This window comes from Anopheles moucheti, chromosome X (assembly GCF_943734755.1).
Source record: "Anopheles moucheti chromosome X, idAnoMoucSN_F20_07, whole genome shotgun sequence".
NCBI lineage: Eukaryota > Metazoa > Arthropoda > Insecta > Diptera > Culicidae > Anopheles > Anopheles moucheti.
The window spans coordinates 8,172,547-8,312,768 of NC_069142.1; the positions used below are offsets into that span (position 1 = coordinate 8,172,547).

The following is a 140,222-nucleotide window of genomic DNA, read 5'->3' on the forward strand; positions in this document are numbered from 1 at the left end:
TGGTACACTACGCCGAAAATCTCTCTCTTTCTCTCTCTCTCTTGCACATGTTTATCCTTTTCGGTTCGGTGATACGTGATACGATTATGAAGGACATACGTCCGGCAACAGAAAATCCCACGACCGCACGAGTTTATTGAATCCAATTAATATTGCAATAAACTTCAATTAATTCAGCGCTACTCTATTTGGGGCGCCCACACGGTAGCGAACAGCCCATCCCTATCCGCCGCCTTTACGCACAACACACGCGAGCGCTATACGGCGCATTTCTAATTCCCTCGCCAAATCTCGATACAAACCCCGTTTGCTAATGCGAACCTTGAAGGGAGCTCACAGGAAACGTCACAGGAAACCGACAGGAACGCGACACAAGGGGAAAGTGTCCTAATGCGTATCCCTAATCCCGAAATCATTCCCCTACCCACGGTCCACCGGGTGGGCGCGCAGCAAGTTTTACGTGCGGCAATTTGTTTGACTTTGCCCCAACGCGTTTCCCTTCGTGTTTTGCGTATTATTGCGTAGCTGTATGCAACCATGTGGGTGTGTGCAAAAGAGCGAAAATGCGGGATTTACTATACAAATAGCACAAAATCGCAGCGAAATCTTCCAAACCAGCCCAAAAACAAAAGCAAAAACTTGTCATCATTAACATTTCCCAGGGAAAAACAACCCCCCACACACTGTTTAAAGGCTTAAAAGAAAGGCATGCAAACAGAAAAAAGTCCAACAAATTTGATAGCTTTTCATACGTTTAATAGTATCACGATTTTATAATATATATAATATATACTTTTGTTTTTGTGTAATATACATAGTTCCATAATAAATTGCCTAATTTTTTTCACATTTACTCCATTCCCTCTTTCTTCGTTTGCCATTTCTTTTTTGTTCGGCTTAACCTTTTCTTTATCGTTTCTCTTGCGCGTTGGTTTTCTTTTTTCTTTTGCATCGTTATTCACTTTCCATTCACGTTTTTATGCATACGTTTTGCGAGTGTTTGTTCGTCGTTCGGACTTATTACGGTCGACTATTTGATTAAACATGGGCCATTAAGTTTTAGTTGATTTTTTGTATTACTTTTCGTACTTTTTTTCAATTGTTTTCTGTTTTTTCATCTCTTTATCTCCATCCTTTTCTCTAGTTTGCTCTATTACAACAATAGAGTCTTTTGGTTTAGTTTTTCCCGAAAAATGTACCATCAGTTAGCTTCCCATCCATAGTACTCAGTACTGTACATTTTATTGGGTTTGTTTTCTTAAATCGTATGCCTCCAAACTGTATTTCGGCTTCATCATAGAAAAAAAACAAAATACAAGCCCTCGATTACTGAGAAACGTACAAGCAAAGAAGATTTTTCAGGTATGAGACGAACAGAAAAAAGCACCAAATAAAAAAAACAAAAAAATCATAAACGAGTTTAAGTATTGATAATAAAAATAATCCTGGTCACGGCACCAAAAAATAAACCTTTTACTTTTTCCACCTGGACGATACATTATCAGTCAATTGGGTAGCTTTTCCCAAGGACAATTGTTCAACTTACACTCGCCACACACGCACCAGACACCTCCATCCGCGGTTTCTTTTTTGTCATTGCCCAAATTCGTTGCAAATCAATTTCATAACAAACAATTCGTTTAATCGTAACACATAGCCTAATATTTACACGGAGCTAGGATGGGCTGCATGGAAGGAATATGTGGTGTGATGCTGCGGGCTTGAGAGTTCAGTTTATTAAACTAAAAAGCACGACCATTACTCATTAGTCAACGAAGAAGAGATGAAAAATTATTTGAATAAAAAGACATCCAAAAATAAACCAAGGAAAAAATCAGAACAGAAGCGACAGGTCTGTAGGACCGTAGCGTTTTATTCGCTGGTACAAAATAAAAAGGAAATTATAATCAAATAGTGTTGGACATCTTCATCCGGTATGAAGTACTCTTTATACTTCCGTCAACTCATCCATCTGCATCGAACTTATCGTTATCTATTTTTTTCTTTGTCCACTTGTTTGGACATCGTCTCATGCCTTGCTGCCTCCGCAGCCTTTAACTCCTTGCTATCCTCACTATCTTCATCCTTAGATATGGACGCCTTATTTCCGCAAATGGAACATTAAAATTTTGGCACATTTCACCTTCTAACTAATGATGGCTGCCGAGTGTTTGCAATTGTTTGTAATCCTTCTTCCAAAGCAAAGGAACTTTAGAGTGAGCATGTGTGTGTGTATGTGTATGTGAGAGCAAGAGAAAGGAAGAAGTTTAGTAGAAGTTTTCAAACTTCTACGTTTTCAAACATTTCGAAAAGTTTAAACCTTTATTAGTTTTGGAGATAAAAAATATCTCTCTCCAGTACATTGGTATACTTATGTCTCCTACATATTTGAGGTTGTTCCTGTGAAGCTGTCTGTCGTTGTGAGCGTTATATGAACAAAAAGAAGCTTATGGATTTGATCATCTGGTAATATTCGTTTGGCGAAACTAACCCACCATTGTCTGTTGACTCTCATGTATTGTATATAATCGTAAATGAGATGAAAAATGAATTAACAATAACCTGCGTCAATCATGCGGAAAACCCTGCAGCTCAAATAAAACAGTCACAAATAGAAGTGTTGGAATTAATAACACAACCTGGAAGAACTTGAAATCTTTGTAGTATTTGGTAGTTCCCCATCCCAACACACACCATCTCCTTTCGTTTATCCTTTATCCACCACTGTATCGGGTAATAGCAACAACTAAGGAACCATCATTTAGCTGGCCGTGCTCAGTGCCGCCTTGATATGCGCGGGCGTACCGAAGGGCGACGGTCCACCGGCCAGGGCCGCCGACAGACTGCTGCTGTTGTTGTTGTGATCGCCTCCCCCAACGCCGCCAGCACCACCTGCAACACTGCCACCGCCACCACCACCACTAGCTGCACCTCCACCGCCCGGATTCCGCTGGCCAACGAGCCCCATCAGGTTACCGTTGGCGCCATTTTGCTGGGGCGACGGCATGCCACCCATGCCCTGACCCTGTCCCGGTCCTGCCTGCATCTGAGGTCCACCGTTAACGCCTCCTCCTCCTCCTCCTCCACCGCCGCCGCCACCACCACCACCACCACCGCTCCCACCATGCCCGTTTTGCATAACAGGCCCACCGCCACCTTGCGAGATCTGACGCTTCAGCATTGGATGGTTCGCCATCGAAGCGAACACGAGCCGCTCCTCGTAGTCGTACTCGCACAGGATCTTATTCTCGCACAGGTAGAACTTATCGCCGACGCAGAACCTGCGGGAAAATGGAACGGAAACGAATTCACAGAGAGGTATATTTAATCCGTTTCAAGGACACTGAAGCTTTATGATGAAAATCTTCAAACTGAATCTGAATCTGTGAAGAATCTTGTATAACAAACTGCAAAATATTGAAACCGTAAATTAATCAAGATATCTGTACAAAGTTCAATTGCCGAAGGCTAAAATCCAAATCAGTAAAAACATTTATCTACAGCGAATCTTCAGAAATCCACGAATATTTCAAAGATTCACTAATCTTTAGAGATCAAGGAATCTACAGCGAACTACGAATCTTCAGAGAACTACGAATCTTCAAAGATTCACTTATCATTAGAGATCTAGGAATCTTTAGAGATCTATGAATCTTCAGAGATCCAGAAATCTTCAGAGATCCAGGAATCTTCAGAGATCCTGGAATGTTTAGAGATCCACAAATCTTCAGATATTCATAAATCTTCGGAGATTCTCTAATGTTCAAAATTTCACGCATCTTTAAAACACCGCATAACTTCTACAAAAGTTCACAAATATTCAGAAATTCATATCTCTCAGATGTAGGGAATATCATTATTAATTCAAGAGATATACAATCGAAGGACACGTCGTCCAAGATCCATATTAATGATGCTTATAAAAACACTCATTAAATGGAGCATTTAAAGCAAAAGTATGAGGAATGGAAATCGGTAATATGGATGACCACCACCATCACCAATATAGGGACACAAACACGGATAGATAATTGAAGCGGGTAGAGGGAACAGATGTAATTAATTCAATCACGGTCCCCCCTCCTTTTAAACACACAAGGCTCATCATGACACATGGTGACAAAACGGTCACACCACCTCCCTCGGTAATATGTTGGCGTCCAGCAATAATGCATGGTGTAGCTAATTTCAGCTGCAAGCTGCACGGCGAACAACTGTCACTATGCACCATCCAGGCAGCGACCCACCTGTCGCTAGCGCATGCAAGCGGCTAGTGGCGAACAGAGTTGGGCAGGAGCATGCAGGCCTGCATGTGAGATAACGTTAAAATATGCCCACCGAGTTTCATCGGTGTGTCACCCAAAAATTGGTGTCACCAACCAACCTGCAACACATAATGCTCTACTATGCTACTTATGCTGCCGGTACGAGGTTCCATTTCATAGGGTTATCATTTTTGCAGCTGGAAGCTTCAAAAACCGCAGAATTCATACCCGGCTGTACGGGGTGGAAGAAGGTCCACTCCACCAACGGCAAACTGCCAACTATCTGCTGCAGAACACTTTCTCCCTTACCAACGCCACCCATTTGCTTCCTTATCCGCCACATTCCACCGTGCCCGCTGTGACAATTTATTTGCCGAGGATTATAAATCAAATTAAAATAATATTATATGGTAGAATAATTTTCAACATTGTGCTGTCTCGCCCCCCCTCCACCAAACAAACGATCCGGGGAGGCACCTGAAAGTCATTACAAGCCCACCCGATCCGGTACGCACGAAGACGGGATAATGAAATGGGATGCGTATATTGTAGTGGCCCATCCTACGCCCCCCTTCCCACCACCGGAAACCGAAAAGGGGTGAAATAAATACCAACAACTGCCACACTGTGTCCCACTCGTCCGAACATTCTTCCCTTCCGGCCATCATTTTCATTTTGGGCGCGCGAAGGGTTTGGGATCACTTTTGGGACGATCGTCAACGGAATGTTCTGTTGCGTTCCATTGATTTTCAAACCTTGCTTCTTTCTGTCCTACATCCATTTCCTCACATCACTAGTAATTGCCAATGAATGTGTTTGTGTTTTAGCGAGAGAGAGATAGAGCAGGCGAGAGAGAGAGAGAGAGAGAGAGAGAGAGAGAAAGCGAAAAGGATATTGGGAGATATTTAGCTGTACTTGACACTGACGACAACAGCAAACCGAGACGCGTTTACCAAGCGAAATGAAATGTGACGCTCATTCTCCACCCACTGTTCCCTATTCCTGGGCTATTGATATGAATTCTGCTCACCCGTTTCCAGTGTTTCATGCCGTTTTTTGTCACCAAGAGATCATGGACGAAATAAATGCCCAAGTGTAATTATGAAGACAATCGTAATAATTTCCCAGCATCATCTCTGCTGCTTCACTCCACCACTCTCTGTCTCCCCTTTCCCGTCCACTGTCTGCCGGTGACAGGATACCGCCAACAGCGGATGCTCGAATTTGACGGGACTATAGCAATAGCGGCTAAAAACCGTGCTGTTCTGTCGTGTCGTGTTCCTGCCCCATCCGCCGTACAATAATAATGATGAATTTGATTTCATCCGGGAAGCGGACGGGTGGGAAGGTGTGGTGACTGCGGAAGGGGGGGGGGGGGGGGGGGGGGGGGCGAACGGAAGGATTTATTCAAATTGCATTACATTAGCCCCGTCACAGGGCCCGTGTGGTTTTGAAGCCCTTTTCCCGCCGGTTACGCTTGCGACGGGGCATGCCAAAGAAAAGTGGCATCATAAATCAACCGATGGTTTAGTAAATAGTTTTTCCTATTTTTCCACAAAATAGGAGGAAGGAGAAGTGGGAAAGGGAAGGGGACCGGGCACTGTAAACCTTTTCCCCTCTCTAATCAGTATTCTGTTTTTGTGTGCATCTCCGCACAAATCGAGTCAAAATTTCATCTCGACCATTAAACCATTTCGTTTACATTAGCATGAAATGTTGGCTGTGGAAGGGGTGTGACACCGGGTCAAGAGTGCCAAGAGGGAATGGAGGGAGGTAATTTCATTTTTCTCCCCGTTCGAATCAACCGACAGTTTGACCACCATCATCAAGAGTGATCGTTGAGGCACGGAAGATGATTAATCACTCCACGTTTTTCCCCAGTTGCTAGGGCAAACGCATCCTCCCTTGAAAGGTGGTAGGAAAGAGGGAAGACGACGGAAGTAAGGGTGGAAAAAACTGGACCTAACCATATGCGACCAGCCGACCCCTTTGCATCCTTCTGCTGATTTCCCCCGCGGCCCATATATAGTGCCCAAAGTAAGAGCTACACCAACTACAATATATCTAGGACGCATAGGAAATACTTCAAGAGGGCGCAGGATCTTCAAACTTTCAAGCAAAAACAAAGATGATTTAAAATAAAGTTCTAAAACGGGGCAAGTCACGGTAGTTCAGCTTTTAACGATCCAAGAATCAGTCTCCTAAAATTGAAATGTCGTGGTACATACCGATGGTTGCACTGTTGGCAGGCAAAACACTCCAGATGGTACACGTTGTTGCGGGCTCGCATCACCATCTCGAACGCCGGGATAACCTTGTTGCACGCGGCACAGAAGCCCGTGTTACCGAACAGCCTGCAACGGGAAAAACAGACAATCTCGCTAATATCCTGAATGATCAATAGCAATAGAAGCGCTTCGTTCCACATACCGTAGATAGTCCCGCTTGCACAGCATCAGGTTGCCCTTGGTGTACAGCGTGGATCCAACCTCGCCCAGCCGGCAGTCGCAGCAACCGCACTTGAGGCAATCCTCGTGCCACAGCAGATCGAGTGCCCGCAGCAGGAAGCGATCCTGAATGTGCTTGCCGCACCCAGCACAAAGCTGCTGCTGCGGATGGGGCGGCCCTCCGCCACCGCCTCCACCACCCGGCGGGCCACCGCCAGCAACGGATTGGTTGTTGAGCGTGTTCGATTGTTGTTGCTGCTGCTGGTGGGACTGTTGCTGTTGTTGCTGTTGCTGAGAACCGGCAGGGATAAGCCCGCCGAGGGACATGGCGGACGTGTTACCACCACCCATGCCAGCCGTCGCCGAGGGAGGTTCCGGCTTTGTGACGTCCATCGTCATCATCTGCAATGGTAAGATAGGCGAAACATTAGAAGAACTATAGGAATCTTGGAATGTAATGAAGGTTTTTTTGGATCTTTCAGGAAATTTATTCCTTTTGGTATTTGTGAAGATCAAGACAAAGTTGTGGTTGAGACACGCGATATATAAGAAGAGCCCTCGGAATCTTGGAATTTAATGAAGGATTTTTAGGAACTTTAAGGAAATTTATTCCTACTGGTATTTGTGAAGATCAAGACATAGCTACACTGTACATCCATCATTTTCCAGCACGTTTTTTAACGTGTTTTAAGGTCTTAATCCATTCAGAACCTCAAATCGCAGTACTTCCCGTGTTTAATGCATCTTTTAAGCTCTTTTTTTAAATCACAGTCGGCGAAACAATTCCAAAAGCATTCAAGATCTCGGGTAAATCGTTATTCTACATCCGGGCGTCATGTTACGTTTCCTCCATTGCTTTCCACTAACTGATAGAAGGGCAAAACTCATGCTGAGCGCATATAAAAAATCCTCTAAATAGTGCAGATTCGCCAACAGTGCCCCGGAGTTTGTGCGCTTTACGAGCAGCGAACTTTTCCAATCACCCTAATGGAGTGGAAAACGTGCAACCATCTACGGGAGTCGTTTTGAATGTCTTTTGCAGGTGCAGCTGTGGTCACCTGTGTAGTGCGACATGCGCTCCACTGACATGATGCAATTTCACGTGACCGAATCGTGTCTTTAACTTCTTCCGGAAAATTCACGATACGCTTTTCCACCTCAACTTCCCTTCGAGCTTTCTCCTACCTTACCCTTCACCAACAACAGCTCTACACGTCTGTACCCTTTTTTAATCTTTTAATTAACTTCAACGATACGCCCGAGCAAAACGCCCACCAGCGAGCGGCGAAAAATGAATTCTCTGCAAACTCCAATAAATCTTTCGCCGCAACCGGACCTTGCAACGGACACGGCATTGGCGTTGTTTTATCCACCCTGTTTATTTTTCATTTTTCCACAACCAGTTTAACAACCCCTGGAAAAAAGCGTCCACGTCCGCACGTTGCTTTAAAGAAAAAAAAACATAACAACAACACGTAGGAAATATGTTTTGTTTTCGTTGTTTTCCACCCTCTAGGACAACATCGCTAAATAGAACAGGAGGGGTAGAGAGGAAAAAAAACTTTTTCCACGAGATCGAGACTTTTATCGTCGACGGCTTCCCGGTTTTGCTTCCCATTTCCACCAGTTTATCACCCACATCCTTCCCCGATAATGTAAATGGAATTGCAATGAGTGACTAAACTGAATAAAAATGAGGGGGCGAAAGCGCAAAATGCAAGAAGTTACTTTACTAAAGTGAAGCAAAACAAACTGCACCGTAAGCAAGTTGTGTAACAGCGATTCTGTTGTGGAAACTGCACCAACGAAACAATAGAAGTGAGAAAACAAAACCGTGATGGAAAGAAAGTTTGAGGGTTTAAACGTTTTTTACAGGGTTTCTCAATACTTCTATATTGTCAATTGTCTTTATTATTACTGAATTGATTATTTTTATTGTATAGAAAATAAATAATACAAATACAAATAAAAAAAAAACATTACATATTATTTCATTAAAAAACAAATCCAGAAAAATCAAATAAATTCTATATATTCACTGCAAAACCCTTATAGTCAAAACCAAATTAGAAAACCACTTACATTACATCAACTTTTTTATAGAAAAAAAACCAGCACAATCCACCTACATTATTCTCCCTTCCGAGCGCAACTTACGATGGAAGGATGCGAATTAATTATTCGAAGCATCATATTCGTTAATTATTTTTCCGACAATTCACCCATTTACCAAAGCCGAATGCCAACTCGTACACACACAGCACCAAGATCTGACTGGAATTTTTAAACCTACTCTTTTCATTACCCACCTTAGCAACGCTTCCTCCCTTCTGAATCGTTTCCAACTTTTTTTTTCCAACCACCGGTGTTCAGATTTTCATTTGCAACTTTCCTTCTGCCTGATGCATTTAGCATTTAGAAGGGTTTCAAATGCAACACAACCGTTCGCGGACGGTGCAATTATCGCAACACAAGGGTGGTTGTATGTTCCTTTACCCCGCATCTCTTTCGAACGCGCTGGGAGTCGGAAAAATTCCACAGCCTCTGATCGCTCCATGGTGGCGCACTTCCTAGCTGCTTATGCTCACTCCCCCACCCGCGAACGGCGTAAAGATTTAGTGGCCGTTTGTACGGAAATTGTTCGCACTTGTCGTCCAGCCCAAACGCCGGTCGGTCGCAATGTCGCAAGAACGGTATGAGAAAAACGCAGAAATAAGCGAGAAGTTCGGAGAAACATTCAGATGAAGGCAACCGGGTTTTTCCGCAATAGGGAAAAGGATTGGCTTCTTGATGGTTTTTTTTACTTCTGCTTTAGCAAGATTTTTTGTCCACCCCACGAATCTCTTTAGACTGCAAAGACTGTCCCCCACCATAGTTTTCGGTTGACGTTTCTTCTCGTTTTTTTTGTTTGTTTGTTTGTCTTACTTTTGCTTAATTTTTTGCTCAATTGCTTCTGTGGCGCGTGCCTCAGCATCACGTTTGTGGAGTGATGTTGCTGCATTCAAACATCCCCGCTGCATTCCCCCACCCTTTGCCGCCCGACGTTTCATTATTTTCTGTTTACTCTTTACGTGTTATTTGCTACTTATTTATTCACCGCGAAAAGAAGCCGTTTCAAGTCCAAACGCTTAGTCCCGGGGACCGTTTCCCTCGGTTTCGGTTTGCTCGCGGCGCTTATGTTTACGTTATTTGTCGCCGTCATCGTCGTAATGGGAGAAAGGGAATTCTGCGCTAGCATAAAAACCGCAATATTTGCAAAAGGCAAAAAATGCATCATCCGATGTTGATGAACATGAAACCTCTGGTGCAAAATTTGCCTCTGCATGTTATGTTATTTGCTGTACCCATACGATTACATTTCATCTACACGCACCCTTTCCTTTTTTATATCGAAACCATCAGAAAAAAGCTATTTAATTATTATTCCAGTGGTCGACAACACGTGATTTATCACCCCTGTAAGTAATTTTATTTATATTCCCGACTTATACACATCTAATTATATATATTAAATGCTTTAAAAAATATTATTAATAAAGCATGAATAAATAATAAACAATCTAACATTAAACAGTACGACTTGACCGACCTTTACGAATTAAAAAATAACAATAAAAGTTAAAGAGACGCTTAAACAAATGTACTTTGGAATCTATTTTGTAATAATTATACTTAACAAAAAACATATTCAAAAATATGTGACACAGTTGGTAACATAATTATAAAACTGATAGTTTTTTGAACAGTTGAAGAGATAACAAGTAGATAAGGTAGTAAAAAGGTAGTAAAAAAACACTCTATTGTCCGTAGCTGCATGGCCTCTTTATACAACTTGCAACTACTTCTTCATCACTTTCTTAAATTGCTGACAAAAAACAGTGGTCATATAATTGTTTTACGCACTGTTTTACGCAACTGCTGTGCAATAAAAATTCACCCTATAAGCCATTAAGCAAAATATCAGATGTGTTAAAATAATTCAACTGCATTTGATTTTATTTATTACGTTCGTTAAAAAAAAACCAAAACTATGAAAATTATTTCTCAAACAACCATTTGCATAAACTTCCCGAATGAGTGGTGGTTTCATGTTCGATTGTTGGTTATGTCCATACTGGAAGAGCATAACGCATCACCTAACGCGTTACCCGAAACCGTTGCCGTCCATCTGGGTGGTTCTGTTTTGGGGGTGAAAAACGGGGCCAGTTTTTTTTGCATTCGCCGGGAAATGAAACAAAAGCAGTGTAGCAAAACAAAACCCGCGACGAAATGATGGACAGCGTGGTGCACACACCAAAAGAGCAGCAGCTTGTTGCTGTTGCGCTTTTTTTCTGTCACAGGATCCAAGTATCAAATGGACTGTGTACCCCGCAACAGTGTTTCTGGTTGTTGTTTTTTTTTTTGTTTTTGCTCGCGTCCCTCACACGGTGACTCGTTTTTAATAATTATTTTAATTGCAACTGTCGCAAATCGTCACGGTGCAATTTTCCCACATCTGTTGCACAGGGAAAATCTCAACCTCCTTCTTCAATGAACGAGGCCGGTAGAGTTCAGCGTTTGGTGTGAGAGTGAAGGGAAAGGCAAATGAAATCACAAACCCCCGCTCGTATCTCTGTTTGGCACGGTTTTGGGGGGGAAGTTTCACATTTCACATGCCCGCCATACACACACACACGCACACATACACACGCTCTGGCGAATATTAAAACATCATCAGCTAAAATGGGCCCCCGAAAACGGACCCCAGCTCTCCCGTTAGGTGTTTGACGGTGGAAGTAATGGTACGGTGTTATTCGAGATTTTCCACTGGAATGCAAACATACCATCACTCCCAGTGATTTTCCTCCACCCTTGGCAAACCCCTGCACCATACACTAACGGTCAAACCACCGATGGTTGAAACATACTGCTGGTTTTGTAATTTTTTGTTGTCTTCATTGCCTCCAAATCCAACCCAGTCCGGGTTGTTGACTTGCCTTGCTATCATCTCGCACACATATACAGTAGCCGACTGTCTAACCCTAAAAAAACCCTCGGCTAGGGTTTTCTGTGGCCGAACGAGAAGTACGGCGGCAGAACGACATGAGGTGTTTGATTCAATTATCCTTCATCGTCCGGGAGCGGTTGCCTACCAGGACACAAACTGGCCCAATCGTTAACATTCTCATCAGCCACTCATCAAGCCGTCATCTTTCAGTCGGGCTAACACTGAAGGACATCAGACCCAGAACGATAGCGAATAAATAAAAACAGCTCTGGTCAACGATTACCAACGCCAGAGAGCACCAGCACCAAAAGACGAATCCCTCATGTTGTATGATGTACGAAATGGACCAAATCGGGAATTCCCTATCTCTCCACCTTCATATGTGCTTGCTCGTTGGAGGGAGTTTTATTTTCCACATCTCCACAACCGCTACAAAAATACTAGCAAAGCAACTGAAACCGCATGATGATGCCACGCGGAACATTGAAAGAAATATACCCGCGCAAGCGAAACGAGGGAAGACAAAAATCCCCAGAATTCCTTGAGGAAGTGGGCAAGGGTTAACGGCAGAAGGGTGACAGAACGCGAAATATTGCCAGTTGACACGTCCAATTCAATTTGTACTTCGATATGGTTCTGTCTCGCCGTGATTACGGCCACAGTTGAGATACTCCAATTTCTCTCCAATTTTTCGTCCGTGCTTTCCCGAAAACCTCCCACACGTCACATGCACCTCTGGCCAATTAGTGAGATACGATGGTGATAATTATTTTTTCACTAGCTAGCTATTATCTGGCGAGAACGAAGAAGGCGTAAAGCACCTGCATCCATTCCCCACTGCCACGTTCACACACGTCTCGCCAACCTAAGGCTAAGGCCTTCAAAAGCACGTTATGTTGAAAATTGATCTGTTTTCCTTTGGCATTCCCTTTTTTGTCGGCACACAAACACTGGCTCGACTATCGTTGCACGACGCGAGACACACACACACACATAAATCAATCGGACGCCGGTTGGCCTGATGAATTAGTGATTTAAAGCCACCGTACCTCCATATTTGATGAGGCGTCGATTTGATCCTGCCCAAAGTTCCCGGAGCGATTTGTGTGGAATTGGCAAAATTGGCTCCAGAACCGTTCTTTCGTGGTGAGACTTGAATATTCCAAGGTACCCATTACGTCCGCACTGCTTTACGGATGGAGGGGCGGGGGGGGGGGGGGGGGTGTATAGCTGCTGGAGGGGAGGTAGTAAATTCCTTCCCCCGAAGGGGTTTTGACACAAAGAAAGCGAAACTATGTCTTTCGCCCACACAGAAACTGGCTGGAAGCTGGATCAGCACAAAGCCATGCACAACGTAACATGTACGAAGGTCTCACATACCCCCTCCTCCACATACCAAGACATGGCAGGTTGCCCCCCAGTAAAGCGTACCCGGCGTACACATTCCTCGGATGTCTCCGGTGCTCTGGCCGGGTCTTGAGGGTTACCAGCAGTAAAACCACTTAATATAAAGGTAAACATAGACATCTCGCTGCAGAGGCGAAAAGTTTGCCTCGAAAATTCCTTCTTTGAACTGGATGGAGAGAACTGCCTCACAAATCTTTGCCTGCAGCAACATTCCATGTACGCTGTACGCTACCCGCACTTCCATCTCCCAATGCTGTTACCACTCGGAAAAGGCTTCCTACATGCTACCCAGCGCCCTTTTAGATGTGGTTAATTTATTTTGATCTTGAAGAGACTCTACCTCTATCTTTCGGCAGGACATCCACGGGTGGATGTGCCTTGAGCAAATCCCATCCCAACGTGTCCGTGGAGTGGTTGTCAATAATAGAGACACTTTGCAACATCGATTGAATGTTGTTCGCTCGGCTAAACCCCACGAAAATAACCTCAGGACGAAACTCATAACTAAAAAAAAAAAAAATCACATTCTCATTTCTCACTATTCAGCAGTACACTTCGCAAAACCCCTCGATGTCTTATCCATAATTGAGTATGCATCATTCGCAAACAGAAAACGTCATAAATCACAGAGCGGTAGGCTTTTTTTGAGGGAAAAATTACACGGGCCGGAAATAAACTCACCGAGTGCCGGTATTTAGCCGTAAGCCCATCGACTCACGATCCCGGAAAAAGAAGTCCGACTACTTTCGACCTAATCTAACTTCACCCCAAAAATCCGATGCCGCCAGAAAAATATTCTCCCAAAAGGAAAAGCAACAGGAATGTGGGCTGTGGACCTGCGGGAAAACGCGTACCCACTGCCAGACGGACCAATTTGTTTCTTCTTAATTTTTCCCCCATTTGTTACCCATTTTCCTTGAGCAGCAGACGGGAGACCTCTCATCTTCGCAATTGAGTGCGAGACTAAGTAGACGCGTGAGAGCAAGGCAAAGAAAAGAAATTCAAAGCAACCGTGACCACGAGTGGGAATAATTTATAAAGAGATTATGATAATTTCCTTCCTGTTGGTTCGCTTTTCCGTGGATACTCTCGGACTCGAGTCCATCACAGAGCTAGGTTCAGGAGGCAAGATTCCTTCACTCCCCGGACACACAAAACAACAATCGTAAAGGACGAACGGAGGAGAAGACCCAAAAAGGCAAAAGCAAAAGATATTGGGGGATGGCAACACTGTTTATGCACAGAGAAAAACAGGATGAGCTACAGGATGATGGAAGAATAAATAGCACCTAGCGAAATGACAAAACAAAACGTACACAACACCAACATCCGTGGAACGTTATCCACATTATCATAGGCACGCGGTGCAATTAAACGGCGATAAAGCACCCGGCGAGGAGTGAGCGCCCAAACAAACAGATAATGTTTCCAGAGATTGCACCAGAACGTCCACCGACGGACACAGGGCTAAAGATTTGGGTGGAAAACGGACACGGATAACGGGCCCAACCCAAACACATCGGCATGGATGGAAATATAGATAGGGGCGAAAGGAGGCAGCGCAAATTAAGCATTAAATTTGTTTACGAACCATCTTCCGGGGGATGTGAAGCAGAAGTACCGGAGGCGCTCTACGACTAGGAGTTCACTTTCTTTTTCCCTCCCACCTATCCAGCTTTCACACATCCTTCGACACTTCGTTCGACCAGTCGTTAGCGATTTGTCGAACCGTCCTGACTCTACATCCGTCACCGGGTTGAAGCACCTTGACGCGCTCCAAGGATCAGCAACTGCGCTTGTTTATTTACCTCTCCGCTCCGCACGGTTTTTGTTTTCTCTTGTTCATACTTTTTATCACCCGATCTGTTTTCTCGGTTATGCTTTAAACTTTTTATTGCGTTATGTCGAACGAAAAGGTACGACCGTCGGAATTTGTTGTTCATTTGTAAATATTATTATTTACGCAAATTGGGAATTGGGACTGTGTCGTCCAAAACAAGCAAAAGAGATTGTCAGGTTTTGCTTATTCCTGACCTGCGATAAAGATTCTACCAAGTTCTTTGGATAGCAATAATAAACATCTTTTCTTAAGAATTTCTGTGATTTCCCATTCTTCTATATGTACAGCTATCTTGGACGATAACACATACGTAAAAGTCCTCTTTACAGGAATCATAATGGGTACAGACAGTCCCGGAGATACGCTATTATAGCGGACCGCCATAATCCGGGAAAAAACCCGTGTAAGTCGAATTCTGATATAATTTCGTTTATCGGCACAAAGTCGACATCCTTCTTTGCATTTAATTTATTCTGCGAATCAGGAGACTTTTAGATATAATACATAAAAGTAAGTTAAAATATTTTATATGACAAAGAAAAGTATTTTCGACCATTTTGCTTCGATTTTGTGCTATAAATTAGCTCAGCTGTCAAATTTCCAAAATCCGCGTATCTCGGGGAATGATTATACTTTATAATGAATTTGATATATCTCCTAGAAATGATTACTAAACAGCAAAACTTAGCACTGTTATCAAATGTCATAATCTACCTTCATTAGATACCAACCAAAACATGAACCAATACCATAACCTTTAATATATTCCAGGGATTAGCACACTCTGAAGATATCTGAGGATAATTCTCGTGATGTTTTCTGCAAAAAAGGTTATTTTTTGTCTATTTTTATAAAAAACTAGTATAGTTCTAATGATTTTTATTCTACATTGGGCAACACCGTCGGCCACTACATCAAGTTTCACATCAAGTCCTCTGCTGATCTTCAGACATCACGGAGTCCTCATTGTTGGGATTAGAACAACTTATTTTCCTTGTTCGCTGATCAATTCCCAGTCACCATACGTAATAGTTCTTCAATTAACACTTTAAGTCCGTTTATAAGTTGTGATATTCACCAACTTTTAAAGTCTGACTTCAAAATAGTCACCTTTGAAGTTTAGAGTTCAAAATCTTTGAAGCAGTTCACCGAAATTGTACATGGAGTAACAATTAATGAAAACTAAACGCTTGGTAATTCAAGTGTTTAAAGTTTATGGCAGAAAACTAGAGAAAATGGCTAATGACGAATGCAACTACTTTAGATAGCACCCAACTGCTAAACCTGTCGTCCAAAACAACTCATAAAACACTGCCTTATCTTCGCGCCAATGCTAACAAACGCTTGAAACATCTCGCGATCATACTTTGAGAGGAAGGCCACGATAAGACTGGTAGATGTCTCCACCACACGAAGATAATGCGTCAGCAAGAAGGATTTATTCAGCTGCACATTCCACATTCCGTCCCAGCCCAGTGAAAGGTAGTGGACCAAAACTACTCGCTGTAACATTCTTACACGCGAAAATGAACAATCAAATCTTTTTTTACGACGACATGATGATACCCTTTACATCCCTTACCAAACCCTTAATCGCATGCAAATCGTAAGTAGTGTAATAGAGTGTGCCATAAAAACAAAACATCCGCAACAAAACTTATCATGCCAAAAGAGCACTTGCGCTGGTGAAAGTTTCCTTGTTTGTTTGCAGTTGTTTTCGGTGAGAAATTCACATTTCAAACAAATGCACAAAAAGGGAGGGCGAAAAAATAATAATCTATCGGCGATTTCGCTGCTCCACGGGGTTTGACCGAAACCACCCTCCGGCACAAAGTATTCCTTAACAACCCCTAAAAAGCAAACATGGCTCACACAACCTTCGCTCGCTGTCCCTTTCATTCGATTCGATCGCTTTCGGGGAGAAGAAGACGAAACAACAACAAGGAGAAGAAGAAAAAAAACACACCAAGTGTACACCTTTAACGGTGGAGACGGGCCAAATGTTACACGGTTTTCCCTTATTTAATTAGCCCCACTCATACTCGAAACCATCTAGAGCACGGGCAAACGAGCGAAACGCATAAATTTGTCAACCATCAGCAAAAGCAGACGGGCAGCGCGCGGTCGGACGGCGACGACGACGACGACGACGACGATTGTTTTACGACTGTTGCTTAAGGTGGCATGTACCAAGATATCGGACCCAGTTAACGGAGGCATGCCGGCACCACCACCTACCTGGACCGATAATATGTGGCGCTCGCGCGCGCGGTTGACTGTTGGGGGCTGCACACACACGCAAGTGGAAATAGAAATTGAAAGGACCTCCACCCCCGAGGACAGAGCTGGACATGGGGTACGCGCTGCTAATCGCACTCGTTAAAAGGTCGTACGCAGCAGCAGAAGTGAGCGAACCTGGCGGGTCCGGGGCGCTGGCGTTTCCCCGTGGATAAATATTTGCGATGTCGGGTGTAAGTGTGGCCTGCCCGTGGGGCATCCCTTGTTACGGGTTTGCGGGACTTACACACATAATTGCTTACAAACACGCGAATTACCGTTGCCCTTAAGGACCTTTTGCTGGTATGTACGGGCGTTCGGCGCCGAGAACGGTAACATTCTTTCGCACGCCCTATGCAGTGTCCTTCCAGATGTGGACGGGGGGGTGGACGTTAAGAACGAACTGGTTCTATTTATGTTACAGCTTCAAACGGCAACAACACACATAAAAAAAGCAACAACAAGACCTCATTGAACAACAAGTCCACCCTTAACCACCATCAAACACACGGAATAATTGCGCATATACGAGCGACCAGGGCAGGGACCGTTGCCTTGATGAATTCTGATTGCGCTTTTACTTTGGTGTGCTGCTGCTCGACATCGACTAACCACGCACATACCGTGGTATCATGCAGGCAGGACTACAACAAGGGGTCACACAAACAAACAAACACAAACACACACACACAGACCAAATGTGCTGAAGGAACCTACGGTAAATTAAAGATACCTTCATTTATATCCTGAGAACGCTTTTTTCGCCGAATCGGATCGGGGAGGGTTGGGCGAGATGGTCCCGCACGCATTTGTGCTCGAGGCGCAAAACCTCCACGTTACAGCATTAAACATTAATTACCACCGTTGTGTGTCGTACCCATCCTTTCAGTGCGGGAGATGTATCTCCTGCGTGCAGAATAGAGCGACGGCCACCTTCACCATTCACCAATCGGTTAATCGACGTCGTCCTGCAGCGTCGTGAGAAATAGCCCAACAGCCCGCCCCGGGAGATGGGGCAGGATATTATCATTACCGGATGCTGCCACACGCAACCAACCACCGCACGGGATAAGTCTCACTAATTGCACTTACATTGCCTTCATTAGCTGCGAAATTTGGAGCATGTGAAGAGGTGGGACCACCGACCGCAACCGGCCATGGATGGATGGATTAGACAATTAGGCGAAACCTATCCGAAGGGGTACGCAACTGATGAACATTTCATGCGTGGGGAAACATTTAGGATCGTTTCTACATTTTACTCCCTTCGGGGTTCACTAATCTAGAATTGATAAAGCACCCAAGCACCGCATCATGTTTTAACCGGGGGCAGATCAAACGAGCGTATTTGGTGCAGTGGTAAGTGTGGCAGTTCGCTACAGAGATGGATGTGCGTTCGAATCCAACAAATCGTGTGCGTGAAGACTATTAAGCATACAATTTGCATCTTTAACTTCTCTTGTTTTTATAATACAACTTCAAGAGGTCGTGAAGGCATATCATTTCTGGCCTTCGTTGACTTTACTTGAAATACTGCAGAGAAGACTTCTACTAAAAGCGTCAACGTGCATCACTCTACATAAACTTGGATCTACCACGCCTCTTTCTTTGCGGACATCCTCAAACGGCTTTACGGACTAGGTCGTCTAGTGCTATCCAAATGATCCGACCAGCTTATTGGACGACATTGGGGATTATCGGGCCCTCATAAGAGCCACAACATCTCTCTGAAGTTCCGTCACCTTTGGACAGAGTCTTTTTCTCAGAGACATCGGTGAGTACTCAGGTGAAGATTTAGACGACTTCAAAGGTGTGATCCCTTATCAGCTTCGATTTTAATTAAAAAAAAAGATGTCTAAGTCATCGGCGCACCTCCAGATTCGAATAGACTTAAAGGAAAAGGTCATCGAAGTCCACCAAGTTGTGGAAGACCTCCTCCTGTGCTAAGGTAGAAGAGTATACAGGCTACCCTATCTACTTGGAGTAAAACATTGGAGGACTGTGAGAGTACTCCAACCATTATCACCTAGTATGAGACACGTTGACCATTGCCATACTTCTAAGTCTAGTTAGTTTGTCCGAGATCCTTTGATTTTTATTTTATCCGAATTGGTACAGAGTCCTGCCATGTGGAAGGCACTCACCACCGACACCACCAGGCTCATGATTTCCTCTTACCAATTATTCAATATCACGAAACAAAAAAGGCAAATCCAACGAAGGTGTGTGGGAGTGCAGCGCTACTCAAATGTCAAATGATGTGACGTTCGCCGCTGTTCATCATTTGGGCAAAGCTTCCCCACAAAAAAAAAGCAGGACCTTTTATCCATCCATCGTCGCACAAAAACAATCGCAACTTGATTCGCTGATTCATTAAATCCTGGACATTTACAAGCGCTCCTCTGCGTATGAAGACCCCACCGATATCGATATTAAATAGACAATGTTGTTTTTTTTTTGTTAGGTTTTTTGAATATTGTGCACACCATGTTCCATCGACTCTTTTCGCTCTTGTTCGCGTGTATGCTACCAACTCCACTCCTGCACTTGTGCCTGGTGGTTGTTTTTGCGCCTATTTCTGCACTGCATTCAGGCCCTGCGCAACCGGCGCGAGAGTGCCGTGTGGTGCATGCTGCATTCTAAATGGTGACCAACCCGCTGACGACACTGACAGGCCACTTAACGGTTTTGTGTCGGGTGGAAATTAGAGCCCGAGGAGGAAAACTCAATACCTACACTCCCTTTTCTCCCCTATCCAGGCTCTTTGCTTCCTTTTCGGCTTTAGTCTCCCAAAAAAAAAAAGGCTGCACCCTCAGCAACACCCAAGGGCCGTGTGCAAAAGCCGTAGTTAAGTTGGGCAGATAAAAGCGAGCCGGTGTTATCGCGAACCCGGTTTATCTGGAACGGGTGTCCCTACTCTTTTCGGTTTCGTCACACACTGGACAACAGACAAGATGGGGCGAGGGAAGGAGGGTGGGTGGATTTTGGCCGGGAGTACACGGGCATTGTTTGCGTATGCGTTGCAGGCCGAAACCACAATTGACGCTTGGTGAAACACTCGCGTACACACGGCAAGCGCATCTCGAATTGCACAGCCAGGCAGAGATGAGGATGACGATGATGATGCATCCGCCCACTCGCCGGGGGATGCGGTTGATGCTGATCGCAAACAACCGTACCCCATTTAAGGTACCGTACCTCAACCTAATATGTCGGAAAAAAGGGCATTTGCCACCCGCACCAGACACAAACCGGGGGCGGGTGGGGAGGTTGAAGGATGAATTTGATCGGGCTTTTGCACCATCCGCTCATCGGTCCAGCGGGATGGATCGTTGTCAAACGTGAGATCTTCACTGTTGAGGAGGGGGAGGTACACCAGGTACCGTGATACTTTACGGTCTCTCAGATTAGTTTGAAATTCAACACCGGCGGGACGTTAAATCTGCTCCGAAAGCCTACCACGACATTGGTGGCGCTCGATCAATCTCCCGTGTGTTTGTGTCGAATGCACAATGCTCCTCCAGTGAGACAAATTGATGCCGGAGACAGTGTCAATATCGGTAGGATTTTTGTTTTTTCGAAGAAGAATCGATTTTTGCAATATTCCGCATCGCACACACTCTACTTCTGACATCACGAACAATATGCATCACGGGAGAGCGAAGTTTAACTTTATAAGTGTTTAGTGTTATTGAAGAATTCTAAGATACTAACCACATAACCTAACTTTCGGTGAACTCTTCAAAAACCACCCCCTCCCTTCACTTCAAACGAGCACGAGCAAAACCATTCTCACCCGCATAGGATTGATTAAATCTAGCAAATCCAATTAAAACACATCCTCCCGACTGCGTGTTGCCCTTTGGTACTGCGATCGTAGAAACCCCTCGTGGGGGGGGTGGTTCGCGAACATCAGCAAAGGGGTGGAAAACTCAAAGCGCTCGGAACTGTATGGCAAAACAGCACCTTTTATTTTTCCTTATTTTCTCTCCAAGTTAAATTCCATTTAGCTCAAATTTTTAACGGTTTTTAATTAGTTTCACCTCGAAAACGGGGAGTATTTTTGACCGCTTTGAGTGGGCAAAAAATGCGTTGCGTTCCAATTTTCTATCACTGTAATCAAACTTGAAATTATAATTTTTAATATAATATTTTTTTTTGTCTCTTCTCTTCTATAACATTTTCAAAAATTAACTCCCAACTGTAAAAGAGCACTACTATAACGATTGGCCGGCTATGGAAGCTAACATTCTACTTCACTTTCCCCTTTGGGCTGGTACCTCTAACAGGCGCGTGTCACGTGTCAGGCAACCGAGAAGAGGTTCCCGTTTTCCATTTCCCTCGCCACCCCGTGGTCAGAAAATAGGAAAACACCCCAACCCCTTGGCGAAAACCCATCAATCAGGCTCCCTTTTTTGTCCGAATTGCTTATGCAATGCAATGAAAGGGAGAATGATTCAACCAATACGAAGGGACGGGACGGAACCACCGGGATTCCTTCCAATGCCAATTTACGGGGATGCATAGCACGCGGCCCCGTATGTATCTTGGTGTAGGTAGCGTGATTTGAACAGGGAATGCGTGGATAATTGAACGTAATTCAAAAATTAAACCGCCGTAAAAACCGTCCACCATCGGGCACTGGACAACAAAATTGGACAAAAATTCGCCGACTCGCCGTAGGGATGGGACTGCAAATACGGAAACAACACGCAACACTGGACAACCCCGCATCGGCAAATACACATACGGAGACAAATTGCTGGAAGAGGAGCGAAACATATGAGCCCGAAAGCAAGAAAATCGTAAGCGTGCTTTAATTGAATTTTAATACACCATGAATGATGGATCGGTGTACGGGTGGGTATAGTGTGTCCTAGTTCTTCAATTACAACCAGGTCTACAAGGAACCCGGCGCATTTTTACTTCCCCCAGAATGGCTACCAGGGAGTTCTCCACCGCAAGTGGTGTGAGTGGAGAGCCCTTTTTCAGCTTCCCTTTCAAATGATATTCGGGCTTCGGAATTCTCGTAAACATTTCCGCAATAGTCTTTTTTTATCCTATCGCATATACAACCTTCCTTCCTCAAGCCACTCACGTTCGGCACGGGAGAAAGATTTATAAGCCGGCACAGGACAGGAACGGAGCAGATCTATTTTTTCCAGCGCTTAAACAGGCATTATATTATTCCACCATTTCTTATTAATGAAATCAGTTTGTTCATTTCAACACTTCAAAGTTAGATAAGTCACCAAAAACAAACATTCATCACTTAAACGTTAGAAGAGCCTTAACATTTGCTGGTGAGAAATTCAGCTGAAATTCTTCAACCCACTCCGGCTCTTTAACTTCAGAGAGTTCAAAACTAGACTTCGACGAAATTATGCGATAATGTCTGATCCTCAGGATTAATCCAGACTACTCAGAATACTCCGGATCAAAAACTCTGATACTCCGGATTATTCCGAATCTTTCAGATTAGAAACTCTGATACCTGTTCATTGCTCTGATAGTAACTCTTATACTTGTCAATGACGTATTACTTATTTAAGTTGATACTAGTTATTAGTGATAAATTTAAACTATGTTTAAGTTCAATCTGAAAATATCCCAATAAAGATCGTTTTGTTTTGAAAATACTTGCGGGAATCGGCTCCCAAGTTTTCCAGAGTTCCCCAAGACCCAAAAAAAACCTTGCTATCCATTACTAAACACACGATACTTACATATAACTGCTGACTGTTGGCAACTATCTTGCGGCTGCTCACCGTACTGCGTACGATATTACTGGAACAATTATTTCTGCCCTCGCAAATATGGAATTCAAGTCCACCAAAGCACTTCAATCGCTGCTCCTAAGTTTTCTACAAAAGTCGCTTCGAAGGTATCGTCGTATTTCACAAACCTCACTGTTAACTTTAGGGGGAAATTATTGTTTTCTGAGATCTTCACACTTCACTGTACACAAAAAAAAACACACACTGGAGCGAAAAGTTCTATTGGACGACTATCCGGAGCGACCGCATCCGGTTGTGATCGTTTTCTGGAAAGGAATGATTTTTGACGCTAGAGACGATTGCTTCTTATAGTTATCAAGATTGGTGTCCGCGCCATGGGCAATTGCCCATTGTCACCGGATCACACAAAGCCCCACGCGGTCGAGATGAGTGAAATAAAAAACAGAAATAAAAACGGAAGCCAAACCACGAATGTGAGGTAATTTTATGTTCGAAAAAATCCTTCCAACAGGCTTATGTGCCGTGGTTTTTATATTATCCGTGAAGACCGAAGCTAATGTTAAGCATGGCCGACAAACGGTAGGGGACGCTAATAAACCGTTCAAAAGGGAGCATAGGTGATAATACACCTCTTAAAAAAGCCCACCCAAAGCTGGAATACATCACGCGAAGCATAACCGAAACGATAGATCTCCCTTCTTCTTCGATATGACATAAATCATTCACGTGAATCTCAGTTACGAGCAGTTTTATGGTTGAGGCTATATGACATCAATAAATGACATCCCAAGTGTCAGCGACTTTTTCCACATAATGAAGATGTTATGATCGACGTTTTATATTTTGGACAGCTTCACAATGTGATCTCTTCGTGTTACAAAAACCGTCCACACATTAGCACTCGCGAAGAGAAGAAATGCATCATGGTGATCAAACAAAAATAAATGCAATTTTCTACACACACTTCAAGAGGAAGGATGCAGCTTTTTCCTGGTTGATTGATGCAGCGTCTCAAGAAAAGAATTGTCTCACCTTTCGCACGCTTGAGTTTGATGGAAGATATGTCTGTTGCTAAAAGCAAACGATTGCTATATCACACACAACGCACCACTTCGGAAAACGCGTAACGCGATCACGGTCAGCACAAAATTTAGCAGGCACAATCAACACGTGCGCACGGATTGCCTTCCAATGTGCAACCGAACAACAATCACACCAGAGCAGTGTAGCTCGCAAAATCCCGAGCTCAGCCGCAATGTACGTCCGGTCCGCGCGACAATCGGCAGAATACTTGCGGGCTTCGGTTGGAAAACGGAACACCACCACCAGCACCAAACAGAATGATTCGCCTATTGTTTGCGCCTGAATCTGCATTCTGTGCGTTCTCTCGCTCGCACCAATCGCACCCGCACTGTTCTAACCGCTGTAGGCAAAGCGTGCGTAAGCGAATGTTTGGCATTTCCCCGCCAGATTTTAATCAATGGCAAAAACGAGAACGTGCGGCTGTAGTGTACTCGCTCGCGCCAACACACACCGCGCCAGCCACACGTGCTCGGCGAACGTTCGTCCGGGCTCGCTCGCACCGACACGAACAGCGCAAGCCCGTCCGCCCCGAATTCTAACGATCGTGCCATTGTCCCCGGCATTGGTCTCGCTCTATCCCTCTCAAACGCAACTGCACTTTTGTTCGATGTGTTTTTTTCTTCTGTCCTACAACATTTCATTCGCTTGACCGTGGTGTGGTGCATTGTCCTTGTTTTCCCCGGTATTTGTTGCACCGTTTGGAAATTATTGGCGTTATAAATTTCTCACACCAACGGCAGTAAAAAACACTTTTCGGGACCCTCTGTGAGGCGGTTGGTTAAAAGTTTTGTGAAACGAAAACGATCGAGACGATCATAAAACCAATCGATTGGTGCGTTACTCTGCCGAGGGTAAGCATTATGTTGCTTCTGGGTGAGCTCTTTAGGTGTTAAAAGTAGGATGAAGGAGCTAATCTGTCCCTGACAACGTCCCGGAGTTACGAGCTATTGTTTGACGGTAGCTTACTGGCTCTACATTCGTGTCCGATTACCGGACTGAAGCGATCCATGGGTGTCCAAGCTTGGTTAAGAAGGCTTTGTCCCTGCAATATTTCGGTATGTACATCAAAAATAAGGTAAAGTTGGTAAAAACCATTAATATTAATTAATTAATTAATTAATTAATCTTTTAGCGTTTTGATCGCGAGGTCTTCTGAACATCTCCTTCGCACTGATGTCCATAGACATCATACACACAGGGATGTGTATGATCCCGATTTACTTCACACCCGGGCTGTGATTTATCTTGTACAACATAAGGGAAATGGAGCAAATGACGTAAAATATGCTTGAAGAATTGAAAAGAAATGTCTAAAACCAACACGAGTCCAACTTCTGTAGAATGTCCGACGCCACGTAAGCTTCCCGTGGCATATTGCTGTAAATCATAACCTTCCCCGGGCATTGAAACAAACGTGCCGCCAAGCATCGTTTGCAGATCAGCTGTGACAAGGCAAATGTTATTTAGCTATCATGGTTTTTTTGCAACCGAGACCGAACGCGTTATGAACCGCATAAAATTTAATTTCCAGGATAATCTTCCGACCTTCCGTCGCACGCAACGCACCGTCCTGATGCGATAGCAATCAAGGACACAAGCTCACCAAGCCCAAAAGTTAACTCTCGGGGCCTCCCTTCCGCTCTGAACCGGTGCGGTGCACTGTTTTCACACGATCAACGAGGGAACCCTCCGTACCTGACGGCTGCCAAAAAAAGGCGTGCACGGGAGTTCCTGCCACAACCGCGCAACATCCGGGAACGCTAACGAGAATGAATTCTTTTCCATTGCACCCTTTGCACGGGTGTACTTTTAAACTGGATGCAGTTAAAAATTTTAGCTTGCACAATAAATGGTTCACCTCACCCTCAGAACGCGGCTAAGTTTCTTTCGGATGCTTTGTTCTTTTTTCGTTTCTGCCTTACATTGGCCGTTGCGATGGTATCAAGATCGATGGCACGCGTCGAATCATTCAAAACTCACAACCAGCTTTCCCCGAGTTATTTTTTCTGGTTGGGGTGATCATGCACAAGAGTGAAATAATTACATTAGCTTAAGGACGAGCACATACACGGGCGCGTGTTGCGGTTGCCGGTATAAAATTTGCACTTGTGCCTGCTACTAGCATGATGCGGTCACGTGTCCCGTGGCTCTCGCATGTGCGAACGGATCAGTCGTTACTGATCGTAATCGTGTTTGGCGTTTGAGGTATAAAGTAGGACCAAAAAAAAAGGACCAAACCCACACATTAAGAAAAGAAAATCCGAGCAAAATGGCTCACCAAGCGGTGGTATCGGGTGTGAGTTTATGGCACGCAATGCGAAGGAAACCCCGCACCAAACAAGGCGCTAGAACGTTTGAAGAGATTGGAGGACGCCACAGTGGCTAAATTGACTGCATCTTTTTCCGGTCTTCAGTGTGAGCTGACACTTCCGCGCGCTTTGCGCGGTACAATAGCGAGAAGAATGGTTTTTCATTTTTAGAATAAAGTGTTTGCTTCTGTGGAAGTCCTTGATATCCACAAAACGGTGAAGAGCGAAGAAAAGGAATCGATTTCCTGAGCCAAAAGGACAATAAAACAGTTCGATGATTTATTGCCAATTCTTAGCATGCCTGACTTTATCATCATTATTTATGTTTTCGGTGGGGTTTCTCTGTGCTGTTTCTTTTTTGTTGTTGTTGATGGTGTTGCGAGAGATGCCCAACTCCCGCAACCGCAACTTGTCGCGTGTGAATGCCGGAAGGGTGGCAGAGCCGAGTGATTGACTTTGCTTTTTTTTCCCAAACAAAGAAACCTAACGAAGGTGTATCTCTGTTTGTTTGGGGAGTGTTTTTTTTCTTATATTTAATATTTTCATCTTGATTAAATCGAGACCGGTGGTTTGAACTGGGAGGATGCGGTAGTCTCGTTGCCAGATGACACTAGACAAAGTAACCGAAACCTCAAGCAATTATCTCGCCAAACGTGCTTCGTCCCATGGTGTTCCCGCCAAACCAAATGGGTTTGAAAAATATTCCAGAAACAGAAAACAAACACACTCGAACAGTCCCATTTCGCAACCACGCGACCGAGGTGAGTTATGAATATAGATGACGGATAATTGAATGAGACATAAATAAAATATAGTCCTTCAATCCCCGGCAGGAACGTCAATTGATGGAGGGGGAAACACGATGGAAGCGCACAGTCCGGAAGCAGATGAGTTGATGGGAAAAGTGTCAAATCAAATGCTTTGTGTATGTGTGTGCTGGGTAAAGAGGATGCTAGTCCCCGTAATCGAGCAAGACACAAAAAAGTACACCGCAATGGAAGAAAACTGGAGGGTGTGCTGGTAGAAAGAAAAAAGGGGAAAAGGAACAACAACAACCATTACTACCAATTGAGACGACAACGCGCACATACGTGTGGCAGAAGCAGGAACGCTGCCTGGAAGGGTGCTGACAGGATTTGCTAGGACGAAACTCACGCAAAGGGTGTTAACCGATGATGGAGAGCCCTTAAACGTTGGACAGCTCGGGAATGGGTCCACACGAGCCACTAGACCCACTGCACCGCAACTACCGGTTCCGGGGCAATTGCGCATGAGTGATGATACCCAGCCAGATCAGCCGGCAGGTTCTCCTCTGCCATAGTGGGTCAGTTTTGATGAGCCATAAGCAGAACTCATCTAGGACCAGAAGGATTCATTCTGCCATGTCTGCCGCCACTGTGTGGATTAATTGATTTTTTATTCAAATGAATGTTGGCACCGTACCATCCCCGTCGATTTCTTGTGACGTTCTGGGGGAAAGTTCCCGGCACGTGACACACGATGACAAGATTTTCACACGTTTTGTGTAATTTTAATGATAAAAATGAATGTGATTTCATTAGCGTTTAATGTTAGACAAACCGTGAGAGCGAGAAATAAGTGTAACCTAAACTAAAGAGATTTTATAATAGTGATGTACTTAATTAGATTTTTTGAGAAGTGTCACATTTTAAAGAGATTTTCATTTTTCAGGCTCTTGATTCTTTATTGTCTTAAAATCTATATTCTATTGTTGTGCTTAATGAATCTTTTAAGTTGAGTCACTCATATGAATCTTTAGTGAGGAGTCATTCATATTAGAAATCGACTCTTCAAAGATTGATGCAATGGAGGATCAAGCCTTAAATGCAGCGGCGGATCAAACGGTAGGCGGAGTAGCGGTGTCCCCGTGCTCGATGGTCTCGGCTGTCTTCCTCGGCGACGTATCTTAAACATACCATGAGTCCAACCGGCTTCACCCCGTGGAAACAGGATCGGGTACTGTAGTGGACGCATCATCTGGTTGGTCTCATACACTGACCTTAAGGATCCTGTAACACGATGTTATAGCACAATCTCCCGTGTAAATTCCATGTTATCGGTGATATCGTCACAAACACACATGACCCATCTCACCTGCAGTCAGTGCGTTGTTGCGGCATTGGTCAATACCTGGTATACGTGAAAGGAGGCAAAGGCGCAGCTCATCGCGAACAGATATGCGTTCATACGTATGACTGAACATCCATGTTAGTGGATTGCGTATGATAAAAACCCAGGATACAGGATAGACAATAGCGATTAAGTTCACCACCAAATGCTGGTGCCTGAGTGTTTTGTAAAGTTAAGTTAAGATCGAAGAAGTAGGCCCCTTCTTACTGCGCTTTTCGCCTTTCAAGTCCCCTCAATGCCCCCCTTCCCTCCTGCATCGTTTTTAAAATTAGAGGCCCCAACTATAATTCCGCCCTGGGCCTCCAAGGGGATTGATCCTCCACTGCTTAAATGAAATCGTAATTTAACGATCGGAGGGGATTCATGAATCTTTGAAAGGTCATTATATTTTGGAATGGAGAATAATGCATTAAGTTTAGTGAAAATAGGTCCAGTAGGCTATTATGAGATACCTCCAAAAGGCTAACTTAAACTATTTATTTTCTCCCATCACACGATCAACGTTAAGTTTCAGTCTCTATAAGTATACTTGCACCGACCGACCACTGATATCTGGCCGAACTGGCTACATTGTGCAATAACGGTTCCTATCCAATTTTGTATGCAGCATTCTCATCGCGATGAGACACTGATCCTTTCTGATGCCTGTCGTTTGTAAATGTGGGGAATGAAAAAGGAAAGTACACCAGACCCAATTAGAAGCAGGCCGGATATCCAGAACGTTAGCTCACAGCGCGTATCCAGCAGGACACCGACCAGATTTGATCCAGCGATGCTTCCGAGTCTTCCAAACATTAGTGAGATACAAACAGCCATAGCTCTGCAGAAGATTAGAGAGAGAGAGAGAAAGAGAGAGAAAGAGAGAGAGATAGAGAGAGATAGAGAGAGAGAGAGAGAGAGAGAGAGAGAGAGACAGAGAGAGTAGAGGAGATGATTAGCTAGTGCAGGTGTACATTGTGACAGTAAGTATCTTACCGTATATTTGTTGGGAACAAGTCAACCGCACAGGCATTCACCACAGTTATAGTAAAGCCGCACGACAGTAGTATCACATAGAACCAGATCGCCAGCAGCGGCAGATCAATATACGCGATCAGTATGCCACAGGTGCCGCACAGTGCAAAGACAAACACCAGGATCGGCAACCGCCCGACAGCATTGATGATGAGACCGATGACGGCGAACCCGATCGCATAGATCGCTTCCAGCACGAACGAATGTTCGTAGGCGGAGATGTCCAGCTTCTGGTGGCAGACGTCCGGGCGCTCCGTACCGTTGGTCAGCTTCACCAACTCCCGTATATCGACACGCGTCGCATAGACCGCATTGCAGGCGGTGATCCGCTCCACACCCTTACTCTGCTGCTCCGCTATCCGGTTCAATATATCCGGGAAAAACATGTACATCCCGCTGGATGTGAAAAATATCCCAAACTGCAGCACACAGATTATGACGGTGCGCTTCAGGTACGTGCCCATAAACAACGGTGCCGTCTGATGCCACATCTGTTTGAGCACCGCGGCAACACTCTTGCCGTTGGCCGCCTCCTCACGCCGAACCTTCGTCTGTTCCGCTTCCGTTTCCGGCAGTACCCCGGTCAGCACCAGCGGTGGATCACGCCTGCTTGAATTCCACCGGTATATACTGTGCAGTACCGCAACCGTTTCTGCCTCCCGTCCGCGCGACAACAGGTACTTGGGACTTTCCGGCATCCGGAGCAGTGCCAGCGCACTGACGAAGCTCGGCAATGCACACACCACCAAAAACAAACGCCACGGTCGATAGATGACATTCAGCACCGGGATGGTAAACTCCCACTCCTGGTTGATGATGGACCACGCGATTAGCGGCAGCAGCAGCAAACCAATGCCGTACACAAACGAAGCAGCCATAATCGCACGGGAGCAGTTCCGTTTGCCGTGAAACTCGCCCAGGTACGCGTAAATGGTGGCCGATGGACCAGAAATGCTGGACCCAAAACAACACGTCAGCAATAGGTATTCGATAGTAGTCGGCTTGGCCTTCAACAGCCGTATACTTACAAAAATCCAGTCAAGAATCGCATCACGGTGATCAGCCAGAAGTTGGTGGTCAGGCTGGAAAGCGTCGATGATGCAACGGCGAGCAGGAGCGTTGGCACGATGATCGTCCGCCGGCCACGCGTATCCGCCAAAAATCCCCAAAGGTGCGAACTACAGATAATCCCCGCAAACGAGATTGCGCTCAGTACACCTTTCTCCTTAGTCGTCAGCAGCAGGTCACATTCGGCCACCGGCAGCACGTAGCTGATGCCGAGCGTTTCCAACACTACCGCCGCCAAGATGGTGCCAGAAATGGCGATCAGGTACATATTATAGATCCCGAACTCTGCCGATCGAGTAAGCATGGATTTGATTAGAAGCGATGAGTTGAGTGTTGCGTGTGCTGGTCGTGGAACTCACTTGTCATCGAAAATGCTTCCTCCAGCTGTACCGGCCGTTGCGGTAAAGCATCTTTTGTTTCTGGAGAGAAGAAGTGAAAAAGTGGTTATGTTGAGTTGTTTGCCGATGCCTTCAATATATCCATTACGTGTAACTGAAGCCTCCATTAATACGCTGTTATAGGTGTGTTTGGCCTTACAGCCTGTCAAACCACGCGCTTATCAATCTATATGTAGGATGCCTTATTCTGAACCCAAAACCGCACTGACATGGTTTTGTAGGTGTCATCTCTTTATATTCAAACGCAGCTGGAATAGAAATACACCCACCTCCGCGGTGCATGCTCTCTATAGTGGCTGTAAATCTTCATGTGTTTCCTCCACTATGCACGATAGAGCAACATCGCATGCGTTCGATAAGCGCCAACTACAATTTACCAACCAGTTGACCTAACAACAAGATCGCTCCTCTCCAATTCTAACTGGGGCTCTCACAATCTCGTGGGGGGGCTTGTGTAGTCTAGTCGCAGACACCTAATCTCCGTCATCCCTCGGGCAAGAAACACTAACAGGCGATACCCGGTAATGATCGCGCAGTGTGTCGCGGTGTGATACTGTAGGAACACAACAACGTTGCTACTAGACGGCTGTACATACAGCGCATCCCCATTTTTCAGAGAAATTAGCTACAGATGAGTATGCAAACACGAATCATTTAGAGCAAGTGTAGCTGAAGGACAACTACCGCGTGCGCAATCAAATGATGCTACAGCGGCATAAGGGATTTGAAAAATGTTTCTGCCCATCGACCTTCAGTAAATAAAATTACGCGAATTAGCATTATTTAAACATTTTAGGACAAAAACAATATCTTAACAAGATACAGGAAACGGAAGAAACATGTGTTGGATGATCCTGATTCAGATTTACGTGTGAGATTAAAAAATTTTTAAACGGAACGAATGAAACATAATCTCAACTTCAAATATTCACGGGTCATTGAAGATGAAGACCTCCACCTATGGCTCCGTTCGTTAGTACCTTCTGAAACTTCCTTCCCCGGGTCCACGGCTCCACTTGAAGTCTCCAAGCTGCTTGATCCAATGCTCTCAGGATTCATAAATATTTAGAAAGCCGATTCCGGATTTGAATGATTCCTCACTAAAGATTCATATGAATGACTCTTCTCAAAAGATTCATTGAATATAAAAATGCATAATTGAGCAAGATTTTTTAACTGCATCCTATACATTTTTGAATTCCTCGCGAGTTCTTTATTTCTTTTTTTCAGACTCATGGCTAGTTCTGTTGTAATTCATTTTGAAAGGATGATTACTTTACAACATTTTGGCCAACACTGGCCAGAGGCACTCCGTGGTCTGAAATCTTTACAGTGAGAAGTCCGCTACATAAAGAGGCATAAAGTACGGAAGAATTCATAAATTTGTGAACCAAATTTCGTTAAATTATCCTTAAGTTATCCCCAATTTAACCGGTAATTAGAGGGTAATTTAGGGGAAAATTAACAGTCCTTAATTTACCCTTTCGAGCAATTTTGACATGTTTACATTGAGTATTTGAGGTATGCTGATTTTCCCTTTATTAATCACTTAACGGTAAACGGTAAAGTAAAGAAAAAACTTTCATTGAGAGAAAAACGTGCAGAGAAAATGTTGGAATCGTTTTAAATTCACTTCAAAAGCATGAATCTCATAAAAACACTGATATATTTGATGCATACCGGGACACCCTAAAACTGCCCGTTCAAACTGCGAGCTGTTAATATACCCATTTGAGCAGTTAGCTTCGTCAGACTGTATCATTCGCTCGTGTGTTCTGAAGGGTGATTTCAGCTTCGATTTATCGTCCCAAAATAGTGCGTTCCTGTACGAAAACACGTCCGTAAAAATCGACTGAAAAACGGCATGTTCATTCGCTTGGGTTGCACACATTTCGAGCAGCATAACTGCTCGATTTTATAACATGCCGCTGTCGGACAGCCCGATCAACCGGGCGAAACGCGAAAACGAGAGCGAGAAAGAAAGAAAAACAACAAGAAAAAAGTACGACCGGAGCTGTCAAATGAAATTTCTGAAAATCATTTTCTTCTTCTTTTTCGTGGCGGAAAGAGCAAAAACTTCGAGTCACGGCACTACACACGTCCATGAGGTAAACGCGACGGTAGGGTTTGCGCCTGTTATTTGCTTGTTAAATAAGTACGGCAGCTGCAGCACGAGCTAACCATCATAGCAGCTTTACTCAGCATAAAGTCGGTTTCTTGGGTGGTTACAAACTTTGTGCATTAGTTTTAGCTGGCTCTGGGTGTCCGCGTGTGTGTGTGTGTGTGTCGTGGAGCCGCATTTCGGCTGACGTATTGTAAAGCCCAGCTAAGAAATCTGCATTTCGGTGCGAAAATAGTGCATCATCACAGCGGTTCCGTCATACGGCAAAAGCAGACGGGGTGTAAACCTATAGCACGGAAAGAGCAAAAGGTTACAGCAATTTGTATAGCAAAAAGCACCACCCCACACCAACATGAAAATCACACTGAAAACACTGAAGCAGCAGACGTTCTTCGTCGAGGTGGACGTCGAAAAGGACACAGTGAAAACCCTGAAGGAAAAGCTGTACACCGAGAGCGAGCTGGCGTACCCGGTCGACAGGCAGAGGTTAATCTATCTTGGTAAAATCATGGAAGACGACCATCTGCTCAGCCAGTACAAACTTGACGACAAGAAGTTTATCGTGGTGATGAGCAAAAAGCCCTCGGCAGCCGCTGACGAACCAGCCGAGGGTGAGGCGACCGAACCGAAGAAGGAAACGGCGGCACCGGCCCCGAAACAGGCGGACACAAAGGCGGAGGGCGACAGTGCCGATCCGCCGTCCAGCAGTGCCAGCAAACCGTCCACGTCCACACCATCACAATCTGCCCCATCAACCGCCGACGATCAAAAGACAGCAGCGCCGAAGGATAGCACCCCCAGCACGACGGAGTCCAAGCCCGCGAACCCATCAACCGATGCTGTACCGGAAGAGATGCAAGTAAACATTCAAAGGCTAAAAGGTACGCGGGATGGGGTTTAGAATTTTTATTCCTTCTACTTTCCTATACTAATAATTTCTCACCTTGGTTCGCATCTTCATCGCCACCACCACTACAGAGATGGGTTACTCGGAACAAAGTGCCAGACTTGCGCTGGAAATTTGCGCTAACATTCCGGATCGTGCCGTTGAGTACCTGCTGTCGGAGATGGGCGGTGGTAGTGATGTGTCCTTTGCGTTGGCCGCTGCCCAACAGCAACAGCAAGAGCAGCAGGGTGTACCAGCCGGTGCAGCACCAGCAGGCGATGCCAACCCGCTCGACTTTCTGCGCAACAATCCGGTGTTCGAAAACATGAAGCGTATACTGCGCGACGATCCACTAATGCTCCCGCACCTGATGCGCCGGATGCAGGAAAGCAATCCGGTGCTGCTGAGCATCATTGCCGAGCATCAGGACGAGTTTCTCGCGATGATCAACGAGGGTTCCGCGCCGATGTCGCACGACATGGAGGATATTGCGTCCGCTATGATAAACAGCCTAACGCCGTCCGATATGGACGCGATCGAGCGACTGAAGGCGCTCGGCTACCCGGAGCATCTCGTCATACAGGCGTACATTGCGTGCGAGCGCGACGAGTATGATGCAGCCATGTTTCTCGTCACACAAACGCTGGACGATGAAGAGTAGATGAGCAACGCCGCGCCAACAAACACACACGCATACACCATTTCGCCGCGCGTCACACAAGACACAAATCACACGCATCGTTTCCTCACGTTTGGCTTCCCATTTTCCGCGCCACTCATTTTTTCCCCTTAGTGTGTCGTTGTAACACGAACAAAAGGGCAGAAAATGTTAAGCAAAACACCAAAAAAGGCGCATATGAAAATGCTGCACACTATGTAGCTTTTCTTTAATTGTATTGTTTGAAACTCTTTGTCACCAAAACAGACATTAACGAATCTGTACCGTAAATTATTAACCGTATGTTCGAAATTCCCTCTTACCGGGATACAAATTTCTAAGTAAACGGTGTGTATGTGTGCGTGTGTGTTGCAGGCATTCATACTCCTTTATTTTATATTAATTAAGGGACTTTTTTTTTATCTGGCGAGGCATCTGACGTGACTCCGTGCAGCACGATCGATTATATCGCTATAAAAGAAAAAGGTTAAACCGAACTGCTTTAACGCGCGCACCCATGATGTCCCACCCACCCGCGAACGGTCGACAACATGGCAGGGAAATGCATCAGGAGACAGGCACAGTAAGGATGTTTTTGTTTTGTAAAGATAGTAACACGAAATGATGTAGCACGTGGTGGAACGGCTTCCTCGCATCAAAACACAAGCGGCGCCGCAGAGGACTCGGTGAGAACAGCAAAATACTAGGTGGTGGTGGGTGCCGTATATTGTTAACGGGTGCGCGAATCGGTTTACATTAAAAGGCGCGTTTTTTCCTTGTTTTGTTCATACTTTGGAAAAAAAAACACCCTCCCCAAGGAACCAAATCTCTCTTGTAATGCAAACAAAACTACAAGCAACTTCTGGTGTTTATGTTAAAAATAAAACCGAATTCTGGACCATTCAAATGGTTTTGTGTAGTTGAGAAGCGGTTTGAAGTACCTTAATGCACAGCACTTAGGAAAGGAACCCACTTAAACACTAACTTTTTCCATTATGAATCACACAGCGCCTCAACTAGTCTATTTGAAGGTAAATCTACGCGTGTATTGTATGTTCAAGCGCTACGCACTTAATGAATTACATCTGTTTTAGGTCATCGAAACGTTTGAAGGAGGAACTCGTGACCAAGCCGGAATGAACTTCAGGTTTATCCATTATTTGCCGGAAGCAATCGCAAACACCTACGATTAGATATGTACTGTACCTATTGCGTGAGGGGATTGAACCTAAAGCCCCGAGACGGCAAGCTGGACTGGTCTAATAGTGCCAAGCACCGTGACCGGAGGGCCCCCTTCTACGACAATACGTGCATTGTACATTCGATGCGCTTGTTTTGTAACCGAAAAAGCACGGTCTTTTTTGTTGCTCTTGCCGTCTGCGGCCCCAACTGCGCTCGATGGGTGGAATGAGGAAGAAAAATAAATGCTTGATCATGTTCTTCCGTTGCAAGAAGCACAAAACAACACACAAAAAGTACACATCTCAACGGAGACCGAGGTTGATGAAGTTGGCCGTACAACAGGAGAAGGAACCGTTCAGGCGTGGCGGTTTTGAGAATTTGCTGTACACAACCGTGAAGAAGTTGTCCACCGGTTAAATCTACCAACATGGGGACAGGTTTGAAATGTGCTTCGGTTCGGGTTTTGCACATGTTTTGGAGGAAGGGATTGACATTTTTGGTCCACAATCGTGCTTCATCTTCAAGTTTGCTTGCTTTGCGCCAAGTGCGGAATTTCCAAGAGCACGCCAAAGAACGGTCCAACCGGTGGAACGAATAGTCAATGGATGTTTTGTGGCGTGAACGCATCACGTTGTAGGAATTGGGGAAGAACCTCCAGAAGAATATACGCGCGACGAGTGGGGGGGGGGGGGGGGCAGAAGGCGGGACCACTTCCTTTCTCTGCTTTTGGCTATATTTAAGGCCAGCGTCTGACGATGCCCACGGTCAGTTGGCGCACGGTGTGTTTCGGTGGAGTGAATAGTGAAGACTCCCGCGGGTTCGTGAAGTGAGTCGATAATGGCTGGTAGAAACTGGAAGTGTTCGATGCCTATCTGGCAGATGCTGCTTGCGGTGATGCTACTTTCCGCTCTGTGCCGTGATGCTGGTGCCTATCCGTATGCGGATGATTTCCCGTACCAAGTGCATGGCCGTCCGGTGTCTGTGTCGTCCGGTACCGGCAGTACTGGTGTGAAGAAATTGCTGAGTGGCGCCACGAAGGGTGCGAGCGGTGAAGGTGGCAGTGATGCGCGGGACCACCGTAAGGAGCACGCGTACGATGAGGCGGGCAGTATTGGGTCGGCATCCGACGCGGTACGCTACCATCAACTCGACAATCAACTGGACGGCCACCGGGTGCTGGATGCGAGCAAGGGCAGCACGGTGGACAAGGTGAAACATTTGGCCGGCGAGAATTTTGAGGCGGACAAATCACACAACCGGAAGCACATCAAGTCTGGGTTTAGCAACTCGTATCACAAGGATGAGAGCGGTAGCAAGAGTTCGTACTACGAAGATTCGGACGATCACGGTGGGAAGCAGGTGTATGATAACCGGCACAATCAGCGCAACGATTATGCGGATAAGCTGTACAGCCAGGATCGGCGCAACGACTATTTGCGAGACCATTACGATGACCGTGCGTCTGGTAGTGAGCTGCTCGGTGCACACAACTATCGACGTGTTGGTGCGCACGATCGTGGTAAGTACTACTACTATGAATACCAGTAGCTAGTAGTAATGCAAAATGGCCGCATCAAACTTCATTTGTAGCGTTTGTGTGCTATCGGTTATTCCCGCTACAAGAAAGGATCAAACGGATATCACAATCACAAACATGAAGGAGCCATTGGAATAATGTAATTAACTTTCTCCCCATAACAAAGGTAACAATTATGGACATCGCGACGGATACGCACACAACGATCACGATGATCAGCACTACGGTACGACCGCCTACGGTGGGTACGACTACTATCAACCGGGTGCCAACTATCACCACTACGACGATCTGTACCGTAGACGATCGTATTATAATCCGCGGCCATCGTTTGCTACCGCACCGTTGCAACCGGCACCGATCACGATTTACGAAGACCCGCGCGACTACGCACCATACCCGGTCGCACCGTACCCGGTGCGTGAGGTGCGCGACGGATCGGCCGTACTGAGCAGAGACGAACGCTACAACCCAGAAACGGCCGGTTCTTTCGGTCAACGGCGACGACTCATCTACAGACCCAGCCCAGCTGCATCATTGCCAATGCCGCACGGTTACGGACGCTACTGACAACCGTTACTCCCTCGGTCAGGTTAAAAGTGTATCCCTCATGTAAGCGATCATACGACGCACGGTGTAACTGCGTCGTCACTAATTTATTTTACCTGTCTTATTATGCTTAAGCGAGAAGACAGCCAGTAATAACACATTGAATCACTTTATCGTTGAGATGAAAAATAAAGTTAAATGTCTATTACAAAACAAACGTTTCGAGTTCGCATCGCAAAGGGGTTGCAGGTTGATTGCTGGTACAACGAAAATGCGGCGTGCCCACAGCGTTTGATCGTGGATATGAGGATGTTGTTTAGGATGCGGTTAGTCGAGCTTTGATCTCGTCGATGAACTTGTCGAGAGAAAGTTCTTCCTCTTTGCGGGTGGCAATTTCGCGTAGCTTTACTACACCACGGGACAGTTCACCATCACCGAGCACGATCGCGTACGGGATTTGGTACTCTTCGCAGTGTTGCAGCTGGGCAAGCAGTTTCGGGTTCAGTTTGTACGGATGTTCAGCCTGTGGGGGGAAGAGAATAGTTTAAGATTAATCTTTGTCTCATCAACATCGCTTGTACAGTCAATCCTCTCATATTCGATGGAATTGGCTGTATTCATTACAAATTGTTGTTCCCCTCACCTTAATACCTGCTGCCCAAAGTTTGTTAAGAATTTCTAGCCGCTTTAAGTGCAGTCCTTTGTGGGCAGAAATTACGTACACCTGCGTCTCGTTGGTGCGCGTTTTGGCGGCGGTCCGTGACTCCATGATGGAGAACAGACGCTCCACACCGATCGACACACCAACACACGGGACCTGCTTTCTCTTCGGGTTGAACATACCCACCAAGTTATCGTACCGGCCGCCACCAGCCACCGAACCGACCGTTATTTCCTCATCGTTGCCACCGCTACCGAGCAGTACCGCCTCGTATATAACACCGGTATAGTAATCGAGCCCACGGGCCAGACTGAGATCAAACGAGACCCTGTCCGCCACCTGGAAGATGTCACAGTACTGCAGCAACAGCCGCATATCCTCCAGACCTTCCATGGCGGTCGGGATCTTCTTTAGCTTTTCATCCACCGCCAGCCGATCGATTAGCTCTGCACCACCGTGCAACGTGACGTACTCTCCGATCCGATCGACCGTCTCCTCCGTCAGACCCTTCTCCTCGACCATCTCACGCTTCACCTCGTCCCAGGGCGTTTTGTCCAGCTTGTCCACTGACGAGCAAGCAGTGCGGAACTTTTCTGCCGGAACACCGCACGCCTCAAACATACCGTCAAGCAGCTTCCGGTGATTTAGCTTCACCACAAACTCGCCGACGCCCACCTCGGACAGGATCTCGCACACCACCTTCACACACTCCGCATCCGGCAGCATCGGATCGTACGTGCCGGCAATGTCGAAATCGCACTGGTAGAACTCCCGGTAACGGCCGCGCGTTATCTGCGGATTGTCCCGCCGGTACACCTTCGCGATGTGGTAGCGCTTGATGTTGAACACGTTGCCCATACCGACGTACCGGGCAAATGGGACGGTGAGATCGTACCGCAAGGCCAATATCTCACCTCCCTGGTCCTTCAAGTCGTAGATCAGCTTCGAATCCTCGCCGTACTTGCCGGTGAGCACCTCCTTCAACTCGAACACGGGCGTATCGATGGTTTCTGCTCCATGTTTGCGGAACACACGAACCACCTGATCCAGTACCCGTTGTCTGAGAGCCATTGCCTCCGGACCATAGTCTCGGGTACCTTTCGGTGTTTTCAGTGAGAGGTTCCGGTTGCCGGGAGTCGATTCATTTCCACCCGGAGACTTCGGTGCTGCCGATTCACCTCCATCCTCCACGGTGCATTGCTTCAGCTGTTCTTTGAGTGCTAACAGTTTTTGTACCTCCTCGTTGATCTGTGAAGTGAAGAAAAAACGAGCGGCGTTAAATTATCCCATTTCTTGGAACAATACGATCGTCAGCTGTTTGTATCGAATACCGGTCTATCTACAGTACTCCATCCCCATTCCTCACATTCAATTAAACACACACACAGACCTGCGCGAGACGATGCCGGACCTTCTCTTCTTCTGTACGGTTCGTTTGTATCTTGCTGGCCACAAAGGTGGAACTCCTGGCGGTGGAAATCAGATGCGGAATCCGAAAGCTCCCCGTAACTCCCAGCTGCACGAGGCTGCACCGTACCTGTCTAAGTATCATTGTGTAACTGGGTTCCCTTTCCTAACCCACACAAGAGAAATTTGCGCTTGCTTATTGCCGTTGTGCGGGGGCTCCAATTTTCAGCTGTTTTCCATTCACCTTTTCATTCGTTCGTTACGATTACTTTCTCTTTTGGTCGTTTTCTTCACGGACCTTACCGCAATGTAACATATGCGAGTAAATGCCTTACTGCCTGCAGAACTGCAGAACAATCGAGTGCAAATTTGTGCCTTCTGCTGCTGCTTCGAATGCAGCTTGTTTTTTTGTCCTGGGGTGGAATGATGGAACACGGGGTGGTAGCGCTTTTCCAAAAATGCACACACTGCGGATGTTGTAACTTGATCGCACTATTGCACGGTTTTGCGCGTGTCGTGTCACAAATCCCACGTGAAAAATAAAGTAGCCAAATAACAGACCAATTTGGTAATTGGGGGATGTTTGCGAAAAAAAAAAAAACAGTATTCACAAAACCTTGGGCCGTTTTATACAAAATATGCAAAGCTGGTTATTGTTAAGCCAATAATTGCACGTTACGCTCAGGCTGTTTCATTTACCTTCGCCTTGTCCTTTGTGCTGGCCGATTTGAGCTTACGCACGACATCTCCCTGGGCGGTGATGGCAGCCTCCAATTTATCCTTTTCCGTCATAGTTTCACTGTACACTTGCCACCGGAAGTTGTAGAGGACCCAAACGATCTAATTGGGAGAGGAAAATCACGAACCACAGACACACGCAATTGACGCCGGAGTGGAAAATTCGAATGCTTTGCGGTTGTATCGCTGGAAACTTATAAGCTAGCACATTTCCCTGCTACCTTTGGTGTGCCCCTTCTCTCTTGCTGTTCCACCTATCCACACGCCGGGAAGCTTGCTGGCATACACGTTGCAACCCTGGCCGGTCAACAGCCGTGCTTGACAGTTGCGCAGGGTGTTGGACATTTGAGCTGCTGTCACCTTCCGCTGACAGTTGACTCAGCCTTTGCTGGACGCAAAACATTGGAGAAATCCATGATGTGATAGCAGATATTCTGCTACACGGCTCATCACTATCGCATATTATCAGACTCATGAGCACGATCGCTTGCGTAAGTGAGACAGATGAGATGGATAGTATGCTTCATCTCTCTTGATCTAACCGTTTGCTGATACGAAATCCTATACAAAACAGCCGTTTACCGATCTCTGATACCAGGAGAGCATGTTTTTCAAGAGGTTACATGTATGTCCCTCCAGCGTGCATGTATTTTGTGAATTGGGCCATCACTACCCATACTATCAAACTCATGAGCACGATCGCTTGGGTAAGTGAGATAGATGAGTTTGATAGTATGGGTAGTGATGGCCCAATTCACAAAATACATGCACGCTGGAAGGACATACATGTTACCTCCTGCTAATACATGCTCTCCTGGTGTCGGAAATCCGAAAACAGCTGGTTTGTATGGAATTTCGTACCAGTAGATGGTGTAATGTGATCGCTAGCATCACAATCCTAACCCGAGCTTATAAACGCAATTTGTGTCAATATTGTTTTGTTTTCCGCTGAATCGTGTGCATTCAAAATAAATCTACGGTGATTTTCATTGAAAACAATAATAAGCAGCTGCAACGGCATGTTGGGTGTGCAAAAAAGTTATCACTTTTTGTAATTTTTAAATCTAGCTACATTACATTGGTATCAGGTAGCTGTGCTGCATTTTATTTTCTGATGCTCAGAGGTATTTTAGTCCCGTATTTGTGGGAGGACGAGGAAGAAGTTGGCAAATGACGAGCTCTACGTGAAACTTAGATTGAGTGATTGCTTTGGTGTAATGGCTAGAAGGTCCGGAATATTGGATCACTGATCCTGATTGGTCAAAAGCCATCATTTTCTTTAAGTTTCTTAAAGTTTTTGGTGCTTTTTACATCAGTACTTCGTTTTAAACGGTTTATTGTTCATATGCCTAAATTTGGTACAATTTCTTCATAAAAATTACTCAAAAAGGACGGCCCCTATTGATGGAACCATAAAATGACAAACTGCAGCGACTTCACTGTACACCTAACCTTCTTTGAAAGAACCGAGACACTCGCTCTTCAAGGCGGTCCCGGTGCATGTTTGGAGTGCGAATATTGAAAGAAAAACTCAACTTTTAATTCTTTTCGTGATTGTGATTTGGCTGTTAAAGCAGGTTCTAGTGTCCCTTATTGTCCTTTTTAGCATAGAGGAAACAGTGTTTTGTAGATGACCCTAGCAAGAGCGGAAGATTCACTTTTGCTGAAACGCCATTCCCCGTGTTGCCACAGAGTAGGAATAATTGCCATTTTTTATGCCTCGATGTCCTGCTCACAATCAACCAAAACATCTGTCAAGTAATGTAATCGTATTACAAATAATGTAATCTTACCCCTAATCATATTTTTAACAAAGTGAGTGTGCATTGTGCAGATTGTCGAGACGTAAGTGCAAGTTCCTTTTTTTTTACTTGTGTTCTTACTTTCAGCTAGTATAACAAAAGTAAAATAAACATACAAGTACGAGCCGGGAAATGGGTAGCCAAGCGTCCAGCATTTCGCAAAAAATTCTACCGGCCGATGCGGTGGATTCGTTGCAGTTTGAATTCAAGAAGCAGGTACACATCTTCTCCGAAATTAACAATCTCGCGTACGAAGACTTTCAAAAGTGTCTCGCAGATTTAAACCGACTGTAAGTAGCGGTGGTGAATGATTCATCTTTTGCCTAATGATTTGATAGGGTGGACTAACATTCAATGTACGTTTTCTCCCCTGCAGCTCACGGAAATGCCTTGATCCGAACGGGAAGCAGCTGGTATTTGCCGTGAAGAAAGGTTCAGACAACTCCATCCTCTGGAAGCGCACCGTACGCATCGCGTGCGTTAAAATTGATCCGGAAACGAAGAAGATCGACTGCTTCAAGCTGCTGACGCTGCAACAGTTCCTGCAGGTATTTCGCACATTCCAAACGAATCTGCACGCCATGGTGACGGTCGAGAGCCAGCGAATACACAGCCCAGGGGCGAGTCCGTCCAAAACGAGTGGCGGCGCTTCCGGTCCGGACACACCGTCCAACGCGAGTGTCAGCGAACTGTCGCCCAACAATGCTGGCACAGCTGAACAGCGGCCCGGTCCAAGCGCGACACACACAAAGCAGGCGCAAAGCTCACCTGCTCCACTGTCCACGTCCTCCTCGTCGTCATCCTCCGCCAACGTGTCGAGTGCGTTCGTGTTTCCGGAGTGTACGACCGCATCGATACTGATGGCGCAGGTCGACTCAATTACGGCCGTCGACCCGGACGGTGACCATAACGAGTGCTGCATCTGTCTCGAACGTAAACCGGAAGTGTCGCTACCCTGCGCACACAGCTACTGTATGCCGTGCATCGAACAATGGAACATCCACCAGAAAACGTGCCCAATCTGTGACGAGGTGCTGGCCAGCACGGATGACACCTGGGTCCTATCGGAAATGCCCGAAGCAGACGAAGTGAGCGAAGAGATTTGTGCCACGCTGTTGAAGCTATCAAACGAGGCGAACGCGAGCGACGAGAGTGATAAGAATTGGTTGCGCCGAATGTTGGATTTGTGATTTGCTTGCCGAGAGCTCCAGTTGAATGGAATCGGACCTTATTTTTAAAGTTCTACACCCGGTTTTTAGAAATTTCCTTGAGCATACAATGCTCGCTACGTTATATTTGGCAATTTTTACAGTTTATTTTTTTGACAATCGCAAGCATATTATGCGCGCTGTATTTTAACAAACTATACATACACTTACGTTGCTGATGGATGCCGTTGTTTAGAGAGCTTCGTACGCTAATTTCAAATCCAAACTCAATCACGAGACAGAGTCTGCAGCATTTGCTGCTTTTGTTAACGTTTCTGTAAGTCTCGTGTTTGACCATGATGCACGTGAGGTGAAGAAATTGCAGATAAATGGGGTTAATTATTAGTGATCCTAAAAGTTTCATCCAAGAACAACGGGATACCCCACTCGTTGGGTCTTGGAATCTGATTTTTTACATCAAACCGTTTCTTCCTGTTATGATTAGGCGGGAAGGGTTCCACATATAGCAAGACTTCACAAAACAAGCTAAACAAAACCGATACACAGCAGATGTCTTTTGTATGTTTCTCTTTTATTTTACTCCAAATCAATATATCGTGTCACTGAAATTGAATGTCTTGGGGAAAAAATACGTAAATAAAGTTATGCAAACGTACGTACGTAAACCGTAAACGTGCACAGTAACGAAACTACTAACAAGTGTTTAATGTGTGGGAAAACAATATTCGTAAAGCAAAACAAAAATGCACATTATCTAAACTAGGGATTTTCGAATCACACACACTCTCCAAAATTAAGTGTATTACAAGGGAAAGTAAAAGAAAATTAAAACAAAACACGAGTAATAACACTTTGACACACACTACAACCCCTTCGATGAATGATGCAGTACGAGAATTTTCGGAGATCAGTGCACATTATTATGTCTGGCTGCCTTATTTCGAATGGTGCGTTTCTTGGCGTAAGGACCAACTGGGACATTCTAACCTAGACTTAAATTTGCCACGCAACCAGCTAGCCAGCTCCAGCTTTGGAGGGGGAACGATTCGGATTCGATTTTTGAGCAGCTGTCTACAATTTAAATCGATGTCCAGAAAAATAGATGTGTTTTATGTTTGTCTTTGTATAAACCCATAGCTGATTAGATCAATCCTGCGTATGGGAGGCACAACGGTTAAAAGAGTTTGAGATTTTGGGTAAATCTGGTCGTTAGTTGCCTGATTCGTTGAAGGCTACAATCAATCACACCCAGTAAGGATAATGGAAATAATGAACTTAATTAAGGGGAGATATTCACTTCAGAAGTCCGTAAAAAATAAATTTTCTTAACTTTCTTGCGATTTCTTAAACAGACAAGAATGTATACACACATTCTGAAAAATGCTTGCCCTTTGGCGATCTTGATTAAACTGCAAAAATCCTCTAAACCTCTCACATTCAAGGGCAAGATCTCACCCTATCTGGCGGATGCATAAACGCCATCATCCCATCTCAGCTTGGGTCTGCCACACCTCATTTGTTCAGAAAATACAAGCAATCATCAGATAACCGCCAGGATCAGCTCCTACTGCCACCTAGTTACATAAAACCCTTCTTCACAATTAGGCTTATTCCTAAGGTAAACTTATACAAAAATATGTTTCTTCCGCACTTTTTCCGGTGAGTATGCATGTGAGTCGCGGCATAAGTTAAAAAGGGAAGACAAAAGGCAAAGAAGTAAAAAAAAGGAACCGACCCCTCCCCCTCCTTCCCCGCCTGTCTACGTGTATGAATTGCTAAACTAATTTGGACATATTACATACGTCAGATCATTGCGGAACGTTCCTCGAAATCTTCTCCTTAACTAATCACGGGCGACTTGCAACACGTGTGTTTTCGTGTATGATACACTTAAAATCTATGCCATTTGCGGGGGCAAAGAATAACATACTCTTCTACTTCTTCTTCGGTGCAGAACCCTTCTTTTTCATTAGTTTGCGCCGCTTCTCCTCCTCCTCCGCGCGCATATCTTCCAGATCCTCCTGGATCCCTATCTTCTTGCTGATGTACTCTTCACGCATTTGTTGCGCGTACGATGACTCCATATTATCGTCGTCGTCATCATAACAATCGTCCCTGTATCGTGATTTGTCATAACCGAAGATGTCCTTTATCGCGGACGAATAGTCCTCCTCACAGTCGTCATCGTCGATAAAATCGTCCATCTCGCTATCGTACTCACTGTCGCTGTCGATAATGCGTTGCTTCTTGTGCGTCGTTCGCCCACCAGCATACGGCATCGAAGAGTCTCGTCGCTTGATCGACCGCTGCACATCCGGCGGTGGGAATTGGCGCGTTTGAGTGACCGGTTCCGGTGGTGGGCGTTTGGTCGGTGCAGTAGATCGTTGGTTCACAGCCGGTAGTTGTTTACCGTTGGACGGTTGCTTCGTTGAAACGGTTCCGCCCGAAGGTCGACCGGACGCGGGGAGCATTTTCCCATTAGTTACGGATGGTTTTTGTACCGCCGGCGATATCGTCTTACCATTTAACGATGTGGAGGATGATACAGACAATTTTTGAGGCGTGCTTGTAGTACCGGATGGTTGTGCTGGCTGCTTGGTGGAGGTTCGCACTGCGGTGGTCGATGATGCACTCGATGGTGCAGAGGTAGTCTTTTGGATTCCGCTTCCGGTTGGTTTCGTAGCACCAACAACGGGTTTCGATTTTGGCTCTGGTGTTGGTAATGGCGCTGTTTTTGCTACAACCTGCTTTTCAGCGTTCGAAGCGCTTTTGGGTGGGTCCGCCGAAGGCGCATCAGTACGCTTGGGGATTTTGAACACGGTGCGAGAGATGCTCGTCGATCCCGCCGGTGAACCGGTGGTTGGAGGTTTCCTAGCAGACACCGAAGTAGCCGGCAGGGGTGGAATCCCCGGCAGCTTGCCGGCCGCACGCAGCACATCTAGCCGTGCCAAACGTCGCTGTTTCTCCTCCTCCGACAGACTTTCATTCTGCTTTATCTTGTCGCGCAGTCGCTTCATCTCCATGAATGCTTTCCGTTCTTCGTACTCCTTCCTTTCCTTGCTCGTCAAAGGCCGATCATCTTGGCGCTTCTTTGCAGCACCCACCTCAACCTTTATCGGTTCGAACTGCTTCGTTTCGGCGATCTTGAGCAGGGTGGAAAAGTTGGGAGGTGGTGGTACGTTCGGTTTGCGCACCACTCGCCGTTCTTCGTTCGGACCACCCTTCGTCTGCTTCGGATCGTCCCGCTTTCCCGGTGGCTTTGTCTCCGTCATCGCAACAACCGCACCGATGTTGCTCCGATCGTCACCACCATCCGCCTTGGAACAGCGTGACTTTCTGCTACGTGGTGCATGTTGCTCTTCCTGCTCCTTGACGATCGCGTTCTTCACACGCGCCTTTGCGCGTGCCAATTCCTCACTGGACATGCAACGCTTTTTTGCCTCGGTAAACATCGACTCGGTTGGTATGTTCTTGTACTTATCCATCATCTTCTCGTAATACTGTGAAGCGACCGCGGACGTGTAGCCGTAATCATCCTCGAGACTCTCAGTACCGAGTGCGGTTTCCTGCGCATCGTTCGCATCGTCCAGCACCGACTTGTTCGCCGACTTGATCACCTTCAGCATCTTTTCGATCTTTTTCTTACCTTTGCCACCGCGCTTGGCCATCAGCTCCTGCGCCTTCAGATGCTTTTCCGCCGCCGCCTGCCGTTCCTCTTCGTCCTTTTTGGCGAGAAATTTTTTAATGTTCTCCGATAAGACCTTTTTCTCTGGTGTAACCTTTGCCAGGGGGGTTGAACTGGCTGTGTGAGGGCGTCCCTGCGTCGGTGAATGAAAAGAAGGCATATTTGTAACGTATTGCTTTCTCGATTGTTCTGGAAATGCTTTCCATTCTTTAAGCCCGGAACATGAATCGGATGAAAGACGGAATAACACTTCCGGCCAACTGTTGCATTGCATGACAGCATCTAAAACAACAATCGCTATTATTCTATTGATGGGAAAGTTCCGAAAAAAAAGGAACGGAACATTAGATTGCATTAGATTAAACCCAGTACATATAATCGAAGCCCTTTTTCCCCCACGATTCTACGCTAGTTAACCTGCCAGTTCTATTCCGTAACCCTCCGTTCCTTTTTTTCTCGGAATTTTCCCATCACTAGTACATACCCCCTTGGACGTCTTTGCACTTTCGGCATTTTGCTTGGCAATATTCAATATGTTGTGGTAATCCATCGCCGCCTGTAGTCACTGCTGCTAAGATGGAGAGCAAATACCAACGCTGCCGCAAGCACTATATGTCGCACAACTCACACCCTGGTACCGGCAATTCCCTTCCCGACGCCAGGAGCATTCGCTAGAATCCTTTTCTCTCTTCTTGGCGTTATGACCTACATGACCTGTCTGCCACTTATGACTAACTAGACTTAATTTTACAAGACTTTTTTTACGTAGCTGGATAGTCAGTTCTTGCTACAAGGAATTCGCTAGAACCAAAGAACACAAAATAGCGTGCCGGCGATTTGTAACTAAATGCGGACACCAAGCACACCGTCTGCTGAGAAGGTTAACACATTCAATCTGTTTTGCAAGCACCGGACTGCAAGTCAGGTTAGGCAAAGGGGATATTTCTTCCGCACCGTTGATACTGTCCCACTCATTTATAATATCAGCTTTTCACACGGTTCTGCTACGTTTGGTTTCTAAGGTCGAAAATAATATTCAAACTTTGGTACAATTTTTTCCTCAAGCAGCGACAGTTAGCTATTCCTCGCGAGAGTGGTTTTATTTACTTCTAGCACAACTTGGTTGACTGTCGCGAGACATTGGACAATGGGAAGTACCTGTTGACGTTTACAGAATATGTAATTTATTTTTAACAAAGAATCAATATTCTTCATATCTTCTTTTTAATACATATGGAATATGTATATATTTGTTTATATTTTTATTTTAATTTATATGGAAAAAACAGTACCATTTGTACCATGCAGTAGATTACGTTCGATATAAGTGGGTATACATCTTGATCATTATTTGTAATAAATCACATTTATTCTATGATCCTGCGTTACAATTGATGAAGTTGGATGGTAAAGTTGTGCAAAAACCTCAATTAACGAATAATATCAGATTCAAATAAAAAACAACATTCTGCAAAACAGTGGTCAGTGGAACACCTTTTATCCGGGTGTCTGCAACACCGTTGACGTAACAAACCAATGTTCCAATTTTAGAAGACAGAATGTGCGCTTATTCAAAAATATGACTACAGTTTCTTTTGCGGTAATAAAACACACAGTAAATATAAATTACAACAATAAAACATCCCTAGCCATCATTCAAGATATTCAACTGCTGCATGCGATAATCCGTGTTATCCAGTTATCCGGCTACTGTCGCGTCCTGATGAGCACGGATAATGGGTACATCTTTCGGCTGTAATCAAAACGAAGCTGTCCGTTTTTCCTGGCCAGTGGAAGGTAAATAAATACAGCCACTCTCATGAGATACGCCAATATAGGGGACCGCTATAACCCAGTGCCATACAAGTATATGGCGTTTTTCTTGTAGGAATTCCGTGCCCGGATTGTGTTTGCTGTGTTGCGAGAAAGACATTAAAATGGCAATGAATAGAAACGTATCAATAATTTTGGAAATGCCCAAAAGACATGAACTGGACAATGATCCGGATAGTAGAACAGGTAAGCGATGTTTTGCATTTACTACCTACTACGGAATCAGCTTAATGTTCTCTCGTTTTCCTGCTAAACCAGATACGGACGAGGCGAGCGAATGTGAGATGGCTACCGGATTGACTAGTCAGCCGCACAGCGTGGACGAACGGCTTGAAATAAAGGAACAGATGTACCAGGATAAGCTCGCCAATCTGTTGAGCCAGCTGGAGATGTGTAAACAGCGCAAACATCCGGAATATTTGAAAATAGTGGAGCGTATTAAAAGCGAACTGGACGATCGTTTGCTGTTGAACGAAGTGGAACGTGACTATCTGCTTGAGTGTGCCGAGCGGGACTGCATCCTGGAAAAGGCAGCCGCAGAGAAGGAGTACGATGAGAAGAAGGCGGAGCTGATTGAAAATGTGATCGCCGATCTGGAGGATCAGAAAAAGATGATTGAGCACGAGTTCGCAACGATGGAGTTGAACGGGGACTCGATCGATGTAAAGCCCACGGTTACGCGGAAGTTGCGCCGCCGACCGAATGAACCACTACCGGTGCCGGAAAAGCGTCGCAAGCCCACCACAAACCAGCTAACGTTTCTGTTGGATGATAAGGAAATTGAGCACGATTTAAAGCTGATTGCAAGGGGCAAACCTCCGAGCGCAGGGAGCCGGGGGGCGCACCACGCCATCAATGAAGGTGCGAGCGGTAGCGGTAGTTCGGGGTCGCAGGGTAGGACTGGTTCCACCAACACCGGTACCAATTCGGCCGACCAAAATGGTTCCCAGGCGGAGGGCTACGGCAGCGGAACAACTTCCACCGTATGTGTTCCGGTGTGGTGGATGTGCTTATCATGGCATAATATGTGGTGAATTAATATACTTCTCTTTTTTCCTCCTATCCGTGTTTAGGGACAAGGATTGGGTGGTCAATCGAGCCAACAACAGCCAGCGGACACGCGAATCGAGGACGGAAAGCTATGGTATGAGCGGCGGTGGTTCCACCGCGGCCAACCGGTACATGTGGAGGGCCGGGACATTTCACGCTTTTCGGCCAACATTTCCGCGATCGGCATTGAGGCGATCTGCGTGAAGAAAACAACCGATGGCCAGAAGGTGCGGATCTTTCTGTCGCACTTGCGCCGCGGCAAGGTGTCTATAAAGCGTCGAGCAAATTAATGGTTGTGACACATATTGCAAATTAAATTAATGTGACACACATTGCACATTTTACGTATTGTAAGCTCCTACACTTTTCACGTAGTGTAATTTAGAGAATTCAAGCGACGAATCGATTTTTGTTCTTTCCTATTGATATTATTGTGAATATACTCCTTACTTATGTAATTCTAAGCGATAAATTGTTTCAGTACCTTTAGGATCTCATAACAACACATCCAAAGCACTGCTGGATGAAAGACTATGTTTGAAACACGCGAGCGTAGAAGTGGTCATTCGAAGGATAGCTAAAGGTTCTATTGTATTTTCATGCAGTCTGGCAAAGAACAATTCTTAGGTCCTTACACGATGTTAGTGTCTGTGGAACTGGCCATACGCATGGAATAGTTCCGAAAGCTGGCAAACCAGAACGGATTCTGGGGATAGTTAATAAAGGTTCAGTATCCTATCGTGAGGGAGAGACAGATTAACCTTGAAGTAGACAACCAGGATACCCGGGTATTTTTTCAACTTTAAACTGCAATTACTTTTGATTAATTGCTTTTATTGACCTGAAATGTTCAGTAGCATCCCAACTTTTTATTTCCGATGTTTTGATGTATACATTGTAATTTTCAACAAGCAGTAGGTATTTTATTTTGATTTATCTTAAACTTTACCACGTTAGTTGGCAACCAGCACACCCGGGTATTCCATACATTTTGTATGGAGCATGACAATTCTCTTCTGGTTATTTCTTATTGTGTTTATTTTCGAGGTAAATTCAATCAATTTAAAATTTAAAATGGATCGTTACTTTTATCATAACATAAAAAACATAGTGAATGAATCAAATAGATTTTAGATATGCAAATATTCAAACCAGCTGTCTTCAGATTTCCGATACCAAGAGAGCATGTTTTTCAAGAGATTACATGTATGTCCCCCCAGCGTGTATATTTTGCTACTTGGGCCAGCAATACCCATACTATCGGGTATGCAGGTTGCCAACTTACGTGTGTAAATTTGGTTGACATCTCTAGGGTTAATCGTTTCAATAACCAGTGCAAGCGAACAACTGTGATGTACAAATAAACCGCATATACTAGACGTTTGAAATAAAGCTGCTAATTACTTTCAACTACTGTCCTTTATTACATCAAGAATATCATATTACAACTGGCTCTACCTGTTGGATCTCCCCACCGATTTATTTCGAGAAATTTCCGCCTTCTTTCAATCCACAGGACAGGTAAAACTCTCCAAATTCGAACAAAGTTATCGTTTTTCTTAACGATTAAAAACTATTAATAATTATTTTGGTTTATTAAATTAAAAAGCATACATTTTGGATTTGAGAGCAATATCAGTGTAAAGAGTCGCAAGATACTGGCTCATTGACCCGCAGCTAACGTAGTTTAAAAAAGTCGACCCGCAGGGTTTAAAAGTTTGGAAACTTCTACTCTAGATAGACGACAAAATCTTGTCGCAAAAAAATCAAGTCAACCGCAAACAAAGACACGACAAAATTCACTTGTCGCATAAAAGTAAAGATAGTAAAGCAACGCACGCTGGGTAATGCGGCTTTGTTGCCGGGTACAATTCTGGCGAAATGTTCATCATGATGATTTGACAATGATCAAAGCAAGCATTGATTTTCGCGCCAACGTCTAACGTGTGGTTCATCTTCGGCAGAACTCTCCAAACCGTCGTCTGGAGTAGGTGCGTTTTCTTGCGATGTAAGTGTTGTGTGGTGCAGTCGAAATAAAATGGCTTCCATTGTAATTGCTTGTTACATGGTTCGCCATTAATTTTGTTACGGTTTTTTTTTAATTTAAACCTTATCCCAAATTTGTTGTGGTTAATACAGCCGACCAACTAGACACAGCCTCAGGACAACATGACTCCAACTGGTTTCCGGTTTGTGATCGTGAAAATTCGTGAACAAGCCAAGCCAAAGTCAAAGAAAAATAAGAAATTGGCACGTCGGCGACAGTATGCTTCCTGCATACCGAGAGGGGAGGATTCGTCGTCGAATTACGACACCGTATCCGATTCCGATGAGGGAAACCAACCTATCGCAGCAAACAATGGACCAATTGCAAAAACTGCAAGTGTTGCTGTTGGAAAGTGATTTACTGTTGACTGATTTGAATTCTTTTCTTCTTCCAGCATACGGACAGTGATTCGTCTTCGGACGATGATGATTCCGGTGTGGAACATGATTCGTCGGCAGAAGAGAGTGTTTCTTCGGATGGAACTGCAACCTTGGTGGCACATACTTCGTCGGGAGAAAAGACTATGTCTTCGGAAGATGATGATGCGGTACCAGGTGATGATTCCGAAGTAGATGATTCGTCGCCAGATAACGATTCCGATGTGGAATATGATTCGTCAGCTGAAGAGTGTGTTTCTTCGGATGAAAGTGCAATCTTGGTGGCAGATACTTCGTCGGGAGAAAAGACTATGTCTTCGGAAGATGATGATGCGGTACCAGGTGATGATTCCGAAGTAGATGATTCGTCGCCAGATAACGATTCCGATGTGGAATATGATTCGTCAGCTGAAGAGTGTGTTTCTTCGGATGAAAGTGCAATCTTGGTGGCAGATACTTCGTCGGGAGAAAAGACTATGTCTTCGGAAGATGATGATGCGGTACCAGGTGATGATTCCGAAGTAGATGATTCGTCGCCAGATAACGATTCCGATGTGGAATATGATTCGTCAGCTGAAGAGTGTGTTTCTTCGGATGAAAGTGCAATCTTGGTGGCAGATACTTCGTCGGGAGAAAAGACTATGTCTTCGGAAGATGAGGATGCGGTACCAGGTGATGATTCCGAAGTAGATGATTCGTCCGCAGATAATGATTCCGAAGTGGAACATGATTCGTCAGCAGAAGAGAGTATGTCTTCGATTGAAGCTGCATCATTAGTGGTACATCCTCCGTCTGGAGAAGAGTCTATGTCTTCGGAAGATGATGATGCGGTACCAGGTGATGATTCCGAAGTGGAACATGATTCGTCAGCAGAAGAGAGTATGTCTTCGATTGAAGCTGCATCATTAGTGGTACATCCTCCGTCTGGAGAAGAGTCTATGTCTTCGGACGACGATGATCCCGTAGTTGATGATGTATTATTGGCGGTACATGAATCATCCGCTCATGAAGACAAACTCATACGCACAGGAGAGTTTGGCTTCGAAGAATGAAGTTTCCGTAGTTGCGAATGCTTGGTTCGCAAAAAAAGAATTTGTTTTAGGATAACTATTCTATACTGGTAGATTTTCTAACTGATCTGAACTGATTTTCTAGACGATTTTGAATGTTGTTGTATTGGCTTAGAAGATGATTTTGGAGGATGAGGAAGAACAGATAGCTTCGGCCAAAAATTAGGGATAAGGAGATAAATAGCAAGATGATCAATTCTACAACATTGTTCCGAGAACAAGTTACACCGAGGCTGTAATCACATCGTAATTAATAAACTGTAACTTATTACAAATAAACGGAAAATTTCATTAACATTCATGTAGCACGCACATACAAGAGGATGTGAGGCTTGGGAAAATGTCTCCATAAAGGCCAAGGCGAACGTCGCCTGCCGGATGAAAATCAATGTATGAGAATTGTACGCATTTAAAGCCTGCTTCGTTGATGACATCTTGACCGAAACAATGTTTGAAATTTCATGTAGCAACTGGTATCACATAATTAGTGGCCACCAACATTTAACTTGCGAAACAAATGTGACCAATCGGAGAAACAGCCTGTATGCGATACGGATGATCGGTAACAGCGAGTATTATTATGGTTGTAAAAATTTACCACTTGGAAGGTTTTCATCTGTATTTAAGCCGGTATTGCCGGTACAGCAAAATGAGAAAAAAAAACTATAGATTAGGTGCAAACCACACCAGAGGTGGCATACAACACGGTATAGGTTTGTTTCACTCATTCGGGTTTGATTGAAGTTTTTCTATGATTTTGATAGAAGACAGCTTTCCTTTTTATGGTTTTGTTCACGTCGAAGGGCACCTTTTGCACGAAGTTAAGCGCGAGAAAGGAAATGTTATGCATCACACGATACGTTCAATCCCGTAGGAAGAAAATAACGCCATAAGGAGTTAGAGTTCTGCCAGTTCGTCTTGCCTTTATTAATCGAAGAATCTTTTCACGACCATTATTTGCAATACAAGGAAAAAGTAATGTTGCGACAATCGCTAGCAGCACGGCTGGGTAGTGGTAATAGTGTTAAACATTAACCATACACCACGCGTTAAACCAGCCACTGTATCTTTGAAATTATGCGTTTTGCGCACTCGTGGGGATCTGTTTATGCCCCCCCACGAAATAAAAACAGCGCATCCTCCGATGTAATTAAAGCTAAAGGCGAACTAGCCCACGATTGATTGTTGGGATGTTGTGTGTAGAGGCAGCATTTACATACGATTACCGCGACCGAATCCACCACGCTGAAAAACAGTTAACAACCAAAAGCAAAGAATCATATGAGTGGGTCAAATTCGGTGTAACAACAGGGGTATTGTGCTACTTACGTATTCTAGCTCGCCGGCACCAACGCCTACGTCACCCTTCTTGTCAGCCGGAGCCGCCTGCTGCATGCGTCTGTACGCCTGTCTATCCTCGCCAGTCTTCGGACCTTCCGGACGGGGTCCAGCCTGGGTTCGGGCACGTTGCGGTTCCGAGCGGGCCGCTCGCTTCAGCGTCGACGGCACGATTTCGGCCGGCAAATGCAGGTACGCCCGCAGATACTCAATGCCCTCGTTGGTGAGATACCAGTAGTAGTGGCGCCAGGCAAACTGCTCCTTCACGAAGTTCTTCGACTTGAGCGATTGCATCGTCTTAATAACGTGCAGGTTCGGGATGTTCTCCAGCTCCGGGTGCTTGGGAGCGTAGAAATCTTTCTGTGCTACCAGCACACCCTCCTTGAAGAGGTACTCGTAGATTGCGACGCGGTGCGCTTTTGGCATGAACATCTGGAACGACAGTAAGAAAACCACAAACACGCACACGCGGCGGTATATGAGTGACCGGAAAACACAAAGCAGCGTAAGGATGAACTTTTCCAATTTTGCACTACGGAACAACAGCACACGCACGAAAAACACACACACAGCCACAAGAGACCGATACACGGTTTCCTAAGCATTCAGACGCTTCACTCTGTGGTGTTAGCTGCGATTGGAGCCATCCAAACTTTGAAACACAAACTCTCCGCACATCCGTTCAATTGGAAATAGTCCGGTAAAAATGTCCGACGAAGACGCGCACAACCATGGCGAACGCTTGGGCACAGAAATTCAACCACATATCGTACGGTAAGTCGATCAATTATTGGAATTAATTTTTACCTTGGCAAAATGTGTCAATACGGTTCGGTACACTGCCCGGAAGAGAAAGAACGAAAGCACCGGAGTTGCTTGCAGACTTTGACAGCGACAAACGAGATAAACGCAGCGATTGACAGAACAAAACGCACCGTGTGTTTCCGGCCTGAACTGACGTTTAATTTCACAGGAAACGCACACAGGATGGTTATATTGATCTAGCGTGTTATAGAAATCTTGGTGCAAATCGAAATCAAAAACAGAAGAACGTGAATATTTCGACAATGTTTTAAAAGGAGAAGAATTCATAATATTCAACCATTTTTTTTTTCTAACTATAGCATTTTATTTGGTGAGCTTTTAATAAAATATCAATTCTAACTCCAGCAAGGTGATTCGTCTCCGAAACCCTACCCGATAGAGGGCGCTTTGTAAGAATGCCTCGATTTGTTTGTTTGTTTACAATAAACATGTCATGTTAAATTGAATTAAACTGAACACATTTTCTCAGCAATAAAATATATCAAGCAGTACTACGGTTTGCTTATGCATTTATTTTGATCAGTGTTGTATGTTTCTCGTTTCTCCCCAAACCAATAAGTTTCGTTTGCTCTAGTTTCGCTGTGTTGTGTATTGTGTATAAATGTAAGTACGTTAAGATGCCTCTTTACCTATACGAACTGTATATAACTGCGCGCTGGATTTTTTGCGATTGGTTTATAGGTGAGTAAATTGTTGTTTGCAGTTTTCTTTTTCTTCCCTCGATTTTATATAATAATGACACCCTCCTCGTTATAGTATTCACTGTAATCCGGTAGCACACTGCTGATGGTGCTGCTTGTTGCTGGTTGTGGATGACTGCCCGGCTTCACATCACGATTTTGTCGATCTTGCACCGTAGCGCAGTGTTTCATCTGCAACAGAGGTAACAAGAATATCCACTTGCATAAGTAAAAGAAGCTCAATTGAATGGGGAACTAAAGAGAAGGGAATGATAAACACACACGAATGATTGTTGACAGCCAACCGGTGCCAACCGGTGCGGAGTATCGACACAACGGTAAACAATCATAGGCAGTACTTGTATCGTTCCAACTTCCTGGTAAGTGTAAGTGTGAAATGGTGTATCACCTCTGGTGGTTTTCCCGGTCCCGAATGGACCAGCTGTACATTTACAGGAAGCACTATATTATTGTTTGCTTTCCGGTGTTGACCACTCTCGGTTTCGCTGCCAGAATCCGGGAACGGATGGTTACCCTGGGCGTGCCCTGTTACTACCGAGCTGCGTGACGGTGATGGCGACGAAAGGTACCGGACGCGTTGAAGATGCTTACTGCTATAGTCCTGTATTTGCACCGTACTTCTGTATCCGGTCAGTGCGATTGATTTTACCTCACCGGTCAGTTTCCCACCATCCATACATACCTTTCCTCCATCTGCTGGAGGTGGTAGAGGAACTGGTGGCGGTGGAGGTGGTGGAGGAGGAGGAGGAGGAGGAGGCGGTAATGATGGTGGAGCTGATGATGGTAATGCTGGTTTTCCATCTTCCACACTCGCACATGAGAAGGAAGAGGAAGAGAAGCAAAGATTGCTGGTGGTACTGCTGCGATCGATGTACGTGATCTGCTCGCTTAGCTTAACCGTTTTCCGACCACCAGTCTGATCCGCCGACGTGAACAGTTCATCGAACTCGTCAAAATCACAGTTCGTCCTGCGGAATATATCCACACTACCGTTCGAACCCTGCCGATGGGTGTTCGCCGGCGGGACATGCGCTCCCTCGAGCTCTTCCAGCTGACGGTCCATCCGCTGCACAATGTCCAGCTGTGGTACGAACGGTTCGAGCTCATTACCGTCCCCAAGTGTTGCGATCGGTCCATCCTCGGGACTTTGTTTAATTTCACTCCCTTGTGAGAGGAAGTCATTAATCCACTTACGCTTCAGTTCCGCACTGTCGATCGATTTCCGCAGCACTTCGGCTAGCGGCACAAACTGGCGTGTGGTGGATGGATCGGTTTGTACACCGGTTGTATCCGGTTCGGGTTTTGGTAACGCACGCACGGTCGCTTTGGTACGATTCGACGGTCCCGAGTCAGTGCGCCTTAGCTGCACGACACGCGGCGGTAGAGGAAGCTTTTCCTGGTTTTCGGATCTTCGCTCCGGGTTGTCCGGCATTACCGTTTCGTTACTCTCGTCCGTACTGTAACCCTTCCGGAACCGTACCTCGATCTCGTCCGAGTTGTTATCGATGAAAAAATCGCACGCACGGTCCAGTGGAAATGGGTGCTCGGTGACGACTGCTGTCGATGTCGGCAGTGAGGTTGCCCCGGAAGGTGGATGTATAACACGCTGCGGTACACGAGCCGGTTGCTCGGTGGCTGTGATTTTCCCATTCACAGCCGACGATGTACGCCGGTGATGGTGTGGATGGATGCGCAACGACTGTACCTGACGGTCCGACTCACTGTCACTTTCTTCCCGCGGTCTCTCCGGTTCGGCGAAAGCACCCCGGCGCCGGCGATGATACCGCATCGCCAATAGATTGTCGACCGATTGGGCCTTGACCTGTTCCACCAGTTCGACAACCGCTCCATCACTGCTGGATTGCGTTGGGGCGTCGAAAAGCGTATTGCGCTTCGGCGGTACTGCCCGGTGCGGTTTCTTCGTCAGCATCAGTCCAACCCCACCAGCCGATCGGGCCCGTGCCGCACTAACCGATTCACGCTCCACGATCCGAAACAGCTCACTGCTGTTCTTCTGCCACCGGCTGAGATCCGCATCCGGTTGGTGTTGGCCGCCCGGTACCATCCGCTGCTCTCCCGCGGGCAATCGTTTCCTTCTTCTCGGCGGCGGTTTTATCACCGGCAGCTCGTGGGTAACACCGACCGGATGTCGTTTGCAGGGTGAGAACTTCTCGTGCACCATCGTTGCCGGTGGCACACCGGACGGTTCCGAGCCACCGACCGCCTGGGTAATTTTCCGCGGCAGATTCAACAGAATGCCCCGCTTGGCCGCATTCCGATCACACTTGAGCGCGTACAGGCCGAGATTGTCCCGGTGGCTATAGTCGGCCGGTGTTCTGCTGCACACCGCCGCCGAGATGATGGAGATGTCGGACGAGTGGCGCATGTGCTGCGGTTTGCGCGGTGGAGCTGATTGATGTGGACGCCCGAAATCCCCGCGCGGTGCGGAGGTGCTGGTTGATTGTGTACTGGCGGATGCAGGTGTAACGCCTCCACTACCCAGATTGAATGGTGCGGGTAGGTTGGGGAACTGGTTGAGACTCAGCAGTGAGCCACCGTTCCATTGGCGTAGTTTTTTCAATTTTGGTAATTTTGGCAGCGGTGGTAACACACCTAAAGAGGTTGCAAGAGGTAGTTTTAAAAGCTTTAGTACAACGATAACGACACAGATCTCCTATAGTACATAAATATATTGCGTAGGACTAGGTGTAATTGGAACATTGGAGACGAGTACTGGTATACCGGAGCTTACTTTTAAAGAAATCCATCTTTCAGAACTATTGCTAAGCCCTGATGTTCGTGCGTGTACTTCCAACAGCCGATCAAGACCGATGGGATCATGTCCACGAGGCAATCTCCTCTACTCACTCTTCTGGTTCTGGAGCTTGCGCGAGACTTAAACCAACACTTGGACGCTTCAGTGACCTCTCAACTTCCATCAGAGCACCGTGTTTTGACACTGTGATACGAAATCAGACTCCTTCTCGGGAGTCATCCGCACTGTCCGTGGTGGAGTTCTTGCACGAAGCTCAAAAAAAAAAAAGCTTTGAACAGCCTAATTAAATTAACGCTCCGAGTGGGCGCGTGCGCTCCATACCTACCTTATGAAAGCATGTACTCATCAGGTGTTGAAAGAGCGAGAGAAACCGGACTGTGTGCGTTAGCAGAAGAGGTGTCCAGCCGGCTGAAAAGTGGTACCCAAAGGATTTTGAGGTATTGAGCTGATTTCGAATGGTGGATGGGGACACGAGTAGCAAGCATTGTTGGGCATAGACATAACAAGACACAACACCGAAACACATACATACACATACAACATGTAACATTGATAAACCGTATGAATATTATTTCTCTTTTCTATCTAGATTTGTTTTGTTCCGTTTTTTTTCAAGTACTGGAAGATCCACAGATTTAACTTAACTGGTGCTACATTAAATTCAATAGGAAGCAACTGGTCTTAAAGCTACGCGTGAGCGAACGTACGGAGAGCGGGTAAAGGTTGGTCGCTGGAAGAACTAATAAGAGGGGTTGCGTCTAGCAACAGGAATATATAGAGTTATATATATATAATATGTATCATTCATACAGATGATAGACATTATTGAGGCTTTCTACAGAGCACTAGCCATCTCCGGGTATTCTCGTATATACGTCGCCCCCCTATCTGCTGAGTGCTGCGTAAGTCTAAGTTCTAGGCCTCTCCACGCACACTCATATTGTTAATACTGACACCCTGCAATACGGGTTGTTCATTGATATTAGGTCATATTTTGCTGTCCATTGTCTAACTCTGTGCTATTATCGGCTCTGCGAACAGTAATGCCCCGATCAAACCCCCCCCTGATTGTGTGAAGGTGTCTACAACAACAGTACAAGGAGAAGCCTTATCGTCTGTAAAAAGCCCAAATGGATACGCGAAACGAGCTAGTGCTGCGGTGCTAATGCTGCTTACACAATGCGACACGACGAGTACTACTAATATGCAACCTCAAAAGCGTTACAGAAACTAAAACAGAAACATAGTCACTGCCTTCAACTGCGCTACACTCCTCCATTTGAGTGGCACTATCTTACTTGTCTTGTGCGGGTGTGTTTTTTTTTTGTTTTCCACTGCTAGGCCTCTAGTAATGGGGTGGTGCGGGGGACATTAACACTGTCTTCTGGAAAAGGTAAGGTCACTAGAGCTTCTTGCTTGACCGTTGTGTGGCCAACACATACAGGGCAGAGCAGTTTGTTGGTGGAAGGGGATTTTGGTATATTGGTTTGTTTCGTTTCACGCGTCGTCACTATCGTCATCCACTGTGTCTCTATCTAGTCAACGAAAACATACAAGCAAACACACACACACATACGCACACAACACGCGGCACACGGACGAGTTCGAAGAGAACAAAATGGGAGGGAACAGAGTAAAAGAAAGATGGACACAACACACAGCAACAAAACAATTACAACATTCAATGTAATAGTAAGGCAAGGACATACTATCGGCTTTCTTTCTCCCTCCCTTCCTCACTCTCTCTCTCTCTCTCTATCTCGCTCTTCTTCTCATCCTCTCATTCTCTATCTAACTATCTGGTCTGTCTGCTTCCGGTTCCAGCTGGATTTGCGCACTGTTGGGTTTAAGATTAGATGAACACCTGCTCGTCCTCGGACGCATTCGAGAGGGAGAGCTGCGTCCGGATGGGACCGACGGTGGTTTTGAACGTGTCCTTCGCCGGTGTGACTGGATACTTTGTCGGGCCGGTATACTTGCGGGACATTGCTGTACCGTGGTGTCCCGGCAACTTCACCGATGATCCCAACCGTGTGCTATTCCGGGCCGGGCCAACCGCGCCTGCCGGTAGCAATATACCACCGAACGTGGGTGGTTGTTTGCCGTACGTCTGCAGAATCTGAGAATGTTTGAGAGACATTGGGGTCAGAACACTGAGGATGGAGCACAGGGAGAATATAGCGTACCTACCTTCGGTAAGTCGGGCATGCTTTTCGAGGGACTGAGGCCAGCGTATGCGGGTGGTGGTTGCTGATATTGCTGGGTAGATTGTTGGCTCCGTTCGGCCAGTGCGATGCGATTGCGCGTCCGCAGAATATCGGCAACGTTTTTCGTATAGCGTTGGCTCACACTGCCCCCGGTGTTGTCGCCTCCCATCCGCTGGAGAGTGGCACCTTCGCCAACTCCTTCCGCATGCTGTTTACGTTGATGCGCGTGCTGCTGGGAGTAGGCTTTGACTCCACGGTCACCATCCTCCAAATGCTTCGCGTAGGTCGGTGGTGGTGGCGGTAAGGTGTGCTGGTGCGTGTCCAGCAGGGGTGTGGTGTTGGCTGAGCGACTACCATTCTTAATGTACAGACTGTTCGACTTGGTCACGGTCGGTGGACGAGGCGGGTGTTGCTGTTGTTCCTCTTCCGGTAGTGATGGTTGGGCACGTTGAAAGATTTGTGACAGTACCAGCTCAACGGTCCGCCCCGTTTGCTGCAGTATGCTCAGCGACTCGGCGTACGGTAGGTTGAGCAAGGATTTCCCATTAACTGCGATGATCTGTAACACAAATGATGCGTTAAACATCTTCTTAAACCTCGGACGATCTTGGTACGCTTACAAATCCGTCTCAAAATAATTTTTTTGAGAAGAGTCATTAATATGTAGCTTGAAGAGTCATTCGTTCACTCAGAACTTCAGAGGTTCGCCAATTATCATAACCTTCAAAATCTCCGAATATGAAGATTTCGTTGGAAGTTTGAATGTCTAATTTCGCACGGTGAAAGAAGTACTCTTCATGCCCCAAACTGACTCATTGTAAAACGATGTGATCGATCCGGAATAGAAAGATAATAATAGCGTTACCTGATCGCCCACTCGTACGCCATTGCGTGCACCCGGTCCGTTGGGTGCGAGGTCCTTCACGTAAACGTTGTTATCGTTGCCCTGCACGATACTGATGCCAAGCGTGTACCGGGTGGCGGCATTCGTCTGCTCTCGGTTTCTTTTCCGCACACCACCACCCATCGTTGCGTATGGGAAACGCTCGTCAAACTCGTCATTGGTGGTGCTGGTCGCCGTCAGTGACCATTTGCCTGGGAAGGCGATGGATTCTTGGCTGCGGGAGATAAACTGCCGCTGCGCGGTTGCCACCATCAGTGACTCGTGGTCCGCACCGTGCACGGCATCCTTCACAATCAGCACGGTCGCGAGGATGCGATCGTTTGACGCCCCACCGCACTGACTGATGTTGTTAAACTTCTCCAGCAGCGTGTCGGAGATGGTTTCATCCGTCATCGGGAGCTCGAACTGGCAGCTTTCGCTACGGATGCTTGATTCTGCAGGGAAAAGAAGAATAGGGATGTTTAATGTAAAGTTCGTAGCGCAGGACACAAACACACAGTGTAGGACACTCACGTATGACACACGCTTTCGGGGAGAGTAACGTTTCGGCACTCCCACCGACGGATTGTTCGTCGATCTTTTCCATGAAGTAAACCGAACCCATGCTGCTCTTGACCGACAACACCTCATCAACACTGCTCTCGATCAGTGGATGTGACGACGGTGCCGGTGGATGTACAGCGTTGTGCACACCATCGCCCGTCTCACCATCGTCCTCGTGCAGCAGAAAACCGCTGCTGCTGCGGCTTATGTTTGCCACGTTCTGGAAGGAGACCGCACCGGTTAACCCCTGCAGGGTAGCGGCACCACCCGCAGCGGCCGCAAGATTATCGAACGATTTGTTCAAAAACTGGGCAGAAAACACCTTCGTGCCCATCTTCACCTTGTTGCGGTTCATGCTGTGCGTGGTTTTGGGTGAATCTTCCGGCGATAGTAACTGCTGCTGCTCGTAGCCGTACGATGGACTGCCGCCCGACTGGTGCGACCGCAGCGTGCCGGATTGGGTTAGCTCGGCGACACCGGGCGAAGAGACACTGGCCACGCCACCACCGTCCACCGTCTCCTGGTCACCGTCCAGGAACGGGTTTTCATTCTCCTTGTTCTGGTTCTGCTGGTTGGCAATCTCCACCGTGAGGTTCAGCGCGGACGTACCGGCACTGCCCGGCTCGACGGTTGATTTCGATCGCTTGAGCAGAAAACGCTGCCGTAGGCGTGCGAGCCGGTTATCGTTGAGCATGGATTTCTTCAGATTGCGCACCCGCAACCCGGTCGTCTTGAATGGTTTGTCGATCTTTTCGATGTTCTTCGCATCGAAACCGGCCGGATCCGGCGATGGGCGATGGTTACCGTCTATTAGTTCGCTTACGGTTCGCTTCTTGCGGCCATCCTCATCCGTGGACGACATAGTGCTGCCACCGTTTGGTTGCTGCTCGATCGGGATATTTAGCTCGCTGGCGAGGGTTTTAATCGAGATGAACGAGTTGCGCAACTTCATGTAAAATTTGTGATGCTCCGATGCTAGGTTGAAAGCAAAATAGCTTCTAAAATAGTTAGAATAAAGAAAGGAAAAAAAAACAGAGTTCGATTAAATGCGTTCGAAAGCATGCTAAACATCGACAGCAAGACGTACTTTCTGCCATCCATGCGCAGCTTGTACTTCACTAGATTCTTGTCACTCTTGGAACCGAGCGTTTCGCTTCTGCGCACCACCACGCAGAACGCGTGCTTCGAGAAGCAGATGTTTTCGATCTCGAGCCAGTCGAAAAATGCGTACAGATGGCGCATGAAGCTGTTCTTGCCGTTGCGACATTCCTGCTGTTCCTGGTTGCCCCGTGGCTGATAGCGCACGTTACGCTCGAAGATGGCGACACCCGCGAGCGAGATGGCGACGTACACGTCCAGCGTCATACCTTCGCCGGTCGCCCAGGACGCACTGTACAGGTGGAGCCCGTACTCCTTCAGCTCCTGCACGTACCGGATGAAGTTGTGTTCCGCTTCCCGCTGGTGTAGGCCCCGCTTGTGGAAGTGGGCATTGCGCAGATAGCGTGCCAGCTCGCGCTTCTTACGGTACACCTCCTCCGGCAGGTAGTGCGAGATGGTGAAATATTCGGAGTACTTCATCTGGACGTGTGGAAGGGAAATTCGAAGAAGGGGAGTTTGTTAGATCAACTTCTTGGACTGCTGGCGAATAGAATGCTTACGTGCTCTTTGAAGCTGCCAATCTCGGACTGTAACGCTAACCCACCGAGCGCGATCAGATCATCCTCCGCGCATAGTATTTGCCGCTCGAGGACGCTCTTCCGCAGCTGCAGATATAGTAGATGCCGCGACTCGACACAGCTGTACAAAATGAAAGTATTCGGTGAATAAGCGAAGATGCATATTAATTACTCTTCTTAAAGAAACATCATTAGACCCAACACTAGCTAGAGATCCTCAACTCACCTAACACCACGTAGCGTGGGCAGGAAAAATTTAATTCGCACGTACAACATAAACACCACGTTCTCCACCATCGGCGTAGACTTTTTAGACGTGTTGATCCATATTTGTGGTGCTACCTGCAAACGATACCGAGGTAATCGGACGTGTAAGTAGTGAGTAGTTATCCGGTGACGTTGGTCCTTTCGGGTCATACCTTGTAGATCTTAAGATCAAGCGGCAGAAAGACAAAATCACCACCGATGAGGGCGCAGAGTCCGAGGAAGAAGTTTTCGCCCAAACCTTCCAGCCGGAGAATTGCCTCGAAGATGTGGCGGGCGAGTGTGGTCGTGGGATTGCACGTGACGTTCACTTTGGTACCGTTGAGCAGTAGAATCGTTACAATTCTGCGATGCTGTGTCTGTTAGTAAGAGATATGACGGTTATGAGATAAAAGGCATCGCTGGTTTGGAGCGACCTGAACAAACCATACCTTTGCGTCAGTGAGATCAATAGACTTTGGTGCTGAGTGGGAATTTACAATGAACTCCGGTCCCTTGTGGGTTGTGCCCGGTTCGGAACCATCGTTTGTGTGGGTGAGTTCCGGCTGCTTGCGATTGCTGCACTGGGCGGTCTGGGTGGCGATCGAAACGGTCGTCGTTAGCGGTATTCCGAGATCTGAAAATGAAAAAAAACGTTGAAAGTAAGGTGTTTTTCGCCGACATTTGTTTCCCTCCCCACTGCCATTACTCACTAGGCATGGAGGTAGCATTAAAGCTGCTCTGATCGAGTGGAGCGGATGCCTCGCATCCACCACCACCGCCAAGACTCGCCAGATGGTTGATCGACTTGGACGGGATGAGTCGTCCGGGACCGGTAAGATAGGCAGCAGGTTGCTGGTTTTGCAATGCCCGCTGTTGATGTTCTGCTGCCGCTTCCGCCATCTTTACCTCCACCATCGTCACGTCGATGGTGTTGCGCCGGTAGTCGGCCCGTCTTCGTGCCGCCAGCAGTTCCGCGTTATGTCTCCGACGCACGGTAACACCCTGGTGGTGATGTTGCTGCTGGTCCGGCTGCTGTACGGTGCCGTCACTCGGCCGCGGAACACTCTTGGTGTAGGAGATGGTATGGTAGTTCGGATACGGTTCGGGAACCAGCGTACCGGGTTGCTGCTGATGCCTGTCGTAGGGTGGTCTCGGCAGCGAGCAGAACCTCTGCTCGGCCGGATTGTTAACCGTTGGTGGTCGTTTTACCTTTAGCAGCGTTGCTGCCGTAGTTTGGCCGTACTCGCGGTACTCTTCACCGGCGCAGACGATCGGACCATAGCTGTGTTGCTGTTGCTGCTGGGCAGGTGGGTTCAGCTGCATCCGGACACCCGTCGGTTCCTTCTTCCGGTGCACCTCCAGCAACTCACCATGGTCAGACGAACGACCCGAATCGGTATCGCTTCTGTGGAGGAGGGAGGAAAGATTTTAAAACATATCCATAAAGTAAAATGGAGCTGTAAAAAACAAAATGGCTGTGCTGGGAAGCTTTTACATACTTCGGCTCTTCGAACGACTCGATCGAACGCTTGATTTTCAGCTCCGGAGGTTGCCCGATGGGCGATGGACGATGCTGTTGTGGTTCCGCTGATGAGACAACCTCACGGAACAGGTCGATCAGCATATGGGAGAACGGTTTGTAAAGGTGATGGTTCTTGCAGTAGTCCGATATGATCTGAAACGATCAGAGGGTGATTTTTTTGTTAATTCTATGCAAAAGATGGAAGATCAACAGTCACGCTCACGAGCAATTTCGCTGGATCTCAAGATCTGAGAGCCTAGAGATATCAAGTGCCTGGAGAGATTCTGGTTATATCAATATATATCAAATATCAATAGATGAATATCGTAGTGACCTTTTGAGTTGGCCGAATGTGAGATATCTAACAGGATCTCTTATGTCTAAAAGCACTGTTGCATGTCTCAAAGCTATGTTGATTCTATAATTATTGATTGACACATTAGCGTCGAAATTCAAGGATATTACCAGCGTTGGTTAGATGCCTGGGAGGCTTTTCATAATACAGAAAGCCTTCGAGTAGACGAAGGTGATCTGCTTGAAAGACTGTTTGGTATTCTCAGAGGATTCTCTGCTAGTGTTCTCAGAATTCCTCTTTTGCAAAATTCAAGAGCCTAAGAATAGAATAGTGTTGTGAACTTAGCGTCAATGTGTGATGCATATATCTTCAATTAGTTTTGTGATCTATTATTACATTTCTTATTTTTTAACAGATGTCTAAACTGAGACAAGAGAAAAAAACAATGACATCGACGTGCCCCATATACGAGCTGTCCAGCTCACTGGAAGATTCATGTGGTGATCCTCAATTACAGCGTCTGCTTGAAACAACCTGGTCCGAACGACATGATGCCGGTATCGGCTTTCGCTACCATCTAAACATCGAGCGTGAACGTGTGGCTGAAGGAAAGTTTGGTTTTCTCATTCTGGTAAGCGTCTTTTGGTGTGCGTGCTTTCACAATCACATAGTACTAATCCAGCACAGCTTTTTTTCACCTGACAGCTAAACCGGCAGCGACTGACAGAACGTCGACAACCATATGTGTTTCTGCTGGATGCACCCTTCGACGCATCCCGGTTTAACTTTACGCGTGTCGATCCGGCCGAGATACAGCTGGAGCTGTTCTGTCCGTACCCGGCTACGGTGCTGATCAACAACAGTCCGGTGACGGTGTATCACTCGCTCGTGGTACCGGACCGGCAGGGTGCCCATTCGCAGCTACTCACGCCGGAAGGGATACGCGTACCGTTCGAGCTATTGCTACGCCTGCCGGACCGTCGCTACCGGATCGGCTACAACAGTCCCGGTGCGCAAGCCTCCGTCAACCATCTCCATCTTCATCTGCTACGCATCGATACGGATCTTTACGTGCAGCGTACGGTATAGTATCGGTCCTGTTCCGGTTAATACATGAAGCAAATATATTTCAATGTGAAGTTATTCTTCATCTTCAGGAGCTGTTACCGGTACGGGGTATGCCGCTGCTGTATCGCTTACCGGACCATCTTCCCGCCCAGGGTTATTGCTACGTGTTGCGGGATCCATCCCGCGACCTTGAGCGTGTCTGTAGCGGGTTGAAAACGTTGCTAGATACGCTGTTGGAGCGAAAGATGGCGCATAATCTGTTCTGGACCTGGCAACACCTGCGCGAGGGTGTCGAAATACGTGCGTTCGTATTTCCACGGTCGAAGCAGTGTATCAACAAGGCGGCCTGTTCGTTCAATGCAGCGTTTCTCGAGCTGTGCGGGTTCGTGTCCGTCGGTGAGGCGAACGATTTCGAACGGCTGACGGAGGACGCGATTGTGGAGGCGCTGCGCGAGGCACAGGGCGATGTGTACCAAGCATTAAGTGACCTGTTTCCGATCGTTACTGCTGAATGATGGTGAAACGTACTGACGTAAAACATACATAAACAACACACGTGTGTGAGAAAGCTTTGTGATAGTACTTGGTACTTGGGTAGTAAATTCCTAGAATCAGACTACCTTTGGCACACCTTCGCCAGGTGTGAGAAAAGACAAACAAGTGAGACGACCTGTCACCAGTGCGCGTGATACTAAATTGAGTTCCTATGATTTCACCCCCCTCCCACTGCAACCGAGCAAGTAGATTAAGGCTAGGAATTGAAGATGTACCTAAAAATAGCTTACTAATCCAATAACTGGAAAGGGTACACGGTAAGGTTGGTTTTTCTCGCCCAACAATAAAGTAGGAGTGCAGCAAAGCACAACATTCCAACTGTTCAACAGGGCGCGTACCAAAACAAAATAACATCCAAAAATCCCCCCAAAAAAAATAAAAGAGCAGTCGACTCGCTCGCAGTGTGCCGCAAGACAAGTATGTTTTTTGCCCCTTTTTTGGTCGCTTTTGTATTCCCCCTCCTTTAGACAAACAGACGGAAAGATGGACAGATGACGCCCTCCATTGCTGTGTGTTTGTGTGTGTGTTTGGGGTTTGGAAGCAATATCTTATTCATTCGTCTTTTCACTTACTGCGACCCACAGCGCATCCTCACTGCCGCCCATCACCCCCAGAACGCCCGTAACTGTTGCGCCCCAACGAGGATTAGATTAAAGGATGATCGTTTCACGATTAGCTTGCGGGGAAATGGAGAAGGAAAAACCGGGGGGGGGCGGCTGGTCGTAGGAAAACTCTCACCCACGGGGGCCACGGTTCGGTGTGGAAGTTGTGGGTGGGTATTTTGGTATTAGTTTTCGTTGTTTTTTTGTTTACGCCTTTTATTTTTGTGGATGGGTTGTGATTTGCATTTTCCGATCATTAATCAAGAGCACGATGAGCTAACCCTTTCCCCTTTCCATCACCCTTCTGGTTCACCGCTCCCTTCGTTTCTTGGGGATAGAGTTGTGGCCTTGCAGGTCTTTCCGTTGTAAGGAGGTGGGAAGAAAAGTAATGCACAAAGAAAGGTCCTCTCTCTCCCCTTTTTCCTACCCCATATTGGCTCGGACTCTAAAGGTAATAGCTGTCAAATTTTACTGTGAAAATGTGACAGCCAACACAGACCGTGTTTTCCCATTTTTCAGTGAAGCTCAGTGGAGTGAAGAGAGAGAAAGGGAGAGATAGATACTTTAGAAACAAAAGCTTCACCCTGTTTGACTACGACGGGGGGATGATTGGCCGTTTACTGTAAGGGGGAGGGAGTCTGTGTTGGGGGTTGCAGTGGTTAGTAGATCTCGCAACAAGTTGAACCACGCCGTCACCATTCTTCTGCTTTTCCTCTCCAAGTTTATGTGACAAAAAGGCAAATAGTATTGTTTTTGTTTTTTTCGGTAATAATCAACATGGACTTCTTCACGGGTCGTTACGAAGAAAAAAAAAGGCAAGCGACCGTTCGCCAGCTTTCCTCAACTCCTCGTCACATTCCTTTTCGTCCTCGTAGTTTTTTTTTCGTCTTCTTTAATTCTAAAAGGCACAAAAGTAAGATAAATGGAAATTCCACTTCAACTTCAGCTCTGCTGGCGGTTAAAAAACAGGAAAAAAGGGGTGTTTATAGTTGGTTTCCTGTTGGCCGCATCATCAACAGGCCATCAATTTCCTCGGTAACAAACCCCCGCGCGTGACTACCATCCATTTCGTATCGTGCAAGAGCGGAGCGGGCCGTATTTGTCACGGCACGCTGTCAGCTGATAGGCGCAGGACGTTCCGAAAGGACTTTCCGTCCGCAAGGAAAATTAAACGTTTTCAATGCGCTGCTCAGCGGATCAGCGGACCGGTTTGCGTGGGTTGGGGTTGGCGATGGGGGGGTGAAAACCATGCGAAACCACGTGGACGTGAGTGGCAGCCCGATTACGTGGACAAAATGCTGTTGCGGTACCGATCCTTGCTTCCTTGCGGCTCCGTGCACATCTTGTATCGCACGCACTGCAGGTCGTTATTCTTCCAGTTTTAGTGACCCCGTGGCGTTTGTTAGCGGGGACGTGGAAAGGGAAAGAGGGAAGCAATAAGTTTTGCCCGGCAGTGGTACCACTCACACCTCTGCGTTCGTTTTCCGATTGTGTGAACTGCCGTGGAAGCAACACCGGGACACGATGTCGTCCCGGATATAGCTTTTCCATGTTTGGATGTCCCCATGCGCGTTTCGGGATTTCGGGGGTGTTGCGCTCCTTAATGCTGATTGCTCCTTAGCTGGGAAGCTGTCGCAAAAAAAAAAAAAAAATGGGTGGCAGCCAGAAACCGTTCGCATGAAAAATGGATCGCAACGATGACCGGTAACACATCTCATTTGAAGTAGAAACATGCTGGTGTAAGTGGTTATAGAGAACGAGGCTCGAATCATTCAACAAAGTAGTAAAAAAACCAAAACAATCTCCTTTTTGCTTCTCCTTCAACATTATGGAATGTTTTTTAAAAAATAGGATGAAAACTTCTCCCCAAAAACCGGAGAGGAAAAGCCAAAAAAGGGGGTGGGCACAAGAATGCGAGCGTAAATTGCAGTTTGCCCACAAAGGATTAACGGGCGATACTAGCCAGGCCATGATTGCAAAACACGTCCCGTTGTTCAAGCAACTCCCAGACAATCCCGACCTACCCCACCATCCCATCCGGTCCGGTGCTGCAGAAGAGAGGAAACCATTTTTCGTCCACAGAACACTTCCTATTCAATTGGAAGTTATTTATTATATTTGAAACTAACCTCTAACCACATCCTTCTCCAACCACCCCTCCCCTCCACCCCTCCCACTTTCCCCATCCCTTCCGGTGGGTAAACTATTCACTTCTTTTCACGATAACTGTCTTTCTCTTTCTAATATTTACAATGAACACACATACACGGCGAGCCATCGACAGCCTCTTCCAGAAGTGTGCGGAAAAATCGAGCTGGGAAACCGATCCTGTATACACACACACACACAGTCACAAACACATACAGTGGGCAGCGCTATTTGACATTCGAAGCAAAGCGTTCCAGTGGCACGGCCCAATGAGGCGCAAACTTAGCAAGCCATGGGAAACAATAAATCAGTTTCAGTGGTACTCGCATTACGAGCATGGGAAGGAGTGAAGGAGGAGGAAAGGGAGGGGGGAGAGGGGAGGGGGGGGGTGGATGGAAGGGCGATTGAGTGAAATGGGAACCTTCGCCGGGCACGGGCTTAGTGGATAAACCACAGACCCCCGCTCCGTGCCTCTTCCCCCCCTCCCCCCCCTTCCAAATGGTTGCTCGATAAGGGGTGGAAGGGAAAATTGGGGTATTGGGAAAGGAAAATGGTGGAAAAACAACAGTCCCTGGGGAGCGCAAAGTGAAAAGTGAAACCTTATGAAGTGGAAAATGATTTTCCGATACGTGGATGTGTGTGTAAGTGTGTGTGAATGTCAGCATGAACGATAGACCGGGTGGGGTTTTTCCGCCAGAAGAAAATGCCGCTCGTTTAACTTTTTTTTTCCCTGCCCGCTGACCAATCGACGTGTGTGTGTGCGTTTTTTTTTTGGTTCTTTTCGGGATAAGAACACTTTAGAAGCGGGTTTGAAGTGGAGGGTTTTTCGGAAAACTATGAATCAATTTTCCAACACACACACACACACACACACATGTGGATTGTGGGTAACAGGATCGTATCGAACGATATGCGATGGTGCCGCAATTCGGGCCATTTTCTTTTGTTTTCCGTGCGAGCCCGGTCCTCTCTATTGTTTTCGCGCGCACAAAATGGCAAACGCGCCACACAGCGATAAACGGTTTGGTGGTGAAAATTTTCCCGAAAGCGAATATCTTATCAACCGGGGCTACAATGGCACAGACCGAACGGTTCGTGTGCGGCGCTGGCTTTGCGCTTGTATATCATACCATCATCGTGCCATTTTGGGGGTCGTCGCGCGTCGATGGAAAATATGCCAAATGCACCCTCTACCCATTTACCCATCGAGAAAGGAAGAAGGGCGGGAGAGGGAGAGAGGGGAGAGTGGGGGTGGGAAACGCATAATTTTTCCCCGTAAAAGTTTCGTTACATTCAAACAGGATTAAGTGTGACATTCCGAGTGTGTTGACTTCGTCCTTTTTTTTAGGGCACCGGATAGAGAGCGAGAGAGAGAGAGCGAGAGAAAGGGAGGAGGAAGGAGAAGGAGGAAACAAAAAATAATAAAATAAAACTTTCCCGGCCACAAGTGTTGCATGTTAGGATGATCCCTGTGTGCGTTTCCGGAGCAGAAAGGCAAAAAAAAACAATATTTTGTATTCCCTTTTTTTGTTAAACTGCAACGAGTTGCAACTGCATTTACACAATAATGCAACGGCCATGATGCCTTCCATTGGTGTCACTATCCGTTTTTTTTCACAGCAACAAAAAAGTCAACGGCGGGCAACATTCTGACAGGAAAAAAAAAACACAAAGCTGTTTGAAGGGAAGTGGACACAAAAATCCAAATCCATCGAAAGAGCTTTAATCAATTCTGCGAATATTTTTTTTATATTAGGCACGTTATTGTTTTTCGCTTTTTTTTGTTGTAACAGAGCGTTACGTCATTAAGGTTTCCATGTTTTTTTTTTAATATTTTCCACCGTGAATCGAATTGTAGTTTTCGATTCAAATTTCTAATTTACACTGGGAAAACTAAATCCGCGCTAGAAAATGGCACTCCTCATTGTGTGCGCGCATTTTTTGCTCCCGTCCTGTAACGCATCCCGCTTATAATAAAGGGAAAAAAAGGACAAATAAATCGAAAATCGAATTCGAACAAACGAAATGAAAATGGGGCGACACATTTGATGGAAACCATCATCCTGAAATGGAAAATGTTCCCCTTTTCTTTACCCGCCCTTTTCATTGATGGATCGACAATTGCAGAATTTTCTAGCGCCATTTTGCACTGTGCTGGCCAGTCCCTTCACCCAGCAAGCGAGAGCGAAACTAAATTAAAGTTTTTAATTAACGGCCACGGACCACATTGAAATGCGTCCATTTGATTCATCAGCGTGCCAGGCACCAAATGAAGGTGGGGTGTACGTGCATGAGGGCGTTTTTTTGTGTTTGTTTGCGTATTGTTTACAACGTGGCGTTGCTTTTTTTTTGGGTCCTTATCACACAATTGGTTTTCCCAACCAATATTAAATTCGAAAGAGAGAAAAAGAGAGGGAAAGAAAATATAACCAGAGAAGAGGGGTGGGGAAGGGGAGGAGGGGAATGATATTTTCAATGCGGTACACAGAACTAATTTCGCAAATGTATACACGAGGGCGGCAGTATTTCGCTCTTACCGAGGAAACGGTTTAATATTTCTGATGAAAAGTGCATTTGAACGCGGGGGACGCGCGTATTTAAAATGGCGGATGGATCACTGGTGAAGGTTTTGCCTTGCCGTGAGATTTTTTTGTACGCTTATTATTATGCTGATTACGAAAATTTTACAATTAAACGTAGTACAGCAACAGCATATGAGCAAGGGGAGGTACCGTGAGTGAAGATTTCCTTTGAAACTTCCATTTTCTTTTTTGTTTGGCAAACGGTGCGCCTGTTGCATGGATGGCGAAAGAGGAGAGCGAGAGAGCAAAAAAAATGCTCATTTCCACACCATCCGCTAATGACGGGTTTTTAATGAAATCTAACGAAACACAACATTAGCCACCCTGTGAGCAGCCTGTTTTCTTCGTGCCCTTGTGCGGTGCGCTAGTTTCATTGTGTGCCGGGCGGCCATTTTAATATTAAAACTTCTCAATATTTGCTCTTTTGCTCTTGTCAAAGCATTAATTAGCTTCACCCGTTATGCATTACCGCGTGGGTGGAATTGTTGAACTTTGAGCACAGAAAACACGGACCGGAAATACAGCCACTAGGTACATCTTCAGTTCGGGACGTGCTATACGGCCGGATATGGGTGTTTTGCTCTCTGCTAACATCCCGACATTCATCAAACAGCAAAAGAGCTCGCTACTGCATTGTTCTTCAACACCCCCGGAACGATCGACAGTGCCGAAGGAACTCTTCAACATTTTGCCGCCCAAAATTGAAAGCCTCCCCCCCTCCCAACAATGTTGCCATTTCGACAACATTCTTCATTCAAAGCTGCACAACCACTATGGAATGTGCGGAGATGTTTGGCAAGGTGCAGCAGCGAAAATTTCCCGAAGTTTGGTGCAATTTGGCGCATAGGCGATGGGCAAAATGTCGGATGTGTATCTTGGGCTTAGTGTTCCGTGGAAGTGGCATATTTGCATGGATTGTAAGAAAGTTGCTAGCTGACACAGAGTATGCGGAATGTTGCATATTAGTTTGCATCCACCCGAATGCTGATGCAAGCGATATAGCGAGTCATATTCTATCCGCGTTGGGATCCAATTTATCGCTCCCTGGTGGTAAATGTAATCGAACAATAAGGTCGGTTCATACTCCCTGGGCTGGAAGTGCATACTTCCTTGCAAGAAATTATTTTAGAGTGTTTCCATTTTGCAGGGTTACTCAATGTGTGTCATTTTGTTTGTAATTTATATTAAAAAAGAGCTCTTTAATAGGGTCTATTCAATATATTCCTAAGAGGAGGATTTTGGTAGCTCTTGGAGTAGCAATGAAATTTATGAAGGCAGTTCGAAGCACTGATTCTAAATGTAGATATATTAAAGGTAGTTAGCAATCCACACTATTGCCGTGAATATCCGTGGAGATATCTCGAAATTCCACGTAAGTCGAAGTCTGAGTTAGTTTCCACGTAAAGGTTGTGGTCTATACTTGAAAGTTAAGGGATCAGAATTGTTGTTTGCTCGTTTACGACCTTTTAGGAGAAATCTTGAGAATATCTTAAAGAAAGAGTATCTTGAGCACTGATAGTCTAATCTGATGGGACCTGATTTTGAGGAGCATTGAATAAAAGATGTCCATGTCCAGACGAAACCTCATTACTCAATAGACCTCAGGATTTTCAGGGAAATTAGTTTGGACACTATTGCTAGGCGAACTTTAGAGTAGTAGAGACACCAAATGGAGGTTTCAGAAACCCTGAACCCAATTTCAAAAACCTTGTCTTCAACATATCCTTTACCCTTGTGGGTTCGGAAAACCCACAAAATCAGGAATACATGCGGGAAAAGGGGAAAACACCCTCGGAGAAATATGCAACGTTCCTCCAGCTCATTGGCAAACAACTTACATCGAGCAGAAACATCAGGCTGGCGCGTTGGTATAGGTTCGCTTCGCACATCGCCAGCACGACGTGATCGAGCGGTGTCAGTGCGTCCTCGGTCAGCAGATGATGGGCACCATCGTACTCCTGCTGCTGTTGCTGCTGCCGGTGCTGCTGGTGGTTGACGGCAAACGATGATACAGTGCGCTGCAGCGTCACACCGAGCGAGTAGATCCACATCTGCAAAATGAAGGACCACAGAGAGAGAGAGAGAGAGAAAGAAAAAATTGAAAGTAATCGGACAACATGATTGAAAGACAGCTTCCGATGCAAAAAGGAGAAAAAAAATAATCAAAACGCCGTGCGGGCTGACTCGATTAAGGGGAATGATTGGTTTATTGGCAGGACAGCACGACAATACGTACGTGTCACTTTTTCTGACAGGTATTATGTCAAATCGTGTCAAATTAGTGTTTTGGGCGAGATTTATCAAACAAAAAAAAAACCAAAGCGCCAGACAAATTTTAATGGAATGTCCATTACTATTGCTGGCTTTAACCGAGAGCATTCCCGGCGTAAACTCGACGATGATGATGACGGACATGATTGGACAGTTTTCCCACCGAACGACTTCGACGCTTGTCAAAGTGAACGCTTGAAAATGGAAAACAAGCAAAAGAACAAACACCAAAAACAAAACCAGTCAAACAAACAAAAACCCAGAACCCGCTCTAGCAGTGAATTGAATTGAAATGCAATTATTGTTATTGTCTGGATGGAGACGAGACTTTACCGCTGAAAACAATCATCCTAACAGCGTGTTTGTGGGTTGCTTTTTCCCTCCCGGTTCCACCATTCGCCCTTGTACTGCCCTTGTTCTCTGTCGCGCACAGTTTTGCAAGTTAAATAGATTGCTGCAATCGTGCTTCAAAATGCATCGCATCAATCGAAAGGGAGGACAACAAAACACGCTTTCATGCCGCGGAAACACCGCTTTTCACTGCAACAGGTTAGTGTGTGCCTGTCCTTGTTTTCTTCGGTCGTCCTGGTTTCCCCATTTCACAAGGTTTCCTCACCTTTTCGACGTCAGACTCACTGAACTGGATGGTTTTGCCGAGCGAATTAATGTACTCGGGCGATAGGAACGGTTCCTCGGTCGCGTCCGGCGTTTCCTGGCCCGCGGACGACTCATGCGTTTGGTGCTGCTGCGATTGATGCTGTCCACCTGTCGCTGGGACGATGCTAAAGACGACACGACCCCGCGAACTGATCTGCAGACTGGCAGGCGTTATCAACGGTCGAACTTTGCTGATTGATGGTGTTTCTAAGGAGGGAATAAAAGAAAGGGAAGTTAGTTATCGGTGCACGCATACAGCTCCATCAACAACGTCGGCCACAGTGACCAGTGAAGGACGTTACAGATTACGTCGTTGAGAGGCTTAATCATAATTAATACAACCGAGGTTGCTATACTCGCATACGTACACGTTCGACTGTGTTTGGCTTTTTTTTTTGCATTACCAAATTATGTTTTTTCATATATTCCCAAGTTCTTTAATGGTCGAACGTCCCTAATAAAAATGTCTCTTTGATATTAAGGCTTGGTTCATCTAGAAATGGGGCACTTTATTCAAGTGATAATGGCCCACCCAGCTTTCGAAAAAGTCGAAATTGAAGAAATTGAATTCTTATCATGACACCTTCATCTACAAAATTGTGCCCAGCTCCGTCGAATAGAGATATACTGACCAATAATAAAATAGTAATTGAAGAAAAATGATGCGGTAACTAAATACATTGAATAATGGAATATTTTTTAAAATAATTTTTGATAATATATTATTACAATTTTTTTTAATAATATATCCTACCACTAATTTATTCCAACTCGTCTAAAGTTCTAAATTTTTTTTTTATGAAGCAACTCATAATAACTAATTTTTGTTTGGTCCCACCAAATAAGGAAAAGATGCTTCCTGGCTGTTATTTCTGGTTTTACTCAGTAACTTTGGTTTTGTTTCTCGATTTTTCGTCTCTGAACAATGCAACAACTATTAATAGGTTGATCAAGTTCGATTATATCTGTGCTTTTTTCGACATTTTCGTCTTATCATCGGTCATCGGTGGAAATTCATTTTTAGCATCAATAATGTCTAAATGGAATCGACGATCAATCGTATTATGACACCACATTTTTCCGGTTTCATGACGCAGCTTCTATCAATGAGCAAATTTAAAATGAAATGTTATTTATCGATTTGTTGTAACACCCTGTAAGTGAATGGACCAAACAACAAAACAATATTTTTTTCTTAACAATATTAGTATAACCAAAAAGGAACAAACAATAATTAAATTAATTAATGAGCTCCATTTTATTAAGAACTTCGACAATAAATTTAATTTTGACATACTCAAAAACTCGATTTAAATCAAATAAATATAACACCCAAAACAAAACATGACGTCACTGAATATTCCTCTGTACTTGTTGCTTCGCTACTATTTCTCAGTGGATGTCTAACGTTAAATTTGTGTGTCGTACTGTGCGTAGTAGTGAATGCACTGTACTGTACGATCTTTAGCTTGATTTTCTCGCCTGAGCCGCGTGCGGTAAGTTCGCGTATTGGTATTTTCTCGTAGGGGTGGGGATGAGAAGTGGGATTAGCGGACACGGGTACAGGTTCACCGGGGCAAACTGCGCTTGACGTTAATTAATTGAATTAATTAGCGAGAGTTCGCCCCGGCGGACACAAGCGACGAACCTTAATGAGCTTGTTAGAACCGGCGCAGGCTCTCCTCGTTGCGTCCGTCGAGGATGTGTGGTGTTCGTGGAATGTACCTTCAATGCTCAATCTGTTTAGCTTTTTTTGTTGTTTTTTGGCTGAAGCAGGTGGGCGGCGAAGGGGGAGGAGGCACCACGAATCGGCAAACGGCTCAGATTTTCATCTTAATCTTCCCCCACAATACGGAACGTTCCAGCAGAAAGGAAAAGCGTGGAAGAGAAAGAATTAAGCAGGGGATGGTGAATTTGGTAGAAGGAAATCGTTTGATCTTATCTTCCCGCTACCTGCCAAAGGAAGAAAAGAAGAAAAAACCTCCTCCACTGCACAAACATTTGAGGTTTAAGACCCGCAATGCAATTGGGCTTTCCTTGTTTTTTTTTTGCCGTGCGTCATCGGTTTTAGCAATAAATACTTTAAGACATTGGTTTGCTGCAGGAACATTCCTTCTTTTTGTTGCAGAAAGAAGTACCGGGAAATGTGAATCAACGCAATGTGATAAACTTTTGGCATCTGCACTGGTCTTTGCGGGAAAACGAATCACGCCAATCGAATCTTTGCTTGCGCAAAACGCTAAAATTGAAGTTACAAAATAGCAACGAAAATAAAATTTTGCTTTTGCGTTATTGTTGCTGCAGGTGGAGAAGAAATGGAAAAGTTGGGCCTTTTTCCCTGAAATTTGTGCTTTCGTAGAAAGTTTGCAGCCGTGATGCAGAAGGACAACGGAGTAAAACGCAACGCAGAAGCAGCAGATTTGTAACAAACGGTACAAAAACCAAGCGGAAAGCTTCGCCACCATCGACAAGATGGAAGAAAAGCCCGTAAGCAAATAAGGCACTTGGGATATTTTCTTCCATTTAATCCCCGAGCTTTTTAACTCCGTCTTCGTGCGCTCTTCGTGTGGAAGGGGGAGGGGAGGGGAGGGGAGGGGGAGGGAGGTAGGAGAATCACAAAGAAGATAAATGAACACCTAAGACCGATCGAATGGCACGCGGGAAAACAAAAGCTCGTTGCGTGTGTGACAGAGAGAGAGAGAGACAGAAAATGGACGGCAGAGTGAGAGCGTTAGAGCTTTGAGAGGAGACGTGTAACAAATATTATTATTTATCCTGACATTTTGTGTGTGTGTGTGTGTGTGTATTTGTATGACGAGAGTAGAAAGAAATGAAAATGAAAAGTCGTTCTACGCGTTTGCTTTTCACTTGTTCCACATTTTCCCTTCCGAAGATGAAATCGTACGATAATTCGAGACAGGAAAAATGGGGAAGAGTTGTACATGGGAAGGAAGGCGCAAAAAGGGGGGGTGAGGGAATGAATCAAAAGGCAAATAAGTGGAAAATCTTGAGCGCAAACTTTATTTGCTTCGGTTTTCTGGGTTTTGTTCTGCTGCTGTCTCGTAACGAAAAAAACCCCCCCGATTATTGGCCACCTTGTCTCTTTCGTTCTGGGTGTCATCTTTATTTCATTCTTTCTCTCGATCTCTCTCTCTCTTTTTCTCTCTCCCACACTCACCCTCCTGTGTTGTGGAGTAGAAAAAAAAGGAAACTCACATCGCACAGGTGGGCAATGCATGGTAGCGGAAGGCCAATATCCGGATAAGTGGTAAGGAGGAAGGTGGGGAATGGGATGGGGGTTGGTGGGGGGGGGGAGTTTGGCGAGGGGTTGGGATTATAATTCTGTTTCCTGCTGCTTTCATTGTTTAACAATAGACACGGTAAAGTTCGTTAAATTCGTTCTCCCCCTCCACCACCCCCTACTCGCGACCCTACCACACGTTTTTCCACCCCCGCACAGTGCTTGATTTTCCTGGTAAATGTTTGCCCCGAGCCTTCATTCTGCACGCAATGCTGCTTGTGATGATAATGTTGCGGCTGCTACCTCTTGATTAACATAATGAATATTTGTTGCTCTGGTAGCACCGTCTAGGGAAAGCGTATCTCACTGTATACGTATGTGTGTGTGTGCGCGTCTATACGGTGAGTGTTTTAATAGTACCTAGGGCATATCCTGTACCAGGAGTACCTTTGGTACTTCCACCTTCACACGAAAAAAAACAAAATCTTCTCACGTGCTTTTTGCATACGTAAACGAATGAAAGATTGAAATTACTTCGAACAATCGAAAAATGTGGAACCAAAGCAAAGGGAAGGAAAACGTACTTTTCCGCGTGAGGGAGGTTGGGGGTTGAAATTTCTTGATGGGCAAATTTCAACTGTTGCATCGTTGCCATTGGGGTTGTTAAAAATGGAGTCAGAAAAAAAAAGAAAAACACACACACACACACAGAATGGGAAATAAATAATCAAATCATCTACACACACACACGTCATTCAGTCACGAGGTATAGTGGGGGTTGGGGGTGGGGGTGGAAAACCATACACCCTTCACACAACATGTGTAATTTAGCGCTTCAATTTTGGGGGCTCCGTATGTGTGTGTGTGTCTTTTTTTTTGGAAAATAATTTGCAACAGAGCGGAAAGGGTGCAAACTCTCCCTTCTGCACCACCCACCTTATCACCCCATTTTTTTTTGTTTGTTGCGATGGTGGAATCATATTTTCATGTATCTTTTTCTCCATTTTGAATTCCGTAACCCTCCTAAATGTAACCCTGCCGTCAAGCGTTACGCGTCAAATTGGTAACTGCTGCCAGTGACAGCGAGTAGTATACTTCATCTTCTTCCTTGCACCCCCTCCCCCTTCCCCTTCTCCTTCCCCCCTCCCCCCTCCCCCCCTTACCCATCTAACCCTCCATGTCACGAAATCACAATCAGCGTAAAAAAAAATGCTGCCTGAAACTATTGTTGTGTGCACGCTTTTGCAGCCTTTGGAGAAAATGATTGAGGGACACACACACCGCATCGCGCGTCGTCGGCGAACGTCGTCCTTGGAGTGCACGTTCGCGTCCTTGCGCCAGGCCCGATGCACGTCCGTTGTGCCTTTTTTGCGCGTTGTGCAACACTCGTTTGCTTCCAATGGTCTCTTCAACCCCGCAACGGGGCGAGCAAAGCAAAAAAAAAAGGCTTCGCCGAAACAATGATGCACAGTAAGGAAGTACAAATGGGGAGAGTGAGGGGAAGCCGGGGGGATGGAAAAACCGCGTCACTTCAGTGTTGCGCCAGCAGGCGAATGCTGACAAGCGTGAATTGAACCGCAAAAGGATGCAACCCGGGAAAAAGACTTTTCCCCATTTTATTTCCACCCCTTTTCACGATCCCCCCTTCTCAACGTTTGCTCCACCACCTTCGAGAAGGAGGAGGGGGGGGGGGTTTGGAGGGGGAAGAGGAAATGGGGTGGACGCACCAAAGAGATAGTGATGCACCATCCAGGCCGTGCGCTTGGTGGACGTGGGTTGACATTTTTCCAAGGATGGAAGGATTGGAAACTGAACTGCGGGGAAAAGAAATGTTTAAGAATGGGGTTGGAAAGGGAAAGGGTGCGAGCCGGAAAAGGGGTTGGGTTTGGGGGGAAATGAGGCCAACGCATTTATGCGCCAATACCGTGTGCGCCGGGTCCTCGGCTCGGGGCTTGTTGTGTTCGTCAAATAACAAAACCGAATTGTTTGATTTGCACGTTCGCTTCGGCGTTGCGTCGTTGCGGCGCTCGTTGCGCTGTACAAACAATTCAAGCCGTTGATTTAATATACCCCGCTATATAGCTCCGTGTTGCCCCGTTAACGGTGTTTGCTTTTTTTTTCTTGTTTTGGCGCGTTTGCATTACATTTCATTGGTGGCTGCAAAAGGAAATAAAAACCCGAATGCGTCATTCCTTTCGCTAGTTGTGCGCCGTACAGTTGCTGTTTGTTCGAAAATGATGATGGAAGAATAATAACACAGAGAAAAAAATGTCGAAAAGATATAGAATACAGGAAAAACCTCTTCAATAGATAAATTTTAAACACAGTTTGTTGGGCGGATTGCATACTTTAAGGCGAATGCGATGCTTATGTAGCACCCAAGAAACATATTCCATTATAGGTTTTTTTAGAGCATTCTTTACTAGAATGACCATTAAATCTAACATACACGTTGATTTTATTAGATTCTTACTGCTTGCGAATTTTTAATCATGTCTCTATCTATATTGAGACCTGAAATTGAATCAAATTGGAGTTCAAGCTTAATGGCTTCAGTTTAAGCTAAGTTTAAGCCTCATCTGTCAAACAATCTTATTGATATCCCTCGGAAAGTTGAAACTAAGATTGTAGAATTCTGAAACATTCTTTTTGTTCCACTATTTCTGTAAATTCTTAATCATTTTGAAAGAAAATACCACAATTTTTTCCAATAATGTTGCAAAGATGATCATTTAAATACACAATAAGTTTTCTTTTCGAGCTTCGTCAAGCAGATTTGAAACAGTTACTTGGGCTATGCAATCCACCAAGCTAAAACGCTATCGCTAACATATTATTTTCCTTTTACTAATAAGGAAGTTCCCCAAGGACAAACCAGCAGAAGAGTTGCATCATAATGGATGGGTTTGAAGGATTCGAACCCAAGTTGCTTGGGCTCCTTGTTTCCTATATTTTATCACATTCTCGCTCTTTCTTCCTGTGTTTTCTTTGTGAACATTTTTGCATGTTAAGAAAGCAAGACACTCTAGCAAAGCGCTACCTATTTGCGTCACTCTCGGGTGCAATTTAGTGCCGACGTTAGACGATGAGCTTGACAACGGCGTCGATAACGGGCCCCGGCACCAGCGGCGTCGAAGAATGATTGTTTTCCCGGGTTCGATAGGGCGCGACTTGTCACTGAAACATTGCCGGATCGTTCATTCTCAGCCCCCTAACCGTGGGTTACCATGGGCGAGGGAAGCATAATTTTCTGCCCCGCACAGTGGGATACAAGATTGAATAGGGTGGGAGGACGAGCTGGTTCATGTATCGCTCCATTTCTCCCTCGGGTTTTTTTGCTTCTTCCACAAACGAAACACTCTTCCTGCTATCGGTTACGAACAAATGTACCAAGCGCGCATCGTTCATCATTATTGTGACCCGCATGCAATTGCTCTTCACTCAAATACACTGCTGCACCACACCCGGACAAACAGCAAAACATGGAGCGTGAGACGTTTTTGCCGGAAGCAACAGCACTACTATCAAAATTGGGTTTCCTTGGTAGATTCCGATGGAAAACTACGTCCCGAATGCATCACACCGGTAACGAACATAGCACATTTGCTGGCACTAACAAGCACAGCAAGGGCCTTCCTTTTTTAAAACGCCCGAAGTTATGCAACCCCCGTTACAAATGTAGCTTTTTTATTACTTTCTTGTCCCGGCACACTAGTTGACAGTAATGAAGGACAACACTTTGGTAAGTCAGGATGGTAATTGCTCATTGCACACGATGCTCATTAAAAATTGTGCGCCACGGTGGAAAATGAAAGAAATAAGGTCCGCCTACACACACTAGCGATGGTATATGAACGGTTTTAGCGTTACGTTATAAATTGGTAGCGCCTGGATCACGACCTTCTCTATCGCTGAGCGCCCTGTAGCTGCGGTATTGCTTCTGTACGTTTGCGGTAAGCGATTGCAATCGATTAGCCGTCGGTGCGGAGCTGTGGTGCTGCTAAGATGAAAGCGATGCTTCTTCGCCGACCGTCTTCGGATTCAATTTGCTGCAAAAACACACCGACAAGGATGCGGAAAGGCAAACCACGAGTGGGGTAGCGGAAAATCTGCGGATAAAATATTCAGCTTCTGGGAATTTAGCTTTCCGTACGGATTGAGGATTCACAAACGCCGATTGCAAGGCAGTACGGGGAAGTATGCGAGCGAGAAGCAAACCGGAGAACCTTGTTGAGGTTGAGTATTGTGAGTTATGCTTGCTAGCAGGCCCTGCTTTATCATCGACCAGAACCGAAACTCGCCCAAAACCCAAAACGGGCGGACTTGTTTCTGCTTTTTCTTCCCTGCCTGGCATAATGTTTCCGCCGGTCAGCAAATCTGGACAAAATATTAGAAGAAGAAGAAGAAGAAGAAGCGATAAAACACAGTGAAGCGAACAGACAAACAAAACAATCACAAAGCAGCACACACACACACAGGAGGAGTTGTTCGTGTCGCATTTCTACCGCAACTGCTTCATCGCCCTGTTTTTTTTGTTGTTGTTGTTGCTACATCTATCGGTGTATGTACACGATTTAGTAACTTGCAATCAAAACGGGAAGAAGAAACCATCGGAAAGTGAAAAATAAATAAATTAAAAATATAAACGCTGGGCACGGTGAGATATAATTACATTTTTCGGCTATACATCACCATCTTAAAGTCGAAACACGCACCATGTTTGGGGGGCGGAACACGGTCTCCGGCCCCCCCCCCTCTTCAGTAAACAGTGGCGGATATGATTAATGAACCTTCAGATCCAGTGTCCTTCGTGGATGGCACAGCCGGAGAACAAGGCGAGATTAAGGCGAGCAGGCGAGATTAAGGCGAGCAGGCGAGTGTAGTGGTTTATTTTTCGATTAACCGTGCTCGGTGATCTAACGGTGCACTTTCGCGTGTCTGCGTGTGTTTTGCTGGTGGAATTTGTAATTGTAAGCTCTCGGTGGGTTCAGCCGGGTTTTCACCCTACCCCCCTCCCCCTCTTCCTCGCCATTTCGCCTCCATTAATGGCAACCGAAGAACAATTTTCTGTCCGACCCTAAGCAAACACATTCGTCCGGCCCCCAAAAAACCGGCCACAGGCCCCAACGGTCCACCAAAGGTGTCTCACAGCAGCACACGTGACAAAATGGCCGTACAGTGTGTTTTTAGTAGAGGAGATTTATTTGATTTGAAGATTTACTGAAACATTAAAATTGAAACGAGATGATGAGAAAGAGAGAGAGGGGGAAAAAGAATTCTTAGGAATTAAGGATCATCATGACGCAACCATATTTCGCAAAAGGACCGCAAAACCGTGTGGTTTGGCATTATTCATCCGCCACAAAATGGAAACACTTCGCATGTACAAGACGTATCACTACTGTCACACGTGTAGTGTTTATTATTTTTTCCGCGTTCCCTTTTCCTACTGCCTTCATCTGCTTGCAGCCAACGAATGATCTTCGTAACACAGCGAAGTGTTTGCTTCACAAAGGGTATCCGTTTATTTACAGGGCAGGTCCTGCGGAAGTGGATGGACAAAAGGTACCTAGTTAACCCGGTACTTAACGCGTACGTGGCGTGTTGGCACGCACCATGTAACCGTGATTGGTATTGCGTGATCTTTGACATTCCCACTCGAACGAGCCAGTTACAACCTTTGTAACCGTTTAACCTCAACGACGGGGTTCGGCGTTCCGACCCTCCATTCCCTGCAGAGTTTCTCGTGGGAACCGAAGGGAAAGGGGGGAAATTAATCGCAAAGGGTGGAAAGGGTGGCCCAAGAGGCCGGGGATGTAGTTTCTATTTCAAAGCGGCGCTGCAGGAAATTGAAACCGTGGTAGTAACACGCAATCGGTGCGATGGAGGCGCCCGGTACGTTTCGATTGCACCGATGGAGACGCCCGGTGGTTTACGAAAGTAGCCACAGCGAAACTTCACCCCCGTCACTGGCGAGTTTACGCATAATTCGATTTCAATTCGGGGTAAGGGACAAGAACAAATAATAACACAGCCCAACCCCTCGCCCTTCGCACTCGCCTTTCCTTATTTTGACTCTCTCGTTCCAAAATGCCGGGATACGGCAATTCGACAAGATCAAACAACCGGAATTCTATTTCTTCGTTCAAGAAGGGGGGGAAAAAAGTCGAGCAAAGAAAGCAGACGCTTCCTTCTGGGGTTATTGCAACAGGTGACGGTGACCATGCAGGGGTAAGGATTATTAAGACGCGGTTTAAGCGGCGGCAGCTTAGCGCAAGTCGCAAACCAACCGAATCCAATCCACGGATTCCATTTTCTGAAAGGTAAACACACAAAGAGTTCTCTAAGTGGTGTAGAGGAGATAAAGAAGAGAGTGACAAACGAAAGCAGGAAGAGATGGGTTTTTTGGTGCCCGTAAATATAGAAGAAACTTAAACCGACTTTGTGATCGTATTGCCAAGCGCAACAAAAAAAAAAAAGGGCTGGACACATGAGGCGGGTAAAGCAGGAAAAAGGATGCTTCACTGCCACTGCTCATTGCTTCATTTAAATGGTCTGCGTTTATCTCGCTTTCATCCCCACCCGGTGTGTCGGTTTCGGCCCAAGCGAGAGCCGGCAGTTTGCCAGCAGAAAGAAATGGAACAAACAGCCTCACTAAATGATACAACAAAAAAAAAATAAAACATAAAATAAAATAAAATAAAGCACGAAATGTGAAACAGGGGCAGGTTAAACAGCAAACTGGAAAGGCCCATTAACCGCTCGAGTGGTCATGCTTTATGGACACCCCACTTCCAGCCGTAATTTCCCGTCGTTTTTAGAAATAAGCAACAGAAATAGAAGGTAGGATGGGGAAAAAGGGAGGGATGGGGGGAAAAAGCAAAGGGCCAGACTAACCACAAGCAGACATACACACACACACACACACACACACACTCCCGAATAAATGGCGAACAAACAGCCCAATTTGTTCGTATTCCTCCCTCCCTAAACAGAAAAAAAGGTGGCATCATCATTAGGTGAAATTTCACCATCTCGAGCCAATTCTAGGGCGGACATGAGCGAGAAAAAAAACATACAAATCGAGTGAACACGACGAGTGGTGAGATAATTTTTGCCAGCTTTAATCTATTATGTAATATTTTCGCTTGTCCGATGCAGGCTACACCGTAACAGCGAAATCCGCGCGGGCCTGCAGACGACGCTTTCCCGGGTTCGATAGGGCGCGACTTGTCACTGAAACATTGCCGGATCGTTCATTCTCAGCCCCCTAACCGTGGGTTACCATGGGCGAGGGAAGCATAATTTTCTGCCCCGCACAGTGGGATACAAGATTGAATAGGGTGGGAGGACGAGCTGGTTCATGTATCGCTCCATTTCTCCCTCGGGTTTTTTTGCTTCTTCCACAAACGAAACACTCTTCCTGCTATCGGTTACGAACAAATGTACCAAGCGCGCATCGTTCATCATTATTGTGACCCGCATGCAATTGCTCTTCACTCAAATACACTGCTGCACCACACCCGGACAAACAGCAAAACATGGAGCGTGAGACGTTTTTGCCGGAAGCAACAGCACTACTATCAAAATTGGGTTTCCTTGGTAGATTCCGATGGAAAACTACGTCCCGAATGCATCACACCGGTAACGAACATAGCACATTTGCTGGCACTAACAAGCACAGCAAGGGCCTTCCTTTTTTAAAACGCCCGAAGTTATGCAACCCCCGTTACAAATGTAGCTTTTTTATTACTTTCTTGTCCCGGCACACTAGTTGACAGTAATGAAGGACAACACTTTGGTAAGTCAGGATGGTAATTGCTCATTGCACACGATGCTCATTAAAAATTGTGCGCCACGGTGGAAAATGAAAGAAATAAGGTCCGCCTACACACACTAGCGATGGTATATGAACGGTTTTAGCGTTACGTTATAAATTGGTAGCGCCTGGATCACGACCTTCTCTATCGCTGAGCGCCCTGTAGCTGCGGTATTGCTTCTGTACGTTTGCGGTAAGCGATTGCAATCGATTAGCCGTCGGTGCGGAGCTGTGGTGCTGCTAAGATGAAAGCGATGCTTCTTCGCCGACCGTCTTCGGATTCAATTTGCTGCAAAAACACACCGACAAGGATGCGGAAAGGCAAACCACGAGTGGGGTAGCGGAAAATCTGCGGATAAAATATTCAGCTTCTGGGAATTTAGCTTTCCGTACGGATTGAGGATTCACAAACGCCGATTGCAAGGCAGTACGGGGAAGTATGCGAGCGAGAAGCAAACCGGAGAACCTTGTTGAGGTTGAGTATTGTGAGTTATGCTTGCTAGCAGGCCCTGCTTTATCATCGACCAGAACCGAAACTCGCCCAAAACCCAAAACGGGCGGACTTGTTTCTGCTTTTTCTTCCCTGCCTGGCATAATGTTTCCGCCGGTCAGCAAATCTGGACAAAATATTAGAAGAAGAAGAAGAAGAAGAAGCGATAAAACACAGTGAAGCGAACAGACAAACAAAACAATCACAAAGCAGCACACACACACACAGGAGGAGTTGTTCGTGTCGCATTTCTACCGCAACTGCTTCATCGCCCTGTTTTTTTTGTTGTTGTTGTTGCTACATCTATCGGTGTATGTACACGATTTAGTAACTTGCAATCAAAACGGGAAGAAGAAACCATCGGAAAGTGAAAAATAAATAAATTAAAAATATAAACGCTGGGCACGGTGAGATATAATTACATTTTTCGGCTATACATCACCATCTTAAAGTCGAAACACGCACCATGTTTGGGGGGCGGAACACGGTCTCCGGCCCCCCCCCCTCTTCAGTAAACAGTGGCGGATATGATTAATGAACCTTCAGATCCAGTGTCCTTCGTGGATGGCACAGCCGGAGAACAAGGCGAGATTAAGGCGAGCAGGCGAGATTAAGGCGAGCAGGCGAGTGTAGTGGTTTATTTTTCGATTAACCGTGCTCGGTGATCTAACGGTGCACTTTCGCGTGTCTGCGTGTGTTTTGCTGGTGGAATTTGTAATTGTAAGCTCTCGGTGGGTTCAGCCGGGTTTTCACCCTACCCCCCTCCCCCTCTTCCTCGCCATTTCGCCTCCATTAATGGCAACCGAAGAACAATTTTCTGTCCGACCCTAAGCAAACACATTCGTCCGGCCCCCAAAAAACCGGCCACAGGCCCCAACGGTCCACCAAAGGTGTCTCACAGCAGCACACGTGACAAAATGGCCGTACAGTGTGTTTTTAGTAGAGGAGATTTATTTGATTTGAAGATTTACTGAAACATTAAAATTGAAACGAGATGATGAGAAAGAGAGAGAGGGGGAAAAAGAATTCTTAGGAATTAAGGATCATCATGACGCAACCATATTTCGCAAAAGGACCGCAAAACCGTGTGGTTTGGCATTATTCATCCGCCACAAAATGGAAACACTTCGCATGTACAAGACGTATCACTACTGTCACACGTGTAGTGTTTATTATTTTTTCCGCGTTCCCTTTTCCTACTGCCTTCATCTGCTTGCAGCCAACGAATGATCTTCGTAACACAGCGAAGTGTTTGCTTCACAAAGGGTATCCGTTTATTTACAGGGCAGGTCCTGCGGAAGTGGATGGACAAAAGGTACCTAGTTAACCCGGTACTTAACGCGTACGTGGCGTGTTGGCACGCACCATGTAACCGTGATTGGTATTGCGTGATCTTTGACATTCCCACTCGAACGAGCCAGTTACAACCTTTGTAACCGTTTAACCTCAACGACGGGGTTCGGCGTTCCGACCCTCCATTCCCTGCAGAGTTTCTCGTGGGAACCGAAGGGAAAGGGGGGAAATTAATCGCAAAGGGTGGAAAGGGTGGCCCAAGAGGCCGGGGATGTAGTTTCTATTTCAAAGCGGCGCTGCAGGAAATTGAAACCGTGGTAGTAACACGCAATCGGTGCGATGGAGGCGCCCGGTACGTTTCGATTGCACCGATGGAGACGCCCGGTGGTTTACGAAAGTAGCCACAGCGAAACTTCACCCCCGTCACTGGCGAGTTTACGCATAATTCGATTTCAATTCGGGGTAAGGGACAAGAACAAATAATAACACAGCCCAACCCCTCGCCCTTCGCACTCGCCTTTCCTTATTTTGACTCTCTCGTTCCAAAATGCCGGGATACGGCAATTCGACAAGATCAAACAACCGGAATTCTATTTCTTCGTTCAAGAAGGGGGGGAAAAAAGTCGAGCAAAGAAAGCAGACGCTTCCTTCTGGGGTTATTGCAACAGGTGACGGTGACCATGCAGGGGTAAGGATTATTAAGACGCGGTTTAAGCGGCGGCAGCTTAGCGCAAGTCGCAAACCAACCGAATCCAATCCACGGATTCCATTTTCTGAAAGGTAAACACACAAAGAGTTCTCTAAGTGGTGTAGAGGAGATAAAGAAGAGAGTGACAAACGAAAGCAGGAAGAGATGGGTTTTTTGGTGCCCGTAAATATAGAAGAAACTTAAACCGACTTTGTGATCGTATTGCCAAGCGCAACAAAAAAAAAAAAGGGCTGGACACATGAGGCGGGTAAAGCAGGAAAAAGGATGCTTCACTGCCACTGCTCATTGCTTCATTTAAATGGTCTGCGTTTATCTCGCTTTCATCCCCACCCGGTGTGTCGGTTTCGGCCCAAGCGAGAGCCGGCAGTTTGCCAGCAGAAAGAAATGGAACAAACAGCCTCACTAAATGATACAACAAAAAAAAAATAAAACATAAAATAAAATAAAATAAAGCACGAAATGTGAAACAGGGGCAGGTTAAACAGCAAACTGGAAAGGCCCATTAACCGCTCGAGTGGTCATGCTTTATGGACACCCCACTTCCAGCCGTAATTTCCCGTCGTTTTTAGAAATAAGCAACAGAAATAGAAGGTAGGATGGGGAAAAAGGGAGGGATGGGGGGAAAAAGCAAAGGGCCAGACTAACCACAAGCAGACATACACACACACACACACACACACACACTCCCGAATAAATGGCGAACAAACAGCCCAATTTGTTCGTATTCCTCCCTCCCTAAACAGAAAAAAAGGTGGCATCATCATTAGGTGAAATTTCACCATCTCGAGCCAATTCTAGGGCGGACATGAGCGAGAAAAAAAACATACAAATCGAGTGAACACGACGAGTGGTGAGATAATTTTTGCCAGCTTTAATCTATTATGTAATATTTTCGCTTGTCCGATGCAGGCTACACCGTAACAGCGAAATCCGCGCGGGCCTGCAGACGACGCTAAAGACGTTAACACACCGCGGCAACCGGCAAAATGGCAAATAACACAACTAAAATGTGAAACCGAACAATGAAGCAACAAAAAAAAAACACAACAACAACAACAACAACATAAACTGTTCGCAATGCGAACAGATCTACGGACGTAGGAAGAAAATAACTAGGCGACAATACTTTTTTTAAGCGGTGCTAAAAAACCGTACCGTTCTGTGCCTTACTGATAGTGCGTATGCAAGAACGACATGGTGCATTTATTCTCTCTCTCTTCTTCGATACTCTCTCTCGTGCTGCGAGTTTTCGAAGATCGAAAATTCCCCGAGCGCATTTACCCAACTACCGATCGGACAAGTTAACGATAACGGCGATATCGTTGACACTCCCCCCCGTGCGACAGCTACACAGCTGTGGTGCTTCCTTCTTGTCCGACTTCTAAAACTACTACTTTCACAACCGGTCGCTCGAGCCGTGTACCTTTAGCGGTCTGAATCACTACTCGCCGTACTATTTCGTCCTTTGATTTCACCGTTTCGACTACTCTTCCTCGTGGCCAGCAGTTTCGCGGGTTATTTTCATCAACTATTAACACCAGATCGCCTATTTTGATAGGTGGAGCGGGTTCAAACCATTTTGTTCGCTTCGTGAGTGTGGGCAAATATTCCTTTAGCCACTTTGTCCACAGGATATTGGAGTATACTTGAGATGTTGCCCATGTGTTGCGTAACGTTGCAGACCGGTCATCAAGGGGAAGCAGAGGTTTTACACCGGAGGATGACCCTAAAAGAAAATGGTTTGGGGTTAGCGGTGCGTCTTCATCTCTGTCAACAGGGACATGCGTCAGAGGGCGCATGTTAACTATGCTTTCAGCTTCGATGAGCATGGAGTTCAGCAGCGCGTCAGTCGGGAGTCGTTGAAATGGCATTTTTTCGAGGGTTCTTTTAACAGTTCGTATCATTCTCTCCCACGCACCACCAAAATGCGGGGCGGATGGCGGATTGAAATTCCACTTGGTGTTCGGGATGTTGATTTCTTCCATCAGTCTTCCTGTGTCGATTCTTTTGGCGGCTTCTAACAGTTCTCTGTTGGCTCCAACGAAGTTTGTGCCATTATCACTGATAATCTCGTTCGGTGTGCCCCTTCGAGCCATGAAGTTTCTTAACGCCAAGATGCACGAGTCTGTTGAAAGGGCATGAGCTACTTCTATGTGTACTGCTCGGATTGTCATGCAAGTAAACAGTACACCCCATCTCTTTTCTGTCCTTCCACGACCCGTCGTGACGAACAGTGGACCGAAATAGTCGATCCCGGTGAATGAAAAGGGTCTCATGTGCACGGCTAATCGAGCTGGTGGAAGTTGACTCATCATGGGAGCGTAGGATTTAGACTCTCTGATCCGACAAAAACGGCAATTATTTTTCACACGACGGCAGGCTCTGCGTAGGGCCGGAATGTCGAACTTGGCTCTAACTTCGTTTAAAACCGTTTCATGATTTCCGTGGCGCAGTTTTCGATGGTAATCGTCTATAATTAGATCTACCACTATACCGGATTTAGGGAGTATTATTGGCCTTTTTATGTCCGAACCAATAAAGGGGCACGCGTCTATTCTCCCTTTAACCCGCAATAGTCCTTCTTCATCAATATACGGGCTTCGCTTATATAAAAGACTGCTTCGTTTGATGCGTACTGATGTCTTCGTCGTCTGCGCTTCACTAAGCTGTTTGTATTCTTCGGGGTAGTCTCGTTCTTGTACAGCTTTCAGGATGGTTCGTTCAGATAGTTGCAGTTCGAGAGATGTGAGTGCTCCTTCGTGTCGCGTGGTAGGGTTCCTTGCGTTGTGTATAAAACGCCATGCGTATCCCACCGCTCGGAGGAGTCTTCTCCAGCTTGAAAAACGTTCAAAAACGATGAACTGCTCGCTGACTTGGTGTAGTGCTACGCACTTTCGTGCTTCTTCATCTGTTTCAAAACTATTAGTTTCCGCTGTTGGCCATTCCTGCTGCGGCCTTTTAAGGAAATCTGGACCAGAAAACCACTCACTTGAACTTAGATGTTGACGAAAATTGGTCCACTTAGTGCACTCGTCCGCAACGTTTAGTTTCGTCGGAATCCATCGCCATTCTTCGACGTCAGTGTTGTCCAGGATTTCTCCTACTCGGTGGCCTACGAAGATGCTATATTTTCGGTGATCGGAATTTATCCAACACATAACATCTCTGGAATCTGTCCACAAAAATCGTTGTGTTATAGGTTGGTCATGCGCTTGTAGTATAGTCGTAACTAGACGGGATCCTACGACTGCCGCTTGAAGTTCCATTCGCGGAATAGACATATATTTGATAGGAGCTACCTTTGCTTTGCCGCCTACAAGCGATATCTCAGTGTCCTCGCCCTGCTGAAACCGAAGATAAGCTACAGCCGCATACCCATCTTGCCCGGCGTCCACGAATACATGTAGCTGTATTACAGTATTTTCGAGTTGTATGTTTCGACGATAACAACGAGGAATAGCGATTTGTTGCACAACGGGTAGACCTGTAAGCCACAGTTTCCATTTTTTATATGCATCATGCTGGATTTCTTCATCCCATCCTGTGCCAGATCGCCACACTTCTTGCAGAATAGCCTTCAAATATAAGAGAAAACCAGCGATTAGTCCCAGGGCATCGTATATACTCATGAGTGCGCGAAGAATTTGTCGCTTGGTCGGCACGCTTTCTCCATTCAGGATGTCTCCGTCTCGTTTGGGTAGTAGCTTGAAGCTGAAGGTATCTGTCTGCTGATCCCACCACATTCCGAGTACCTTCTGCACGTGAGACAAGGGGTCTATATGGAAATCGCGCTGCTGTAACTCGTTTCCCGAGAATTTTGCTGCAACCTTGTTTGAATTAGAAAGCCAATTGTGAAGCTGGAAACCGCCCTGCGCATGGATATAGCGCACCTCTGTTGCTAATTTTATCGCCTCATCCTCGCTTTCAATACTAATCAGCAAATCGTCCACATAGTGCTGTTCTTTTATACACCTGACGGCTTGGGGAAACTCATCTATGAATCGATCGGCATTCAGATTTTTGGCATATTGCGCGCTAGTTGGTGAGCTTGCGGCTCCGAATGTCATTCTGGTCATGACAAATTCTTCTGGCTTCTGTTCCGTAACACCCCACCTCCAGAGAAAACGTTGACTATGTTGGTCTTCTTCGCGTATCGACACTTGGTGGTACATCTCTCTTATATCCGCGGCGACGGCAAAACGATACTCTCGGAAGCGATACAGAATTGTAGGCAGAGGTATAAGCAGATCGGGTCCGGATAGTAAGCTCGCGTTTAAGGATATTCCTCTTACCTCTGCGGCAGCATCCCACACCAAACGGACTTTCCCAGGCTTGTTTGGATTTGTCACTGGGAATATCGGCAGGTACCATTTCCTAGCATAGTTACGAGTAGATATCAGTTCATCGTCCGATATTTTTCTTACATACCCTTTTTTAAGGAAGTCCTCCAGCTTGTTGTTGATCACAATGGCGAGGTCCTTATCTTTTCTTAGTCGTTTTTCTAGGCACTCCATCCTATGCACGGCCATGTGACGGTTGTCTGGCAGGCTAATATTGTCCGATCGCCAAAGCAATCCGGTTTCGTAACGTTCGTTGACAAACTTTGTGTGGGCACCCAGTAGCGCAAGCGCTCGTTCGTCATCCTTCGACAGGACCTTTCGCCGGTTCACTGTATCACCGTTTTCCGAGGTAAAATATTCCCGCAACGCTGCTTCTAGGTCACTATCGGATTTGGTGCACGTGCACAAATGTACATCGCTTGGTCCTTCTACATTTCGGTGCATGTGCTGGTTGTGTGGACCACAGATCACCCAGCCGAGACGTGTTTTGGTAGCAAACGGTTCCTCTGCAGTTCCTTCGATTGTTTTAAGCGGGCGAGTAAGGAAGAAATTGTTGACGCCGATTAAGATCCTTGGAGTAGCTCCCCGATAGCTCCGCGCCTTAACGTTTCGCAGGTGGTTGTACTTTTCAGCAAGTTCTGGTAATACCAGCGATTGTTTCTGAAGCGCCAGCTTGACAACGGTGTGTACTTTCGGCATCGTGTATTGCTTTCCTTCCTTGCCCACGCCTGAGATGCCAACGGCAACTGTGTGAGATAAGTACTCTTCCCTCTTTTGGTTACCGGTGAAACTTAGACAAATCGGGTTGGGTGTTCCTGTGAGGTTTAGCTCCTGTAGTAGGGCGTGATCCATTAGCGTAACGGAAGAGCCCTCGTCGAGAAGTGCGAAAGTATTAACTTTCTTGCCTCGGCCATACAAGGTAACGGGCACATACCTTAACAACGATGTCTCAGAACGGCAGTCGTGGGCAAGTGTAGCCACAGAGTCTCGGGAAATCGCTTCCCCGTGCAGCAGTTCGTGATGAAACAAGGAACATCCATCCTTGTCGCATGGTGCCGAGATGTGGCATCGTCCGGTGTGCCTCCACAGACACCTCCTGCAAATGCGATATCTGCGTACATAACCCCATCGTTCATTTGTCGTAGACGCGATAAGCTTCTCACAATCAGGGCCGCTTTTGCATGTCTCCTTTTGGCATATCAAACAACCAAAGTCTTCTCGTGGTGGTACTCTGGTTGAGCGGGATTCGTGGTGTGCGTTTACGACCTTGTTATCGCTCTTCTTCGCTTGAGGCTGTGGTGGTGGCGTAACAGAAACAGCCGCGTTGGTAATCGTCCGCATCCACGTACCGTATTCCTGCAACGAAGGATTTTTTAAGTATGTTTCTTTATGAATACCCCACATTAGTTTGAGGCACGGTGGAAGGCGCTCAACGAGCTCCTTCATTAGTGAAGAGTTATGGTTCTGCTCATCCATACGGCGTGCCTTGATCGTGGCACACAGTTCCTCTACTGATACTCCGTAGTCTATCAGCGTCTGCATTTTCTCCATCTTGGGTAGAGCAGCTGATCGGATCTGCTGCAGAATACCGTCGACCAGCACCTCCGAGCGTCCGAAGACTTTTTCTAATGCGTCGATTACATCGTGCACGTTTACCGCATCTTGTAAGCGGCTCTGCACCATCTTCAGCGCCCGTCCGGACAGGCACTCCTGCAGTCTCAGCACATTTTCGTCGTCGGTGTACCCACACATGCGTGTCGTTGTATCGAAACGGCTCTTAAAGTTGCTCCATTCGTCTGGGTTTCCAGAGAACACCGGAAGCTTCCCCGTGACAACCTTTCTTGCGGCTATCTGGCTGCGGGTCAACTCGCATACGTTATCGAGCGTAGAGAAACGACGCGTTGTTGAATGCGCTCCTGCATTCCGAGGATCGAAGGAGTTATGTTGTTGCTCGTAAGGACCTCGATTGTAGCGGGACATTTTGCTAATCTCGACCTGCAATGCTTGCCGCTCTTCACGAAACGCCTCACGTTGATTTGCTAACTCTAACTTCAGGGCCTTCACCTCTCGTGTAACGACGCCTAATTCATCGCTTAAAGATGGTGTATTTAGGGGCGATGGAGGTCGACAAGTGCAGCATCGCCATGTTGTGCACTCAATTTCTTCCGTTACATTTACACACTCGAAGTGGAACCATTTTGTACATGTGCCACATGACACCATTTTCTCGTTCGGCGAACGATTACACTTTTCACACGCGCGATCTTTGGTGCGATATAGCTTGCTTATTTCCGCCTCCATAGCTTCTTTTTCTTCACGAAACAGTTTTCGTTGACCTTCCAGCTCCTGCCTTAAGGCGTTGATTTCGTGCGTAATGGCACTAACCTCGTCGTCAGCATCCGGAGTTTCGTCTTGCTCGGGAGGGTGGCAGGCGCGACACTGCCATTCTTCTGCTACTGTGTCGATGGTCAAATCAACACACTCGAAATGAAACCAGAGGTAACATCCAGCACACTGCGCCATATCATCGTGAGGCGCTCCGCTGCATTCCCCGCACTTATCCTCCTCATGGGACGACTTGACGGGTGACGGATCCATAACGTGCAATTGATGAAACTGGATTCACTCGCGATTCACTTTGTCTGTTTAATGCGTTAACAGTATACGCCAGTAAACCGCGGTCCTTGCTTACGTCCTGTACGATAATCAGGCAATCGATTTTGGCGTGAGGTCGTTGATCCCGGGCTTCGGCAGCGAACACGCGGTAATCACTCACTTTACGATCGCGGATTTTCGTCCCGAGTTCGATTATTAAACCGGCCACGACACGATCGTTATCACTGGGATAGGTTTTTTTAGAATGTTCGCAATGCGAACAGATCTACGGACGTAGGAAGAAAATAACTAGGCGACAATACTTTTTTTAAGCGGTGCTAAAAAAACCGTACCGTTCTGTGCCTTACTGATAGTGCGTATGCAAGAACGACATGGTGCATTTATTCTCTCTCTCTTCTTCGATACTCTCTCTCGTGCTGCGAGTTTTCGAAGATCGAAAATTCCCCGAGCGCATTTACCCAACTACCGATCGGACAAGTTAACGATAACGGCGATATCGTTGACATAAACAATAACACGGAGAAAGTTCGCAAATTAAGTGAGCATAATGCATAAAAAGAAGTGGGAAAACAGATAAAACACAAGCTTTTTTAAGAAATAATGGATGGAGGCACCAGCACCCGAAAACAAATCAAACAGAAGCAACGACAAAAAAAGAAGCAAAAAAAAAACCCCTCAGACTTACACACACACACACACACTCAGAAAATTGCGGATGGAAACTTGCGGTCCCGCTTTAATTCCGGTGGGGAATACACACACACACACCTCCCCAAAACACACGAGAATGTGTACATCTGAGATGCAAAAAATAAAATCTGCTTCGATCATGCCGCTTCACCCAAAAGCAGCGCGCCCCCCCCCCCCCCAGTAGGTTTTTTTCCACTTTTGTGGAGCGATTTTTCTTTTTATTCCGTACTGGGGGAGGAGGGGAGGGGGGGTACAATGAGAAAAAAAGAATGTGAGTGGGAGAGGGGGGGGGGGGAGGGGAAGGACATGTCGGTTCAGATTCGTTACACCCAAAACGTGCTAAATGGTACAGTGTTTGGAAAGTCGGAAAATGTGCGGGACCAAAATGTGCTGGAGGGAAGGAAAATGTTTGGCACGCGGCCCAAGCAAAAGCAATGGGCAGAAGAAGTTTTTTTGCACGCTTGGATCGTGTCCGAAACATGTGCCAATGGCGGAGGGGTTGTGAGAGGGGAGGGGAGGAGGGGAGGTGGGTGGTAGCCTAGTCCGAAGGGCCCATCATCGGTACACTCGCAACTTTACCTTAGTTTATCAGTGTGTGTGTGTGTGTGAGTGTGTATGGGTGTGATAATAAATCGCGGTTGAAAACGGAGAAGATGATATAGCGGAAACTAACTATCGCTCTTTCACTTTCTACTTCGTTTTATTTCCTCCTCTTTTCCCGGTTCTATCTCTCAACGCTTATTGTGCAGCACTTGATTCAACCCAACTCCTAATCCTAAACCACAAAACCCCCAATGGGACCGCACACACACACACACCAACACAAAAAAGGTGGAAAACTTTATAAGAAGCTCATGGCGAGAGTAAGGCCTCGAGAGACACTGTGGGGGAGAGGGTTCTTGTTCGTGAGATTCGTGGGAAAAGAAATTAAATTTCGTGAACCGAGTTAAGGTGCATCCAACCCACTGCGGACACGGTCTGGATGTCTGGACTTAAAAGGGGTCTTTTAGACATCCGGATGGAGGACAAGATTTGGGGGCTGGAATTTCTCATTTCCTCGTCAATCAAGGGCCAAGAGGAAGAAAAAGAGCGAGCAGAGAAGATGGCGAACCGGGGGACAAGGCGTAGATGTGTGCCTAACCGAAAATCCAACCTAAGCGTCCGGAGAGCGTTGGTCCTTCCATTCCCCAAACAACCAAGAGATACGACTCACACCCAGGTGTCAGCTTAATGGCGCAATGCCATTCCCGGTCCAATTGCTCGTACATCAACCACACAAAGGGGAACAAACGCGAAAAGCGAAATGCTTTGCAAATGATCGATGTTTTAATGGTTTACAAAGAAGATGCCACACGGTGCACGATGGCCGCTTTCGCTTCCCGGGTCCCGGGAGTCCCGGGAGTGCAAGGGAGAAAAAATAAGACCCAACAGATACGGCTGCAGACTACACTTGATTTAATTACAAGTTTTTGAAGTGTGCCGCTGTCCTTGATCCTTGTGTGCCGGTGCGGAGTTTCGCAAGTATAACGACACCTGAGATCCATCTTCATTATCGCAACGCGGCGTACGGCGCGCGGCAATGTGCGCAAATAGCGCCCAACGTACCGGGGCACACACCGGTACACGCATCAATTACCTGGAATTGGGGGCAAGGGCATGACAAAGCAAAACACGCTTAAAGCTCATTGCGTTGTCAATTAAAACGCTTGACAGCGCTGGCGGTGGCGTAGCGAGGGCAAAAGTTAGCTGCCAGCTAATTAATTGATATCCTTCTCCTTTCGGTTGCTTGCAGCAGGTGGAGAGTGTTGTGCAATGCGTGGGCAACAATCCGTGGGCGACCGTTCCATCTCGGCATTGCCGCACATTTATCGGGTTACTATATTTATTAGAAATTTGTGTTAGTGTTAGCAACTGTTAATAGCAATTAATTGCTTTGAAAGGTGACCAGACCCGTATTACGGTTGGTTATTATTTATCCTACAATTTATAAAAGGATTTATATTTCTGCCCGATAAGTTTGAGGTTGTAATCAACAATAAACTAGCATAAAAGCTCAAAAAAAGCTAAATGGATCGCGCAACATAAATAAGACAAATGAGAAAATTAACAGTAAAGCACAAAAAAAACTTCACTGAATTTTCAAAGAACTTCACTGGGAACAAAGAAGTGTCTTTGTAGCATGACAGCATATACCATTCACTTATCGCAAAAGTTTTCAATCATACTTTGTAAACGCAGCCAACACAAGCTGTCAATGAAAAACACCAAAACAAATTTTACCAAAACAAACAAGATTTAGCTGTTGCGGAACCCTGTATAGCAACTGTTTGAAGCTAATGCAGTACGTAACATAACTATACAGCAATTGTTTTTTTCGTTATAATAAATTAATAAGATAAACTGTAGACGTAGTCAAATTACTTTGATTTACCAAAAAAAAAATGTTACCGTTGGCTGCCTGAACGAGCTGCCCGATCATCGGACTGTCATCAGACTACCATCGGACTACCATCGGACTATTATCGGACAGCCCGGTTCAGGCCGTCATGTGTAGACTTCCACACATGTATAACTGAATTTATAACAAAAATCTTTAAAGTAAAAAAAAACTATGCCTTTTTTTAACATTCGACATGACTAATTTACAATATAATTTGGCTAAAGTAGATTACTTGCAAACAATAAAGATTGTCTGCGGATTTCGAGATGATGAATTTTTAGATTTTGTAGATTTTATTTTATATGTTTATTCTCTTTTAATTTCAAATCTTGGCGCATAACTCTACGAGCTTTATGAGTTACGCAACCTCAAATATAGAGAGTTTTAAGCTTGTATCTTAATAAGGTACGTTATGTTTCTAAAAACTATTTGTTTTTAATACTTCGGTTCAGTAAGTTTGATCCTAGTAAGAAAATGTCAGGTCTCTAAATCAACAAATCTGGGTATAGCAAGGGTTAATGTGCAACATTCACTTACCTCCAAGAAAAAGGTCCTGCAGCGCTTGCACCGACTGACAGAGCAGAGCCCATCCTTCCGCTTGGCTGGGCCGCTTCAAGCCGATCACGTTCGTGAGCGATACGGCACTACCGATGGCCGGTGTTGTTGGGCGAAAGTAATCGACCCCACCACCGTCCGACGACGGTTGATGGCCGACTGTTGCCGTTGTTGATGGGTGTTGATAGTGGTGTTGATGGTGGTAGTGATGGCGCTGCTGTTGCGCAACGGTTGTTGCACTATCCTTGTACGGTAGATGTTGCTGCGTTACGTTGCTGGAATGACGCTGGTGGTTGTTTCTTCCCTTGCCTGCGTAAACACCACCACCATTGCCATCCGCTTCGAGGTGCTGTGACTGGCGCCATTGCTGTTGATGAAATCCACTGTCAGCAACCGGATGGCGTTGGTTCGGTTCGCTTATCCCGTTGTCCCATCCGTGGTCGTCTTTGTTTGCCATCGACTGCTGATGACGGTGCATCGCACGTTGATAGTCCTCTGAGCGTCCCATTGCCCCATCTAACCCTTCTCCCTCACCCTGTTGCTGATCCGCTTCACTGGTCGGGTGGGTGCGTTTAAATCGTGAAATCATGTCCAGCACGTCACTGCTGCGCAACGGCTGACGGTGATGTTGTTGATGCTGTTGCGGATGATGATGATGATGTTGTTGTTGTTGCTGCTGTTGCAGCTGTTGTTGTTGGTGGTTGTTGTGGGTGCGATGGTGATGGTGCTGTTGCCGATACGGTTGCGTTTGCTGGTGTGCGGCTGCATGCGGATGATGCTGCTGAGCCAGTTGTTGATGATGATGCTGGTGTAGTATAAGCTGCTGCGTTTGCGGTTGTTGATGTTCGTTATTGTCCTGGTTGCACGGAACACTACTAATGTTTTTATACTTATACTGAAGATAAGGCCCCCGCGGTAAAGTATTGTTAGTGTAGGCACCATACGTTGGTGGTGGTGCTGTTGTTGTTGCTGCTGCTGGTGATGTTGCTGACTGCGAGCTACCGGTTGCTGTGTCGGCGTTCGTCTCCGCAACCGCCGCCAGCTCCGTCGCAGCCTGTGGCATGTCGCCCTGTATTGGTGCCGCTTCCCTCGCTTCCACCCGTTCCGGACCGGTTGCGGAATCACTACTATCACACTCGGTCGGTATAATGTTGTTGTTAGTGTGGTTGTTGTGGTTGTTGTTGTTGTTGTTGTTATTCGTAACAGTTGTTGACATGCTGTTTGCAACCTTCGCACCGTCTGCAGACGGTAGTGTTTCGATCGTTTCAATTGACTGTTCACCTTGCACCAGCGTCCTATTGCCAGTTGCAAAGGACACCGTTGTTGCTGATGTGGCCGAACCGGTTGCGTAGGTGACCGAGAGCAGTGTGACAGATGTTGATGCTCCGGCCGTTGGTGTTGTTGCTGATGGCTCCGTAGAGGCTTGATAGTGTTGATTCTGGTATAAATGCTGCTGTGCTGATCCGCCCACAGTCTGGTCTTTCCCCTTCGACGGTGACGACGATAACGACGACGATGACACTAACGATGACCACACCAACAGAGACGATGGCTGTGTATACATTCTAGAAAATGGGAAAAATAAAAAAGAAAAAAGATCCTATCAGTATTAGCGTCAAATGATATTGATAGAAATCTCTCCCAATTCTTCTGTCTTTTTTTTCCAGCAAACTTTCCAAATTTATTCCGGCACCAGACTGAAATGGCACAAAGCCATCGCTTTATTTAATATTTCACGTCAATCAATGTTGGCAGCTTTAATCGAGCTGGACGGCTAGGGAGACACACATCAAACCGTGTAAACGCGAATGAATGAATGAAAGATGGCTTACGGTAGAAGCAGCGGAGTACGGGGTAGACTTACACCAACGTGTTGCGGGGGTTGCAATCGAATTAAAACTGTTCATTACCTGGCGGATCAACAAGCGAGGGTTAAATTGGTACACGAGGATTTTACTCGCCGGTTTTTTCCATTCACTTTACTCGCCCTTCGTTGTCTTGTTGCTTTAGCAATCAAGAATTGTTGATTTTGTGTGTGTGTGTTTTGTTCTCTTTTCTCCCCGCACCAAACAATTCCGTTGAAAGGCTAAACAATTCGAAGGAACGCGCAAAAACCGGAAGATAAATTCCACCTAATCGAGAAAACATTGAAATGATATTTGAAACGCCGCGATTCGGGTGGACAGCCGACAGCCGCTCCCACAGAGCAGGCGATCCCAATGTTTCGCTTAAAACCTGACATTTGATTAGAATTTTTTGGGCGCTGCCACGACTCTTAAAAAACCCACCCAAGCAGTATGCTGTGGCTTCCCGGCCGATTGACCTTAACTTTCTGAATTACCTCTATTAATTGTGTCGCTCGGTCTGGTTGTGACCCCCGGGGATCTTTTTGCTACGATTATTTGTCAGAAGAAAAAAATTCTCACTTGTAATGCTAATGCTTGAGAGACCTTTTTTCGGTGAGGGTTTTTCATTCGTTTTTCAGTAATAGAAGAATAGCCTGCGCTCGAGTATCGAATGAAAGCATCTCTTCATCTAGTCATGAACTTTTCGGAGCATTTTTTGGTGATTCCCCCAAAGGGGAAAGCAAAAACAAATTTCTATTCCAATATACTTCGATTGGAAATTGATACCTGATGGACGGTTGCAGACACCACGAAAGAGAGGTTGAGAGGATTGGTGCTAGGTGAGAAAATCACTCAAAAGCATCCGGGACCCAATAGACATCGAGAAAGAAAAATGGCTCGGTACGAAGTTGTTCCTTTCAGTACATTGCAAAACACACCCGGAGAGGATGGATTGATGGAACGAAAGGCAGGAGCGCTAACCGCATATGTCTACACACAAACACACAGCCGTACAAACCATTATCCTGCACACCGCATGAAGCGCACACACAAATCGAATCGAAAGCCGAAACAAAATCAACGCTCAAAAAGTTAATCTAAAATTAATGAGAACGATCCGGTGCGGTTCCCCGCGCCAAAAACCAAACAAAAAAGAAACAAAACCGTGGGCTAAAATGGTACGGGGGAGAACGAACCATTGGCACAAAAAAAAGGATTTGTACAGGCGTGTAGGAGTTGGCGGTTATCCGATAGAGTTCACGACTTTCTACAGCGAAGGATTGTGGTACATTTTTTACAGCTACCGTTCCTGCTGCAGGTGTGAACAAATGACGAAGAAATGGATGAATGGGCTGAAAATTACAAACGGACCTTATCAAGTGGTGTATGGCGAAAAAAGAGAAAGAATCCTCGAAAAGGTTAGTGTTTAAGCGTATTTTATGGATAATTTTGTAAACATAATTTTCATCTGTCAAATGTAGTGCTGGATGACATTTTATTAAAACATACTGAATAAACCGAATAAATGATTCTTAATTAATATGAATCTGCATATAATAATTCTGAATTACAAATTCAAGAATAGGAATCGGAAATAAATTCGTGTGAATGACAATGAATATTTATTATGAAGATTCTCCAGCCTTTAAGGGCTCTTTAGCGATTCTCTAATATTTGAAGATTCGTTAGAGGCTCATGAATCTTTGAAGATTCCTTAGAGATTCGTGCATAGTTGAAAATTCTTGAGAGATTCTTGAATCGTTGAAGAATAGTGTGAGATTCTTTAATGTTTGAACACTCTCTAAAAACTCGTGATACTTTGATGGTTCGTTAGAGATCAATCAGAACTAATCTTTGGTGATTCTTCAGAGATTCATGATTCATTGATGAGTTTTTAGAGACTCGTGATTATTTGCAGATTCTTTTGAGAGCCGTGAATCTGTGAAGTTTCTTTGGGGACACGTGAGTTTTTGGAGTTTCTTTTGCGATCCGTGAAACTTTGACGAATCTTTAGAGAATCGTTGAAGATTCTTTAGAGATTCTCCAATCTTTGATTCTTTAGATTATATTAGATTAGATTAGAAAATATTTTTTAAAGACTCATGAATCGTTGATGACTCGTTTGAGATTTCTGAATCTTTGAAGTTTCTTTAGAGATTTAAGGATTTTTGAAAATTCTTTAGAGACTCGTAAACCTTCACAGATTCACTAAACACTCGTGAATTGTTAAAGCTTCTTTAGAGACTCGTAAAGATTCTAGCTAGAGAAGTTTTGGATACTATTACTGATTATGTGTTATTATAAGTCGGTGTACAATATTGTTCTGCGAAAAATCCAGTTGAACATAAAACATATGCGAATTCACATGGAGTTTTGTCTGCGTACAGATTTAATGTTGGTTTTATTGGGAGAAAATATGTCAAAGTACCCAAAATGGTTTTTTTCTCCTTGGCACCAAACATGGTGCCGCTGTACATTGCCCACTTAATTAATAATTGATTAATAATATTTGATACGAAATGCAATTAAATGTTGCCGTGCAACTCCCCAATGTATTAAGCATTTTTATGGTATTATCTACAGCCAAAAACATGGTGTATGCAACGGCGCCAGAACCGGTACTTCTGCCAACAACAAGAAAATAATTAATTTGTCACTACCACATCAAACTACTCACGTCCCGCTCACCATGCACTGGTCACGATTCTGTTGCGGTTTAATTGAATCAAAGCGATCAAATTTTCACCCGCCAGTACATACACGTCCCGCAACGCTGGTGGTGTGGTTTTCAATTTAATTGGATTGCAACCGTCGTTGTCACAAATATCGCTTTGCCCAGCATCGAAACACAGAGGCTTATTCCGTGTGTTTGCGAACAAGGTGAAAAAATCCAATACAAAGAAAAAATGCAGCGACACTTTTCTGCCCGCACGGTGTAATAATGGAATAATTAACATTACTGTAGAAATTACTTCCATGCGGGCGTCGGCTGATGCCTTGCAACAATGTAACGTTTTGCCTTCATTTAGTATGTTAAAATCTGACAGCATGTCATTCGTAAATCCCTTCGCCGCGCATCTTGCTTGCCATAATGTGAAATTATAAATAATGATAATGAACACATAAAACGCGAGGTGGCGGCTCCGGTTCGTTGTTGCCTGCCCTCCTGTGTTTCGTAATCTCCCGCTTCGTGTCCAAAAGCAAACAAGCGAAATGTGCAATCTCGCCCGATGCTTCCGGTGCACTTGTGTGCATCGCACATTTTCCCATCCCACGTACATTCATTTCCGTTCATTATGATCCATTAAAGGCAAAAAGTGACATTACTTCCGCTGGCAGATGATTTCATTACCACCTGATCTCAGACACAAGCGACGCGGGTAACGAAATGTGTATTTAGTATGTTTTCCTCTTCTTCCCCCTCAAACAAACCTGACCCTGGCAGTCCCCCTCGAGTCCTCACTGGGTTGAGTGAAACAGTCATTATCATCATGGATTCCGCCATTTTCTATCCCTGTTTTTATTCTTCCTGGCAATGGTTGATGTTTTTTTTTTTATTTAATACCAACCCTTATTTTGTGCTTAAGTCTGCGAAACAATTACAGTGTCTTACGGTGCATAGTACATCGTGAATGTGTGCACCTGTTCGCGTATAGCGGCAAAACATGCACATTACTTCCACTTCATCCTTTCACACCGCACCAACCCCGCAAACAAAATCTCTTCATTACCGGTTCGAAGCGTTCGCCTATTAGCAAACACACAGCGGAAGCAGCAGCAAAAAAAAAATCGGCATCTTCCTCGCGAAACCTAATTACTTCCATAATGACGCGCGCGCGCTGAGCTGCTTTTCGCGTACCGGGTACCGGGCGCCTCCATCGGGGTAGAGTGCGCCACCGGGCGCCTCCATCGGTGTTGAATGCGCCACCGGGCGCCTCCATCGCACACATTTGTAATCCTTGGACGCGCGCCGTTTGCGGATGACACGTGACAAATGCTGTACGCTGCCCGACTGACACATTACCGATCCTTCATTTCCGTTCACGCCACCCGCCTGTTCTTGCTGTGGCCGATTTCTGCTGCAATGTCTCATCTTCCTCCCCACCGAAAATCAAGCCTCCTTTTCCTTCGGACAGTTGGCAGCGCTGGGCACACCGTACGGACAGTTTGTGTGCCGCTCGGTACATGGCACGAGGAGCGATGGCACTTGCATTCTACATCAACCGCTCCCGTTGCGCTATCTCCATAGCAATTAATCATCATTAATCTCGGACGCGTGGAAATCATTCGAGAGCTCCGTTGCGCGCATTTCGCTGTGCACGCCTGGTTGTTGCCAGCAGTAACAGCCGGAGCTACAGCTTCACTTTCGTGTAACAAACAAAGGGCGACAATGTGCCAAAAACCGGTGCACTTCTAAAACTGAACCTCGGTGTTGATGACACCTTTCGCACGCACACACACTGAATAACACACTGGAGCGCAGCGAGTGCCAGCGATACGTGGCTCTTCCCTTGAGTGCTGGAGGACAAAATTTGGCAATTTAATTAAAATGCAATCCGACCAATTCGTGCGCTTCTGTCTGGGTGCAGCTTTTTTTTTGTGACCTTCGAATTTCATTCTTCAAGCAGATTTCCGGTGCGTTACCTGCTGGGCCAGTAGAATGGAAAACCAGGCCGTGAATCACTCCATTACAGGGCGCTTTCGTCATTCCGATTGCATAGCTTTAGGCGTTTTTATTGTCGCTTGCTTGTGTAACAGCGTAAACAAAGCGCCTAAAGTTATGCAACTGATAGCATTCAATTGTCCTGTAATGGCGTCTATTCTATCGCTTGGGGTGGTGGTTTTGTTTTAGACAAATACAGTTTGCGAGGTAATAAAATGATGAATGACGTTGCCTTGCCGTTCGTTGAGGGGTTAAATACAGACATTTTGGGTATGGATTGGAATACCCCCGGGCAGACAGGTTTACATAAAGGCAATTGGAACTGCTAGCTAACCACTAGGGAGTAGGGATGGGAAAGCTGGTATGCTGGTATGGACAATAAAAATTCACACCATAGAACGATGCCCATAATCGAACGAGACAGATATTTACCGGATGATATTCAAATTCATGCAAATTTCGATCTAAACTAGACGAACCAACCCCACACGTCATAAAATATGCGGCTCAACACAGCACTACTTTGCAAAAACGACGACCTACCTCCTCTACACATCGTGTATCGGTCCACTGCACGCCCTGATGTCGGTATCCTTCGCCCGCACGTAGCAGCAGGCCGGCATTAACGGTTCACTGCCGGTGCCGGTTGCATTACATTTGCCACCATTGCCCCGTTCGATTTCGATCCGAACGTACTCGACACGGTCGTCCTCGTCGTCCTCCTCCTCGTACGCCATTGCCGCCCCCCCGTCCTCCAACGGGTAGTGCAGTTCGCCGCGTCGGACGATACGCGGGGGTGGCGACGGGGGTAGCGGTACGACCGGTGACGTTGACCATCGGTCAACGCTCGGCTGGTACTGGCAGCAGCAGCTACGGCACGGTTCCGGCCCAGTCCCTCGCATTTCGCCTCCCAGCGATGCCATCCGTCGGAGCGCAATCAAATCCTCCAGGGTGCAGTCGAACAGGAGGACCTCCTGGTCGTCTGGCCGCTCGAGTTGGCATCGATCCGGTGCACCGCCGAGCCCCATGCGTACCGGGTACGGGTAGAGTGGGCCGGTCGGTGTTGCCACCGGTTCGGGCACGGGTCGTACGCTGTCAGCTGTCAGCACGCGACCGTACCGTCTCCCGGCAGCAGGAGACCAATCCTCCTGGGGTTGTTCTTGTTGCTGCTGTTGCTGCTGCTGCTGCTGTTGCTGTTCTGCTTCACTTCGCACACCGACCAGTATGATGGGTGTGCCGCCCTCGCCGGATATACGCCGGGCGGTGGATGCGCAACCACGCACCAGGGGGCCACCCGACGCCGGCGAAGGAAACGCCGAACAGGACGGCGGCTGTTGCTGCACCGGGGTGGTGGACACGTCGTGGCCAGTGAGCTCGCGGGGCGGCAGATAGTACACCAGGCAGGTGACACCGACCAGGAACAGGAAGAAGATGAACACGATGTCAAACATGAGCAGTGAGTTGAATGTCATCAGCTGCATACTTTTAGGCGCACTCGGTAACGACCGGTGGATTTTTGGTGCCTTTTTTTGCTGGGTTTTTTGTTGTTCTTTTTTTTACGTTTTGTTGTGCTCTTCTCTCGATGTGATGTTATTGTTGTGCCAGCGGACGTTCCCTGCAGCTGGGAGGGGTGGGACGTCCGGCAGGGGTTAGGGAAAAACGGGAATGCTCACACACATACACCCAGCCGGAATATTCCAATACCACAGTCGGTTTCACGCACACACGCACCCAGTATGCAGTTGAGTGTTCTGTTCCTTGTGTAATGTTTTTTTTTTCACCGCTGGTCATTCACCTAGAACGTACGGAAGTACATCGTCGTTCACGCACACTGTTACACACCGGAAGACACACGCTATTTTCTGCTCCTTACACGGTACAATAAATTAATTAAATGGATCAACACACAGCAACGTATCACAGCCATAAGGTTGGACGGGACTGAACGTCCGGATAGTCCCATTAAGGTGTAAGGAAAGTAAAACCCAGTTGTCGCTCGTATCGATCTTTGACTCGCAACGTTTCCCTTTTGCTACTGAAAAACCTTTTATGTACAGCACACCTGCTAACGGGCGGCAAACGATTAGCGGGACCCGGAAATAATGCTTTCCCAATCTGCTTAATCGTTTCATCGTCTTTGTCCCAGCGCCGAGCAGCGCCAACCCCTTTTTCGTTCGTGCTAGTCGTGTTTTCATTCCGTTTTACTACCGGTACAGTACAGCGGGATGGTTAGATTATATTATTATGGCATCGGGAACCTTCCGAGTACAGTCACCGGGGAGATAAGAAGAGCAATTGGGAGGGGGAGTTGGGGGGATGGGGGGGGGGGGGGTGGTGGGTTAGAAAAGATTTGCAAGATGTTATATTAACCAAGAATAGGCAGAGGATCCAAACTGTAAGCCAGAACGGAACAGAAATAGAAACTGTTGCATTGAAGCTTCCCTCGCTTGTGATAAGAAAATGTGTAAAGAAGAAAAGAGACAGCAAGAGAGAGAGAGAGAGAGAGAGAGAGAAAGAGAGAGAGAGAACGAAAAACACACACTCCCAGACACGGAACACAAATATTATGTTAGCATTAAAACTACTACCCTACCGTAACGGGGTGGGAAATTATTACCACCCCTTTGTTCTGGGTTTGCGGCGGTGAACCATTGGAAAAGGAAGTAACAGGGCAAGAACAACGGGCCAACGCACAAAACAATCGGAACCGAGAGATTCCGAGAGTTCCTGTGTAGCACACGGGTAACGTGGAAAGTGACATCCACTCGTTAAACTCGCATCACCACCCCCTTCTTTCCCCACCTCACATCATTCGCACAACGGTAAGCCCAGTCTGCCCAACTCCCACGGTACAATGTCTCGCTCGTGACTTTACCGTACCGTTGATGGAAAACCGTGGCGGAACGCTTTCCCGATCGATTCCGTCTCGGGCCTGTAAAGTGTGGAGAATCGGAGAATAGTGACGGACGTCAGCACCGCCAATAAATGGCAATTTATTCATCCAAAGAATGATGTAAGGGTAAGAGGGGGAGAGGGGGGGGAGGGTGAAATAGGGGGGAGGAAAAGTGTGTGTGTGTGTTTTTTTTCCCGTAGGGTTGCTGGTGAAATGATCCACAATCCCGAAGAATGGTATATGGTGGAAAACTTTAATCCTTCATCTAGCCGCCAATTTTCCTGCCGCCAAAAAGATTCATGTGGTCGGTTGGTGGGGGGGGATGGGGGAGTGTGGGTGGGAGGCGAGGGGTGAGTGCGATTTTATAATTGAAAAATCTTTCCTGCTAGTGAAACATGTGTAGCGGCAGTGTAAGGGTTGTGTGTGATGCGATGAAGTAGCGAAAGCACACCATTTTCCCACACCACACGACCTATTTTTGGGGCGAGCTAGAACAATAACGTTATCGCCACGTGCCGGGTGCGGGACGGTGGCGGACGCTTAACTTTCCAAACTTCGCGCCAAAGCAACACTCTTTCCGAGAGTGCCGAAGGCGTCGAAACCATTGCAAAAACCGAGGCATGCCAAAGTTAAGATGATTTTTCCGACGATGAGATTTTTGATAAGCGTGGCTATAAGTATCGATTCCGTCGAGTCGGGATAAGATTTGACATCCTTTACATGGTGCACGGCTAGGAAATATTAGTATGCTAATAACTGTAACTTTTTGAGACGCTGTGTGTGATTTTGGCTTACTAAAACCCTAATTTCGCTTTAATAAAAATGGTTTGTAATGCGCATTGCATACTTTTAGGCGAAAAGTAGAAAATGTTGAATTAAAAATACTAGACAGATTGTACAAAATTGGAGCTATAGAACATAATGTATGTAGCTGAAACATAAAATATAATAGAATAAAAAATATAATATAAAAGTTTGATAAAGCTCATTGCATAGTTTTAGGCGTTAAAAAAAGAAAATTGTTGAAAATTTGACCGATAAGGTTTGATTGGTTAATTTGCCGCATAAAAATGTTTTGATACAACCCTATCAATGAAGAATAAAAGTAGTTTTGCCATGCACATTGCATACCTTTAGGCAATTCCAACCTAATCGATCGTCCCAGAGGGGAAAGAAGAAACACTCCACGAAAGCGATACAATTCACCTGAAATAACTACCGCTTTATGGATTTGGTTAACAACTTGTTAGCCCCGCGCACCTTCCTTCCCCCTCTCTACAACACGGTCTGCTTCCTCCATCCCCCTCCTCCAAGTCTATTCAACTTACTTTCTACCGCTCCAAACGGCGTAAAAAACAAGCTAAATGGAGAGAACGCTAAATTTTATTGCAACGAAAGTGAAATTGATTTCAAATCGACAGCTTTCACAACAACAGCAACAATAAAAGGAGGAAAAATCAAAAAGGAAGAGGGGAGGGGGGGGGGGGGGGTAGGAACTGGTTTCCTGCCATCTGCTACACACCAATAGCTATGTAACATTTCACTTTTCACTCGTTTTTCGGCTTTCCTTCCACACGAAACTTCCCGTGCATAAACAAGAAGAAGAGAGCAACAACAACAAAAAAAAAGCATAAATATTCAAAACCGACAACGGCCAATCCCGGGATTCGCTTGCCGGCGAACCCGCAGACAAATAAAGTAAATGGGAAAACAATCCCGAATTCCCCTAACACGCATACACACGCATCCTCACACATACACAACCGGTTCACCGTTCCGGTGGCGCCTTCACCGTGGCACAGTTTTGCTGTACCTTCCAGCGGCAGAGCGCATCAACCACCATCCATCATCGAATGGTTTAATAGCTTTTCAGCAAATAGCAAATGCAAAAGTAGCACCGTTGGCGCAGGCCGAACGGGCCGGTACTAGCAGTGGGTGGTCCTCGGTGGCGGCAGGCTGGAGGGAGTGAGGGATTGGAAAGTCATGAAAATGCTTCCACCTTGCCAGGGTAACATCGTTTTGCCCCGTCCGCTTCGCTTTTGTGTAAAAAGTCAATTGTCTATATCCATTTCGTCGTAATCTATTCCCTGGTTCCCTTTTTGATTATCCCCCTCGCACTCGCGCCCAGCAGTCTATCACACGCGCTGACGGCACCCCTTTTCCATGCACCGTTTACCATCATTTCATTTGGCGATTGGTTTTTATCGATATTTCCCCCCCTCTGTAATCCCTACCTAGCATCAGCAGACCCCCCCTCCCCCTCTCCCGGGGCACCTTTATTCTCTTATCTTCGGTCGTGGCCCACCCGAAAGGATTTCCCAATCCGTACGGCTAAAACAACCACATAACCTCATTTCAGCCGGCTTTTCGTTGTCTGTCTCGCTCTCGTACCGCGGCACTTTCGTGCGCAAAAAACAAAGAAGAAAAAAGCAAGTAAAAGCGAATTTGGTGCCGTGACCAGGAGTAGTACCAGCCATATAACAGGGAAATGGATTGTAAAAGAGTCTGTGCTACTACCGTTCCACAACACGGTACCGAGAGAGGCATGGAAAAGCCCTGTATGTTTGTGTGTGTGTGTGTCTGTTTTTGTTCTGCGTTGCCCACCATTTTGGTTCGTCACTTTTTCGCTGAATATGATTTAAAAAAACTTAGAACAGCATAAATGAGAGCCGAACCACGGAATAGAATAGATCTCAGCTGAACAGGGGGAAAAATCCGGAAAGGGGCAAGCGTGAGGGGAGGAGATAAACAAAAAAAACATGGCTACGAAAATAACATGTTAACTTTATCATGATTTTCTCGACACGACACGTATCTCATCGCTCGCATCTTTGCATCGGTGCCGGAGTGTGGGTGGGCTGGAGTTTTGTTCGTCCTGTCCGGATTATCCGCTTCCGGGGTTCCTGGCCTTTCCTTCCCCTTCCTTTAAGGGATTCGGAAGGGAGTGGCTGAAGGGCGAGGAAAAAAAAAGGTTTGATGTAAACTGGTCGTTCTGGCGTCATGTACGCCGCGCAGCTAGAAACAACATTGTTTCCTCCCTTGCGTTCGATGGGTTCGAATAATGGGGTCTGGAGCACTTGTCGAGCATTTCTCGAGTGGTGCTGCTGATAAGTAGGAGTTAATGCAGGCATCGCACGCGGCTACTGTGGCCGGGGGAAAATATTTTAACATGAACGTTGGGACTACTCGCTCATATTCATCGCTACGCTGAACTGGCCTCACTTGTCCAAACAGCGCATCTTCTGCCCTACCGGGAGCGCTACGGGCCGCAGCAAGCAACAGGAATGGGAGGTGGGGGGGGATGTGAATCGACAAAATTGCCAAGTTTGTAAAATTTGTCGAAACAAAGAGGAACACAATAAAGGGAGCGTGCTTTCGCTGCTACAGCAGGCTGCTGCCATGGAAGGGTAGATTTTGTTTCTTTTTTTCGGAAAGCTGAAGTATATAAAGCACAAAATCCGGTGTTTGAATGATGCTGTATGAGGCACATTGAAAAGAAACAGAAAATCAACTAAGCAAGTCCGTATGGACATTAGCCTTATTTTACATCTTCGTTTGCATTTTACAAAAACGAATCTAAGAAAAAAACTCTCCCCGATACATGCTATCGTTTCATCCGATATACCCAATATTGCTAATTAATGGAATGATCTCAGTACCAGTACCTAGCAGTAAGAATCGATAGCACAAAAACCCACCATCAAGCATTGATTAGGTAGAGGATGTTCGAAGCAAAATTGTCTAAAACGTGTAGGATAGCAAGCAACGGTATCAATTACGCTAACGACACACGTGGCGTAGCCTTGTATGCGTACTGCATGCTATAGTGGTGAAGAAAATTCCATACCTGTATTTTTTTTTCTACAAGCCACCAGGCGTCTCCATCCCGAAAGGAGCTCACGTCCATGGAGACGCCTGGTGTTTTATGTTTTATTTTTCCCTCTCTCTAAATTTATTAAATTATTTTCTCCTGTATTTGTGCGATTTAATAAGGCTTACCAGGCTACCATTGCCAGCGTGGTTTCGAACTGTCATTCCTATTGCGCCTGTTTGAGAAAGCCGAACCCGCGTCCCCGCCGCCATTCCCACCCCCCCATCATCCCTCTTTTATACGACTCACTGATAAACGGTACCACATCCACGCAACATTATGGACGTCATTACGCTTCTGCCGTGGTATGTCAATAACCTATTGTGCGGTTGGTTCTTCCTTCGCCCTTACACAAGGTCGGAAAATATCCCTCCCATTATATTGTCCGTCCCGTACAAACAGTGGAGGCATTAGGCGCAAAAAAAAGGGGGGGGGGTTTGATTCCCGAATCAAAAGCTTCGCATCAAACGTTTTGAAGTGCACAGGGCGAGGACCATGTGGAAAAGCCATTCAAATTTCTCACACAATTTGTTAATGGTGATGAGCATTTCCCCCATCCGCCGTGGCGTTTCCTGCACACTTCCGCACATTCTAATACAAACCTTTTTTAACGGCTCACCGCTTATGGGTTATCGCTTTTTTTTTTAATCGGCAACGGGGAAGGGGGAGGTTATTTAGCGGGGTGGTTCACGATGTCCGTCCATGTGTTTTTGTTGCTGTTGTTGTTGTTGTTTTTGTTGTTGTTGTTGGGTGTTGCAAACCGGCAAATGTTGACTTTAATCAAATGGCTCATTTTGTAGTCCCACCGTTTCAAAAACCCTTTCCCCTTTTTTGGAGATTGTTCTCTGTCGGTGTTTTGTGTATATCAGAGCGCGTCCGACAGGACGGTCGAATGATATATTGTAGTATCCTTGGGATCGCTTTTTGTACCCTTGGCTCAGCCCCTTTTCCCCACCATTTTTGATTGTTGATGTTGTTTTTCCTGCAAAAAAAAAAGAACATGGCGACTAACACGGAGGACAACACAGTTAGGGTAGTGTCTGTCCATTTACATATATGGCCCCGATATTACGCTTTCCCTTTCATGTGCGTCATTTATACACCACAGTGGTCATCGCATAAAGTATTCATACGAATTTCATACCATCCCCCTTTTGGCCGGGGTGTGTATGATGAAAAACAGGGATTGTCAATCCCTTTAAACCAAATCAACAGCAGCTAAAACTACACGCGAATTACAGGCTGCACACAGCAAAGTAACACACCGAACCGATCCCAAAGCATCCTTCTGACTTGTGAGGCAACGCCACAAGCAAACTAATGCGCATTTTTCTTGGACGATTGATTCTACCCGGTCGAGGGATTTTTGGTGTTTTATTCAAGGCAACCAACCAAAAAAAAAAAGGCCAAACAAAAACGAAAAATGAAGGCATCAAATCGAACTCCCTGCTGCACATGCTCCCTTTCCCCATATTATCGCCCCCTCTCTCCCAATCGATCGCAGTGTAGAACAGTGAAAGGAACAGCAGAGCAACCCAGAAGAAAAAGGATATTCAATAACGTACGGGTCTAAGATGACTGTTTGGGGAGGGGTTGAAATAAAAGCAACCCCTATTGCCGGGGGTTTTTTTTTGTGCCATGCATGTCTATTATCGGTTACGTCAGGAGAGGTTGGGTTGGGCTCCATTTCACCCAAAGGTAAGCGCGTCCATCATTTGGAGCAGCAACAAACCGAGAAAATCCCTCGAGAAGAGCGAGTGAGTTAAGCTTACCGTGAGGATAAAGTGGAATATAGTGACCGAAAAAAAAAGCTCATCCAACGCCAGAACACCCCGGGATTTTTTTGTTTGGTGGGTGGGAAGTGGGTAAGGGAGGGAGGGTGGGAGGGAGGGGTGAGTATGTTTGTCATCCAATTTAGTGTCCTTTTTCTATCCCACTTTCCCTTCCCCTGCCACCACTAAACCCACCATCTGCATACCTTAAATCTCTTCAAGACGCAAGATCAGGTAGTGACAGCCGGTTTTGGCCCCAAAAATCCTTCATCACCCGATCGAGCCAAATGCGTATGTGTGTTTTTCGTTACAAGTTCCTCTCCATTTTCTTCCTATATCTGCACAGCCAAGCAGCAAACTACTGCTAAAGAAAGCATCCTCTTGGCAAAAGTTTGCGGAATGGGACCCGAACAACAGCGCACGGTCGCCTATCGCACTCACTGCCCAATATTATTCCGTACGCACAGTGGCAAACATTTTAAAGCACCCTTATGTGCGACATCCCCCAAGATGGACGGTGCGAGACAATTTTGCATCCGGTTGTGTTCTGTTCTGTCTAATTGTTTGCGGAATCGGAAGCGTATGCTTTTCGCACTCGGGGATGCCTTTCCGCGTAAGAATGTGGCTGGGCCGTTTCGCAATGGCACCGGCACGGTTTGCTGATTAAACATGGCGCTACGTGTGCGTGAGTGGGCATGTGTTTGTGTGTGTGTGTGGAGGCATGTAGGGCGAACTCTCAATCTGCGGGTTCTTGTCTTGATTTTTTTTCCACTGCTGGTGCCGTCTTCGTTTCGCGGCTGTGCCAAAACTCATTTCCCCCCAAACGAGAACCGTTCGGAATCAACGGATAAATTTCCGTTTAATTACCACTCAATCATCATGGGGCGCGGCACGGTAAAAGGGCAAAGTGTAACCTACGGGGGAATGTGGGTTCAGCTGATGCGGATGAGAACCTTTCTGATCCAATGTGTGTGTGTGATGGTGTGAGTGCTGGAGATGAATTGATTTGTACGGTACGGCCCCCACACATTAGACCCCACCGGCATCCGAAATCAGCGCCCGAACTGTGGGCAAACGAACTGTTAATAGGCATGTTAATAGGTACACCATGCTACCGGCCAGTTTTCACTATCTTTCCCCAGCTAAACCATCGCTAAAAGTAGGGCCCAGCAAAACGGGACAACCAAAAGAAGAACAAAAAAAAACAATTTAGAAGAAAGAAAAAAAGCCAACGGAAATCATTCACAAAACGGAAGCAACTCTCGATCGATAATCCTTTTACCCTCCCTTACTCCCCCTCCCCCTTTCTTTGCTTCCCTACACCGACCTCCAAAACCCTGCAAAACTTCCATGCGAGTGGTTGCTGCTGCCGAAACTGCTGTGAAACGGCAATTAATTATGTATCGAAATTGCATCATTGCGCGCCCATCGATTCTTCGGGGCATCCCCTTTGGGTGGGGTTTTGTGGAATTTTTGCGGCCATACAGACAGATTTAGGATTTCACCCTGAAAAAGAACGTGGCATTGAAAGAAGTTTTTGTACGAACGATTGCATAACTTCCGGCGTTTAAAACGGACAGTGTGCATTGTTTGCGTTCGGTGTTTATAACCGCCTGAAAGTATGCAATGCGTATGACAAAATATTCCACTTTAAATCTTAAATCGCTTTTTTTGTGCTCCGAAGGGTGCAGTTTGTAGTTTTATACACGAAGAAAAACAATCTTTTCGATTTATTCTTTCCTTTCCATGCGCTTTGCTGTTTTTGTTATGCTAACAACTACCAACAAAAAAAAAATGGCGTTCGGTAAGTGTGGTGCAGCTTCAACGAGCTTCAACGAGTGGTGAACTTTTGGGTGCGCAGATTGTTGCCGATTTAATTACATTTCGTTTCACACTCGCACGCTTGGGTAAAAAGGGCGAATGCGAATCGGGCAGCGAACAACTAGCAGCGCAAACCCTGGCTCGCTCGAAGTAAAGATAGGATTGTTTGGTACCATTTTAACCCACCCCCATGGTCCCATGTGTCCGGGGGAAGCTTGATGGGGGATGATTTCCAAGAATTAAGTATGTGTTTGAGTGTGTGGAGGGGGAGGGCTTTCCTGCTTTCTTTTGCTCACTCTGTCTGTACCGTGGGAAAACCCCCCAACTAAGATTTGATTTGATTAAACACGACGGAAAGCAGCATGGTTTGCGAGGCCGGTTTCATTCATTTCGGGTGCGATGTGATATTCTAACCTTGCTCTTCATCGTCTTGTTTTTTTTTATCTCGCTCTCTTCTTTCATTACGCTTTTAATGTCTGACGCACACCATCGAAAGCATAATCGCATTCATGTAAGGATAACGGACGCATCATCGGTTTAAAAGAATCCTTTCAGCCACATCTTGCTGTTTGACTCCCTCACAGCCGTCCCTGATGTTTCCCACTGCTGTGGCATTTCTCTACGCGCCATCAAAGGAATTCTTTACCCAGCCGTAACGAACGCAAGTGTGAAGCATCGTGAGACGGTGAAGTGAGTGCAGTGCGAAGTATGGTTTGCCTTTCCAGACGCCCGCCTGCTTGTTTGTTTAATCGGAGCTCGTTTTACCATTTCAGGCCATCCATCCATCACTGGAACAGCCTACGCGTACGCATTCTGCTTGAAAATGGATTACTAGCTTACGCTCTGTGCAAGCGCTAGAATCCTTCCCCCGTCCCCCAGGCACGGCGCGTGTGGGTTGCCAAATCTGTTACTACACTGAAGGATCGGTACGAAATAATTTATGAATTTTATAACCTCCAAAAACAGCATGTTGGCATCGGCCGAAACACGTGTGAGCGCAGAAGTGGCGTGGAAGAATTTTTATGAACCGAGCCGTTGCATCGGGTTACTCAACATGCCAAACTGAAACTGGGGATGAAATTTCTGTCTGATTTTTTTTGCATTTTCCAGTTGAAACATTTTTTTTTTTTTGGGGGGGGGGGAAGGGGAAAGAGGCCAAAATGCCGGAAAGCAGAGGTCCGGAAAATCACTGGAAAAGGCCAAAAACTTTCGCTTTGTGAGTGTGTGTACCCCTTGGAAAATGAGCTTCAACCCGGCCCAGCAGCATCTGTTTCGCCGCGAAAGTGTCGCTTTACACCAAAGGAATCGGTGCTCATTTCGGGTTCCGTCCACAACCGGAACCGGAAGCTTCTTCCCCTTGCCCCGATCCCCTTTGTCTTTCTGTAGCTTTATTCCACGGAGTCGAAGCTTGACCGGGAAAATAAGAAACAATTGGAAACTGGACTTCGTTCAGTGTGTCTTGCGGGGTTTAATTTTTAGTCTAAGAAATTGGAAAACCAGAAAGAAAATAAAAGTCCCAGTTCGAAATAAGGACTATTGTTTTGCCTTTTTTTTACTTTTTCTCCTCCTCCAACACAAACACACAGATCTGCATAAACAGAGGGGAGGGATATTTCAGGAACTCCGCACAAGATGAAGTGCTTTTTTTCCCAGAAACTGTTCCGATACGGATGTTTCTTTGCTTCCATGGCATAGGTGATGACCCACATCCTCAATATCCTTGGAACGAAATAGATCCGAACGACAGGACAAAACCAACGAAGTTGTCAGTCACTTAATTTCTGGTGCGTTCGTTAAAGGTGGTAACCTTTCCATCCCAAAGCAAAGCAAGAATAGATATAACCATATGAGAGAGTTTGCCGAAGCTCCTAGCATAACAACAATACCAGAAAGTAAATTAACCCATTACAGGAGTTGCTCAACTCGTAGCAAAGAGTACCCACCCAAAGACCCACACAAACATATATATACACACACACAAACACATATGCACTATTCCCGATCAGCAGCAAATTCTAAATAGTAAAACCGTTTAAGAAACTGTCCCTGTATCTCGGATGTTTAGAGTTCGGGGTGCGATTAATGAGGAAACTTTTCTGCTCAAGCAGGGCTGTTAACAAAAAACCCCTCCCCGGACCGAAAGTTGACCGTTTTGCTGGTGGGTTTGTCCCTACGGTCGACAACAATCGCTCGAGGTTTCGCTTTTTGTTTGAAGTGTTTGATAAGCTCTTAAAACTCTTCACGCTCCGCTTGCTACAGTCATGCTGCAGATACCGCTGCGAAAAAGGGAGTGGAAAGCGTAACGTTTTGGGGCGACAGGCGGCGGCGAGTGAACATTTCGTCTAGAATTCGTCAAGTTTTGTCTTGCCAGACCGCTTACGGGAACTGGCTGGCTATTGCTGTTCTGTTTGAACGGGACGCCGTACAATCTGGTAATCAAGTCTTAATAGGATAATTTTGTGACAATGCGGAGTTCGTGCCACATTGTCATATGGTGAGAAAAAAAAACCGCCTCAAAGTATGCAATTCGCATGGCATAAGTATTCTTTTTACGTGGTAATTTGTTTTTAAAAAGGTTATTTTTGTTTTATCACTTTGAAAATGAGGATGACTTGAAATTTGCTTTCGTCTTAAAATGTCGTCCAAGTTACATTCGGTATGGGATACTACTGTTACGACTATACGACCGACCATCTTCACCACAACACATACACATCACCTCACCAATACTTTTTTTTTACATATTATAGTGACACAACTTCCAATCCCACAGAGTACAAAAAGAAAACATTCTTGTCCCACATGTCGACAACTATTCACACAGCTGGAGATTGTCTCTTTTTTCCAAGACTATGGATGTGTGTCTTTGACTTCTACTGCTCTTCGAACGTGCACGTCCCAAATGGAAAGGGAACCGACCATTCCGTACTCCAATCCATCCAGGACGACTCGCTGCCGGTGTTGCTTTTGGTGCCGTGCACACCATTGAAGGATGAAAATCAGGAACTCAGGGAATGACCCTTTCGTGAGGTTTCGAGAAGATCGAGAGGTTGATAGTAGCGAACCACCGAACACACACTTCACGTGCAGTTGCAGCTTTCCATTATCTTTACTGGACCGGGCAGGTGAAGATCAAAATAGGTGTTTGATATTTTGTTATAGTTCCTCCATCCTCCAACGCGTTGGAAACACTCGTCCGAACCACAAACACGCGCGACTGTTGCTCTTGCACTTGATCGTTTGGAAGATGTACATTTTTAACGAGCCGATCGAGTACGTACGTAAGAAAATCAAATAAAATGAACAAACTTTAAAGAACCCATCGTTAGGATGGCAAACATATAAACTAGACTGATCTTACACGATCCTCTTCGCACGACTAGGAAGCATTCCTTTACGGAAACTTTTTTAAAAAATACTTTAACTCCAAAACATGTTCAAAACAATTGGCGAAACTTTAACGGAAACACACGACACAACACGGCAATGCAGTGCCGCGAAACCGCGAGACCTCTTACAACCGAAACCAGCAAACGGAAGCACGACCTGCACCTGGCACTGGAACTGTGCGAATTGTGCGTTCCGACACACAGTGGTTTGGCCGGGTTTTGGGAAAAACGTTTTGCGCTCGTAAACCAACTGGTCCTGTTCGCTGTCGGTGACCGAACTGCGGCGCTCGGCTTGCGAAAACGCTCTGACGGTGGCAATCTAAGCGGAACGGATTAATCAGAACGGCAGGCAGGACACGAGCGAGCTGTTGCTTACAGCTGACGGATGCTGTCCCGCTCGTTATTCTGCCCGCGCGCTTTCTTTTTCTGTTCATCGGACGCTCGGTGTCGATCTGCCACTATGGGTGACTAGGCCGGATTGATTAGGACACTTTCAGAAAATTCAGAATGAAATAGAGAGGACGATCCAAACAAATCGTATTCACTAGGAATATTTGTCAAATATATCAAGAGGCAATACTATTAATGGATTTTTTGTTTTTGGGTAAGCTGTCGCATCCATCTGACATTTACAGAACTCTTAATTAAACAAAATACATCAAACAATCTACAGTTCTAGATAATATATATATTCTTTTGTCTAATTTGATCTACCAACGACGATTTTTATTTTGTTTATTACATGACTTCATATTGAATATAAATTATGTTTGTATTGTTTCGTTAAGCCGTCTTCGGCGGACGATTAATAAACAAAAAAATAAAATAAAAAAATGACTGCAATATGACAGGTATAAGCCATTAGTTATAGCGGTATTTTAGCTTTTGCCAATTTACGATCTATTCAATCAAATAACTTCTTGTAAAAATACAAAGTGACCACATATTCAAGTTATTGGATTGTGTTGGGTGATTAGTATGGAATTCACTGTGCATAGAATGCACGTATGTGTAATTTCTATTAATTTGCAATAAGAATGCCCGTATGTGTAATTTCTATTGTAAATACTATTTTAATTTGTAATTATTTTTTGTTAAATTGAATAATACATTTTATATCCAATGTGGATCTCACAGTGCCACCACCATTTCCCTTTTCAATGGCAACAATTTGGGAAGTCAAAAAGCTCCAAATGAGAGAGCGACACGGATGCTGAATGTAACAGTGTGTGCCAAAGAGCAACTATTCTACTTGCCTTTGCTGGCTCTGGCTCGCTTCCTCTCGCTTGGCGCGCGCGCGCTTCAAAACGTTATCAGATAACGGAGTCCTGTTCTCTCGTGTGTGTGTGTTGTGTTGTGTTGTATACCCACACAGCATCCAAAGGACGAGAGAGCGTTCGGAGTAACAGCTGACGTTCGGGTGCCGTTCGTGCACTGTCCGCCGAATGTCCGTATAAACCGCACGTGCATTTGCCTTCGAGGCATTATATTTGTTGAGCCAGTGTTGTGGCCTGGGTATGGGTAGAGAGTGCCGCCAACTGCGGGACGAGACATCCTGATGTGACGCCGGTGCGAAATGAGCGTCTGTTTATTTGTGTGGCGAGACAAGCACCACACCGACCGCTTCTCTCTCTCTGTCCAATCCTAACAAGTGGTTTTCTCATTTGTGTTGCCTTCCCTCGTCCTGTGCGTGTGCGTTCGGCGATGGTTGATAGCAATACCCTTTAGAGAAATTCTTCTCCAACACAAAATCCTCTCTCATTTTTCCCTTTTCACACGATCTTTTCACATCTCCCGATAACAGAGTCAAAAACCTCCAGCTGGAACCGAATATGATTCGATCTCGCATCGTTCACGTTGGGAGGAGGCCACTCTACTCACTCTGCCGTATGCGCTGTAGAATAAACATAGGCTAAAGGAGTGATTTTATTCCACACCATACTCACGGTGGGGTTAACCAAAATCAATCCGGCTCATTCCGACATGCACAGCTTCGTGTCTCTGGTGCATAGCATCTTGCCATCTCAGTTTCAGTCCGAGCCACCCGAAGCATGGAGGGAAATTCGTGTCGGATTGTGCTCGGGTTTAACTCCAGATAACTGAAATACCGAAGTATCCGTTGTGCCCGTCACCGGCTGTTGCTTGCCGGAAATGAACTGTAGCACACTCCGGCACTGGTGCGATGACAGATGAATGGAACAACGGCTACAGCCTCGTCTCGCACACACAAACACCACACTGCAACGTGTCCCATTTTATCCAATCATCAATGAATAAACGATGAGAGATATTTCGAAACCGATTCCAAAGCGGAAGTTACTTGCTTTATTGCACAGATCCCTTTTTTTCGTCGGCTTCTTCCATCTCCTTCGCTTCAACCTTCGCTTTCCTCCCCATCTTCAACTCTTCCTGCTCCACGCAGTCATTGACCGCTGTTCACTAGGATTGATAGGTTACAAGTGGGTAAACGGGTATTATAAAAAAGGAAAAACTCTAACGAATGTCAACTGTGTTGTCAGGGCAATGCAAAAAAAAACTGGAAAGGGATGTTCATCCGGTGTACCCGACTTTCTCTTATTTTTAACAGTCGTCCAGTCCAGGCATGATTCGACACACACTTTATTACAGCTCATTTCCCTTCGTCCATCTGTCAGACAACACCGCCCGTCACACTTTGGAGTCAATCCAATCACCGAAAATGGCAGCGCGTTTCGAACTCATTCATGCGAACTCGTATACCACACTCTCGTGCAGTTTCCGGCATGAAAAGCTTCATTTGGATGCTGGCCAAAGAGCACGAAGCGCACAAAAACAAAACACCGCGTTTTGGGTCGTTCTTGCTGCATCCGATTGCGGCATCAGCTGGCCGTAAGATCGTTTGACGCCTGAAATTATGCAATATGTTGATGGAAACGGGGCAAGGGAAAGCTTTCGGGTGTAATTCCATCACGTAGCACAGTAATCCCGTGTGCGAGTGCCCGATCCGATCTGCTCTTCCCTACATTTATCTGCAAAACATACAACACGGCCAGACCGTAGCAGGCGGTCAACACACCAGGGAAATGACAGTACACACTCCCGCAGTGCATTTATGATCCCTTTTGCCAATATGCAAACAAACCCCAGAAAGGGTGGAACATGGGTACGAGCAACGACAAATGTAAGAGGAGAGCTCGAAAAAAAAACCCCAACGGCTAGCAAAAATCGCTTCACGAACAGTGGAATCACGCTGGAAGGATTAGTGTCGGAAACCGTGAAAGATCGCGTAAGGTGTGAGGGAATAAATACATCCCGCTTCTACACAATGCACACAAACAGCAGCACAAATGGCGCATGTAAATTGTGTATCGAAAGTATTTCCAAATCGGAATATTTGAAATGCCTCGCACGAAATATGGCGAAAGGAAGGGTTTTTTTTCGCTTTTCTTGAAAGTGGTTTCGTGTGGAAATATTTTGGCATTGCCCACGATTTGAATAGCTGCAGTGGGAAAGAATTTCTCCCTTACTAGCTTACCTTCCACATTCAATTGAGAGGGGTGTATTTTTTAACACCTTCCACCATCATCGGGCACACTTTATGACGGTTGGCACACGGGGTTCAACAAACCCGGGGAAATATTCTTTCATCTCGGACATTATCCTCCATTTATTGCACCGATTATTGAGCAGCTGCCGCAACTTATCGAGGCGTGAATTTGATCCTGCCACCCCCAAACAAACCAATCCTACAGGTGCAAAACCTCGATAGCACGTGTTCCACTTACGCGTGATCTTTGCCGCAAAGAATTCCACCCACCGCCTTCACCTAGAACGTTAGGAATCGTGCGTGGAATTGCAAATGAAGGGCGCTGGGCGTTTGGCAGCCCGGTTGTGGCCATTTTGTTGTGCGCATTTCTTGGTCGCTTGCCGTCCCGCTTCTCGCACTTATCAATTTTTCCACTGCATGCGATGCTTTATATGGCTTCCCTAATTCGTTATGAATAATGGCCGGCATTTCCGGTATGCATAATGAAATAAAATAAAAAGCAATTTTACCAAACCAACGAGCAATAAACGTGCGCACAAGGGATGGTGGTGGCGGTAGATTATTACGATTTGATCAATTGTGGATGAATATGTATCGATGATGCAATTGTGTTGATATGTGAGGAGCGTCGGATATTAGTTAGAATTAATAGGAGCTTTATCGAGAAAGAAAAATAACCCTAACATACCAATATTAATTTAAAGCAAATCCCTCACATCGGAATTATTATTTGATAAATATAATGAGACGTTAAAGATGGCATTTAGCTCTCATTTTTAACGTTATCATCAACAGTTTATATAGATGTGATAAATAACTCAAAACAAACTGACAAACAACAATGATAAAAGGATATAAAAGGATATCTGTCAAAACAAACCATAATTCCAATATATCTAAAACTTCGAATATCTGTCAAAATATACCTGAATTCCATTATCTACCATAATTAGAGCTGTTATATTCTCTCAAAACTGCTGATTTCTATGAAATCCTGAGATTTAGAATCATGAAGGTGAAGGGGAACTTCAATAAATAAATGTCAAAACAAATCGTTAATCCGATATCTGTCAAAATAAATGTTTCAATTTATGGTTAAAGCTCCTAACAATGATTTCTACAGAAACAAACCTTGTAAACCAATGTTTACCAGGAATTCTTTACTTTTCGAGTGTTTTCCAGAGTAAATAAGCTTAAAACAGCCTTTATTTTCTGCAGGTACTACAAACAGTGATCATCATCTTGCAAGCTTTTAATGATCTCCGATGAAGTCCCATAATTCCGGCGTATGTTTGATCTGGACACAACGTATAGGTACGAAGCTGCTCTGTAAAATCTTCAAGCAAACACCGCATCGCACGCTGAAGGTGTAATAAAGCCAGTAAAGTGATGGCCTGCTGCAAGTGTTACACCTACATATTACCCCACCTAGTAAAGGGTTTCGTAACGAGTGAGAGGGTATCGCCGGCGGAGGTACTCTAGCGTTTCGCAATCGGTAATAGATCTGGCACCGCGGTTCCGCTACCAAGACGACGGCGGTACTCACAACAGCCAATTAGCACGCAAATTTCGAACGGACGGCACTGCTGCTGCTGTGCACGCTTCACACTTTGTTTCACACACCGGCCCGTTATGTTCCAATTTTTGCCTTTGAAAATCTGTCTTGAGGCTTGGAGATGGTGTGATGATGGCCATCCCTCTGTTCCCGCCTGCCCACCAACGAGGGGAAGCAACAAACTGGACCGATTTGTACAAAGAAGCAAACAAAAGAGGAAAGAAAAACCGAAAAAAGAACCGTTCGTAAAGTGACCCTCATTGTGCGGCTCGTACCGGAAGCGTGTGCTCGAGCTCCAGTGGCGCTGGTGGCAAAAGGGAAAGCAAAAATGGCGCCTAGGTAAGAGTCAATTAACGATGGATTAATAACTTGGGCACTTCCGACACCCCGGTGGTTCTGTATTTCATTTGGGAAGGAAACTTGGCGTAGAAGCGGTCTCTCGTATAGGGAGGGAAAACTTCACCACACGCTAGTTTAGTTGGAAAATGCATATACAGGCAGTCGCCGAGATACGCCATTACAGGGGACCGTGGAGATGATTTAATTATAAAGATACATGAACCTTTTACGATTCGTGATTAAATAATGACTTGTGAACTTACAAAGGTCTCCGAATCTCTGCCACGAAGTTAAGAACTAGTCATTGCTATATTAATAGCAAACTTCAAAACATGAATTAATGAGTCTGAATAACATTATGTAGATTGATCAGTTTGAGAAAATATTTAAACGGAATGATTCCGATTTTCAATAATACAGTTATATAAATCCTTGAAGATTCAGTGTCTCGTGACTTCAAGGTAGACAATAATGGACAGAGGTTCACTAACATGAAGATCTTTAGAAGTAATAAGCATGTTACTTCCAAAGTTCCAAAGAAAATCAATCACCATTTCATAGATTCATTCATTTGAAACAATACACAAATCCTTGAAGAATTGACAATAAGATCCATGAAGCTCTACCATCAAGATCTCACCTAGTAATGGCAACATTACTTTCAAAGTTCAAGAGTAAGTCAGTGAGCCCTAATCTGATGGCTTGAAATAAACCCTTAATTGAAAAGAATACTTCAGAAATTCAATTATAAAAGATTACTGATTTAGTGATTCATAAAGACTCCTGAAGTTCAGATCTCATGGTCGATACATTATTGTATACTTGAATGTTGGTATATTGGCCATATTGTTTTAAATAACATCTTAGACAAACGTTCAAACAAGTTCAATGAAACAAAGTAATATTCCTCATAAACTGCTTTGTTGGTATACTACAGTCATTGCAACAAAACACTTTTCCGTAATAGCTTATATTGAATGCAGTGTATTTTGAGTACTACCTGTATTTGATTCATCACCTTCCCGACTCGTGTGGGAAGGCCTGCCCAATATATGCTGGCGCTACTCATCCAGCAGGATCAGCAATTGGCTAGGGATTCACGAGCTCCACGATAGCGTTAAAGTTGCTGCAGCCGTCTTAACAGCGGCGCTTAAACTGCTGTACGCTGAAGAAGGAAGCAAATTTTGTGTACTTTCTTTTAAAACTGACGAAAGACAACAACACAAAAAAAAGAACACTTCCTACGCGGTATGGTGCGGAGTATTCTTTCATCCTCTTCACACCCGCCGGGAAGAAATCGGCCAACTTTTCCCTCTTTTTTTTTGTTGCTTCCCTTTATTTTGTTTCACTGCAAAAGTGAATTTTCTTCTCTTCGACTACTGCTTTAATTTGTTCTTGCGCGCTCTTTTTTTCTTTTGCTTCCTTCCTTCCGTTGCACACACACTCACACAGGGAGACACACACAGCGACCGTAGTGGGCACAACGAACTAAAGTTCGTCGTCGTAACAAGAAAACGTACTTTCCGATTTCGCCTGGGGGATTTTTAGCGTCACCCATCATCCACTCTTGGCACTATACTACTTGCGCGCCGCGTTTCGTCTGGCAGCCCGAGTGCCCCCTCCGGGGAAGGGGAACCGGTGAGTCGGTTAAGTTTTCCGGCGTACACACTTGTGCTGCTGCATCCCCGAGGCGTTTGGCACGGGAGGAGGTGGTAGGTGCAGTTATAGTAACAGCCTTACTTCGTTTACTCTCGCGTTCTCGCCTGTTACTTTACCGGGTAAGCTCACACCCGCGCACAATTTTCCCTTCGCGAAGCGAATCAACTGCTGGTAGTGAGTTGTTTTGCAACCTCTCCCCATCTGTAGCTACTTCTGCTTTAAAGCACTTGTACGGCACTGCACCGAAATGCACTTAATCTTGAGAAACGTTTCGCAAAGATCGTGGGGCTTAGCGAAATTGAATCCAGAACGCTGCTGGATCGATCGCGTGGAAGACAAAAGGGTGCTGGTGAGGGAGAATAAAAAAGGAGCAGGTTATTTAGCATAAACTCACTCAGCGTTGCTTCGTGGTGGTTAACCGAGTTAAAGCATCTCCCTTCCGGGGGGTTGGACCCACCGGATCCTGTTTGTGAGAAATGTGTCCATCCAAGTATCTTCTATCGATGTCCACGATGCACATCGTTAAGGTGCAGGTTGAGTGGGCTGAGCTCACCGAAGAGCTCATCAGCAAAATTTTTCTTATTACGACACACGGCGGGTGACTTCGTCATCGTGTTTGTCCTTCGTAGACTTCAAGCTTCAAGGAACCGCGTTTGTAGCAAATCGAAATGGGAGGGGGATCCTAAATTGGCCCAACTATTCACCGTCGATGCGATAATGTTATGCATAAAAACCGGGGATTTTCAGCGGATGTCAACTCGGTGCACGCAGTAATGGCTAGAAGTGGTGTTGGTTGAATCCACTTCCGTCACTGCTAAAACAAAACTCCTCACCCGGCGATAGTGAGAGTAGGATCTCTGACAGGCGGTGAAAGAAAAATGTGTGTCCCACGTTTTCGACGGGCCCGACACGTCACCCGCCTTGAAGAAAAAGGTCTGGACCGTATCTCGGTGCCTTTGCCCAAGCAACCGTGGCAACCGGAGGTCCCGCAAGCTGTGGCGTAGAAGCGTGTGACCCGGTTGTGTACTTGAGAAAGGTCGCACACATCCAGCACAGCAGTGCTACGGATCCTTGGTAACGTCTCGGAACCGGTGCGACAGTGTGACATATGTAATCCGATTACGTAAGAGGATTAAAGTGAGCTGAGGTATGACGATGTCGTTCGTCGTCATCGTCGTCGTCTATGGCGTTCAAACCGAGCGTTCCGTATCGGTGCAGTGTAAAGATACCGGGCCGGGTAAAAGCCCGTTGCCCCTTTCGGCTCGCAAAACCATATGGGAATGCCGGCTCAAGTACACCGCAATCATCGTAACAATCCGGCGTGAGTGTCTATCCGATGGATGCATATTTATTGTTCCTGTCTCGTTCGGCTTCCAGCGGATGCCATTTTCCAAAAAGCAATCGAACGAACGACCTTACAATGGCTTCCCATCCATTCAATGTTGCTATTTGTGGCACCTCCGCACTTGTAGGATGTCCCCCGTCCGCTTGCGCACCCACCCACCAGCCCACCGGCAGGATCATCTCGTTAAGGAGTCATCACCGCTGCGTTTTGCAGTTGTTCCGGACCTGTAAACACCTGCCCGATGCAGTTCCACCGAGCGTGAGGCCAACGCCGGTGCTCAGTTCACCGTCGGCCGGGATCTAGATTGGACGTTCAGGGAAAAACGGCAACAAAAAAGAGCACTCGCTACCAATCCGGGAGATTGGTGATACGCAATCGCTTAATTTAATCTTACATCCCGAAACATCCCACACCCAACCGTCCGTGAAGAGATCAGCTTGTGGTGCGGCAAGGCTAGCAATGTGACACAAACCGTCCCAGTGCATGCTGTAAAAAAAAAGGAAGTCTCAAGTGAGTCGAGTGAGTTGTAACCAGTGTCAACTGGTCTTAATTGCGGTGTGCGGTGCGAAATACTTACCGGTGGGGGGAACAGGAGCGCAAAACCTTCACCTTCACAAACATCTCTATCAATCAGCAATTTGTAAGATTGCATTTAGTTATCACTCCGCTTTTGGTCAACACGCGTCACCCATTGTGTCGGTTTGGAAGCCAAAAAGGTTTGGAAAAGTTCGATGGTTCCCGGTGGAGGTGGTTTTTTTTTTGTTTGTTTGAGGATCTTTTGCTTACCTAAAACAAAGAAATGAAACACAAAACAAAAAAAAACATTATTGGAAGTGCATTACAGATTTTATAATTGCAATATTAAGGGTTAAAAATAATGTTTTAACTATTATCAAAAAATCAATAATGGAAAATTGGAAAAAGGCATGATATTTTGTATAAAGAACAATGCCACTCTGTTAACCTTTGCTTTGAAAACAATAATTGTTTTAAAAATATTATTAATGGCCTGTTAGATCGCTTGTTCTCAGCTTAATCTTATAACCCACATTTTTAGCATTTTCGTAGCACACATACACGTTCTATTACATGTGATTTGGTTTGCTTTTACATCCCTTCAACCTGTGGAGCAGTCGAGAGCGTATATAACCCAAAAGGTTGACGTCCTTTGCACCGTAGGTCAATTTAAAAAGTTTTCCTTCGCACCCGTAACACAACGTACCCGGAAATGGCGAGACTCTGGTGATGATGATATTACGTACCCCTAAGCAGGGTAGAATCACTCACGTACGAGGGAGGGGTGGAAAAACGAGCGAGAGATAACGAGTGCTGGGAAAACAGTACCGGAACCGGAAGCTCAACACACACACACACAACGAGCCGGACAGTTGGAAATGAGCGCAAACTGTGCTCCTTTCCTTACCAGTGTACAAAACTTTTGTTTTCCCTGCGGAGGGTGTCGGGGGGCCAGATCGTCCCCTTCTTTTGGAACGTTTTGTTTCACCCCTTTTTGATTTTGCATGTGGCCCGCGGCTTCAATTGTGAATAAATAAACATAAAATCCGGCCAGAAGCCGCACCGAAACACAGACAGACACACAGCAGGGGGGGGGGCAAAGGTCTGCCGCGCGAATATGTTGTTTGTTACGAAACAAGCCACACAGAGGGAGGGTGGATAGAGAAAATGGGGAGCTGCTGTGGGGAGGGAGCGTTTTTCTATTTTCCAATCCTGCTTTACCGTACCAATGTGAAGTCCCTCCCCGGGCACGGGCAACGGACTTGCTCGGGACGGTGCGTTATCATTGCCCAAACAGCAGCAGCAGCAGCAGCCATTCAACATCAACCCCTTTTTCGGCTTCGTGCACTTCTGCCACTTCTGCCCGAAACATCCAACCCAGCAAAACACTCCTTGGTTTTCCACCACCTCGGTCGGTGTTATGTCCGGAGGGAAAATGATTGATTAAATTTTTGCTCCAAGGGCTGTTTGGTGGAGGAGCAGGAGGGGCAAAGGAAGAGCTGAAGGGAGGGGGGGGGCGGCAGAGGGAAATGGAAGGAAGGGCTTTCTTTTTGCAGGCTCTCGATGTGTCACACGATGACGATTATTGTCACTGGAAGAAATGGTGTGCGACAGGGGGTTGGTGGGGGAAAGAGAGGGGGAGGGGGGTTAAGAGGAGTTTGGGGGGGGAGTAGGAAATAGGGAGATCAACATTTCGGGTGTCGCATCTGACGTCGTATCCCTTTTTCGAGAATATACCGTTCCAGGATCCATTCTCCAGTCGGTTCGGGGACGTTTGGACGTCCTCCGTGTATCTCGTGAAGAATTCTGATGGGCAGGATGCCAATTTTCCGAGAAAGAGAGAGGGGGGGGGGGGGGGGGGGATCGGCAAACGGGATGGATCGCAAACATTCGAGGATTTGTTTTTCTTCTGCTACAATATCACCATCACACGGGTTGGGAAAGCGGACGCTCGTTGGGGTTTTACACAGACTGCCACCATTGCACCGATGGAGTTTCTTCGCTGGAGTGCCCGATGTCCGTACCGGCAGAAGCCAACACCGGCCACCAAATCTGGGCTGTAGCTTATTGCTGTACCGAGGATTCCTCTTGTAATACTAATTTTACTTTGGATTTTTCTTCTTTCTTTTCCGTTCGTGTTCTCCGCATCTTTCAGCGTGCCGCACCGAATCGCCTGGCTGTGTGTGTGTGTGTGTGTGTGTGTGTGTGTGTGTGTGTGTGTGTGGGCCGGCTCCCACATCCCCCCAAGGGAGTGACAAATAAAGGCGAAAACACAACACAAACACGGCTCCACCGTTGGATGCTGGTGGACGCAAACACACCTTCAGCCCGCTGCCCTCACCATTTCGCCCGGAGATAGCCCGTCCCCTAATGCCGGAGCCGGTCCCCTAAAGGTGTGTACCCGGGGTGGGCCAAAGCCCGACACAAAGCAAACACAAACAGAAACAAACGGCGCGCAGAAGGAGACGATACGAAGCCTGTTGAAGCCTGGGACGCGAGACAAAGCCCCGTGTTGCGATTATGCCACCGGCAACGTCAGGACGCAAGGGGCATGCCGCGGCGGCAGGACACCAGGGGCGCAAGGGGAAGCCGGCCGCAGCAGCGAAGGGGGGCGAGGTGGCCCCGGTACCGGACGCGGACGACGATACGAATGCCGGCTTCGGGAAGTATTTAAGATCGCAGGAAGGTAAGTGAAAAGCGAAAGCCAGACGAATAGCGGAGAGCGGATAAGGGGGTACGAAAAACGGGAGCTATTGATTGGATTTCGCATCGACCGAGGACTACACACCAGGGCAACAACACCACTGTCATCACGATATCACACAACAATTGCGAAAGCAAGGATGCTCCGGGCTATGACTTCTTCAAGAAGTCCGAACGAGCCATGATTGTGCAGGGAATGGCTGGGGGGAGGGGGGGAAGGGAAAGGGAAGAACCTGTGGCGATCTGAAGGGGGGAATCCAATCAAAGCGCTTCAAGAATGGAACACTTTCTCAGAATGGAAAAAAAACAGACAAGAAAGCTAAGCAGTGCAAATGCACTGAACCGGGTGGTAGTGTGTATGGCGGCCATTTTGTTGCGAAAAAGGAAAAACTAGTTTCAGTAAATGGGAACCAAAAAAAAACAAAAAAGAAAACAACCCCAAAACTGCAATCCATGTTGCATGGGGATTGTTTAGTTGAAAGTGATGCAGTTGATGATTTTGTTTGACGGATTGCATACTTTTAGGCGCGTTACATTTAATACAAACAAACATTAATATCCTTTCAGCTATTCAACTGCAAACAGGTTGTCATTCATTGGGGGTTTTTTTTAAATGGTAGTGGAAGAATTTTCTACATCCTTCCCCCCTTCGTTAACTCATTTCCCGAAAAGTGTAACATAATTTTCCCTATTATTTTATTTTCTCGCCGGCAGGGATCGAAATGATGAAGCTGTTTGTGATCGCTAACACGATTGTGGTGTTTGTTACGATGGCCTGGCCACAAATGCAGCAGTCCTATCGCATCCTCCGTTCGCTTGTGTTCAACGACGAGGACGAAGAGTCTGGCGATCTTTAGGTGTGTGAGTGTGATTGTGAGGTTAAAGATTGGTGTGTGTCGAGATGATTTTATTTTTGTGGTGCGCGTAGAAAGACAGGCAACAATTTGAGGCTATTCTTGTCACGAGACACGTGTGATCCATCTGTGAGTAACTCAGGTGATTCTGTTGCCAAAAAAAGGAGCTAAAAACAATTTAAAAGTAAAACTGTTTAAGAGGTGTACGCTAGCACCATGTTGCTGCTTGCCTTCCGTAGCTTTTTCTTCATTGCCGTCATCCTCGGCTACAGCACCGGCATTTGGCGGCTGATTAACGACTACTTCCGGCGCGAGTTCCAGTCCTACCTCGTGGAGGAGTCACAGGCGAACAAGTACCTGTTGCGGGACCCGCCCAAATCCGCACCGGACCGGAACCCGGCCGGACCACCGGAAGTGCCCGATAATCAGCTACCAGCGCCGAACGTGGACCAGCTGTTTGGCGATGTAAAACACCGGAACGACCATCAACAGGTGACAGATTCGATTATGGTGCTTTTCGAAACCCGCCCGAGTGTCGCCACCACCGCCGCACCGGGAACAGATGTGAAAGCGTACACGAACGAGCAGGAAGCCGAAACGCATCGGCCCGGCGAGCGGACGGTGCTGGCGGCGGCGGAAGTCACCGATATCCGGCTCCAGGATGAAGGGCATGTGAGTACGAGGGAACCAAACGAGGGGAAAGGGGACGGGGAGGCGGAGGATAAGTGGATTTCGTACTGGAGCAAGCGGGGCGGGGACCGGAAGCGTGACGGTGCCGACGATGGGCCCGCTGATGATAACAGCGCGAACGCTTACTGTACGATTGGCGGTGAAACGTTTGCCGGTGCCGTGACCAGGATCGCGCAACGGATAGCAGCGGACGGTGATGGTTTCGGTTGTGCGTGAACCGGTACCGGTGCGGAATTTTTCCCCAATCACGCCTCAAACAAAACGTGTCTATCACTTGTTGCAGTAAAAAATAAGGTGAATAAATATAATAAAACAAGATAAACTGTCAAATCTACCGCGGTACACTGCGGTCGCGGGTTTTTGAAGCGCGGCGCAACCGCTACATGATAATTCCTAACGTACACAATTTATGTTTCGCTTCTTTTGCGCTTTGCGCTGCTGTGGTTTGTGGTTTTTTATTACAAATTCGTGCATCTTCCCTAACGGTATTGGTCAGTGGCAATTATGCACTGCGAAAGAATTACGAGAGGAACACTTATGGAAATAAGTGAAAAGTTGGGGCGCCCATCAGGGAAGTAGCAATGAGAAGTTAAGGGTAGGGAATCCAGCTTAAGCATCTGGTGCACTCGAGCGAAGGAAAATCGGCACGGTGATGCAGCAGATGGAAAACACAAGCTCATATGCTGCTCTGCCGGCGGAAGTTCAAGTTTGTTTTCCTTTCCGATTGTTTACCTGCAGAACGTATGGGAGAGTTCTTGCTTTTGTTATGTTCAAGATTTAATTTCATTTTAATGAGTGCTAGTGAGCTAAACAGATAGAGAAAGAATTTCAATAATAAATAAAAGATAATAAACAAATATTTATATAAACAAAAGTTTTGTTACGGTGTTTTTTACAAACCCCCTCCGAAAACAATATACAACTCGCAAGTATAAACGGAAGAGTGAGGCATAGTCTTGAAGAATGAATGGTTTTTCAATATTTTACAACAAAATTAAGGATTAAATCCTATAATCAATGCTAATTGAGGCGTATGAGACTTAAAACTTCGTTGGAGTTGACGACTCCAAATCGTGACGGAAGCAGGTTATAGAGATCCAGCAATATTTCATTCCAACATAATATTCATGAGTTCTTGGTAAGATCATGCGTTGATTCACAGGATTTCCAGCCTTCTAATGTCTAAAAATGTAATACGAATAATGTGCACCCTCCACGTATAGGTATATTCGACTCCAAGACATAAACAAGGTCTTCCGGACATTCTGGGAATTCTATGCAGCAAGACTTCAAGATATTATGGAGGCGTGATATTCTAGATCAGAGCAGCTTCGAATGAGCGTGATTTCTATTCAACACCGGCAGGAAGATCAGAAACACATTGTAATCTCTTTCCTTTCAATTTTTGGTTACTAGTAACACTAACCTCGCTGAGTTTGGAAGATCTCGGAGATCTCTGCGCTATAAACAACCTCGGGACCTAGGTACGTAGATTAATTACTGGGAGAATCTAAGATCTCCCATGTTTATAGTCGTAATTCAAGTAGCTTCATATATTTGTTCGATAAAATATTCGATTTTTGTTTACGTCCAGATATCAAGTTTAGTTTTTATAAACAGTGCGTGAATTCGTTCTGACGAGAATGTCATTAGTGAAGGAAACCACCAATTTCCCATCTAGCTTTGGATACAATTTCCATCTTCGAATTCCAACCAAATCGGTCGTTCCCGATTCCCTTTTAATTAAAATTCCACCTTCTTGCTACACTGACAGCCAATGGGGGGAAGGGAACACGTTGAAAATGGGCGGTAGCTTTATATGGTGCACTCGCCATATAAAAAAAAAAGACAGAAAAAAAACCCGCTACTCTTTGGACGGGGGCCACCCTTTGAGGTGTCCCGTGGTGGGATTTTCCCTTCCCATGCAAGGGAGACAAAAGAAAAATAAAACCCACACACACAGACACACACAAAACAGCAAAAAAAAACTGTCATTCACTGTCGATAATTGGATAATGGGAACAGGAAACCCGGAGAGACGATTTGTCGCCTAACCGCGCGGGTAAGAAGAAAAACGACAGCGTCGTTATTTTAGCGTGTTTAATTTCACAAATTAGTTACCAACGCGCGGCACCATCTTTCTCGCCACCCCTTACTCCCCTTGCCCTCGCGCCCGTGTGTCTGTGTGGTCCATTGCCCTCCCCCACGTGCAGGGTGGTCTATGAAGAAGGAAAAAAAAAGGTGAAGTTCACCACTTGCTCGATATTCCGTTAGTAGTCTGTGGGAGAATACACTCTGCCTACAACCTGGTACATCCTCTCCACCCAACCCAACTCCCAACATCTCGCCATCTCCGGCCACGCTTTAAGTGCGGTGAGCGGTGAAAATTTCGGAAAAATCGCACACCAAATTGAAAGCTTCGGTGATCTTAAATTGCGGAAGAGAAAGAAACAACAGCAACAATACCCCCTACCACCCCCAATCTGGACCACCCAACGAATCGGCATTGATAATGAAAATTGGTCGCCATTTGGCAGTGGCCAGCTGGGCCCGTGTGTGGGCGCGCGGGTGTAACTACAAAGTCAAAAGAAACACGGCAAAAGATAAAGTGCGATACAAATTGTGGGGAGTGCAAGAGAAAGAAGTAAAACACAGCAACAAAAAAGAAATGCCAAGAAATGGAGGAAAATGAGAAACGGAACAAAAAACCACCCCAAAACACACACCCTCTACTTCCAAACGCTGTTTTGGGGTGGAAAAACTCAACCAGCACCGTCGCCCGACCGGAACGAAAACACCAAATGAGTAGAGCGAAAGAAATGAATACTGCCCTCCTACCCCCACCCTATCCCCCTACTAACCCCCCGATACACCCCCATCCCACCCCTTCCTGCTCAAGGAAAAATCGGGAATAATCGGAAGCGGCTAATTGAAGGTGCGGATGGATGGATGAGTGTGTGTGTGCACACGCACTAACAACACTCATCTCTTCACTTTTCTGCTCAGATGGTTGGAAAGCGGCTTTGGAAATGTGATCGCACCGCGCCAGGCCGAGGGAGGGTGGCAAACCTCCCCCAAAAATCACTGTTTTATCGCTAGATTTTTGTGGTTGTTGTTGTCATCCGTGATACAAAACAAAAAAAAACATCTAAATCCTCCCACTGTCACAACGTGATCACCGCCCCTACCTTCAATTGGGGGGTCTTCATCATGGTTGGTGTGTATATATTTTTTGTTTGCTTCCCATCGCTAGCGAAACGAAAACAATAATGTACGGGAAAATCAAGCAAGAAACAGAGAGATTATAAACAACAACAAGACAACGACAAAAAGTGCCTTTCCGGCCATGGCCGTGCGCACATCTGGAGCAGTTTCCGTGATAACTTTTCATCAGCTGACAGCTAGCTTTGAGGTTATGGGCACGAGCTGGTTGGACAGTTTTGCGGGATGTAATGGTCAGCAAGATTAAGCCGGGATTTTTTGTTTCGTGCCATCTCCATCCTTTGTTGTTTTCATTTCTTATCCGAATATGTGCCATTGGAATTAAATTTCATACATCACTGGACCCGGTACTGTTTTCTAACGAGCGAGACGGGCAATAATAGGTTAGAAATGATTCGGTAAATCCGTACTCGCATCGGCTCACACTCGCCGGGAGTGAGAGTGAATTTGAACCGCAAAACGATGTGTGATAAACCCATAAACATTCAATTAAACTAATAGAGAAAGTTTGCTAACTTGCAAAGGCAAACGTTGGAACCGTTGGAAGCAGCAGCGTAATTTGGGTCAACTTTTTGAGGTTTCAAAAAGCGGTTGTCTATCTGCCATTAGTGTCATACGTGTAGCTCAAGATACTGAAGGTGATTGGAGAAGGAGGTGACTCCTTGATGAGATAGAGTGGGGAGTTAGAGTACATATTCCTGTGCTCAACCGTCCTTGAATTATTTCTAGATTTCAATTTCCAGATAGATAATCAATGATACGATAGTCAACTCCGCAGAGTGACCTAAAGGGACTTTACTAAACTGTTCCAAGTTCCAATCAATCAACTAATCTCTGAAAACTCACTGGTTATGGCTCTCAAAATGAATTCTACATAAAAATAAAACAGAATTAAAAAATGCGCAATATTCAGGTACATCAGATGAGTTAATTTTATTTAAAAGCGAGTCTTTTCATTCAAGTCATCGTCAGACTCATTCATTCAAGTCATCGTGAGTACCTTGCTAGCCACCGTGAAGAGTTAAACCGTGAATAATGCCAAGAGTACTCCAGATGGAGATGCAAATCAACTCACTCCCTAGAATAGCAAGAAGTAGAGGAGTAGTAAGTAGGAAGAATAGCAGCAAGTAAGCTACTCTTGCATTCTGATACAGTGTAGCACTACAGAAGGTAATCAGTAAAAGCTCAAGGTATTACACCGCACATGCCGCCAATACATTTTTACCAAACAAAATTCGGATCAAAGAGTCTTCCGTAGTCTTTGGGATTTTTCGGTTTGGAGGAAAATAAAAAGGCAACGGCATCGAAAATTCAAAAGTAAGAAAGAAAAAAAAACCCAAGGACATGCAACAAAAGTGAACAGATACGAAATTGCTACATAGTTTGACATGGTGTTGAAAGGTTTTCCCTTTTTATGGTAACACACACACACACACATCACTTCTGACAGAGTTCGCCGTGCCATAAAACTCAGGTACGGCACAAGGAAACAAGGATACGGACACTTGAGGTAGAAAAAAATGTGCACCGCCTGAATGTTGCTCGAAACCTGATGGCGCTAAAAGGTGTGTGGCTGCACCGTTTCTCACACGACAGCACACATACGTACAGGCCAACAACAACAACAACAGCAAGAACAAAAGAGGAAAAGAATGAACAAATTCCTCGCGGGCACAGGCATTCCTTCTCGACAGGACGAAACCTACACCTTGGGAGAGGAGCCGCGAAGAGGTTGCCGTTTTTTTTTGTTTATCCGGCGAGAACCGGCTTTAAAATGACAGCGTACTGTTTCTGGCCCTCCGGAGTTGCCCGTTCTTTAAGGCATTGGAGTAAGTGAAAAAATGCAACAACAAAAAAACTCACACACATACACGATGCAGCATAATATCATCCACCTAGCCAATGGGGTGATTGGGGGTTGGGTGTTGCCTCCTCTCCTCCCTCTCTCTCCCCATAGAAATTAGCCCCATCCGTTTTTGTGGTGCATTCCTTTTGTTTGGGTGGTCTGCACGACATGACAGTGTGTAGGATGGATGCACGACATCCGGAAGGTGAAGGAACGGGCAGAGGATAGGTGTGGGGGGGGAGGTTGTATGTCTCGGGTGCTTTAGCATTATTTTTATTACATTTCACGCTGGTAATGCAATTCTCCTTCCATCCCATCCGTTGGTTCTCTGACTAGGACATGCATTGCGCCGTAAAAAGGGATGCACCTCTAAAAGGATAACGGCGGATAAGCAATCTGGCGCACGGATGTGTTCGAAGCGCACAGCATGCAGCACGTACCGAAAATTGTCCGGAAATCCCATTCCATTTTTTTTCCTCTCTCTCTCTTTCCTTCTCTCTCCCTCACCCTTTCCTTCGTAGCAACCGCAAAAGGGAACAAATGTCCTTTGCAAGATGTTGGAAAACAATTACCACCATCGAAGCGAAAAGTAAGAAAAGGATAACTGAGGCACACACAAGGGGACACGAAGGACATCCCGTTGGGATAGATGGGTGAAGAATTTAAATTCGACAACATTACCTCCATCCCCTACACATGTGAACCGGGGGATCTCCTTACAGCCGGGATTAAGCAGGGATACTGGAACACCCGGAAGAACAACGCGACAAACAAGAATCGCGGCCCGTTTATCGTACGACAATGTTAGTGCTAAAACCCTACCCCCCCACTCCCCTTCCCCCTGT

The 140,222-nt window shown here is 45.9% G+C and overlaps 15 protein-coding genes across 19 annotated transcripts; 8 read left to right on the top strand and 7 right to left on the bottom strand.

The window, feature by feature from the left end:
- Positions 1-2,644: 2,644 nt before the first annotated feature.
- LOC128307086 (LIM/homeobox protein Lhx2) lies at positions 2,645-7,114 on the bottom strand. Its single transcript, XM_053044807.1, has 3 exons — positions 6,696-7,114; positions 6,494-6,619; positions 2,645-3,281 (listed from the first exon to the last, which is right to left on the bottom strand). The coding sequence occupies exons 1-3, from the start codon at positions 7,112-7,114 to the stop codon at positions 2,762-2,764; spliced, it is 1,065 nt and encodes a 354-aa protein (XP_052900767.1). The 3' UTR covers positions 2,645-2,761.
- A 22,002-nt stretch (positions 7,115-29,116) lies between these two features.
- On the bottom strand, positions 29,117-31,091 carry LOC128306591 (synaptic vesicle glycoprotein 2B-like). Its single transcript, XM_053044141.1, has 5 exons — positions 31,073-31,091; positions 30,946-31,005; positions 30,547-30,871; positions 29,480-30,472; positions 29,117-29,324 (listed from the first exon to the last, which is right to left on the bottom strand). The coding sequence occupies exons 1-5, from the start codon at positions 31,089-31,091 to the stop codon at positions 29,117-29,119; spliced, it is 1,605 nt and encodes a 534-aa protein (XP_052900101.1).
- A 1,961-nt stretch (positions 31,092-33,052) lies between these two features.
- LOC128306372 (UV excision repair protein RAD23 homolog B-like) lies at positions 33,053-35,020 on the top strand. Its single transcript, XM_053043865.1, has 2 exons — positions 33,053-33,987; positions 34,085-35,020. Exons 1-2 carry the CDS (start codon positions 33,459-33,461, stop codon positions 34,651-34,653), a joined length of 1,098 nt encoding a protein of 365 aa, XP_052899825.1. The 5' UTR covers positions 33,053-33,458; the 3' UTR covers positions 34,654-35,020.
- A 1,533-nt stretch (positions 35,021-36,553) lies between these two features.
- Positions 36,554-37,989, top strand: LOC128306594 (uncharacterized). Its single transcript, XM_053044146.1, has 2 exons — positions 36,554-37,351; positions 37,536-37,989. Exons 1-2 carry the CDS (start codon positions 36,670-36,672, stop codon positions 37,937-37,939), a joined length of 1,086 nt encoding a protein of 361 aa, XP_052900106.1. The 5' UTR covers positions 36,554-36,669; the 3' UTR covers positions 37,940-37,989.
- Positions 37,983-40,958, bottom strand: LOC128306593 (histidine--tRNA ligase). Of its 2 annotated transcripts, XM_053044145.1 has the most exons (4): positions 40,946-40,958; positions 40,686-40,826; positions 38,562-39,827; positions 37,983-38,441 (listed from the first exon to the last, which is right to left on the bottom strand). In XM_053044145.1, exons 2-4 carry the CDS (start codon positions 40,776-40,778, stop codon positions 38,235-38,237), a joined length of 1,566 nt encoding a protein of 521 aa, XP_052900105.1. In that variant the 5' UTR covers positions 40,779-40,826; positions 40,946-40,958; the 3' UTR covers positions 37,983-38,234. The 2 variants fall into 2 exon arrangements, with proteins under 2 accessions (XP_052900105.1, XP_052900104.1); XM_053044144.1 differs by lacking the exons at positions 40,686-40,826; positions 40,946-40,958 and adding an exon at positions 39,970-40,666.
- Positions 40,959-42,219: 1,261 nt separating this feature from the next.
- LOC128306568 (RING finger protein 141-like) lies at positions 42,220-43,915 on the top strand. Its single transcript, XM_053044113.1, has 3 exons — positions 42,220-42,539; positions 42,614-42,816; positions 42,903-43,915. The coding sequence occupies exons 2-3, from the start codon at positions 42,659-42,661 to the stop codon at positions 43,714-43,716; spliced, it is 972 nt and encodes a 323-aa protein (XP_052900073.1). The 5' UTR covers positions 42,220-42,539; positions 42,614-42,658; the 3' UTR covers positions 43,717-43,915.
- Positions 43,916-44,340: 425 nt separating this feature from the next.
- Positions 44,341-48,454, bottom strand: LOC128306556 (protein SPT2 homolog). The gene is made up of 2 exons (XM_053044094.1): positions 47,865-48,454; positions 44,341-47,513 (listed from the first exon to the last, which is right to left on the bottom strand). The coding sequence occupies exons 1-2, from the start codon at positions 47,928-47,930 to the stop codon at positions 45,630-45,632; spliced, it is 1,950 nt and encodes a 649-aa protein (XP_052900054.1). The 5' UTR covers positions 47,931-48,454; the 3' UTR covers positions 44,341-45,629.
- A 757-nt stretch (positions 48,455-49,211) lies between these two features.
- On the top strand, positions 49,212-51,013 carry LOC128306565 (sin3 histone deacetylase corepressor complex component SDS3-like). The gene is made up of 3 exons (XM_053044109.1): positions 49,212-49,399; positions 49,472-50,196; positions 50,287-51,013. Exons 1-3 carry the CDS (start codon positions 49,318-49,320, stop codon positions 50,551-50,553), a joined length of 1,074 nt encoding a protein of 357 aa, XP_052900069.1. The 5' UTR covers positions 49,212-49,317; the 3' UTR covers positions 50,554-51,013.
- Positions 51,014-52,432: 1,419 nt separating this feature from the next.
- Positions 52,433-53,739, top strand: LOC128306592 (clumping factor A-like). The gene is made up of 2 exons (XM_053044143.1): positions 52,433-52,642; positions 52,705-53,739. The coding sequence occupies exons 1-2, from the start codon at positions 52,433-52,435 to the stop codon at positions 53,737-53,739; spliced, it is 1,245 nt and encodes a 414-aa protein (XP_052900103.1).
- Positions 53,740-54,654: 915 nt separating this feature from the next.
- Positions 54,655-56,019, bottom strand: LOC128306581 (40S ribosomal protein S10b-like). Its single transcript, XM_053044128.1, has 3 exons — positions 55,903-56,019; positions 55,087-55,527; positions 54,655-55,002 (listed from the first exon to the last, which is right to left on the bottom strand). The coding sequence occupies exons 2-3, from the start codon at positions 55,525-55,527 to the stop codon at positions 54,970-54,972; spliced, it is 474 nt and encodes a 157-aa protein (XP_052900088.1). The 5' UTR covers positions 55,903-56,019; the 3' UTR covers positions 54,655-54,969.
- A 336-nt stretch (positions 56,020-56,355) lies between these two features.
- LOC128306566 (GDP-D-glucose phosphorylase 1) lies at positions 56,356-68,816 on the top strand. Of its 3 annotated transcripts, XM_053044111.1 has the most exons (6): positions 56,356-56,408; positions 56,495-56,601; positions 56,677-56,803; positions 67,206-67,421; positions 67,496-67,873; positions 67,948-68,816. In XM_053044111.1, exons 4-6 carry the CDS (start codon positions 67,206-67,208, stop codon positions 68,371-68,373), a joined length of 1,020 nt encoding a protein of 339 aa, XP_052900071.1. In that variant the 5' UTR covers positions 56,356-56,408; positions 56,495-56,601; positions 56,677-56,803; the 3' UTR covers positions 68,374-68,816. The 3 variants fall into 3 exon arrangements, with proteins under 3 accessions (XP_052900071.1, XP_052900070.1, XP_052900072.1); XM_053044110.1 differs by having other exon boundaries at positions 56,367-56,601; XM_053044112.1 differs by lacking the exons at positions 56,356-56,408; positions 56,495-56,601; positions 56,677-56,803 and adding an exon at positions 56,813-56,980.
- LOC128306555 (uncharacterized) lies at positions 56,420-59,706 on the bottom strand. Its single transcript, XM_053044093.1, has 3 exons — positions 59,374-59,706; positions 57,010-59,234; positions 56,420-56,792 (listed from the first exon to the last, which is right to left on the bottom strand). Exons 1-3 carry the CDS (start codon positions 59,387-59,389, stop codon positions 56,646-56,648), a joined length of 2,388 nt encoding a protein of 795 aa, XP_052900053.1. The 5' UTR covers positions 59,390-59,706; the 3' UTR covers positions 56,420-56,645.
- LOC128306551 (uncharacterized) lies at positions 59,951-102,430 on the bottom strand. Its single transcript, XM_053044088.1, has 15 exons — positions 100,849-102,430; positions 76,633-76,880; positions 75,584-75,796; positions 66,473-66,648; positions 65,684-66,378; positions 65,423-65,607; positions 65,147-65,350; positions 64,954-65,069; positions 64,710-64,848; positions 64,139-64,629; positions 63,475-64,049; positions 63,022-63,429; positions 62,470-62,942; positions 61,588-62,163; positions 59,951-61,516 (listed from the first exon to the last, which is right to left on the bottom strand). Exons 1-15 carry the CDS (start codon positions 102,428-102,430, stop codon positions 61,250-61,252), a joined length of 6,348 nt encoding a protein of 2,115 aa, XP_052900048.1. The 3' UTR covers positions 59,951-61,249.
- Positions 102,431-129,814: 27,384 nt separating this feature from the next.
- On the top strand, positions 129,815-133,631 carry LOC128306582 (uncharacterized). Of its 2 annotated transcripts, XM_053044129.1 has the most exons (3): positions 129,815-130,056; positions 132,311-132,748; positions 133,480-133,631. In XM_053044129.1, exons 2-3 carry the CDS (start codon positions 132,583-132,585, stop codon positions 133,620-133,622), a joined length of 309 nt encoding a protein of 102 aa, XP_052900089.1. In that variant the 5' UTR covers positions 129,815-130,056; positions 132,311-132,582; the 3' UTR covers positions 133,623-133,631. The 2 variants fall into 2 exon arrangements, with proteins under 2 accessions (XP_052900089.1, XP_052900090.1); XM_053044130.1 differs by lacking the exon at positions 129,815-130,056 and having other exon boundaries at positions 132,287-132,748.
- A 203-nt stretch (positions 133,632-133,834) lies between these two features.
- Positions 133,835-135,165, top strand: LOC128306574 (uncharacterized). Its single transcript, XM_053044121.1, has one exon. The coding sequence runs from the start codon at positions 133,836-133,838 to the stop codon at positions 134,523-134,525; it is 690 nt and encodes a 229-aa protein (XP_052900081.1). The 5' UTR covers position 133,835; the 3' UTR covers positions 134,526-135,165.
- Positions 135,166-140,222: the final 5,057 nt, after the last annotated feature.

Coding starts and splice junctions, on each gene's coding strand:
- LOC128306568 (XM_053044113.1), top strand. CDS start 42,659: ATGGGTAGCCAAGCGTCCAGCATTTCGCAAAAAATTCTACCGGCCGAT. Junction 42,817..42,902: donor CTCGCAGATTTAAACCGACT/GTAAGTAGCGGT, acceptor TCTCCCCTGCAG/CTCACGGAAATGCCTTGATC.
- LOC128306555 (XM_053044093.1), bottom strand. Junction 56,793..57,009: donor GACCGGGAAAACCACCAGAG/GTGATACACCAT, acceptor CCTCTGTTGCAG/ATGAAACACTGCGCTACGGT.
- LOC128307086 (XM_053044807.1), bottom strand. CDS start 7,114: ATGATGACGATGGACGTCACAAAGCCGGAACCTCCCTCGGCGACGGCT. Junction 6,620..6,695: donor TGCAAGCGGGACTATCTACG/GTATGTGGAACG, acceptor TTCCCGTTGCAG/GCTGTTCGGTAACACGGGCT. Junction 3,282..6,493: donor TGCCAACAGTGCAACCATCG/GTATGTACCACG, acceptor ATTTTCCCGCAG/GTTCTGCGTCGGCGATAAGT.
- LOC128306592 (XM_053044143.1), top strand. CDS start 52,433: ATGACTCCAACTGGTTTCCGGTTTGTGATCGTGAAAATTCGTGAACAA. Junction 52,643..52,704: donor ATGGACCAATTGCAAAAACT/GCAAGTGTTGCT, acceptor TTCTTCTTCCAG/CATACGGACAGTGATTCGTC.
- LOC128306591 (XM_053044141.1), bottom strand. Junction 30,872..30,945: donor GGAAGCATTTTCGATGACAA/GTGAGTTCCACG, acceptor CTCGATCGGCAG/AGTTCGGGATCTATAATATG. Junction 30,473..30,546: donor CGATTCTTGACTGGATTTTT/GTAAGTATACGG, acceptor TTTTGGGTCCAG/CATTTCTGGTCCATCGGCCA.
- LOC128306556 (XM_053044094.1), bottom strand. CDS start 47,930: ATGGATTACCACAACATATTGAATATTGCCAAGCAAAATGCCGAAAGT. Junction 47,514..47,864: donor GTGCAAAGACGTCCAAGGGG/GTATGTACTAGT, acceptor TCACCGACGCAG/GGACGCCCTCACACAGCCAG.
- LOC128306565 (XM_053044109.1), top strand. CDS start 49,318: ATGGCAATGAATAGAAACGTATCAATAATTTTGGAAATGCCCAAAAGA. Junction 49,400..49,471: donor TGATCCGGATAGTAGAACAG/GTAAGCGATGTT, acceptor CTGCTAAACCAG/ATACGGACGAGGCGAGCGAA. Junction 50,197..50,286: donor GCAGCGGAACAACTTCCACC/GTATGTGTTCCG, acceptor ATCCGTGTTTAG/GGACAAGGATTGGGTGGTCA.
- LOC128306593 (XM_053044144.1), bottom strand. CDS start 40,131: ATGATACTTAGACAGGTACGGTGCAGCCTCGTGCAGCTGGGAGTTACG. Junction 39,828..39,969: donor TCCGGCATCGTCTCGCGCAG/GTCTGTGTGTGT, acceptor TTCACTTCACAG/ATCAACGAGGAGGTACAAAA. Junction 38,442..38,561: donor TTTGGGCAGCAGGTATTAAG/GTGAGGGGAACA, acceptor TTCCCCCCACAG/GCTGAACATCCGTACAAACT.
- LOC128306372 (XM_053043865.1), top strand. CDS start 33,459: ATGAAAATCACACTGAAAACACTGAAGCAGCAGACGTTCTTCGTCGAG. Junction 33,988..34,084: donor AAACATTCAAAGGCTAAAAG/GTACGCGGGATG, acceptor CCACCACTACAG/AGATGGGTTACTCGGAACAA.
- LOC128306566 (XM_053044111.1), top strand. CDS start 67,206: ATGTCTAAACTGAGACAAGAGAAAAAAACAATGACATCGACGTGCCCC. Junction 67,422..67,495: donor AGTTTGGTTTTCTCATTCTG/GTAAGCGTCTTT, acceptor TTCACCTGACAG/CTAAACCGGCAGCGACTGAC. Junction 67,874..67,947: donor ATCTTTACGTGCAGCGTACG/GTATAGTATCGG, acceptor CTTCATCTTCAG/GAGCTGTTACCGGTACGGGG.
- LOC128306582 (XM_053044129.1), top strand. CDS start 132,583: ATGCCACCGGCAACGTCAGGACGCAAGGGGCATGCCGCGGCGGCAGGA. Junction 132,749..133,479: donor GTATTTAAGATCGCAGGAAG/GTAAGTGAAAAG, acceptor TCTCGCCGGCAG/GGATCGAAATGATGAAGCTG.
- LOC128306581 (XM_053044128.1), bottom strand. CDS start 55,527: ATGTTCATGCCAAAAGCGCACCGCGTCGCAATCTACGAGTACCTCTTC. Junction 55,003..55,086: donor GTGCCGGCGAGCTAGAATAC/GTAAGTAGCACA, acceptor ACTGTTTTTCAG/CGTGGTGGATTCGGTCGCGG.
- LOC128306594 (XM_053044146.1), top strand. CDS start 36,670: ATGGCTGGTAGAAACTGGAAGTGTTCGATGCCTATCTGGCAGATGCTG. Junction 37,352..37,535: donor TGTTGGTGCGCACGATCGTG/GTAAGTACTACT, acceptor CCCATAACAAAG/GTAACAATTATGGACATCGC.
- LOC128306574 (XM_053044121.1), top strand. CDS start 133,836: ATGTTGCTGCTTGCCTTCCGTAGCTTTTTCTTCATTGCCGTCATCCTC.
- LOC128306551 (XM_053044088.1), bottom strand. CDS start 102,430: ATGTATACACAGCCATCGTCTCTGTTGGTGTGGTCATCGTTAGTGTCA. Junction 65,608..65,683: donor TAATGCTACCTCCATGCCTA/GTGAGTAATGGC, acceptor TTTCATTTTCAG/ATCTCGGAATACCGCTAACG. Junction 63,430..63,474: donor GTCGCACCAGTCGGGCGGCA/GTCCATCGTACG, acceptor TATCGCCGGAAG/ATTCACCCAAAACCACGCAC.